Source organism: Littorina saxatilis, linkage group LG4 (genome assembly GCF_037325665.1).
Source record: "Littorina saxatilis isolate snail1 linkage group LG4, US_GU_Lsax_2.0, whole genome shotgun sequence".
NCBI lineage: Eukaryota > Metazoa > Mollusca > Gastropoda > Littorinimorpha > Littorinidae > Littorina > Littorina saxatilis.
In genome coordinates this window covers 29,758,018-29,891,485 of record NC_090248.1, presented here as the reverse complement: position 1 = coordinate 29,891,485, position 133,468 = coordinate 29,758,018, and the positions used below count along the sequence as shown (strand labels likewise).

The 133,468-nt window shown below is 40.9% G+C and overlaps 3 protein-coding genes and 1 long non-coding RNA gene across 4 annotated transcripts; 1 reads left to right on the top strand and 3 right to left on the bottom strand.

Moving 5' to 3' along the window:
• Positions 1–22,191: 22,191 nt before the first annotated feature.
• Positions 22,192–28,001, bottom strand: LOC138964441 (dual specificity tyrosine-phosphorylation-regulated kinase 2-like). Its single transcript, XM_070336394.1, has one exon. It carries the CDS (start codon positions 27,787–27,789, stop codon positions 26,101–26,103), a length of 1,689 nt encoding a protein of 562 aa, XP_070192495.1. The 5' UTR covers positions 27,790–28,001; the 3' UTR covers positions 22,192–26,100.
• A 4,481-nt stretch (positions 28,002–32,482) lies between these two features.
• On the top strand, positions 32,483–79,494 carry LOC138964447 (coatomer subunit gamma-2-like). The gene is made up of 24 exons (XM_070336404.1): positions 32,483–32,629; positions 32,914–32,963; positions 35,144–35,224; positions 35,801–35,872; positions 39,312–39,391; positions 40,115–40,190; positions 41,417–41,509; positions 41,896–41,982; positions 42,365–42,481; positions 43,243–43,283; positions 43,531–43,732; positions 63,398–63,609; positions 64,335–64,407; positions 65,041–65,119; positions 65,459–65,623; positions 66,156–66,231; positions 67,136–67,239; positions 69,918–70,040; positions 71,596–71,673; positions 72,148–72,287; positions 72,934–73,102; positions 73,746–73,843; positions 75,039–75,177; positions 78,462–79,494. The coding sequence occupies exons 1-24, from the start codon at positions 32,590–32,592 to the stop codon at positions 78,692–78,694; spliced, it is 2,628 nt and encodes an 875-aa protein (XP_070192505.1). The 5' UTR covers positions 32,483–32,589; the 3' UTR covers positions 78,695–79,494.
• Positions 54,001–54,675, bottom strand: LOC138963560 (uncharacterized). The gene is made up of 3 exons (XR_011454864.1): positions 54,611–54,675; positions 54,218–54,283; positions 54,001–54,079 (listed from the first exon to the last, which is right to left on the bottom strand). It is a non-coding gene; the product is annotated as an uncharacterized lncRNA (long non-coding RNA).
• An 8,590-nt stretch (positions 79,495–88,084) lies between the features above and the next one.
• LOC138964440 (TBC1 domain family member 25-like) lies at positions 88,085–118,680 on the bottom strand. The gene is made up of 8 exons (XM_070336393.1): positions 118,308–118,680; positions 106,831–106,940; positions 105,844–105,992; positions 99,791–99,940; positions 98,002–98,240; positions 96,152–96,370; positions 92,631–92,918; positions 88,085–91,376 (listed from the first exon to the last, which is right to left on the bottom strand). The coding sequence occupies exons 1-8, from the start codon at positions 118,359–118,361 to the stop codon at positions 89,814–89,816; spliced, it is 2,772 nt and encodes a 923-aa protein (XP_070192494.1). The 5' UTR covers positions 118,362–118,680; the 3' UTR covers positions 88,085–89,813.
• Positions 118,681–133,468: the final 14,788 nt, after the last annotated feature.

The window sequence follows — 133,468 nt, the reverse complement described above, 5'->3', positions numbered from 1 at the left end:
GACTGTATCTATCCACTTCCATTTTAAATCTATCTGGTGTTTACACAGAAACAGCTCCGTTCTCTTTGAGTCTTCCCTTCTTTCACTTCACTTGAGTCAATTCTTCAGAGAGGATTTGGTGGGGTGCGTTAGGGTTGGGCTTGCGCTGGGGGATGAGGGAAGTAGATGCGAGACAAGACGATGACGCCGCTGCTGGTGATGTTGTTGTTAGTGATGATGATGATGATGATGATGATGATGATGATGATGATGATGATGATGATGATGATGATGATGATGATGATGATAAAGACGACAATGATCGATGATGATTGAAGTTTTTTGCGTGAGTACAGATTAAAGTTTCTGAGCTTTAACACGAGAGGAGGAGGGGGGGGGGGTTGATGGAGACCGGACACAAGCAATGCCAGTTAGCCTACCTCATGCACCGCGGTTACCTTAAAAACCTCGTTCTTCAAATTACACCACCATCATCACTGTTATTATCACCAGCACTCATCTATCATTTTCTTGAATAACAGCATGCAGACCGACAACCACCACACAGTACAAACACAGCACTATTTTCCCTTTCAGCTTCCATCTTTTGTCTTCTGTCTCTGGTACCATGGACACCCGCCTTTGTTGTGTTGTGTGAGCTGGACCATCGATCTGATAATCACGCCATCCGTCAGATGACTTGCATTATAGGCCGGTAAGTTGTGGACCTCCAGCTGCTGTGTGCGATATAGTACTTTATATCACCCCCTGGGTGGCCAGTGCTGTAACTCCGCGACTGTTTTAGTTACCAGTTTTTGTTGTTGGTTTGTTTAATTGTGTGTGTGTGTGTATGTGTGTGTGTGTGTGTGTGTGTGTGTGTGTGTGTGTGTGTGTGAGAGAGAGAGAGAAGGACAAAGAGAGAGAGAGAGATAGACAGAGAGACAGACAGACAAGACAGACAGACAGACAGACAAACAAAGGGACAGACAGACAAACAGAAAGATAGGTATACAGACAGACAAATAGAGAGAAAGAAAAAGAGAAGAGCCTAGGAGAACTTAATTTTGACTTTTTAAGCCTTTGTTTCTGTTTTTACATTTAGTCAAGTTTTGACTAAATGTTTTAACATAGAGGGGGAATCGAGACGAAGGTCGTGGTGTATGTGTGTGTGTGTGTGTGTGTGTGTGTGTGTGTGTGTGTGTGTAGAGCGATTCAGACTAAACTACTGGACCGATCTTTATGAAATTTGACATGAGAGTTCCTGGGAATGATATCCCCGGACGTTTTTTTCATTTTTTTGATAAATACATTTGATGACGTCATATCCGGCTTTTTGCAAAAGTTGAGGCGGCACTGCCACACCCTCATTTTTCAATCAAATTGATTGAAATTTTGGCAAAGCAATCTTATTCTTCGTCATTTTCTGATTCCATAAACATATTTATGTCGTGCCGAATTCACGTAATTGCCGATTCCGCGTAATGGGCAACATTTTTGCCCATTTCGCGTAATCGGCAAAACGCTGCCCAATACGCCGAAATCGCGTAAAGGCTTCTAAAATTTGCCCATTTTGCAAAATCGGCAGCCACTGTTTGGTTTTGAAGTTCTCAAATGCCTGGGATATCATCACACTTAGACAACTAGATACTCCAATGGATAGATATCACAATAATCGATAAGTTATGGCAAGTTATTGCAGAAAGTGTAGTTTTCGTGCATTTCTGGAGATATGCTCGACACAGACCGACATAGACCATGTCAGCAGAACTACTATTCAGGGAAGGATCGAACAGGAACACTGAGACCAAGGTCAGCATGAGAGCTCCGGGCATGAAGGGCCACAAGAGCAAGGACAATTTATATTTTGGATGATTAATGAGATGAGGATGATTATGATGATGCTTTGGATTTCCAATTTGGTTTTTGAGACTACGTGACAGGGCAGCACTCTACGTTTACTGTCATAATATATCCTGGCGTCAACCAGTCCCGAGAACTGCCGCACCTGCGGTGTTGGTCAGGTATACAGAACCTGAGCACCCTCAAAGTCGCATTCGTTAAGTGAATGACACTCGGCTGTGTGATCCCAGCCTTCCCATAGGAACCATAGCACTTCCACTCTGGGTAGGAGCCGACCGTAGCCAGAAAAACCCACATGACCCTGATGGGATTCGAACCCACGACCTCCCGGCCCGCAGCCCGATGCGCTAACCACTGCGCTACGGGGGCCGGGTAAAGCAATGTTAATGCAATGTTCTGGTGACACAAAAGTAACAGACTGGCTGTCGCTTTTGCAAAATGGGCAAATTTTAGAAGCCTTTCCGTATTTTCGGCAAAACGCTGCCGATTTCACGTAATGGGCAGCGTTTTGCCGATTACGCGAAATGGGCAAAAATGTTGCCGATTCCGCGAATTCGGCAATTCCGTGAATTCGGCACGACATACATATGTTATATTTGGATTACAAACAAGCTCTGAAAATTAAAAATATGAAAATTATGATTAAAATTAATTTTCCGAAATCGATTTAAAAACAATTTCATCTTATTCCTTGTCGGTCCCTGATTCCAAAAACATATAGATATGATATGTTTGGATTAAAAACAAACTTAGTACGCTAAAAAGAATAGAGATACAGAAAAGCGTGTTATCCTGCTCAGCGCGACCATTACCGCACTATTCTGGCTTGTCGATTTCACTGCCTTCGCCACGAGCGGTGGACTGACGAAACTACGAGTATGCGGTCTTGGTGAAAAAAGCAGTGCGTTCAGTTTCATTCTGTGAGTTCGACAGCTTGACTAAATGTTGTTATTTTCGCCTTACGCGACTTGTTCTTTTGTCTGTTTGCATTTATTATTTTGTTTTCGTCGCGTAATAAAATCAACACCAATTGCATGTGTATAAGTATAAGGGGAAAAGTATCCTTTCACTTTCACAGTCACCTGAACACTCATGAGGAGCTACCACCAAAGAGGGCCAGAGACTATAGAGTATACCCCAGATCACCAAATGCTTGACCAAGGGGAAAACGTATCATTTCACTTTCACGGTCTGAGTACTGATGAGGAGCAACTTGAAAGGACTCTCAAATAAACAAGGAACAGGGCAGGGCGAAAAGGAGGGTGGAGGGGTGGGGGGGGGGGGTTGAGCTGAGGGGGAAGGTTACCCACAGAATGGCACGGGGTGTAAAATTAATGAAGCAGGAACCCGACAGACTCGTGCAAAACGGATCACGTTCGGTTGCCTGAACTCAAATCGATCTGTCTTTGTAGGTCTGGCAGCGTGGGCGGAAGTCAGCGTTCACCAACAGCAGTTCCGGTCGTGACAAACATCCAGACGGCCCTGGCATTCAGGAGGGCCCCAAAGGGTTTAAAATCGTGATCGTGATTGGCGATTTTTGACCTTTCTGTGACCGTGATTGCCGAAATTTCCATTTCTGTGATCGTGATGGGACTTTGCCCGTGATCCGTGATGACAAAAAAATCAAGTCTCGTGATCGTGATCGTCATTTGTTTTCGTGATCGTGATGGGCATTATTGCAAAGCATTTTATTTTCAACGTACATTTTTCACCGCTGTATCACTCTATGATCCTCTATTCGTCAAGGTGTTCGTGATCGTGAAAACAAAAATCAAGGTAACTGTGATCGTGAAAGATAAAATTTCCCTTCACGTGATCGTGATGATACCCCCCCTTTGGGGCCCTCATTCAGGGCTCTGGTTTCTTTGAAAGCCACAGTCACGAAGAAGAGTTGTGTCCAGACTGAGATCGAAGAGTACACGATTATGACAGCATACTAGTGTATCAATTACTGATTACATTATCACTGACATTATTGTGAACTTTTTTGTCTCAAAGTAGATGGTAATTACATCACACACAGATAATTACAGTTACGACTGTTGGCGCTTGAGAGAGAGAGAGAGAGAGAGAGAGAGAGAGAGAGAGAGAGAGAGAGAGAGAGAGAGAGAGAGAGAGAGAGAGAGAGAGAGAGATCTTGAAGATGTAATTCACTGAGAGAGAGAGATCTTGGAGATGTAATTCAATGAAAGAAGTGCAGGAATTATCGGTTTAAATGGCAACTAAATTCTCAAAAACCAACGAAAGAAAGTCCTCATTTCCTCAAAATCGCCTAAAATCGTGGGAAAATGTGAATACTAATGACGGCCACGTGACATTGACAGGAAGTCGAGAGGCACGAAGGGAAAGTTTCTACGGTCAGCTCTGCGTTTCATCTGCTCTGCCCAGAATGCACCCCACAGCACGTCAAGATTTCCGTCTCACTTAATCAGTTATCGATCTCACGGCTCAGTCTCTCGTTTCTTTGACAGAGAGTCGATCAATGCTGAGGAAGAAACGACCTTATTTTAGCGTTTAATGTCAGATTGGAAAGAACCAGTGAGGCTGCAAGATTTGAAGAGGAAAAGAGACGATGCATTGTCAAAACAAAATTGACAGACGATCAAGTTTGTTGAAGACACGACCTCCTCATTTCAGCGTTTAATGCAGAATGAAAGGAGCCGACGAGCGCAGTGGCCTTGTGGAAAGACGCCAGCCTCCCAAGCGGAAGGTCGTGCATTGGTTCGAATCCCGGCCGCACCTGGTGAGTTATTATGGGTGTAGATTTTTCCGATCTCCCAGGTCAACTTATGCCGCAAGCTAAAGACCAAGTGCTCACGGAAAAGATCCTGTAATCCATGTCAGAGTTCGGTGGGTTATAGAAAACCCAAAAATACCAAGCATGCATCCCCCGAAAGGGGCGTATGGCTGCCTAAATGGCGGGGTAAAAACAGTCATACACGTAAAATCCCACTCGTGCATAAACACGAGTGTTGATGGGATTTTCAGCCCTTGAACGCAGCTGAAGAAGAAGAAGAAGAAGAAGAAGAAGAAAGGAGCCAGCCAGGCTTACTGTCTGCCTGCTTGAAGAATAGGATCGAGAGACTGACGACGGACTGGGTAAACTGAGATCGAGGCACACTAAACCGATGATTGGCGGACGGACAGACGTGGTGGCCAGACGACAGAATCTATGACAGCTCGCAAGCAGGGCCGAGGTGCACAAGAAAGTTACCAACCGGGTGGGAGTCAGCCACTGTTTTGGATTGTTTGAAATTGAAATTTGTTGTGATTTCAACAAATCGGAACCCGCGGTTTGTCCTCACCCGCCGTTTGGGTTTCACCCACTTTTTTTCGTGCACCTCGACCCAGGTGAACAGACTGTCAGACAAAGAATGAAATGGGAAAGACAGGTGAATGCATTGATAAGACAAATTGACTGATCGGTCGACTGACAGGAAAGAAGGTAGGCTAAGGGATGCTTGAACGAATGAAGAAAACAATAACAATGTACTCACCAGAATACAAAAACAAGAACCAGTTTCGACTTACCTTCTTCGTCAGCACAAGTTACAAAAAGATTAAGCAGTCCCTTGTTCCATTTTCGAATGAAGTTGGTTGGTTGGTTTTTGGGTTTTAATGTCCTTTCAGCAGATTTCGAATGAAGAAAGACAATTAAGTTTCTCGATCAACTCAGGAAAACGCATTTTTCGACAAGGTGCTCGCACAACATTGCAGAAGACTCAGTTTGAGCGGTGCAAAAAAATCCTTATTGTCTCTTTATTGCGTCTTCAATTTACAACCGTCTACCTTTCCTCTCTTTTCTTATTGGCCTTCGTAATCATTCGGTTTTCTTGACTCCGTCATTGTTTCCTTCGCCGGCTCCTTACTTTTAGGGTTTCATTGTGTGTTTCGTAATTTTATTGTTCGGCTTTTTTTTTCTTTTTTTTTCCTCTTTGTTTCTTGGTTCACGACTAGCTTTCTTTCTTTTTAAAGCCTTATTGTTTGCTTGCTGTGTCATTGTCTTTCTCCTTTTTTCTTACCTCCAATACCTCCTTTTTACATTTAGTCAAGTTTTGACTAAATGTTTTAACATAGAGGGGGGAATCGAGACGAGGGTCGTGGTGTATGTGTGTGTGTGTGTGTGTGTGTACGTGTGTGTGTGCAGAGCGATTCAGAGTAAACTACTGGACCGATCTTTATGAAATTTTTCATGAGAGTTCCTGGGTATGATATCCCCAGACATTTTTTCATTTTTTGGATAAATGTCTTTGATGACGTCATATCCGGCATTTTGTAAAAGTTGAGGCGGCACTGTCACACCCTCATTTTTCAATCAAATTGATCGAAATTTTGGCCAAGCAATCTTCGACGAAGGCCGGACTTTGGGATTGCATTTCAGCTTGGAGGCTTAAAAATTAATTAATGACTTTGGTCATTAAAAATCTAAAAATTGTAATTAAAATTATTTTTTTATAAAACGATCCAAAATTACGTTTATCGTATTCTTCATCATTTTCTGATTCCAAAAACATATAAATATGTTATATTCGGATTAAAAACAAGCTCTGAAAATTAAAAATATAAAAATTATGATTAAAATTAAATTTCTGAAATCGATTTAAAAACAATTTCATCTTATTCCTTGTCCGTTCCTGATTCCAAAAACATATAGGTATGATATGTTTGGATTAAAAACACATTCAGAGAGTTAAAAAGAATAGAGATATAGAAAAGCGTGCTATCCTCCTCAGCGCAACCGCTACCGCGCTTTTCTGGATTGTTAATTTCACTGCCTTTGCCACGAGCGGTGGACAGACGATGCTACGAGTGTACGGTCTTGCGGAAAAAAATGCAATGCGTTCAGTTTCATTCTGTGAGTTCGACTGAGCTTGACTAAATGTTGTATTTTCGCCTTACGCGACTTGTTCTTTTCTATACTTCTGCAGGGTTGTTTGTTTAGCTTTGTTGCGTTTTTGTCTCTTGTTTCTTGGTTCTTCTTCTTTGAAAGACTTTTTCTTTGCTGTTAATGTTAGTGCAGTGCCGAATGTCCCCTTCTTGGATCTTCTTTTTCACAAAAAGTGGTTGCAGCAGCACCCACACTACAACAAAAACGACGCCTTTCATGACCTGCTCACAAGGTCTGAGCAGGTCCTCATATTCAGGATGCGGACAGGCCACAACCGAATGAACCACCACCTTTTCATCAAGTTCAGAATTGGCCAGTCAGACCAGTGCCCTTGTCAAACAGGCAGCATGACAACGGAACACCTGCTGCAGACTTGCCCACTACAACGGCGATGGCCTCAGGAGCCAGATCTGGGCGGAGGCGACCACGGTGCAAGGGAAGCTCTATGGCAGTCTGGACGACCTACGGCGCACGGCAACATTTGCGCGGAGAATCTTTCTTTCTTTATTTGGTGTTTAACGTCGTTTTCAACCACGAAGGTTATATCGAGACGGGTTGCACGGAGAACCGGCGTTTCCATCTGAGTGATCGACAAGAAGAAGAAGAAGAAGAAGGATCTCCTTTTTCTTTTCTTTTCAAAGTTTTCTTGTTTGATTCTGCGACTGCTGCTCGAGTTAAAATTAAAATCGATCTCGTCAAATGTCAAAGCTGAATAGCTGCAAGCTCTTTATAGAAATATCAATGGGATAGACAAAAATCAATGTTTATGTTTAGAGTTTCGTAACGGTAGGCATTATTTCGTTCAAGTATACTGCCTGGTGAATGTTCGAATTTGTCAGGGAGGGTGCAGAAGTAAAAATGTAGGGCGGAGGGGGGGTGTAGAGGAAAGGATGAGGGGGAGGAGAGAGAGAGAGAGAGAGAGAGAGAGAGAGAGAGAGAGAGAGAGAGAGAGAGAGAGAGAGAGAGAGAGCAAAGAGAGAGGAAAGACAGAGAGAGAGAGAGAGAGAGAGAGAGAGAGAGAGAGAAAGAGAGAGAGAGAGAGAGAGAGCAAGTAAACATTGGCAAAACCTTTGGTCAACAGCTATCTCAGAAAATAGAACTCCGCGACTCGAATCTGATTTGCTTACACCGTAGTGTCTTTTTTTTCCACCAACAATAACACAAACTAAAACCAACCAATCAACAAACCATCAACACTGAAAAATAATAATAAAAAAACAAAACGAAACGAAGAACGAACTTAGATATTGAATCATTTTTAGTAACACGGTCTTCAATTAAACGCCGACAAAAAGCCAACCATTGATTCACGAAAACAAGACTGAGTAAACCCGAGAGCAAAACAATAAACACCGAGGGGTCTGAATAAACCTCACGTGGGGCTAGCAGACATTCGACAAAAATCAGTTTCGTTGATGCAGATGTTTGCTCCGATGCCAGGATTAGAGGCCACCCAGCTCCATCAAAGAGCCCGTAATTAACTAGAGGCAGGGCTGAGTGCCTGGTTTTACCTAGCACATCATAGATTACTGCATGTCTGGTTAAGACTAAAGAGGGGTTAGTGTGAGTGAGTGAGTGAGTGTGTGAGTAAGTGTGTGTGTACTTTGTGTGTGTGTGTGTGTGTGTAAGAGAGGGGGGAGAGAGACAGAAAGAGAAGGAGAGAGAGAGAGAGAGAGAGAGAGAGAGAGAGAGAGAGAGAGAGAGAGAGAGAGAGACAGAGAGAGAGAGACAGAGACAGAGACAGAGAGCGACAGCCAGCCAGATATTTCATGGAAAAAGTCACTGTCCACCACCTGCCGGGCATCTGACCTTCTGACACTTCGGTGGCCTGAACAACCGTGATATCATTCAACCTACAATCAACCCGGCCGACATACACACACACACACACACACACACTGACCGTGGCACACACACATACCGTCACACTGACACACACACTGCACACACACCACACACACACGGACACACACGGCACTAACACTCATACGATCACACAACTTTGAACGTGACACTGCACTGCGCACACACACACACACTACACACACACACTACACACACACACACACAACGGCACACACAGGCTATTCGGAGAAGAATGAATCTCAGTGCAACCAAGGCAAAACTGTAGGTTTACAAAGATGACCAAGGTAATAACGGACACCTAGCAGAGCAGGTAAAGATAAGGAAGAAAACCACACACAGGTATTTGGATAACAATTATCGCCAGGATCTGTGCAGCTTGAAATGGTGTTAGGGGTAAGTCAGAGGTCACTGAGTGGGCGAGGTGAGAAGGGTGTGAGTGTATGAGGGGGGTGGGTTCAAGGGAGTGGGTTCGGCGTTGAGAATTAAGTGTATGGGTTTTCACCATGGCGATCTCTAGTACGCTATGGTTTTCACAGAAAGAGAAAGAGAGCGGCGAAAGAGAGAGAGAGAGACACACACATACACACACATTGTCTGCACTCTCTGACTCGTCCGAGGCGTAATTACCGAACGGCATTGATTTGTAATCAGTTATTTACGTGCTGTCGCTCAGGTTGTTGTGACTGAGTTAAAAACCAAACAAGTGACAGATTGTGTGTGTTAGTGTCTGTGTTAGTGTGTGTGTTAGTGTGTGTTTGTGTGTGTGTGTGTGCGTGCGTGCGTGCGTGCGTGTGTGTGTGTGTCTGTCTCTTTCTCTGTCTCTGTCTCTGTCTCTGTCTGTCTCTCTCGCTCTCTCTCTCTCTCTCTCTCTGTGTGTGTGTGTGTGTGTGGGGGGGGGGGGGTCAAGCAGAGAATGTCAAGAAACTCCTGAGCGGCTGATGTTTTATCTACAGTGGAACCCCCCTTTAAAGACCCTGCGTGTCATGACACAACACCAAATCCCCATCCTACAAACTACCCACCACCCCTCCCTGACCCCCCATACCGTCCCCGCCGCTTTCAAGACCTTGGTTTCACAGATTTTGTTTTCGTAACCTCTGTAACTTTGTCAGTCTCCGTTTGAACACGGCTCCCTCCCTTTCTTGTATTTTTTTGTATTTTTGTATTTTTTATTTCATGTACCCCCATGGGGTTTCTAGAAATAAAAATTTGACTTGACTTGACTCTCAAGACCTTGGTTTTTCAGTCAGATTTGGTGTTGTGTTAGGGCAGTTCCACTCCACTGATGGCAAATACAGCAGATGGTGAAAGGTTAAGCATCTGTTGCACATCTGTCCATTTACCTGGCCAGATTGTATTAATTATAGTGGCTGCGGTCTCATGCACTGCTGACTTATGTGCCTTGTCTGCCCTCACGTTTACTTCATGGTCTGACCAACGACTTTACCTGCCTCGCATATGTCGGGGCTTGCCTGGTCGGGTGCAGCGGCTCCTGAAAAGATTAAAAACAGGGTGGATGGGGGCGGGGGTCAGAGGTAGAAGGGGATAATGGGACCGTTAACCAACCAGAACACGGATTGTGACTGGCTAACATGGCGGCGGGTGGAGGGCGGGGGAGGGGGGGGGAGGCCATACACGTGAAAGCTCACTTGATCGTGCCCCCCCCCCCCCCAAAAAAAAAAAAAAAAAAAAAAGTCGAAACGGCCCCCACACTACAAACAAAAGCGGCAATGCTCGTAGGAATTGCAGCCCTCGACAGCAGGAGCAGTAGGCACATTCATCATTGTTTTGGTCTCCTTGACTGATAGTTGGCTGTAATTGCTGTTGTTGTCATGCTGTAATGTGACTTGTATAGATATACAATACATGTACATTTTGTAAAACCGGCAAATCTCCCTCTTCATATTTGTTTTGGGGGGATGAAAGTCCCTAGTTCGGCCGTTCTAGCTCTCGTTATTAGTCTTTCTTTTGCCAGAACTTTCTGTCTACTTTTTGGAAATCTGTCCTTCGAACATAAATTAACGTGGACAAACTGTAACGCAGATCAATTTGCTGCTTCGGGTGCCTGTGCATCTTTGACTCGGGAGGCCCAAACTCCCTTATTCCTTGCCTAGTCAGGGTCATTATCAGCATTAAACACACTGATTAACAGTACCTGCTGCCTGCGGAAGGAACTGTACGTTCGCACTTACATTTTCTCAAAACTTGTGACTACATCTGGGATCACTATCAAGCATGTTACACTGTAAGCAACGCACCCGTTTGTTGAATTTAACGGTTCAGGGGCGTGAGAGGTGTACGGAAAACCTCCTATATGGTCTGTGCTAACGTAAACCACTGAAGCACACAGTTGAATCTGCCCTGACAACCACCTCCTGATAACGACCACCTTCCCATTACGACCACCCCAAAGAAAACCAAGAGTTCCTTTTCTATATAATTCACCGGGCCATAAAGACCATCTGGTCGAAACTGACAACTTTTAGTTGGTCGACTGTTTATATCTGAGTCAGGTGGGTATATATCATCCTCTTTAACAATCCACTTGTTTAGAACTAGGCTTTGTTACTGTCTTATTCAAAAGTTTTTCTAAGTTGCTTTCTTGTGGTTTGTTTCTTTTTCTTTATGTGTGTGTTGTTAATGTTACTGTTAGATTAAACAGAAGTATGAATGTTGTATCCCAGCCAAATTTACCACAGCTTTAGTCATACATAATCAAAAGCATTATATTTAATTTCTATTTCCTAATGAAAACAAACAGATTTTCAGATTTCCTGATCCTAGAATTGTTTACAGGTAATCTTCATGCTTTTGATTCAGCAGAGTTGCATCCCTGCAAAGCTGGTGTTAACATATTTTAGAAAACTGTCTCAGTGAGTATCCCTGCGGTCAATGACCTATACATTTCACAGAAACTGGATCAGTGGTACATAGATCGCACATCAAAGGAAAAATACCGAGGGGAATTATGTTTGCTCTGGATGGGCGGTCAGATCAAAGGCAGATGCATTTTAATAGCTGGTTGGCCTTGAGACCTGGGTCAATGACCGGTACTTGCAATCTGAACACAGCTGCCTGTCCCAGTTTAGAGACACTGACCTTCTTACCCGGGGTCAATGACCGAGTTTTACCTGAGAGGAAACTGTTTCTTTGACAACATGTGTAAGTCTCTCAAGGACTGGCCAGCGAAGAATAAGATAAGAGAGGGGGTGAAGTGAAGTGAATAGCGCAGAGAAGGGGGAGGGAGTGGGGGAGGGGGGTGGGTAGCTATTTAGACTGCTGATGCAATCGCCAGCGGCTAGTGGGGAGATGACACGGTCCAGTGAGGCGGAGGGGGGTAGCTGTCTAGCCAATGTGTCTGGGCTTGATTGGTGGTAGTCCTGAGTCCTTCTCAAAGTGGGAGAGAGGGAGGGGGGGGGGGGGGGTGAGTGAGCAGTAGAGAAGTGACAGATTTTGAGATCGCCCGCGATAGATCTTTGTTCGCCGGCTGTTCCGATTGACTGGGTTGCCTAACGACTTTGTGCTTCAGCGACATTTGAACCCGTCCGGCGGGCGATTTCAGAGGAATTTTGAACTCGCCCGACGTGATTTGAAACCGCCTGGGGCGGTCGGGCGACCGCTAAGGTACAGGCCTGCCATTTAAAGACCAGTATGGTCGGAAATCTATACCCATCAAACCCCTTTTCAATAGAGCACAACAGCCCAGCACACAATAGAGTCTATATAGTCTCGCGTTAAAGGTCATGTTTCTCTGGTGAAAAGGATATTGCTGTCTGACGTAGCTAAAAAAGGAAACGGAGACACCGCTACCATAGTCGTCGTCAAAGAATGCCGATAACCTTTTTGTCTCTGATAACTTAGTCACGACTTTATCGACCCGTCAACTGTCTGTCTGTCTTCATTGCTTCGTGAGAGAGAACTAAGAGGAAGAGCAAGAGACAGGAAGAAAGTTCCGTTCAAAGTGAACAAATCACTGAGTTACTGTCTATACTGATTATGGGATCGCCGGCTGACTACAGAAAATGTCAGTGTGCCGAAGGTTGAGGACGATCACTGCGTTATTTTCCGAGTTTCAGAGATGGCTTTCGTGGCTTCCATAATGACTAAAAATAAAGTTGAACAAAACCGAGCCCGTCAAAATAGAATGCTTTAGACTGTTTCCAACAAAGTGTTCGCAGCCCCAACAGAGAAGGACCAAACGAAATTGTCATTGCACTGTCTGAAAAAAACTAAAACATCGAGTACGAACTCCACAGGTTATTGCTTGCCGATCTAAGATCTGTTGTTGCATAGTACAGTTGAACCCCCGTCCCCCCCCCCCCCCCCCCCCCCCAACGAATTTAAGACTTCCTCCTTTTTAAGACAGTACTTTCTCAGATGTTCTGTTCATCGCCTCTAGTGTAAGTTTACCCCCATTTTAAGACTCCTTTCGGCCTTTGAAGGTCGTAAAACAGGGGTTTGCATGTGTTCCGAACGACGTAAAGATCTGCTTTAAAAGTATTGCCACCATAAAATAGTCTGGCACCCGCAAGTGAGCCATACACTTGCCAAGTTACTGGTAGTTGTGCTATTTCGGTAAACATATTGTCCTCAGCTGGTCGCGTTCAAGTTGGGGGCGGGGGCTTTCCTTGACATTTGCATTGAGAGCCTAAGTGGAGCAGGCGGGGGGGGGGGGGGGGAGGAGAGAAAGGGGGTGGAGGAGATTGGGGGGGGGGGAGAAAGGGGGTGGAGGAGATTGGGGGGGGGGAAGGGGGTGGAGGAGATTGGGGGGGAGAAAGGGTGTGGAGGAGATTGGGGGGGGGAGATAGGGGGTGGAGGGGATGGGGGGGGGGGGAAGAAAGGGGGTGGAGGAGATGGGGGGGAGAGAAAGGGGGTGGAGGAGATTGGGGGGGGAAGGGGGTGGAGGAGATTGGGGGGGGGAGAAAGGGGGTGGAGGAGATTGGGGGGGGGGGAGAAAGGGGGTGGAGGAGATTGGGGGGGGGGAGAAAGGGGGTGGAGGAGATTGGGGGGGAAGGGGGTGGAGGAGATGGGGGGGGGGGAGAAAGGGGTGGAGGAGATTGTGGGGGGGAAGGGGGTGGAGGAGATTGTGGGGGTGGAGGGGGTGGAGGAGATGGGGGGGAGAAAGGGGGGGAGGAGATGGGGGGAGAAAGGGGGTGGAGGAGATGGGGGGAGGGGGTGGAGAGTGGGGGGAGGAGATTGGGGGGAGGGGGTGGAGGAGATGGGGGGGGGGGTGGAGGAGATTGGGGGGGAGAAAGGGGTTGGAGGAGATTGGGGGGAGAAAGGGGGTGGAGGAGATTGGGGGGAGGGGGGGTGGAGGAGATGGGGGGGATGGTGTTGCCCCCCCCCCCCCCCCCCCCGTTTTTCTCTTTCTATCTCAAACACACATACCCAGTCTTTCTCTGCCACATACACACACACACACACACACACAAACATCGCCCCCAAACCCCCTCCTCTACCCCTCACACCCCGACTTTCTCTCTCTCTCTCTCTCTCTCTCTCTCTCGCAAACGCGCGAACACACACAAACCACGCCCCCCCCCCCCCCAAAAAAAAAAACCCCACTCTAACCCCACCCCGACTCTCTCTCTCTCTCTCTCTCTCTCTTGCGCGCACACACACACACACACACAGTGTTTCTTCATCGTCACAGTCTAAAGCAATAATGGACGGTGGTGTAGCGTGCACTGGCCTGTTGCTGCAGAAAGGCTCGCTCAGGATGCGACATGCAAGATGAAGATGAATGACTGTGCAGAGTCTCTGAAGCGTAATGCTTGCTTGCTTGCCTCACTGTTAAAAAAATCTCTCAGTCTCAGTCCACTCAGCACATCGACAGATCAATACCCAAACCAATTCACTGCAGAGTTTGTGTCCAACATGAAACGTGCTTCATCACTCAGTCTGTGCAGTAACTCTGTTTGATCATTGTGGGGTTTGTGTATAATGTGTGTGTGTGTGTGTGTTTCACGAAAGAGTTGCCTATTGTTATAGGCACAGATCTACTTTGAGATCAGTTCATATTGAGCACAAACTAAAGACAAATCTATAGCATCCTTTTCATAACTTCGTTAAGTGTGGGATTAGTGTGCCCAGTGTGTGTGTGTGTGTGTGTGTGCGTGCACAAATCTGAAGCATCACTTGTCATAACTTCGTTTAGTGTGGGATTAGAGAGAGTGTGTGTATGTGTGTGTGTGTGGGCGTTTCAGTTGCCGCGTGTTTTTCATTAAAGTGATGTCTTTAGACTTTATAGTGTTAACCGGCACGAAACACGCTCCATCGCTGTCTGTGCCATTACTGTTTATTGTAGAGATAGCTTTTACTCTAGTTCCGAGAAAAGAACTTGCACTGTCGGTACTTTATGGGGAAATGTAAGTGTTACGCCCTAATGGCAAACCCATTTAAACTGAAGCGATCTTATGTGCCTGCCAGGCTCTTGTTCCTTTCTGGTTGTTTTTTTCTTCTCAAAAAGCTGTGTTGACAGTCTTTTTGTTTGTGAGTTTGTTTGTGTGTTTGTGTGTTCGTGCGTCTGTGTTTGTGAAATTTTTTCACCAGAATAAAAACGGTTCGAAGTTCAACGATTTGTTTCACATGTAGCAAACCAACGAGTTCGACTTTACATATACTGGAGACATCTTCATCACTTTTTCACACACACACACACACACACACACACACACACACACACACACACACACACACATAGATGAGAGAGAGAAAGAGAAATACAGACATTTGCGGCACGAGAATAAATCCAGCAACTGAAAAAAACATAAACAAAACTCTTTCCTATATCTTGATGCATTTTTTTCAGTCACCAAATTTGTCCTCGTGCCTTCGAGAAGAGAGGAGTAGAAGTGCCACAGCAACACACTAATTATCAAGTTGGCGCTCTGTGTTTACAATTGAATTTCGTACAGAAATGGATGGTCTCACCCTAGCAAGCGTTTTAATCTCCGACTCTAACGCACACACAAAATGTGTCCAAATGGAGTTTCTTGCCATTAAAAAGTGTAACAGTAAAATTTCGTACAGAAATGAATGTTTTCTCCCTTGCAGGTGTTTTAGTCACTGACCCCAACGCACACACAAAATGTGTCCAATTAATGGGGTTTCTTGCCATTAAAAAGTTTTACAGTACAATTTCGTACAGAACTGGACGTCTGGACTGTATGGGTTGTTCATTTTGTTGTATGCTGACGATACGGTTATTTTTGCTGAATCGCCAGAATCCTTGCAGATCGCTCTAGATATTATGGACAGATATTGTAAAGATTAGTTTTTGAAATTGAATGTAACTAAAACAAAAGTAATGATTTTCTCAAGAGGGAAAGTAAGAACAGTCCCGACATTTACATTCAATGGTCGGAAACTTGATAATTATTGTGTATGATTTTCAATATCTGGGTATTAAATTTAGCTACAATGGTAAATTTACTGTTGCACAGAAGAATTTGTATGACCGTGCCTCCAAGGCCATGTTTGCTTTATTACGTAAAACTAGAAAACTGTTTTTGCCTCTTGATGTTCAAATTGACCTCTTTGAAAAAACTGTGGTCCCTATTTTACTTTACGGTTCTGAAGTATGGTGCCCTTACATGTCTGATTTAGCTAACAAATTACAGATACGATTTTTTAAGATGATTTTGAAAGTTGGCAAATCAACACCAACAAACATGGTTTTGGGTGAATTAGGTCAGTTCCCTGTAAGTATTCAAGCGAAATGTCGTATGTTGAATTTTTGGTACAAACTTGCATTTTCTAATGGTTCTGACAAACTTTCTTGTGTGACATATCGTTTTTTGTTTAAAATGTATGAATCTGGTGTATACAAGTCAACATTTTTGCTTTCTGTCCATGGTGTTCTAAATGAGTTAGGCTTTAGTGATTTTTGGCACAATCAAACTATCAATAATGTAACGGATGGTGGTTATTTTAATACTTTCAAAGCACTGATGAAAAATAGGCTACAAGACCAATTTGTCAAAACCTGGCATTCAGAAATAAATAACAATGAGTTTTATTATAATTATAGAATGTATAAAGAGAATTTTGAGTTTGAAAAGTACTTGTCCATCCTGCCGGTTAATTTAGCAAACGCTGTTTTAAAATTTAGAACACTGAATCATAAATTGCCTATACAAAAAGGTAGGACTCTTGGTATTCCCAGACAAGACAGAATCTGTCACAAATGTTCATCAGGTGACCTTGGGGACGAGTTCCATTATATTTTTGTATGTCCTTTCTTTACCAATTATAGAAAACAGTTGTTACGGTGCTATTATTATGCCCGCCCCAATTCAGTTAAATTCAGAGAGCTTTTTTCCACTACAAAAAAGAGTTTATTGCTAAAACTCGCAAAGTTCATGACACTTGTCATGGACTGTTTGAGAAGCGAGTAAAATTTAATTCTCTTTTAGCTTTATATTCCGTTATCTGTTTTGTGTTGTTTGTAATAGTATTTTTGTCCTTATGTTAACCCACCCATCACCCCCCCCCCCTCTCCCTTCCCCCCATTTCCCATAGTAAAGAAATGTATGTAATCACTTTGCACTTGTAATGTTTTATTATTTTTTGTATTATTATTATCATTATTATTATTATTATTATTATTATTATTTATTATTATTATTGTTGAATTGTTTCTTGTATTGTTTTTGCTCTCCCTCACCCCTCAACTCCCTTTTCTGTACATAGTCTGATTTCTTTTTGTTTTAGTTCCTTTTATTTGGTGTTGAATGAAATGTGTTTTTATTGTGTTTTTTAATTTTCCATGTACCCTCACGGGGTTTTATTGGAATAAATAAAACTTGAAACTTGAAACTTGGTCCCAAGCAAGTGTTTTAGTCCCTGACCCTTACAAATGTCCAAATACAATTAAAAGCTTTTTGCAACACAATTTCGTACAGATATGGATGTTAAAATTCCTCTTGGTGAGTGTTTTTAGTCACTGACCCTCAAACACACACGAAATGTGTCGAAATAGGGTTTCTTGCGAATAGAAAATTCTTAACGTTTACTGATTTGTCCAAGATTTAAGGTGGGAATTGAACATTCTTCTCTTAGGACACACACCAATAATCAACAGCCTTGTTGCTTCTTGTTCAGAGCGGGAACTTTTTGATGTACAGTGGAACCCCCCTTTTAAGACCTTTAACAAATCTGAGAAAATCAGGTCTTAAAAAGGAGGGAGTCTTAAAAGGGAGGTAAATTTACAGAGCTTATGAACAGAAAATCCGAAGAAGCAAGGTCTTAAAAAGGAGGAAGTCTTAACTTGGGGTGTCTTAAAAGGGGGGTTCCACTGTATCAATTTAGCCGATTTCTTTCTTTCTTTCTTTATTTGGTGTTTAACGTCATTTTCAACCACGAAGGTTATATCGCGACGGGGAAAGGGGGGAGATGGGATAGAGCCACTTGTCAATTGTTTCTTGTTCACAAAAGCACTAATAAAAAATTTGCTCCAGGGGCTTGCAACGTAGTACAATATATTACCTTACTGGGAGAATGCAAGTTTCCAGTACAAAGGACTTAACATATTTAGCCGATTGACATAGCTGTAAGTTACAGAATTATTTCAGCAAAATATTCCTACTCTGCAAAGGAAGCAGCCTGGCTGTTGATCTTTGGTGTGTGTCCAAGTGGAGGGATGACCTTGACACATGTTAAACCCCTGGACACATTTGTGTCGGGTCGCACGACAGTTCGCACAGAAAGGAAGGTATTTTAAAAGGTTTACCTCACAGTGGCAGACAGAGAGAATTCTAGACACCAATTCAGCACACAAAGTTCATGATAAACGTTCTTGTATTCAGTCAAATTGGCATTATCACAATGTGCATTTTGAAATAATAATAATAGTAATAATAATAATAATAATAATAATAACCCCCCCCCCCCCCCCCCCAACAACAAAAACCCCACACACCCCCAAAAAACAACAACAACAAACAAACAGATAGTTTTGACAGAATAATATAAACAGCACATAGCCTGGAAATAAGATATATGATACAAATTGTAATATTTTAACACTTGTGCCTTAAACGGTGTTCGGACATGATTGAAAATTCACACCAATACAGAAACATACATAACACAGCTTACAACAGGAATGCAATGTCTGAAGATTAGAGAGGTCACAACATTATAAAAGGATTTTCTGTTCACACTGTCCCAAATTATCCTAATATTCAAAAATGAAACTTTTTTTTCACCACCATGGAAAGAATCAAGAGCAAGTCTTGATTTTTCTGCTGTCGATTGCATCTTAGCTGCTTTTCAGTATTACTAAAAAAAACAAGTCGCGTAAGGCGAAATTACTACATTTAGTCAAGCTGTCGAACTCACAGAATGAAACTGAACGCACTGCATTTTTTCACAATGACCGTAGTCCGCCGCTCATACAAAAGGCTGTGAAATTGACAAGCCTGTTTAGCGCGGTAGCAGTTGCGCTGTGCTGCATAGCACGCTTTTCTGTACCTCTCTTCGCTTTAACTTTCTGAGCGTGTTTTTAATCCAAACATATCATATCTATATGTTTTTGGAATCAGGAACCGACCAGAAATAAGATGAAATTGTTTTTAAATCGATTTCGGAAATGTAATTTTGATCATAATTTTTATATTCTTAATTTTCACAGCTTGTTTTTAATCCGAATATAACATATCTATATGTTTTTGGAATCAGAAAATGATGAAGAATAAGATGAACGTAGTTTTGGATCGTTTTATACAAAAATAATTTTAATTACAATTTTCGGATTTTTGATGACCAAAGTCATAAATTAATTTTTAAGCCTCCAAGCTGAAATGCAATACCACAGTCCGGCCTTCATCAAAGATTGTTTGGCCAAAATGTTAATCAATTTTATTGAAAAATGAGGGTTTGACAGTGCCGCCTCAACTTTTACAAAAATCCGGATATGGCGTCATCAAAGACGTTTATCCAAAAAATGAAAAAAACGTCTGGGGATATCATACCCAGGAACTCTCATATAAAATTTCATAAAGATCGGTCCAGTAGTTTACTCTGAATCGCTCTACACACACACACGCACAGACAGACACACACACACACACATACACCACGACCCTCGTATCGATTCCCCCTCTATGTTAAAACATTTAGTCAAAACTTGACTAAATGTAAACAAGTCGCGTAAGGCGAAAATACAATATTTAGTCAAGTAGCTGCCATTTTTCAGCAAGACCGTATACTCGTAGCATCGTCAGTCCACCGCTCATGGCAAAGGCAGTGAAATTGACAAGAAGAGCGGGGTAGTAGTTGCGCTAAGAAGGATAGCACGCTTTTCTGTACCTCTCTTTGTTTTAACTTTCTGAGCGTGTTTTTAATCCAAACATATCATATCTATATGTTTTTGGAATCAGGAACCGACAAGGAATAAGATGAAAGTGTTTTTAAATTGATTTGGACAATTTAATTTTGATAATAATTTTTATATATTTAATTTTCAGAGCTTGTTTTGAATCCGAATATAACATATTTATATGTTTTTGGAATCAGAAAATGATGGAGATTAAGATAAACGTAAATTTGGATCGTTTTATAAATTTTTATTTTTTTTTACAATTTTCCGATTTTTAATGACCAAAGTCATTAATTAATTTTTAAGCCACCAAGCTGAAATGCAATACCGAACCCCGGGCTTCGTCGAAGATTACTTGACCAAAATTTCAACCAATTTGGTTGAAAAATGAGGGCGTGACAGTGCCGCCTCAACTTTCACGAAAAGCCGGATATGACGTCATCAAAGACATTTATCAAAAAAATGAAAAAAAACGTTCGGGCATTTCATACCCAGGAACTCTCATATAAAATTTCATAAAGATCGGTCCAGTAGTTTACTCTGAATCGCTCTACACACACACGCGCACAGACAGACACACACACACACACATACACCACGACCCTCGTATCGATTCCCCCTCTATGTTAAAACATTTAGTCAAAACTTGACTAAATGTAAAAAAAGAAGAACAGATTTCAAACAGCTGATATGTTCTTTGTGCAAAAAAATAAAAAATAAAAATCATTGTCTTTGATACAGTCGGTGGGTAAACAAATTGCATGTCAGACTACACATCATACCATTCAATCATACATTGGTTCATTCTATACAAAACTGCCCTGAACATACACATCTTTGGATCAAATCTCTCCATACCTGGCTCACAAAAACAAGGCTTCTGCTTCTTGCTGGCATAAATTTCATGCAAAGAGGTACAGACTTCCACAGACCTTAAAAAAACCCACAGTTATTGGTTATGTAAAAACACACTCGTGTCCTCTCTCTCTCATATCTTTCTTCAAATTTGATTCTGATTATCGAAAGCACTTGAACAATTGTGCTTTACACATACAAACAAAAAACAAACAAACAAAGACAACACTTAACAAAATTAAAATCACACAAGAATCAAAATTCAACTCCAGTCGACATTTTTTTTTAACATAAATAACAAACAAATAAAATATAAGTAACAAAAAAAACCGGTCTTTTTTGTCTTGTGAACATTCATAAACAGTCTTCAAATCGATAATCTGAACACTCCCTTCTTAATCTTAGTAACAATCCTACTCCCTCAAACTCATATCAACCAAAACCGATTTAACAATTTCTTCTTTTTCACCGCCAATAATATATATATATAATTTGACCAAAGTGTGCAACAGTTATCAAGAGGAAAAGGTTGGGGTTCCTAGACTTTTTCCAATTATGGTCAAAGTTTTAAGTTTCTCACCCCTCCCATTCCCTTGCTTGTATAATCATCTACTTTTACATTTTTCTTCATAGTCAAACCACAGTTTGCACTGAAAGCAAGAAACTTAAGACCCTGTTGCATTTTACTAATGTCTTGATCCTGTCTCTCATTAAGTTTGTGTTATAATACTCAGCTTTGGCAAAAGCAGGAATTTTTGTTTGTTACACATGCCTGAACTGTGCTTTCTGGCCATAACTAACACACTGCCAAGTGCAAATGATTTCCAAAGGGCAGTTGAACGAAACTGGTGTGTTTTAATCAACAAACAAACAAACAAAAAACACCAAACAACAACAAACAAGAAAAGAAAGCTTTGACTCAGACTTCGATTAGATTTAGCACAAGAGATTAAATCAAAACACCAATACAATAACAAAAACCTCCATTTAAACACAAGCTCAATACAACAAAACATCAAGCTAAAACCAAAAATGTGTGAAAAATTTAATATCTCAAATCAAAACATACCGTATGAAACAAGAAAAAACAAACACAAATAAGGTCAAAAATGTTAACAGGCATTATAAAATATATGCATATATATGTATATATGTACACACAAACATATCAAAAATGAAGTAAACCAACCAGAATAAATTGTTTTTGGCAACAGTACACACATTATAGTACTTAAATCAACACACACAGTACTTACTCAGTGTTTCAAGTGTCAGTCTTGCTCTTTTTCTCACAACTACAAAGAACATTATGTTCCAATTATGTTTTTACGCTTACAGTTCTACTTCATACACACACACACACACACACACACACACACACGTACATACCATTCAGCCTTACAGGAATGGCGATTTACAGTCAATATATACAACAAATTTATTCCATTGTTATACAGTATTTCAAGAGTTAATTACTATGTGTATGATACTCTCTCACAGAGTGGGATATGTCTCCATATTTAACCTCAGATTGCAGTTTAAAAAAAAAGATAAAAAAAAAAGGACACACAAAAAAACACCCAACAATTTAAGAGTTTGCTTTGGGTGCGATGAAAGATGAGAAAAAATACTACAGCGACTGTTTACTGGCTTCTGAATAGATAAATTATAAATAAAAACAGACAGAAAAAATGAAAATACCATAAATCAATGATGAATAAATAAGAAAGACTAAATAAATATAAAGAGAAAAACAATAAATTTACATAAAAAGAAGAGGGAAAACCACAATCTCAGTCTACTCAGGACTAAAGTTGATAAAGAAACGAAGTATGGGATGAGTTATACATGTATCTAGAGAGACAGTTTGTCAGAAATTAATTAGCCTTAAAATGTGTAACCACATAGAAAGCTAATGCGGGTGCAGAGTATTACAAGACATTATAGGCAGAGACCAAGGAGGGGAGATCCAAGAACGTCAATCCAGTCTCTAATATTGTGCTCATCAGAAACAAAATGTATGAAACAGCAGTCTTCCCTGGATGATGAAAAATACTGGCCCTGCCATTTTGTAAATTCGCATTATGCTGTATAAAATAAAATTGTGGAAGAGTGAACCAATCGGGAAATAACGAAATTAGATTTAGTTCGATTTACAAAGCATTATGTTAAACAGGAGAACTCTGTCTGTTAGATGAAGTGTTCACTGATAATGGAAAAATTTTCATAAACTGTAACTTGTGCATAATACACTGAAATAAATAAAAGAGAAACAGAACGCATGACAGCAACAGAGACTCAGATTGTTATGTCACTATGTTGGGGTGACATACCTAATACTCAGGCCAAAATGCCAATCTTACTGGGATATAATATATATATCAATCTTCATTACAGAAATATTTATCATGCACTAAACCTGTATTGTTTTCCTGTAACTCTTCATTTTGTTTTGTTTTCCTTATTGTGAATGGCACAATCTGGCCAGCGATGAGGTAACTTCAAAATGTAGATAATTTTAAATGATGTTGTCCTTTACATTCAGTTATACAATATCACCTGAAAGAAGAAATTTAATGACAGTAACCAGTAAGAGTACTACTATAAGGTAAGACTGAACAGGCACATGTGATAGACGATTGTTTTCTCACAACATTTATTGTTAAGTTCTTCAATTTCGACACAGATAGAATTGGTGACTCAACCCTTGTCCTTTTGATTAAGAGAATGTACACATACTCAACCCTGCAGGTTAGTGTTATTTTTTTTGCAATGAACAGGGCTTGTAATTTCAACCACACAGACATGTTTGAAATTGCAAGCAAGTAATGAGAAATTCTTTTTGATTTGCTTGCAGATGCCAACTTAAAAATTCACGACCACTTATATATATGACATATATACTTCTTAAAAATCTTTCAAAATACTTTTCGTTCCCAGTCATCAACGTTTTACAAACACATATGCTTAAACCTTTACACATGTCCAACTAAAAATTTCAAATAGAAGAACATAATTATTTCATTATTTGGCTTCAATAAGGTAGTTTGGGAGGGTGAAAAAATATTTCAATTCAGGAATGAGTGAAGAAAAAATATATTCTGAGGGCACACTCACTGATTTACATCAATGATTAGGCCTAATAAAAAAAATAGGTGTGGTTACGGTAACCCGACCTACCCTATTTTTAGGGGCCGACCCTATAACTTTTTATTACATTTGTCAAAAAAACCCACAAAAAACAAGAAAACGAGTGCAGAAAACGCAATGAAAGCGAAAGCGCCCGAGTCGCACACTTATTTCCCTGTCAAGTAGGTTTAATTTGTACACATTAGAAAAAAAAGTTTAAACAAAAAAGTGATTGCCTACCTTCCTACCCTATTTTTTTTGGCTATGTTAATTGTTACCGTAACCACACCTATTTTTTTTTTTTTTGCCTTAGTAATAAAACATAGCTAACATATTATCAATCATATCGTGCTAAAACTTGGACAAATCAAATACATACTGTAAAAAAGTAGTAAAACAAATTACACTGAAGGCAAACAGCGCTTTTTTCCCATCATAACTTAAAAACCTGCTTTGTTTTCTTACAATGGGGCAAAAATTGCATGAAAGTCCTGCTTCCAAGAAAACGCAAACAGTGCATTGCTTATATTCTTGAGATCAAGGGGAGGTCCATAAAACAAGTTCTAAAACTACTTATTCAAATAAACAGCACTCAATGAGAAGAAAAGACCACATAATGCATTTTCTGTAAGAGCTTTAATCAAGAATTAAGAACTGTATATGACTCTCTTGTTATGATAACAATCTATACCAAAAAAAAAATACCTGCATAAAACTTCAGTAGATTGACAAAAAGTTTTAAGAAGACAAAAAAAACCCACCATGCTAGTAAAAAATAGAAGTACAGGTAATAATATGAGAACAGAAGTTGGAATCTGATAAGAGGAGGCAGTAAAATGTGACACTTTCAAAATATTATAAATACCTGATTTTTTCTTATGACTGATAGTGATACATTTGCACAGCACACAGTGATACACACACCACATCACTGATCAAACTGTGGATTGGATTATGGACCCTGGACTTGGCATCAATTCCTGATTTGAAGAAATGTGCCGCAGAAAAAAACATCACAGACAAAACACTGGCACAAAATCCAATTTTTGGTGGTGCAGGTAGACTTTTTCAATGCAATCAGGGAGGAAACTTGAAGGCATCATGTCATCACGGTATGCACATATACCATTGATTGTTTTCTGTCGCAGATTATAACCATGATAATTATCTCTTACAAATCTCACAGTTGCAGCTATTAATGTGCCATTCTTATCCCACACTGCAGGGTATACCATGTATCCGCTGATAACAATTCTCTTTGGCTAACTGCTAGCCATAAGTTGAACAATATTCCGCTTAGTATTTTCAAGTAATTTCAGCCATCTGCCGTATTACCATGTAATCAATTCAAAAGCTTCCGAAAAAATTCAAAAAAACACTGCTCAGAATCTTAGTTCACTTACAGTAGACTATATTCAACCATGGGGACATCACAGCATTTTTACTCCGAAAAAAGACGAAAATACTTGCCACTGGATTAGGATTAGAACTGCCTTGCTTTTGAACCATTCACAGTCCAAAATACACACAAAGTACATGCAGCTTTCACTCTGCTGTTGCTTTCCACACAACTGTTTTCAGTGATAGGCCAATGATATCAACGACTGAATCGCTTTTTGACACAGATCAATTCACCAATGATCAATTGATACATCATCAGTCTATGATAGTGTAGCCACAAGCTTTTGGTTGAAATATGTTTGTATAATTTTGAAACATCAGCACATGCAAGGAAAACAAGCAATTGCTAACAGAGGTCTAATTTTTTGGACTGATGTCCTGTGTAAGAAGGAAATGCATGGTCCAGAGAATCAACCATGACAACTCTGTACATTTTACGAATACTGACTGAGGATTATTTACACTAGAGACCAAAAATATTTTCAAATTCGCGAGTGTGATGATTATAAGATCGAGATGCAGTTGTCCAGGCGCTACCACGCACATTCTTTTGTTCCTGTTATTTGATGCCCACATTGCAAAGACACTCGTTATCTTGAATGATTGAAATTATTTACATGCTGTTCCAAGTGAGATGAGCGTTTTTGAGTTTTTTTTAAAGTTGACCCCGGAAGCGGGGCCAGCAGTGTAGTATCACACGAGAACTCAATAAAAATGGACGGCATTTAAACGTTAAGATGACAGTCACAGCTGTGATGATGGGACTAGGCTTACACCCATCTCCGTCGCTCAGTCTTCATCACATGGTGGAACCGATCTGCGGCAGCTTGGTGCGCGTGTTCATCTGTGAATTCATATCCTCCTGCAAGACCATCTGCCGCGCTTTACCGCCGCTGCTGGCCAGGGTGCCATTCAGCTTGGGCATTCCAGAACTACCCTTTCCTGAAGAGTTGCGCCGAGAGGCCGAGTCTCCTCTGCCTTCCATCTGGGGTGGAGGTTTTGGCAGGCGGCGACGAAGCCAAGGATGACGTAGGGCCTGGGTCGGGGTCATGCGGGAGGCCGGGTCCCATTCAAGGCATCGCTTCATGAAATCCAGGAACATGGGGTCGTCGCAGCCCTTCAAGGCCACCACCATCTCTTTGCTTGATGGCGGGCCACGGGGCTTGCCACGACGTGACCGCCCACCATTGAGAGAGGTAGTCCCGTCAGGGAGGGTGGTGACCGTGCAGTAACGAGGGTAACCCTTGGAGCTGATGAAGTTTCGCGCTCGCTTGGAGTTGTCCAGCAGCTTCTGTGGCGGCATGCCCATAAGTTCGATGATGCAGGCAAGCTGGTCTCCTTCGTCTTCACCCGGGAAGAGAGGGTAGCCGGTGAGTAGCTCTGCTAGTATACAGCCCAGGCTCCACATGTCGATGGGCATGCCGTACTTGGCCCCCAGTACCACCTCGGGTGCTCGGTAGAAGCGTGACTGGATGTAGGTGTAGATCCTTTGGTGCTCATAGCAACTGGATCCAAAATCGATCACTTTAATGCCACTACGCCCCTGTTGCTTCAACAAAATGTTTTCTGGTTTGAGATCACAGTGAATAATTCGATTCTTGAACAAAGCATCCAGGCACTGCAGGATGGAGTGGGCGAACTTTCGTACCAGTTGCAGGCTAAAGCCTTGGAACTTGTTCTTTTTGATCAGTTCATACAGGTTCATGCTAAGCAGTTCAAAGGTGATGCAGATGTGGTTACGGAACGTGAAGTGTTCCATCATGTGCACAATATTCATGGTATTGTCTTTGTCTTGCTTCTTTAAATGTTCCAAGATTCTGATCTCTTCCTGGGCCTGGCGGTGGAACCGTTTCTCATTCCGCACCATTTTCAGCGCTACATGATGGTTATCCTTGTGGTCGTATGCCTTCACCACTTGACCAAAGCTGCCTTTTCCTATCACCTTGAGGACTTCGTAGCGATAGGAAACGTGGTCATGTGGGATATGGATGTATGAGCCGTTCTCATCATCGTAGCCGTTGTTGCCGGCACCTCCTATCACGCCTTGACGTTTCTTGGCGTTTTGACCCACGAAAAAGATGTTGGGATAGTTAAACACCTCATGATGCTCGAAGGCCGACAGTTTGTGCATGTATTGTTTCATCGCCGTTTCTGGAACCATGGCGTTTCCCCTCCGCCCGCCGGACGTCTTGCTACCAGCACTGCCAGCGCTCGAGCTTGGTCTAACCGCTGGCAGTTGCGATTGATCGTCAGGACGGACGCCATTTTGAACAGGTTCGCGCTGATTGTGATGTTTGTGATCCTCGAATAACTGCTGCACCTTGATGCCGTGCTGGTTCATGTGTGCGCTTCCTCCCCCTACCGTCTGGCTCGTAAGGGGAGGGAGATGGGCAGATGTATCATACGTGTGGGTCATGATATCACCCGTAGAAAACATAGAATGCGTTCTCTGCACCGGCACTGGCATAGGGTTTACTCTTGTGCTCATACTTCCATCCCAATGACAGGAAAAACAACTGACCTTCTTTCGCTTCCACACGATCGCTCGTTACATACTAGTCACTAAATTGAATAAATCCATCATCAAAGGAGGGAAAGGCCCGGTAAAACACGAGCACAGCGTTGTCTTCTCAACACAGGCTCTCAAACAGTGTTGCTAATTCGAAAGAATGGGCCTGCGTTGCCATGCACGACCCTGGCGGCCAGACGTCAGGCTGTGACGTCATGGAAACTACGGTCACGTGAGTCAACAAAGCCGAAGCCATGTAGGTCGGGCTTTTTCGGTAGATCCCACCCGGCCCGAGTACAAAACAGAACAATCTTAGCGATCGATTGTTCACTGAACAAGAACAAAGCTGAGAGATTAGCCACACTGCAATTGCGAATAATTTGACAATATGAATAAGATTACATGTATTATTGGCGTGCGCCACAGCACCCTCTACTATGACTTGCGTCGTCTGCTACAGTTACACACACAAGTCACGCACAAATGCACGGACACTCACTTCGTATTTGAAAATGGAGACAGCTGAAAAGTTCATTTCATTTTTGTATTTTCAGTGTGCACCAAATTACATATATTTCTTGTCACAAATACTTTATTTCGATATCGCGATGTGTATGCGAGTGCCGCTCGGCCGCTAGTTTGGGACTAAATGAGACAGATTTAAACCTAAATTATAAAGTAATCCTTTCTCGTCCTTAACCGCCAAAAAGGAGATGTCTAATTTCTTTCGTTTCTATTACATGACAGAGACAGTCAATTTCGGTTTGCCGTCAGCTTGTACAATGTTTGTCTGGCTAACACCTAGCCCAGTGATGTCACCCACCGCAGTGACCGGTCAATAGCCACCGCGGCTACAAGCAAACACAACTTTTATTCCTATCATATAGAACCAACTTTTTAGAGGTCGCTGATGGTTGAAGACAAAGTTGAAGACTTCTTTTGATAGATTTAGTTAACATAACGGAAGAATATGCTATTGGCAAGCTAACATTTAGGAATAGAGTAAGGGATGTAACCGCTCCCAAAGAGCGAAAAGCTATATGTACTCGGTTCTGCCCCTTGGTTACTGAGCCCCCCCCCCCCCCCCCCCCCCCCCGTGTGTGTGTGTGTGTGTGTGTGTGTGTGTCAGTGTGCCACGGTGTGTGTCAGTGTGCCACGGTGTGTGTCAGTGTGTGTGTCGTGTGTGTGCCGTGTGCACGGTGTGTGCATGCGTGCGTGCGTGTGTGTGTGTGTGTGTGTTAGTGTGTGTGTGTGTGTGTGTGTGTGTGTGTGTGTGTGTGTGTGTGTGAAACAGCTGCAGCATCTTCATCAACTTCGTCGTCATCATCATCATCATTTACTAGCCAATTAACTTGAAGGTGTATCGATGACTGTTGCACTTTTCGACCACGCCTTTCTGATCGTTTGACTAAAGTTAAGTGGAATGCGGCGTCAGTGCCAAAAATCTGTCTTTGGTTTAAACAATTTATTCAGAAAAATACAGATGCCGCATACAATCAAAATAGCCGGGAAGTGGAGCACAACAAGCAAAGCTTATACATGTGCTTTTCAAAGCAATATAATATCTGACAAGGCGGAAGATACGGGGATCTGTAGAAGGGGAAAATAAGGAAGGAAAAATCGTGATAAGCGAAATACATCCAGAAGAACAACAACATCAAAAACAGCATAAGACTAACAACATACGAATTAACACACACACACAAACACACACTGACGTGCACACGCACGCACACACATTCATGACGTCCACACTAGAAATACATTCTGAATCGGATAATAATGTTAAATAAACATGTCTCATAGAGTCAATAAGTTGAACATGTACATAGTGTACATTAAGAATTACCCAAACCGTTTGCTGGATGCAAAAATCTCTCTTTGAGCCTCTGGGCTCTATATCGCTTAAGAGTATATATTTTCATCTTTCAAAAACTGCACGAAAAAAATTCGTTGCAGCTTCAACAAAAATATTACTAGTACAAGTCAATCAGTGCAAACAAAATAATGTACGTGATTTCAGGCACTCTGTTTCCCAATAATAATGTACAAAAAAACACTCAAACGTGTTGCTAGACAGATTGACAGACATTGGCAATCAGGCAGTCAGAAAGAAAGCAGACATACAACGAACGGTAAGGAAGACTACGACGCCACACCACCACCCCCCCCCCCCACACACACACACACACACACACACGCGCGCATGCATCACACACACACACACTGACACACACACACACACACACACTCACTAACACACTCACTCACACACACACCGTGCAATGACACACACGTACCGTGAGTACACACACACAGTTCACACACACGTACACACACACTCATGACAAAACATTTAGATCTCGCTGTCCATGTCACCGCCAAACTTGTTGTAACATCTCTGATCCATAACTCAAAAGGTAACGAACATCTGTTCGAATGAAATGTTTAAATCTTTAAAATCATCATCATCAGCACCAGCACCAGCACCTCCACCACCTCAACTACTACTACTACTACTACAACAATACGAAGGATGATCATTGGGCTGCACTTTTTATCCCTTACGGATATCGATCACTGACAATGATCGCTTCGACAGTTAGCTAGTGCCTGATAATTTGACCAATCAATTGATCTGAATAATGTGCTTTAGTCCATTGCACGTGATATTGATCTCGATTGATCAGCGGTTTGTTCTCCATAAGTTCGAACTGTACTTATCACTTAACTGTGTGAATAACAGCAACGTACATCCTAATATTTCAGTGACGATCGAGCGTATTCCCTAATTAATAATCAGGGGCAACATCTGGCTGAGATTGGGATGTGTTCAATAAATAGAACAGGTAATAACTATTAGCACAGTCGCCCGATTTTAGTTGTTGTCCACGCTTCATCTCTGGCATCTTTTGCAGTACTTCTTTTGTTGAAACCTAAACATCATTTAAGTTAACTCGTAGGCCTGTGACCGACACATTTTAAGGCTCCAGTATTGTCAGTTTTAGCCGGTGTCTTCCAGATCAATTTAAAATGATTGGCAGTTAAGGAAACTGACCTTTGTCGGCTTTTCTGTGATTTTCATCTGAATTGATTGGTACGAGAAAATGTTCACTGCATTTCTTGTCACAGTTTGAAAGGTCGGACCAATGCCATGCTTCAGTTCCGTTACGCTTAGTGCTGTCAACACGTGAGTCAAGTTTTGTGTCTTTATATGTTAACATTTTCCCGCGGCGCAGTCAAGTCCAAGTCATGTTATGCGTATATTTTTCCTGGGACGTGTTACTCTGAAACTGTCGCCGGGGCGGGGTATCTCTATGGATATGATCACTGATGCAGCTCGTTTTCTTTACAAAAACAAGCTTTTCACAAACGAAGACGACGTTGAAGAAAAGTACAGCAAACCACTGCTACAAGTATGGGAGATTCGCCATCATCCCTGTCTGAAGTACTTCACGAAAGGAGGTGAGTAGCCTGGTATACTATTTGATCTGGGCATTATTGCAAGTGTGGATATATGACTGTTTTTGGTATACCATCACTACAATTGGCCACTTATCTTCAAGGATTATACGGATATATGCTTCACTCCCGGACTATGGCAGAGTTTCCTGCACTGTCCACAATTATGAGTGTCTCGTTGACTGTCCGTCCGTCCGCCTGTCCAAGAGTATAGGATGCCCGTCTAGGCTGTCTCTGAAAGTATGAGTGTGAGTGTGTTTGTGTGCGGTGTGTGTGTGTGCCGCACGGTGTGTGTGTGTGTGTCTGTGTGTGCGTGCCGCACGGTGTGTGTGTGTACGGTGTGCGTGTGTATGTTTGTGTGTCAGTGTGTGTTCGTGTATGTGTGTGTATATATGTGACGGTGTGTGTGTGCCACAGCCGGTGTGTGTGTGTGTAGTGTGTGCAGGGCCGGACCTGGGGGGGTTCCTGGGTTGTCTCAATGACTTCACTGACTGGGGAACCGTCCCCCATCACTGGGTGCCGCCCCTGGACCCCGCTGACAAGGGGCCTCGCATCCCCGGCCTGCACTGGCACCCCGCGCCACTGACTAACCGCCGGATTTTTTTGACACCCCCCCCCCTCTATTATACTTGATTTAGCCCTGGTGTGCAGTGTGAGTGTGTGTGTGTGTGTGTGTGTGTGGTGTGTGCTATGTGTATCATTGTGTGTGTGTGTGTGTGTGTGTGTGTGTGTGTGTGTGCACGGTGTGTCAGTTGCGGGTGTGCGTCAGTCACGGTGTCAGTGTGCCGGGCCGCGGCGGCCATGCCATGGCAGTGTGTGTCATTGAGCGGCCTCAATGGCACACACTCACCCTTACACACACACTGAAACGTACAGAGATACACACCCGGCACATACACAAGACACACAAGCATACACAGACGGCAAGCACACGCACACACACACACCGTCACATACACACACACGCCGTACACGGCCGTGCGTGCCGCACACACAGAACACTGACGCCGCCGCACACACACTCAGTGGCACTGGCCGGCACACACACACACTGGTACGCACTGACACACAAACACACACACACACACACAAACCGTCACCCACACACACCCATAGTAATACACACAACAACAAAACACACACACACACACACACACACGATGTATCGTCTGCTACTTGACGTAAGGGGAGAAAACTACGAACCAGGAAGTCTATTTGACGCATGCGCTGAGGTACATTGACGTGGAAGTGGCCGGCTGGCAGCCAAAGACAGACGACATCAGACATTACTTATAACTTTAGAGTATTTTAGAGACCATGATGATGCTCAAACGCGACAAGAAAGAAGAGGAAGAAGGTAAAGAAGAAGAGTTAATAGCTGGCTATGTGGTTAAGGTGTACGATCAATGGAACGATTGACTTTATAAAAATGTAACTTGTACGGGTTGTCAAATTATGACAACTGTGCGGTGTGTGTTGATTTTCCTTGTTGGTCTACCTCTTCCAGTTAAAATTGAAGGTTTTATAAGATCTTATATTATTTGCATACATGTATTTTAATTTGGAAATAGCCGCGATATAAATAGCATCGTGTAAGGTTGATTACTGTTCGGATTGATGATTGATTGATTTTTTTTTCAGGAGGAGGGAACCCGTTCAACAATCTGGAAAAGAGCACGGTACTACAAGAGGTGAGTTTGAGAATTTTTTTTAACCATTTTCAGACTATCAGTGTTGTATTAAGATGTAGATCAAGCATTATATGATCTCTTCTCTACATACTCATGATACTTAAATTGCACGTGAAAGCGAAACCGTTTTGAGACTGAGAGCTCTGTGATTGTGCTATGTGATTGTGATTGTATTTGTAGATTATACCAAATATGTAGAAAGAAAATTAAGCTGCTTCCTGATTGTGATTCTGTGTACACTCAATTGAGGACAGGCACAATACTGAGCAATGAAATTCTGACATGAGCATCAAAAATAAAAAATGCTCAGATGGAAAAGTCTATGATTGTAATGGGAGCTAAAACACAGCTTTACCGGAAATAAAAGTCAAAACATAATTGCCTTCATGTCTCTTTCCTTTATTGATCGTCAATCATAGGTATGCATGGACAATGATGTAAGTATTTGGTGGACACCAACTTCAAGATATTTCTATCAAGTTAAAACTTTTGGAATCTTTGATTTTGTCTAGTGTTTGAGTTACATTTTATCCATAAAATCCAGCCAGACAGCACCTACATTTTGTGTAAATCAATTGAGCAAGAAATAGTTGTTGTGAAGACACCATTACTTACATCATTTGGCAAGTCCATCACTTTTTTACAAGAACAAGATTAGGCAGCATTGTAATGCTGCTGATTTAATTGATCACCTTTCTGGTAGACCATGCAACACAACTGAAAACAAAAGTGAAGGCCTGAAAATAATATGGCAAGTGAATCAGATGTAGCGTAAGTTATGAAGACACCAAGCGTAAGTTATGAAGACACCAAAATTGTGAAGTCTGTTATGCTTGAATTCTAGTACTCTTGAAATCTAGTCTGGTGTGTAAGAGGTTCCTGATACAGTTTGAAATGATCTCACTCATTCGATTCATTGCAACAATGGCAAATATTCACAGTTACAGGCAAAGTCTGAAAATTATTACGTAAGTTATTTTTGACACCAGAATTGTTGTGTCCAACATTACCAACATCATCAATTTAAACAAATGCTGGTGATTTTGCATAAAACATGAACAAAAGTAGTTGCCTGTTGGGTAACTCAACTGAATACAGCAAAATCAATTAGGGATCGATGATTCTTGAAGTTCGTCTGTCTGAAAAACTCTTGAGATGTCGTAAGTTTGCGCGAAACGCCAAAGACACGAACAACTTCCAGGTCAAAATACCTCCTCTCAATGCATTGTGGGAAAGGTGAAGGCCATTTATTCTTAATCTGTGGAAATTTCCGCAGTGCATTGAGTCGATTGACATTCGTTCGTGTGCCTGTGTCGACTTCGCGTTAGATTTTGGAAGTGCAAAAACGTAAGTAACGCAGTGACGCAAAACGTCGGATATTGCCTTTCACACATTCTTTCACAACGCTAGGTCTTTTGATTGCTTTTATTTGTGCTAGATTGTGTCATTTTATTCAGTAACTTTCAATTATCAGTGGAAATATCGAGTTGCATGTGAAAGATATGATGATGGTATGGACTTAGATCAGCGTGTGAAGTGAGACACGAAGCATTACTTACAGAATGCAATTTTTTCGTCCACGCTAACGACACATTTTACGGTAAAGAAAGAAAATGAGCATATCTAATTGTTAAATACACTTAGTTTGACCAAAATAAATACAAACATGACACTACAAACTGCTTCACTTACCATTGTGCTTTCTCAAACAAGACCACTCATTTTTGTCAGGTTTCAGTGGCCATTTTAAGTTGTATTTTCAATAGAAAATAATCAAAAACAAAATAACCATCAACAGAAAAAATAATCTGTAAAATGACATTAATTCTTTATTCTATCTTTAATCACAATACAACAACATTAACAACCAGAAGAAAACAGTTCTTTGCAAAAAAAATCCAGAAAGTGGCTACCATTCATTTTGTACTTTTTGCTCAGTATTGTGCCTGACCTCAATTACTGATTGCCTGCTTGACCTCTTTTGTTTTAATCTAAATGCCATTCTGCAGATTATTTGATATTTTAGATGACAATTAAACCACTCTTAAGTTGAGTAACACACCATTTAACGCATGAATTCTTATTATGATTCATGCAATCCTAGCTGCCAAAAAGAATTCATGAATGTGCTTACTTATATTATTTATGTTTGTCATACTTTGTTGTTCAATTTGTTTCAGACGAGGACTTTTAATGAAACTCCTATCAATCCACGAAAATGTGGCCACATCTTGACCAAATTGCTGTACGTTATCAACCAGGTTAGTCCTAACTTTCAGTTTCTTGAATTATAATTCATTATCTGAGAATGTATGTGACCCTCCATCACGGAATGAGTCGCATGTCACCTTTGCATGATTATCATATTTTTACATATATTCCTAAAGAGTTATTTATGCTCTATCCAGTGGTGAAAACCGTTTTAGAAAAGAGCGAAAACTTTTTGAGTTATAAGCCTGTGGCTAAGGTGACCCTCACACTGTTACCAGACACCCCCCGGACTTATATTAAGCCTAGCGCAAAACCACGCGAGGTGACATGCGACTCATTCTGTGGTGGAGGGTCACATATATTATATATAATTATAAGCAGCATGTATGCATACACCGTGTTGACATGATCAACATGTTATTTCTGTGTACACATTGTTTTTTTTCTCGTGAGAAACAGGAAACATTGAATATTCCAAAGACATTTCACAGACTTGGTGTACAGCATTCAAAAGCTTCCAAAGTTGAAACAATGGCAGTATTGCATTGTCTAATGTCTCAAACTATTTTTCTTGTTTTCATATACAATGATTCATTGATTGTAATATTAATATATTTTTGTTGCAGGGTGAAAACATTGGAGCAAATGAAGCCACGGAAGCCTTCTTTGCCATGACAAAGCTTTTTCAGTCAAAGGATGTGAGTTTGAAAGAAATGGGTCAAATGAGCAAGTCTTGTTCTGTTACTTATATGGCCAAGAATCTGTCAAGGAGTCCAAAAAGTGTTACAATTTTTAGACTTTTTTAAACCTCCTTAAATTTATATGAATAAACATCTCGGTATTGCTGTCCTTTAATTGCAGCATTTTATTTTCCAGTCAAGTGTTCGGTTTATCAAATATTTGCAGATAAAGCACAAATGACTATGTTACATTTACACCATAACATAATTTCAAGGTGCTGTCATTTTCTTAGGTTCAGCTTTTGGCAACTGTTTCACTATCCAATGGCTTGATGGCTGAATGTAGAGTTGATCTGTACTAAAGCAACACTTGAAAAAAGTTTCTCCTGTCTCAATATAAGCAAAATCATTTATCCGTTAGTTACTTTACACCAAAGCCCAGAATCAAAGTTACAATTCAACATTTACCTATTTACACTGTTTTTAAAACAATGAAATTCTTTATGGAAGTGCAGAAAAGGTTCCAGTAAATTTTCATATCATTTGTTTTGCAAACATTAACCTCAATCATCAGGTTATTACTCAATTTGAAAAAAGCACGGTCAGCGGTGTAGAAATTATTATGAAATCACCCTCTTTAAATATTTTTACACTATTTTGGTCTGCAGTTTTTTGAGTTACAAACAAGAAATCATAACAAATCCTTTTCACGATAGAATAGTCAGGTTGGTACTCCACTACGGTACCAAATGTTCATTTTACCCATGATCTGTACGTTACTTTACACCAAACAGCAAGTACAAGGTACTGAATTTACATTGAATGGGCTATGCTCACATCAGTTAAACAGTATTTCTAACTTGTTTGTTCTAAGCTACCTGTCTCAAGTCAAAATAAAGGGTTAAATTAATGGTTGTGCCTTTTTGGTTGTGTGTACATCTTTACACAAAAGGATGGTGTAAAGTAACATACAGAAGGCTCTGAAGATCTGCAGGTCCATTTGAAGGGTAATTTATCTTTAATTTAGCTCATAAACCCTCAACAGACTGTTATGTGCTGTTTTTAGCATTATTATGTGCTGCATATGGTCTCAGTAAAAAAACCCAAGGTGATGTATGTTTCATTTACACCAAAATGTCCCAACAGTGGTCCTTCTGAGGTAAATTTTGTCATTCAGTGTGCTTGTTTTCATGTTGAAACAAAGGTTTGGTCCTGCTGGTTGTTCTTAAGCACTGATAAGTTATCTTCTGTCTCTAAAACAAATTCATTGTCATTTTCAAGTATTCTCTGTATGTACGTTACATTTACACCCTTGTCAGATGGCCTCACTTAAGTCTCTCTACAAGCCAACAGGTGCAAGCACTAGGAATCCTGTGACCATAGTTTAACTACCAGGTGTCTGAGGTATAAGAAAACACACACTTTTGTGTATTATGGCATTATTTAACATACATAGAAGTACAATTAAATTACATCAAACACAACTTTTTCGCTCAATTTAAAAAAAAAATACAATCATCCTACCAAATGACTTTCCTCTGCAATGATTTTTAAGTAAGTTTGACCAGAAAATTTTTTTAAGATAGTTTCCCTTTTTACATTTACATACATAGTCAAGTTTTGACTAAATGTTTTAACATAGAGGGGGGAATCGAGACGAGGGTCGTGGTGTATGTGCGTCTGTCTGTCTGTGTGTGTGTGTGTGTGTGTAGAGCGATTCAGACTAAACTACTGGACCGATCTTTATGAAATTTGACATGAGAGTTCCTGGGTATGAAATCCCCGAACGTTTTTTTCATTTTTTTGATAAATGTCTTTGATGACGTCATATCCGGCTTTTCGTGAAAGTTGAGGCGGCACTGTCACGCCCTCATTTTTCAACCAAATTGGTTGAAATTTTGGTCAAGTAATCTTCGACGAAGCCTGGACTTCGGTATTGCATTTCAGCTTGGTGGCTTAAAAATTAATTAATGACTTTGGTCATTAAAAATCTGAAAATTGTAAAAAAAAATAAAAATTTATAAAACGATCCAAATTTATGTTTATCTTATTCTCCATCATTTGCTGATTCCAAAAACATATAAATATGTTATATTCGGATTAAAAACAAGCTCTGAAAATTAAATATATAAAAATTATTATCAAAATTAAATTGTCCAAATCAATTTAAAAACACTTTCATCTTATTTCTTGTCGGTTCCTGATTCCAAAAACATATAGATATGATATGTTTGGATTAAAAACACGCTCAGAAAGTTAAAACAAAGAGAGGTACAGAAAAGCGTGCTATCCTTCTTAGCGCAACTACTACCCCGCTCTTCTTGTCAATTTCACTGCCTTTGCCATGAGCGGTGGACTGACGATGCTACGAGTATACGGTCTTGCTGAAAAATGGCAGCTACTTGACTAAATATTGTATTTTCGCCTTACGCGACTTGTTTCATGATTATTTACACCAAATGTAACATACAGACCAGCTAAAAAAGAACGCTCAAAATCCAAAACCTATGTTCAGATCAAACTTTCATTAATCTAACATATGTTTCTCCATCCATTTCTGGACCTATTAAAAATTAGATTGAGATGATACCCTTATCAGTAACTTGGTTATTCAATGTACCATGTGTTTCGCGTAACGCCTTGTGTGCCCAAAAAGGTGCTTTTTTTCTTGAACAAAGTCAATTTTCTCAGCATCCAGACGACTGACAGACATAAATTTGGTATGGATAGAATCTGCATGAGGAATACTTCATAACTGTATTGTTTATATTGTAGTCATTTAAAAACAGAATAAAATACAAAGTAATAAAAGTATCCAGAACAGGATTTTTGCATTTGGACACCTTGACAGATTCCTGACCATATATATTTATTGAGTGCAGATGATTAGAGATAGCCAATTCATTGATTAAGGGTGAAGAAATCATAGGCAGGTATTTCTTTGACTTGAAAACCTTATTAACAAATCTACGGTTGTATCATTATGTAAGGAAGGACCTTTCTCACACTTTGTCCTTAATAAATCCTGTGGCTTATAGCTGTGGATATGACATGTACTTGCAAGGGTGTCGATTGGTGTCTGCAGTCAAAGTTTAATTCAAATCGCTGAAGAATTTGTTGTCATTGAGGTAGAATTGCCACAATTTTTCAATGCCAAGAACTGCCGAAAACTTTGGTGGTCATTCTGACAAATTTGCGGAAGAAAAAAATACTACAGTGGAACCCTCCTGTTAATACCCCCCTCACCCATTTAAAAGCTTGCTTTCTCAGATTTTCTGTTCATAACCTCAATGAAGTTACCTCCACTAACTCCGATGTAACTGAAAGACCTGATTGTCTCAGGTTTTTTTATGTCTAAAAAGAAGGGTTCTACTGTTGCAACGTTCCTGCACATGTATGTAATTCTACTGAACAAGTATAACTGATACATCATACAAATATTGTGTCTGTTGCTCAGCCCATTCTGCGGCGACTTATGTACATGGGAATCAAGGATATGTCCAAGATTGCTAATGACGTCATCATCGTCACCAGCAGGTAAGCACATTATTTGTTATGATTAATAATTATGAGGATGTGATTTTGGCGTCTGTTAGGTGATGTGTCAGGGTAGGACAGGAAAAGGCTGCTGGTTTAGAGGGTAATGATGTTAATCTGGTTATCACATCTTAATAAGAGAGCTGTTAGTGTCAGTCAGTGGTTGTTACTTTGTGCTGCCATTATTATTTCTCCAAATCATTGGTCTAATTTTCCACGAGACAAACTCCTGTAAGATTGAGGTAGATCGGTTTAACTAACTTCCAGGTTTTAGTACTTTACATTAGCGCGCTCACACATACACACATGCATGTGTTCACACCTTTTCAGTCAAGTTCTGTCATTTGTAGATCTGTAGTTCCAGTGTGTGAGTTGTACATGGCCGGGTGCTAGAGTGCTGCATGAATGAGTAAGTGCATGTGGAGCTGTATGGCTGGGTGAATTGTGGGTTGCGTACGTCCGAGGGGCACATGTTGCATAAGGGTGTGCTGATATTGAACTTCAGTTGTGTTTTGTAAATGTCTATGTATCAGTGTATTATGTCTTGCCACACACATGCCAAATTTCCTTGTATTGACGAGGACAATAAAACTTCTTGTATGTATCTTGTATAGATAAGAGCGCACGTGGAATAACTACATACTTTCTTAAATTTGGAAGATAAGTTTGATGTCCGCATGTTAACTATTAGTTGTCTGAGCTCACTTGTCATTGTGATTTCAGTCTGATGAAGGACATGACGGGAAAAGAAGACCAGTTCAGAGGGCCTGCCATCAGAGCTCTGTGCTCCATCACTGATGTAAGTTGCAGCTATACAATGTACAATAATTAGTTGACCTTGGAACCCGAACCTTTTTGACTCACATGCGAAGCAAAAGTGAGTCTGTACTCACCCGAGTCATCCGGACGTCCGTCCGTCCGTCCGTCCGTCCGTCCGTCCGTCCGGAAAACTTTAACGTTGGATATTTCTTGGACACTATTCAGTCTATCAGTACCAAATTTGGCAAGATGGTGTATGATGACAAGGCCCCAAAAAACATACATAGCATCTTGACCTTGCTTCAAGGTCAAGGTCGCAGGGGCCATAAATGTTGTCTAAAAAACAGCTATTTTTCACATTTTTCCCATTTTCTCTGAAGTTTTTGAGATTGAATACCTCACCTATATATGATATATAGGGCAAAGTAAGCCCCATCTTTTGATACCAGTTTGGTTTACCTTGCTTCAAGGTCAAGGTCACAGGAGCTCTTCAAAGTTGGATTGTATACATATTTTGAAGTGACCTTGACCCTGAACTATGTAAGATAACTGTTTCAAACTTAAAAATTATGTGGGGCACATGTTATGCTTTCATCATGAGACACATTTGGTCACATATGGTCAAGGTCACTTTGACCCTTATGAAATGTGACCAAAATTAGGTAGTGAACCACTAAAAGTGACCATATCTCATGGTAGAAAGAGCCAATAAGCACCATTGTACTTCCTATGTCTTGAATTAACAGCTTTGTGTTGCATGACCTTGGATGACCTTGACCTTGGGTCAAGGTCACATGTATTTTGGTAGGAAAAATGTGTAAAGCAGTTCTTAGTGTATGATGTCATTGCTAGGTTTAGGTCAAGCATGTGAGTCGTATGGGCTTTGCCCTTCTTGTTTTACAATTTTTCTGTGATAGTCACTGCTGAATCAATCATTCAATGCTAAGTTATGATTATTTTAAACAGTGTTGTGTAGTCAAGATAAAATCTCATTCTAAAACTGCCATCATGTCTAGATCAGTGAGGATTTGTGATCAGGTGATGAGTGAAATGATACGTGCGTTGGGGATTGATGGTGGTTATAGTCTGATCTGAATGAATGCTTCTGTGTTTCTTAGTTTCTAATGCTGCATCTGAATCATTACAGCCACTTTATTTATTTGTTTTTGTGTGTGTTTTTGTTTGACTACATGATTAGGTTTACTCATCTCGCAAAGTTACAGCTAGATTGTTAATACCTGTGCTTCACTCTTCTACATTTTACAGACCAGCATGCTTCAGAGCATTGAGCGATACATGAAACAGGCTATTGTGGACAAGGTGCCCGGTGTCTCCAGTGCCGCTCTTACCTCCTCTCTGGTAAGTATCTCTTTCATTTCTTTTGAAGTTCTGTTGTATGTTGACATTGCACAGTATAGGGTTTAGTAAAAAAAAGCGGACCAGTTTCATCATGCAATATTTTCAAATAGATTAACGCAAAGTCAAGTGTGAGTTACATGATGCTTTACAGTTTTCACCTTTTGATTAATGCTTCCTTTTGTCTGACTTGTAATGGAAGAAATCGGGGACTGCATTCACATTCTAAAAATAAACAAATAAAGCACAGGTCTTGTTAAAAACTACTTCAGCAACAGTTTTAGGATGAAAAGGTATGTGCATTCTCGACTTCCTGAATAATCATGTGTGCAAGGCATGACATTTTTCTTTGCGTTGAATGTATTTGTGTCTGACTATATTACTTACAGCACCTGAGCAAGACAAGCCAAGATGTGACCAAACGCTGGGTGAATGAAGCGCAGGAGGCTGTGAACAGCGACAACATCATGGTTCAGGTATTTATGATTCAAGTGAATTTGATGAAGCATTTTTGTTCTTCGTTCTAGTCTACTCGATACATTTTTACTTTTATTTTTCTGTTCTCCTGTATCTCTCTGTGCTTCCATGTATTTTGTTAAGTTCCAACCATTCTTATGTTCCTTCTCGAATAAATTCTCTTACTTCCGGTGAATGAATTATTGCTTACTCATGCTTTTATTCTGTTTCTTTGTGAGCCCAATTTCTTTGTGATAAGCTTAAATGAAGACACACACACTCCAACTTTATCCATGTTAGACATTTTAGTATATTTTCAAATTTTATTTTATTTTTAGCTTAAATCTTTCATTGAAATAGTAACAAGCTTTTATCAACAACGACCTTGGTAATTGCTTTCAGTACCATGCCCTGGGCCTGCTGTACCACATCCGTCGCAACGACAAACTGGCCGTCACCAAGCTGGTCAGCAAGTTCTCCAAGCACACACTCAAGTCTCCGTACGCTTACTGCCTGCTGGTCAGTATGCACTGCTTTTTTTTAACTCACCTGAGTAAACAGGGTCTTGAAAATGTCTCAAAAAAGGGAGGGAGTCTTCTAAGGGGTAAGGTGGTTCAGGTAGGGGCGGGGGCCACGATTGCGGGTCAGGTGGAAGCATTTGCTTTTCTTGTTTCTTTGTGTCGTGATGACATGTTTTTCTGGATTATCAACATGGATCGTCTTAACCAGAAATTCTAGTACAGTGGAACCCCCTTTTAAGACCTCCCCCCTTGTAAGACCTTACTTTTTCCCATTTTCTCTTCATATCCTCTGTAAATTTACCCCCATGTAAGACTCCCTCCTTTTTAAGACCTGAATTTCTCAGATATTTGGATGTTCCAGTGGGGTTCCACTGTATTTTACTTGTTTTTGTTGAACTTGAAGTTAAATGAAATTTAGAATTGCTTTAGACTTGGTTTGACTGTTTGGTGTGACATGGTGACCGGTCTGTGCGAGAGTCAGTATTTGTAACTAGTTTGGAAAAGGGTGAGCGTGATCACTTTATTCAGAGTAATGCATCTCGAATCATTTCAGTAGTATTATTCTTTGGTAAACAAAGAAGAAACTGTGTATGCATTTCATAAAGCCCAGACTGAAATATGTCATCAGCATATCATTGAGATAGCTGTTGTTTCTTGCAAGAGACAAGTTGTAACTTTCTTTCTCTTGGGAGCAGAAATACTTTTTACAATATTTATATTGATTTTTATTTAATTTCTTGTCCATGTATCTGGTTTCAGATCCGCATTGCAACGAAGCTGATTGAAGAAGAGGATGCAGGGTAAGAAAGCCTTTGCTTTACTTTTCTTGTCTGGTAGAGAGTGTACATGAAAGGGAATAAGGACCCCCTTTACTTTATTTGTTCTCTTTTCTCCTAATGACTAAGATGTGCTTTTTTCCTGAATCTGAAATGGGGTTACTGTACAAACAGAAATTTTCCTTCCAACTCCTTCTTTGTAGTGTGTAATTGAAAAGCTTGTTGAATTTTCTTCAATTGCTTCTCGATCCTGGTCTGGAATCGGCTTCAGGTCTGGCAGCCCCATGTTTGACTTCATCGAGAGCTGCCTGCGCCACAAGAGCGAAATGGTGATCTATGAGGCTGCCCAGGCTATCGTGCAACTGAAGAACACCACCGCCAAAGACCTGGCACCTGCTGTCTCCGTTCTGCAACTCTTCTGCAGTTCTCCCAAACCCACCCTCCGCTTTGCTGCTGTCAGAACTCTCAACAAGGTCGGTCATTTTGAGATCAAAACTGTTTGTAAGATTCCCCTTGCTGTGCTTGCTTCTTGTGAAATATATCGACTTCTCATTCAATCGGTATGCTACTGGTAGTTAAATGTTAACTCAACTATTTGTGTTGAATTGCGTCTGGAAGGGAAAAATTGAGATTTCTTTCTTTTTTTGACTCACATGCGAAGCAAAAGTGAGTCTATGTACTCACCCGAGTCGTCCGGCCGGCCGTCCGGCCGGCCGGCCGGAAAACTTTAACGTTGGATATTTCTTGGACACTATTCAGTCTATCAGTACCAAATTTGGCAAGATGGTGTATGATGATAAGGCCCCAAAAAACATACATAGCATCTTGACCTTGCTTCAAGGTCAAGGTCGCAGGGGCCATAAATGTTGCCTAAAAAACAGCTATTTTTCACATTTTTCCCATTTTCTCTGAAGTTTTTGAGATTCAATACCTCACCTATGTATGATATATAGGGCAAAGTGAGCCCCATCTTTTGATACCAGTTTGGTTTACCTTGCTTCAAGGTCAAGGTCACAGGAGCTCTTCAAAGTTGGATTGTATACATATTTTGAAGTGACCTTGACCCTGAACTATGGAAGATAACTGTTTCAAACTTAAAAATTATGTGGGGCACATGTTATGCTTTCATCATGAGACACATTTGGTCACATATGATCAAGGTCAAGGCCCAGGCAGCAGAGAAATATGCCCAGCATATGACAAACATATGACATGGCATGTGGAAATCATATAGTAAAACCATATGTCAGTCATAGATAAATTGCAAATGGTTTTGGAATGGATACCATATGGTTTTTAGGTGAAAATGACATGTCAAAAACACTAGTTTGCCACATCACAAGTGACATTGTCATATGAAATCCTCATTTACACCACATTACAAGTGACACCGACATATGTAAATCATTTGTTTGCCATATCACAAATGACATTGTCAGCTATATGTCATATGTTTACTGTTTGAATGACATCTCTTCGTCATATGTTTAACCGATACTTCGAACCTCACAGACACACACTCAATCACACATATTTACACAACAAAAGACAAAACAACAGTCTGAAGATCATACTTTATATTGAATATCATAATAATAAGCCAACTTGTATCTTTTCTCCGTAAGGAATCAATGAAACAAAGTCACAGCAGGAATAATACTCCCAAGTCAGCCAAACACACATGCACATTAAGGGAAAAAAAGGCTTTAAAGTATACTATAGTTTAAAAAACTAACACAAAAAAAGTACCCGCAAATGCTTAAAAAACATAATATGAAAACTATTTAACAAAAATTACAGGAGCACATAAACAAGAATTAGAATCTCACAATACAGTGATTCACTTATGTGCATTCTCCTGTTGCTGCATTTGCAAGGATTGTAGTTTCACAAAAATTCACATCTACTTTCAAAGAGCTCTCACTTTCTGCATATAGTCACATACAAAAGGTCAATATCACTTGTTTACGGTCACATAAAAAAAAGTCAAAATCACTGGAAAGTCACCTATAGTGCCCTATCCTGCAATGCTTGAAGTATCACAAAAAAATACTCGGACTAGCAAAGTGCTCGTACATTTTGTACATAGTTATACTATACTGTATACAGTCATAAAGGTCAAAATCCCTGAGCACATAAAAAAAGGTCAAAATCACTGGAGTCACCTTAATAGTGCCCTATCCTGTAGCTGCAATGTTTGAAGTATCCCCAAAAAATACTCAGGGACTAGCTAAGTGCTCTTATATTTTGTACATAATTATATACAGTCACATAAAACAAGGTCAAAATCACTGGAGAGTCACCTTAATAGTGCCCTATCCTGTAGCTGCAATGCTTGATGTATCACCAAAAAATACTCAAGGACTAACAAAGTGCTCTTATATTTTGTACATTATATACAGTCATAATAAAAAGTTCAAAATCCCTGAGCACATTAAAAAAAGGTCAAAATCACTGTAGTCACCTTAATAGTGCCCTATCCTGTAGCTGCAATGCTTGAAGTATCACAAAAAAATACTCAGGGACTAGCAAAGTGCCCTTATATTGTGTACATAATTATATACAGTCATAAAACAAGGTCAAAATCACTGTAGTCACCTTAATATAGTGCCCTATCCTGTAGCTGCAATGTTTGAAGTATCACCAAAAAATACTCAGGGACTAGCAAAATGCTCTTATATTTTGTACATAATTATATACAGTCACATAAAACAAGGTCAAAATCACTGGAGAGTCACCTTAATAGTGCCCTATCCTGTAGCTGCAATGCTTGAAGTATCACCAAAAAATATTCATTCACTAGCAAAGTGCTCTTATATTTTGTACGTAATTATATACAGTCACATAAAAAAAGGTCAACATCACTGGGGAGTCACCTTAATAGTGCCCTATCCTGTAGCTGCAATGCTTGAAGTATCACCCAAAAATACTCAGTGACTACCAAAATGCTCTTATATTGTACATAATTATATACAGTCACATAAAAAAGGCCAAAACCACTGGAGAGTCACCTTAATAGTGCCCTATCCTGTAGCTGCAATGCTTGAAGTATCACAAAAAAATACTCAGGGACTAGCAAAGTGCCCTTATATTGTGTACATAATTATATACAGTCATAAAACAAAGTCAAAATCACTGGAGAGTCACCTTAATAGTGCCCTATCCTGTAGCTCCAATGTTTGAAGTATCACCAACAAATACTCATTGTCTAGCAAAGTGCTTTTATATTTTGTACATAATTATATAGTCAATTATTAAAAAGGTCAAAATCACTGAGCACATTAAAAAATGGTCAACATCACAGGAGAGTAACCTTAATAGTGCCCTATCCTGTAGCTGCATTTGAAATGCTTAAAGAATACTGTATCACAAAATTACACATTGACTACATTGAGTACATTTTCATAAAAAAATATAGGAATTAAAATTAAGTTTCACAAAAAACGGAGTCGTCTTATGCCCTGTACTGTAGCTTTTGTTGCGATGCTACTGCTAGAAGTATAACTAGTCAGCAATGCATAAGTGCCTTACAATTACACACACAAAACAAAACAAAATCAATGGACATGATGAACATTTCGCAAAATCAATTAATCGGTCTATTATAACGATCAAAATTATTACATATGCATAAATGGGAGGAATAATTTTTAAAAAATATACACAGTGAGCATCAAATGAGGCAGAGTGCCGTTTCGAGATCAGATAAACAAAGGGACATCTGTGCCCTAAATGCATATGACATGTGTCTAACAATTATTGAAAAGTATAATACCTCGCTTCCAGTAACTGTACTTATAGTACACAGAACAGATTTCTCGTACATAATTAAAGAAGACAGTTTTCTCTACTTGAAAAATCAAATAACTATCTTGTCATTCTTAGTTTGATAATGACCGCCACAAGACACCCTAGCGCCAAAAGGTTGTGCAAATTCAGTGTCACATCAAGTGAAACAGACAGCTTTGCATACATTTTTTAATTTTATTTATGATTACATATAATTGGTTCCAGTGGTCGAGCAAAAACCATGAAAACCAACAAACCAATTTTGTTTGCAACACGATATTAAAAAACTTGTTTTAACTGGGCTTTGCCTGAGACTTTCCCTGTAAACTTGCTAACTTTTACGTGCTCATGTAAGCAGGTAATGCTGAACTTTCTTTCAAAATCATATTCTTACACAAATACTGATTCTGTAATTAAAGTGGATGATCAAAAAGGCCTTCTGCACTGACTATTAGGGTTTAACATCCTCTTAGTCCAGTTAGCCTACATAGGGATCGATAGTTATTTGTAATTCGCTGAGAATATATGATACTTTGACTTGACAAGCCCGCTGTGGCAGTCTTCTTCGACATGCCAGCATTGGGTTTCTCTCATCAAAGAATCGATCATGATAATCAGAGGATGCATCCTTGTCTTCTAATTTTCCTAGCCCTTAGACTTTCTATGCAAACTTGGGATCTTTTTTGTGCACAAAATGCTGAACTTTAAAAAAAAATTATATTCTTTCATAAATACTCATAATTTGCTGAGGATTCGGTATGATACTTTGACCTGACAAGCTCGCTGTGGCTGTCCTGTTCGACACGCCAGACGATTCATGCTTTTCTTTGTGTTTTTCTAGCCCTTGGACTTTCCCTGTGGGATTGGGATATTTTTCCTGCACATTGAGCTGGAAATGCTCAACTTCCTTTTAAAACCATGTTCTTACACAAATACTAATTCTAAAGATTACAGGGGATGATCTGTACGTAATTGCACTGGCTGACTGACTATTAGGGTTTAAAGATTTCTTAGACCGGCTGGCATACATTGGGATAGTAACTGATATGCTGAGGATATGGTATGATACTTTGACTTGACAAGCCCGCTGTGGCTATCTTCTTCGACACGCCAGCATTGGGTTTGTCTCCTCAAAGTATTGAGTGGCAATAATGATTGACACAGAGGATGCATCCTTGCCTTCCTAGCCCTGAGACTTTCCCTACGAACTTGTGATATTTTTGCGTGAACCATGTGCTTGAAATACTGAACTTTCTTTTAATACCATGTTCTTTCATATATATATACTGATTCTGGAGATGACAATAGATGATCAAAAAAGGCATGTATTTTATGTGTACGTTTTCACAAAACTGGCTTAAAAAAAAAAAGCTTCTCTTCAGAGAAAAGGATTAGGAACGCTGAAGAAGAAGAGAAAAAGATGTCTTCCCCTGTAATAGCAACTACTGGTTTGAAATTGGAGGCAACGTTCTGAATATGTCATAGACAAACTGTATAATAAATTACACTCTAGGCAGCCGTAGCTTACTGCATGTCCTTACAAATGCTCCTGATTAGCGTTCCCTTGTCCTTGAAGACCAGGCTGCTGTGGCATCTGCCTGTCCCGTTGCGATGTCAGCCAATTAGCCAGGGCCGCGTCCAGCTCCTGTTATGTGGCATTGGCAAATGTACGTCTAACTGCAGCTGCAAACAGAAAGATAAAGAAACGTAACCAACCAAATCAGAGGAATGAAGCAGGCTGCCCAATTATGGACGATCCACAACATTAATGGGAGGTCCCTATATAGTTTCTGACATTGCTGATCACATGCGCATAGGACTGGAGGTTTCAGGCATGAGACCAGCAAATGTTCAAAAAGTAGGAAACTAAGCCGGGGTCCAGGGGCCGCTCAGGCCCCTGGTGGGGTCCAGGGGCAACGCCCCGGTGGGGGGTTCAGGGGGGCTTTGCCCCCCTGACGGAAAATGATTTTTAGAATTATAAAGGCCATTTTGGGGCCTCTCCTGATAGCAAAAAAATAGATCATGCCTTTTTAAAAAGCTATAAAAACCACAAGAATAATATGTTTTAGCATTTTAAACAAAACATTTTGCTTCACATCCATAGGTGCCTGTAATCACATGATAATGACAATGTAGAAAACAAGAGGCGAAGCCTTCAAGGCTCACGTAAGAAATCGACAAACAGTAACACAAACTCAATCACTCCGTCACACATACACACACACACAGTAAGCATAGGTGACACTGTGCAAGAAAGCGAGACACTATAGATCTAGATCTGTCTGTCTGCATGTAGCCTGTAACTTACAGGGACACGACTGCCAACTAGTCTCGGCTCGCTCAAAATGACAATGACCGAGACTTTCAGTAATTCCTTCGCGTGACGTCTAACCCTCTTACGCCATAATGTGACGTCTTCAAATGTTAAAGTTTCTACCACAGACATACACACGCACAGACAGACAAAGTTACGATCGCATAGGCTACACTTACGTGAGCCAAAAAGCAATCAAGATAACTCATCAAAGCTGCTACAATGTCTGAACAGAGTGCACCTCCTCTATAAGTTGCCTTGAGTTGAGGTGTTAATTTTCCTTATTCAGGCCTACCAGCAACTGCGGGTCATCGGCTCAGCGCAGACAGGATGGAGGGAAAGAGAGAGAGAGAGAGAGAGAGAGAGAGAGAGAGAGACGTGCTTCCAAGAGCCCTCTGTGCTTCTTGCTTTCAATGTGACGAACCAACACCTTTTTTCCACCAAGTCCGTATTTCACCACGCAGTGGCCGTTGTCGCACCACGTGCACACGGCCTGACCGGGAATGGATATTTTGGCGATACTGTCGCCAATGAGCTGGCGCCTTTCTTTCTTGTTGATAGTGACAGTCACTTCTTCTGACAGCCAGTTGGCTTTCCACTTGTTTTTCACACTTTGGTCGTCGATCGTAAGAGCTTCCACAGCCGACAAAACAATATGGAATCCAGACGCCATGATGCTACGGTGTTTGGAGATCGGGAGCCAATCAAAACAACCATCGGTGAATAATTAAGCCTCGGCAATAATCGTCGGAGATCAACAGCCAATCAAACGCGACCCATGATACTGCTATGGGTTCACGCGAGTGCTGGGGTGCGAATGCACTGACTTCAGTCGCAGACAGCTTCAGCTGAACGGTTCATACCACCACCTATGGGTTCACGCGAGTGCTGGGGTGCGAATGCACTGACTTCAGACGCAGACAGCTTCAGCTGAACGGTTCATACCAACTCCCCCCCCCCCCCCTTTTTTTCTCAACGAATTTGCATCGATCTCAAGAATGGTCTGTGAGCTAAGGAAAATATCGGAATTCCGATAAAAATCGGACCAGTCCCATGTCTGAGGTTTTCAAAATGTCCCGTCCACAGTGCCATCAACTTTCACAAAAAGCTGGATATGCTATCATCAAAGACAGGTTAGGCCAAACAAAAATATACATTGGTGTAGGGTAATGTGACCAAAAAAGATAAGTGTCGGTAGGTCGGCTTTTTTTTTAATTTAAAAAAGATTTAGTTGAGTTTTTCTCTTCTTCTTCTTCTTTGTTCGTGGGCTGAAACTCCCACGTACACTCGTGTTTTTTGCACGAGTGGAATTTTACGTGTATGACCGTTCTTTTACCCCGCCATTTAGGCAGCCACACGCCGTTTTCGGAGGAAGCATGCTGGGTATTTTCGTGTTTCTATAACCCACCGAACTCTGACATGGATTACAGGATCTTTTTTGTGCGCACTTGGTCTTGTGCTTGCGTGTACACACGGGGGTGTTCGGACACCGAGGAGAGTCTGCACACAAAGTTGACTCTGAGAAATAAATCTCTCACCGAACGTGGGGACGAACTCACGTTGACAGCGGCCAACTGGATACAAATCCAGCGCGCTACCGACTGAGCTACATCCCCGCCCCAGTTGAGTTTTTAAAGGAGGCTACTTTCCATAAGTTGGAATCACACGGGCGATTTAATCGTGAGATTTATTCCCCCAATCCGAACGGGGGCCGATCACAGATCAAATCGAAGGCCATTGACCCGTCACACGATGAACGAAGGATAACTTAACTCAACGCGACCGGGGCAGAGGTGACGTATCAAAGTGAACATTGCAAACGCGCTGAAAGCGAGCAGACGCTAATGTTCGAACATCGCTCTACCTTTCCGAAAAATACCGTTTAGCATTATGCCATAGCGAGAAATTAAGTTCACAGACAGTTGCAAGAGTAAGAAACTGTTCTTCCAAAAAGTTTTGAAACGACGAAGAGACGTTGTCTGCCACTTTAACAAGTCACGGCGGGAAGGCCGCAACAAAACGTTCTGATTGGCTTTGTGCTACGATTGCTCCACGGCAGTATTGCGGGGATAGAACAAGTTCTAACGCTCAAAGCTACAAGGAAATCTCGTAAGAGAGAGTCGTAACGTAGCTTTGTCTTAGCTCTTTTCTAAGACTCAGTCGCCAGTCTGACTGTAAGTTTTAGGAAATGAAGCGTGTGACTGCACCATTAGTCTCGCAAAATGTGCCCAAAAAAGTTTTAGGGTCGGCGGGGATAATAGGGTCGGTCAGGTTACCCTAAACCAACATATATTTTTGTTTTGCCATATTTACCAACAAAATGACGAAAAAAACGCCTGAGGGTACCACCTGGGAGAATTGTATGTAAAGAACGGTCCAGTACTTTTCTCTGAGTCGCTCTACATACACATCACTATCCTAAATCAAATGTATAACAAGAAACGAAAGTAATAAATCAATTGAACTCACCATACATAACCCTTTTCAGGGTTAAGTTTTTGAAGGGGAGCTTGTTCTTCTGTCCGTGGTTGTTATATCTTCGAGCCAGAGGCGGAGCCAGTACTTTACGAAGCGTAGCCTTCAGAAATTTTGAAGGGGTCTCCCCACCCTCCAACGCAAGAGCTGCAGTCTGAAATTAAATTTTTTTTTTTATTCAAACAGTCTTAAAGAAAAAAATACAATTTTTCTAAGAAAAAAATCCCTGATTTGAAAACGTTAGACAAACACATGGTCGACCAGTTAAAACCCAGATCCTAGTGAATAACTACCTCCAATATGTATGTTACGCTGTGTCTAATCAATACAACTTTATGTAGTTGAAATCTGCACATCGGAGCCAAGATTCACTTTCAGTTTCACATGCAGCTATGCCCTCAACCTCAAGCAAAACATGTGACCTCAAGCAAAATATGTTGTCGGCTAACACTCGGGGCAAGCAATCCAGCATTGCAGCAACAAATCAGTAACTGCAATGTGTATATTTCTGAAAGTAACAATCATATGGAGCGGACACTGCATAACATACACATCAGTTTGACTTTCGCTGCGACTGTGGTTGAACTGATTTGAACTGATCGGCCATGTGTTTCTTGCTGTTTGTCTGAGGTAATGGCAGCTGGATTCTTGTGCAACTCAACTGACTGAGAGGGTACGTTTCATGGATGGGAAGACAATGGTAGGTTTTTGAACACAATGTTTAAGAACACAGGAACAAAAAACGCAATTTGATGTGGCACATCGTTGCTAAAGTCGAAACAGCAGTTGTCGATCGAACCACAGATATTTAGGCCAATAGGGTGTACATATATAGATCTGACAATCATGCATACATACACTTTCATTGTAAGTTAGCCTGCTTATTACAGGGCTTGTGGAATTTCTAGCGGACAAGTGACTCCATTGGCCTGGCTGACAAGTTAATATCTGATTTGGCCATCCCTGCGAGCCACACAAGGAATTCACACATCAGCCACAGAGACACATTCAACCAATATGACCAAAAATTACCACTGTGTTCCTGATGCCAGCATCTTGCAGCCGGCCTTCCAAATCAGTCATGTGGTCTAGTTCGCCCAAAGGAAACACCAGGTCCTGGGGGAGGGTTGGGGTCCGGTCAGCAGCCGGGCCAGGCTGGTTTGCTCCATCCTTGAGTTGTTGTTGTAGCTGCATCATTGCAGTGGCAAGACGTCGTACTTCATGGCACAAATCACCAAGTTTCGAGAGGATCTGAACATATGCTGGGTCAGATGTAGAATCTAAACAAATAAAAGACAAAATGTGAGACAGTGCAGACAAAAGGTGGAAAAAGGGTGATGGTGATTGATGGGGAAAGCTTAACCAAAGTACTATTATATATGAAGTCTTATATCGCGCGCGTATCTCCAGACTCGGACTCAAGGCGCAGGGATCTATTTATGCCGTGTGAGATGGAATTTTTTTTTACCCAATAATACATCACACATTCACATCGACCAGCAGATCGCAGCCATTTCGGCGCATATTCTACATTTCACGGCCTATTATTCCAAGTATGAGCAAGAAAAGCAGTATGCACAGTGCAATGAAGAAATACCACTCATTTACATGGTTTCCACTATATATTACCTCTCATACAAAATTTAGGCTGATGTGTTCGAGATCAGATCTTTGTGATAAGGCTGTTTATTGTAAAACCAATTCTATGACCGAAAAGGCCATGCATCCTCCTCTCAGCAAACAGATTGAGTTTACATCAGGTAGTGACTATACAGAGGAACCTACAACAGACTTTTACCAGGAAACAAATGACTATTATGGATACAAATTTGATAGTTATTTCAAACGCCACAAAAAATGTGTTCTGTATGAGCAATTTCGATTATGTGCCCATTCAAAAGCAGAAACATTTGAGGTGTGTCAGTGTATGAGGTTCCACTGTACAATCACTGCCTTTTGCAATCCATGACAGGGGAACGAATGGTCTTTCTTTTCGTATAAATGGTATCACAAAGATCAGCCCTCAAAATCACTTTTCTTTTTAAAGACACGTAGTATGGAAATAACCTTTCTACAAACAATCACAAATGACAGTCAACTGTTTTGTGGAGTGGCGATCTTTCCCCCCTAAAACGTGTCATAATAAACAACAAACACTACTCACCCCTCCAAGGTAGGGGGCTACTCCCAGTCCCATGACGCATGCGGCCAACACCAGACTCAGCCATGCTGTCGTCATTGCCTGTACAGAAATATTTGTCAAATAGTGAAAACAAAACACCAGAAAAGTTTATCACAGATTTTCAGCAGCAATACCAAGAAGGAAATAAAACATAAAAAGCAGGAGTACCACACAAGGACAAGCATTTTAAAAGCTCACCTCGGTAAGATAGGGGATACCCTGTCCTGTGAAGTCTAGGCACCTGACCTCTGGGGGGTGTCCGTCCTGGAACAGTAATTGCAGTCAGTGAGCAAACATATAATCACATCACATAACAATGTAAATAGGGAACACAGACAAAGTTTAGCAAGATAATAAATAAATCCACAAGACGTCTAAAGGGTTAACAAATGTGCCAATCTTTGGGCCTGAAACTAAAACAGCTCTGAAAACCCTTTATCACCAAGACTACAAGTATACCTTGCTAGCCCATGCCTAAAAATGTAGATGGATTTTGCTCGATACAGCAAAACACTTGAACACTAATTCTTTCTACATCTACGTTTCAGCATACACATAAAAGTTTATAAACACAAAAGGGATTACACTTACCGGCAGGAACGTGTGACGGCTGCACCCTGGGAGACCCAGATGAAGAACGTGTCTCGTCTGGAAAAAAATTGTCGGCATATTTCAGAGCTATAGCAATTGTACTTGGATACTATTACTAAGATCAGATACAAACAGGCCATGACAAATACATTAACCATCTCGCTGCTTATAGGCTATAGGACGACAGCCGATGTTATGGGTGTGTGCTGTAACGAACAAAAAAAGACATCATTTGTACTTACCCAAAAAACCCTGGGCATGGAAATCGGAAAGCTCTCTCGACTGTGACACTCTTGGTGGCGTTGGCAAACGGATTAAACGTGACCCGTCTGAAAACGACCAATGAATCAACCATGAAATAATAATCTTCACAAATTTAGATAGATATCCCTACTGCAACACATATATATGTATGTCAGATGACACAGCTCCCTCCTTTATATTTACACACACAAAACATCCACAGAGAAATAAACACCAACAGGTTTAGCGGGGTTAGCAGCAGTTGTAAATCACATAACTTGTCAGGAAAGTCTAACAAACAACTACGCTCACACACAGTAAAATTGATTTAAAAAAAACAACTGTTTGAGAAGAAAATTAAAATCCAGTAAAAATAACAATGGCCTTCTGCGAAATAAGCTTCAGCATATAGCTAACAAAGCATGGTAACAGCACATACCCTCGTCACCACCAACAGTTTTTTCCGCATTTCCATCAATTTCATCAGGCTCAACACACACCAGATCCTCTTCGTGCACCTCACCCTCCCTTACAACAACAGGTGCAACTCTGAAAAAGAACAGACATATAATGCTATGAAAATTGCAACCAAACAATGAGCTATCAGCCAATGGGTTGCACAGCAATTGAAACAGAGTTGGACATTAACTAATCCACAAGCAAAACATTGGCCTTAAATTCACTATTGGCCACAATTGCAATTAACTCAGTTGTACTGGTGAAGGACCAAATACTCAATCTTAACAAGAAATTCCACCTCTCCAAGTCACTTAGCGACAAGTGTACATCCATCCAATCAGTCTAAAACCAATGCCAAACACAACCTGAACATGTTGCAACTTCAAGCAGACACGGAAGCCACATTTTAGAGGGAGCTGAGAAAAGTTACCAAGTATTCCAGGGAATTAAATGAAAATAACAAATTCATTTTCTACAGAAACCTGCCGACATGAAATCTTCCTGAGATGCCAAGAAGATATCTGTCCGAATAACACCTATGAGGCTGCCGTTGTGTTTAATATGAGACCAGTCCCATCTCGACTCAGGGTTTCATCTACTAGTGCGAAAATGTCCCATCACAATTTCCTTTAGTGCGTCAAAGGGCGCATTGAGATTACCTCGACTGCGCCACCAAATGTACACTTTACATCGGAATACACACACACTCAAACAAACACACACATACAACATGATATAGCGGCTAATTCTCAGATGGCCCCATATTGCACTATTTTCAAAAACGTGTACATGCATCTTTGACGCTTTTTGCCTTCGACTATGTCCCATCGGAATTTATCAATCAATCAATATCAATATGAGGCTTATATCGCGCATATTCCGTGGGTACAGTTCTAGGCGCTCTGCAATGATGCCATGTGAGATGGAATTTTATACGGCCAGTAGATTGCAGCCATTTCGGCGCATATTTACCTTTCACGGCCTATTATTCCAAGTCACACGGGTATAGGTAGACAATTATTAACTGTGCCGAAGCAATTTTGCCAGGAAAGACCCTTTTGTCAATCGTGGGATCTTTAACGTGCACACCCAATGTAGTGTACACGGGGGATGTTCGGACACCAAAGAGAGTCTGCACACAAAGTTGACTCTGTGAAATAAATTTCCGCCGAACGTGGGGACGAACTCACGCTGACAGCGGCCAACTGAAAACAAATCCAGCGCACTACCAACTGAGCTATATCCCCGCCCCAGTTGAGGGAGACAAATGTCCCATTGCCTTTTTCTCACAGGCTAAACCCAGTGATGACGCTAGTATTTTTTCAAACCGGTACACAAACTTTTTTGATGCAAACTGTCCAGAAAAAAACCGGTAAGCTGGTCATTGGAACTAGTAAGAGTCTAACTCAGAGTACTGGTTTTCATTGCTTTACCAGTGAAAAAAAACCGGTAGTTCTAAAAATGAACCGGCAGCCAATTTTCCCCGGGTATTTCCTCATTTCAACCGGTAAAATACCGGTAAAAGCCAATACTGTAAACCCTGTCGACTCATTCATCAACCCGGCTTTCACTTTTAGTTGATCCACTGTTCAATGACTTCCAATTCACAATATTGGCTTGTTAGAGACATGAAGCAAACCAAGCGTATTGGAAAACCTGACACGACTCGACTCCAAACGGAAGAGAAAGCAAAAACTCAAAACGAACCAATTTGATTTACGAATAATCCAGCCGTGGATAAATTGGTTATTTCCCTTGGTGAACCTAGTTCCTTTTTTTCTGTTATGCTTTACATTTCTTGCTGAGGAAAAAAAAAGGAACAGTATAGTTGAATTTCATATTAACGACTCAGCCGCATAAAAGCTACATCAAATAAAAAGAACTTAATTCAAAAAGAATACAACCATGACAAAAGTGCCTGCAGAGCCACTCTTCAATCATTCCAACCTACGTTCTGATCGCTACGGAGTTTGTTTGCTTAACGCCCACGAAGGGCCATATCAGGGCGGTGCTGCTTTGACATTTAACGTGCGCCACACACAAGACAGAAGTCGCAGCACAGGCTTCATGTCTCACCCAGTCACATTATTCTGACACCGGACCAACCAGTCCTAGCACTAACCCCATAATGCCAGACGGAGCAGCCACTAGATTGCCAATTTTAAAGTCTTAGGTATGACCCGGCCGGGGTTCGAACCCACGACCTCCCGATCACGGGGCGGACGCCTTACCACTAGGCCAACCGTGCCGGTATTGCTACGGAGTGAGAAGCAGAAATAAGTATGGAGTCTGAGAAGAAAGTGCAACAACTGGCAGCTCTGATAACCTGCTATTTTTAGGAAACACACCAGAAACTGATGACAACTTACCTGGCAGACTGGCTATCCCTGTAATCTTCGCCACTGTCGGAGGAAGTGCTGAAATCGCTGTAGAACTCCAGCCTTCTAGCCTTCCGACAGCAAGCTTCATAGTCAGCTGAAAAAAAATACAATCATAATTGCAAACTGAATACATCACATTCACAATTATAAAAAAAAGGGGAACAACCCAAGAACAAGTTAGAAGTATGCATCTTCATCAGTTGAAAAAGAACAACGTACTCAGCATCTGCATATACTGCCAATAAACACAATCTGTGACTGAAAGACGCCATTTAAATTACCATGACCTTCTGAGTGACAGACAAAATCTTAACATATGAAAGACAAATAAAAAACTATCAGTGACAGTGTCCTGAAAACTGGTATTAGTGGTAATCTGACAAATAACAGAACACACATCTTGATTGAATTACAATTGAAAGTCACAACGTTAATAGACACAACAACCATCTATATTAATAAAATCAACAACAAAATAACTTACTTGACGCAAACATGATGGCAGCCTTGTAAAAAGGCCATGACGGTTGCGGTTCCTTTTTCCTGAGGATCCAGGAAGAGTTCACTGCTGATCCTGAAGGTGGCCAAGCACACTTCTCCCCGTCGGAACTAATCCAATTTGACGGCACAACCGCCACAGACTTGTCCCTATCGGGCTCTTGGAATTCCATCACGCAATACATGACCTAAACACCCGCCAAACACAAGGGAAAAACAAGATTAATGACTGACCTTTAAAACATTACACAAACGCTAAAACACACAAAACAAAATGATCTGTCCGCCAAGGGCAACCCTGACAGAGTACTTGTTCAAGCGAAAGAATGCCCCCACGTTTTAGGGACAGCAAACTTTCAGAACTTTCCTCCGACGGCATAGATCACCAGATATATATATATATATAAATATATATACAAAACACACACCCCCTACCCTCAATACTGCTCTTGGGACATAGGAAAAACCACAAACTCCCTTTTATACGGCAGAAGTACACACTTTGAGGAAACAACTGACGCCAAAACAACCTGCAAATGACCAGTCAACCCTGCAACCCTATGGATCCCCAAAAGAGCAGACTGAAGGGGATAATCAAAATGATCCGCAACATGCGAAAAACGCTCAACAACAAGCAAGGGACCATCAGCGTGTTGTTGAACAACAATATTTCTGATCAGGAAAAATGCATCTTTGATCCTGACACAATTATCACCATCAAACGCAGAAAAATACAACCCATTCAAATAAATCTCTTTGAACTGAGACACATCTACCAGTTCTAAAGGAAGAGGACCATGGTGCGCTTTTAGTGGAACATTATCCATGGGCTTATCACGCTGCCTAAAACCAACAAAGCCAGTCATCTTCTTTTCACTCATCCGCCGAATAATCTGCTGGAGAGGTAGACGGGGAGAACGGACTAACCTTTTCAAGGAACACAGGAAGTTTTCAAAAGGAAAAGCTGAGTAGCGATCAAGTGGACCAAACGTCTTAACATCATCGGCTAAATGGACCAATCCATGGACATTATACACCAAGAAATCCTGACCATACAACCTGCCTGCTTCAGCAACAAAATATATCAGTAGATCTTTAGCATACATTGCATGAGTGGTGTACAAGGTAGGACTGGCCAGACAAAAAATCGCAACAAAGAGCAGAAGAAAGTGTCTATACAACTTATCTGGTAGCTCGCCTTTGAGTGCAACAACCCCGGAGTACAACAAAAACTGACGAAACTCAGTAGCCTTCCAACGTTCCAAATCAGCAAGGGGTCGACACTGTCTGGAGAACTCACGAGGGATGAAATTCTTGTAAAGAACAAGACGCTCTGAAATCATGGCTATGCCACGAGAACCTAGACGCAAGCCCTTGCTGACCGGACTCTTCACCCAGCACAAAAGGAGCCTGCGTGTCACGCCCAAACAAACCATGTGCATGAAATCCAAAGGAAATTGAGAAACTAAACCAATGGAGGCTAGACCGTGTAGCGGAGAAGGACCATGATGATGGTTCACATCAGACATTTCATTAAAAGCAACATCAGTCCTTGATGCGGCAGTCACCTCAGGAAAAATAACTTTCTTCTCATACACACCTTTCTGAGTACACTTTTCACACCCATGATAGCCAGAGTGCCCCTTCACATTCTTGACAAATGCACGTGCAGGTGCATCACAAACAAAACAAGAAATATGGACAGAAACCTCCCTGTTGCAAACGGGAATGAACACAGGACCCCGCTCAAGCACCTGCATCTCCTGAACAAAATCATGTAAATACTCGTCAACACTGCCTGGCTTCTTTTCACCGCAGTACAAACCAATGAGAAATGGGTCTGACACAAAAGGCTTAACAACCATCCCCACAATCGGCCAAAGCTGTACGCTGGAGCTCTTGAACAGAGGCAAGCCATCAATGCTAACCTGTAGCCAAAAACCATCAACATCTCTGCAAACATCATTCGCATTAGTCAGAAGTGACGACAAAGAATCAATGACACCAAAATGATGGTAAGAACCACCCTGCACATCCTTGATGTCATACCGCACAGGTGTTTTCAAAAGGGTCCTGGAATCTTTTGGGAGATTTGGATGAAATACTTTCAATACACTCAGGAGACCATTCAACGCTAACAAGGGAATGTTGAACAATGTAGCCCAATTCCTAAGTTCGGATGCCAACAGTTCTCCATCAACAACCTCTTCATCCTCACATTCAGATGCAGACTCATTATCAATATCATCACACTCGCGTGCTGCTTCTAATCTATCAGTATCAAGCAACCTATCAAACTGCAAGTTCTCTTCGTTGTTGACATCGTCGACAAAAAAAGCCTGAGCAATGCATTCTGATTCATCTTCACTCAAATCACAAACTGCAGACAAAGCCTCATCTCCCTGAAACCCCACACACTGCTCATGAAATCCCAAATCGAAAACCGAGCCAGTACCGGGAGCATCACCACTAAGCTTATGTGAAAAGCTACCGACATCATGATCATCATCATGGCCGATATCATCGGCGAGTGGCAACCCTTGTTTCTGCTGTGTAGCTTTTACAATGTTGAGACACTTACTAACATCAGCCCGTATGCGTCTTCTCTTCGTCCAGTAAGGTAAATCCCCTGACGACATGCTTGGATGAACTCTTGAGCCTTACATTAACAGTAACAGATCTTTCAGTTTCACTAAATCACTTACACTTACAGAAAATGATTGAAACGCTGATCACCCCATCAGTAAAAAAAAATAAAAAAAAGAAGAAAGAAAGTCTAGCTAGCTACGCTTCAGAATGTCTTGTAATTAGAAAGTTTGTAAGATAAAACTGTTTGGTTCTGACAGTGAAACGTTCAAGTACAACTGCAAGTTTAACAAGTAAACTTAATGACTAAAGTTTGTGAAATCAAGATGAAGATGGCAGTGTCGTCATCACAGCAGCAGCTTACCGAACGAGTACGAAAACAATCTACCTCAGAATCAGAATCGCTGATAACAATACGAACATCTTTAACAAACAACTCAATGGTCAGTCAAAATATCTCACTTTACCTTGTGCCGGTTAAAAAATGCTAGTCAAAAAGACTCAAATGTGGAGAGAGTGGAGAAAATCCGACCGTCTGTGTCGATGATCACTGGGAAGTAAATTCAAATGCTCCCAGCTTCAGCCAACCGGTCACGCGAAGCAAATTTGGCGCGTATACGTCATTTCCGGTAAACTAAAATCGACGGAATCCATGCAAAAGAAACAGAAATCATTCATGTAGTCTATTCAACAGAATAATTATATTCTGCATTCCTATTGTTTCTAGAATTGGTCCGATTCAAAGTGGCCGCTCTCAAAGCGTGGGTTTTCCAAACTATGTCAAACCCGTCAGTCAGTCCGAGCTGAAGCTCACGCTGGAGATCTATTTTTAGCTAGAGATACGGAGTCTCCTCCCATATAAGGAAGTTTTACATCACTTCCGGTATTCAAAAGGTAAACAAGGGAACCCCTTCTTCTCTGACTTGGCCCGTTTGTTTTGAAACTTTAGTTTTGGGTTTTCTTTTGTAATTATAATTGTTTTTATCCGCTTTCTGTTTAGTGTTACAGCTGATTCTTGTAAGTTACTTTAGGGAATTTCCGACACTGATTTAGATGAAAGTTTACTTAGATTTGGGTGGATTGTTTTGACTTAATTTATTGATGCATTGTTTTTGCAAACAAATTATAATATGTTGTATATAATGTATATAATTGTGTAACTATTTTTGATGCTTTTTGATAAAACTATGTTTATTGATTATATTTGTCTGTCAGGTTAGATTCTCTTTCTAAATTATTTTACTTAGTTTATGTTTGTGTGGATTAGTGACCTCAGGTCTTTGGATTTTCAGTATGTATGATTAAGCTCATGCCTACCGGTACCAGCTGATGATGTGAGGTGATGAATAAACCCATGCACACTCTATACAAGATGTTCGAGTGTTCCTTCCCCTTGTTAAAACTGGCAGCCGACTGCGTGCTGATATTTATATCGATCCACCTCGATCAGGCTTGCATAATTATAATATCGGGATAAGAATAATCAGGATAAGAATAATAAAATAATGAGATAGAAATAAGATAGGAAAACTATAGTACATAAAATAAAAATAATCTATTCAACTTTATCTGACAAAAGATATATTGAAAAAAAACACCAATTTAAATTTTACGAAAAAAAAAATTTTCAATAAAGAAGAATAACAACTTTTAACCAAAATCTAAAAGACAGATATAAAAATAAACATTAAAATAAAATTAAAAAATTTCATGTAAAACAGGCACACAATCTTTTTTTATGTACACTCAAAACTTTATTTGGATGGTTTGGATGCACATACAAAAATAGTTAAAACAATAAATATAATTATCCGGTCTGGCCGAAAAAAATTATACCAAAAAATTGTGATTGCTGTACAGCGCCAGTAAGAATCCAGCTGGATATGATATGCCGCAGGTCACGTATAGTATATATGACCCGCGCCTGCAAGAATCCAGCTGGATATGATATGCCACAGGTCATGGTCAGATCATGTACATGACACATTGTAATCATGTGGTATCCATATGATTTCTGACATATGTACATTATGTGGCAACTAGCATCTGTCCCGCAGATGATTTCCAGATCTTTTGCTGCCTGGGGGTCACTTTGACCCTTATGAAATGTGACCAAAATAAGGTAGTGAACCACTAAAAGTGACCATATCTCATGGTAGAAAGAGCCAATAAGCACCATTGTACTTCCTATGTCTTGAATTAACAGCTTTGTGTTGCATGACCTTGACCTTGGGTCAAGGTCACATGTATTTTGGTAGGAAAAATGTGTAAAGCATGTGAGTCGTATGGGCTTTGCCCTTCTTGTTTACCAATGAATTACAGCTTCTAGTGACGTACAAATATAATTGCATTACAGATTGATAAAGAATCACTTTCTTGAATGAAGAGGGCAAATATGTTCACAATACTAAAAACATGAGCAAACCCAGAAGTCCAACACTTCGAAATCTTTCCCAGTGATGTCGCATTTTTTCTCCTGACTGAACTCATCAGGAAACAGCAAAGATCATTCAGAACTACTGCTTATTGAATATGTTTGAGAACGATGGGCATAAACTACTGTCAAGGCGACACCATTGAACCCTGTGCTTAAAGTTGAATGTATCTCTCTCTCCACCAGGTGGCCATGAAGCACCCAGCAGCCGTGACGGCCTGCAACCTTGACCTTGAGAACCTGATCACGGACGTGAACCGCAGCATCGCCACGCTGGCCATCACCACGCTGCTGAAGACGGGCAGTGAGACGTCTGTGGATCGTCTGATGAAGCAGATCTCCACCTTCATGTCCGAGATCTCTGATGAGTTCAAGATTGTCGTCGTGCAGGCTATCAGGTGAGGGAGGCATTAGTTTTTGTGCTTTTAATGATACAGTGGTACCTTTGATGAAAGGACACCCTTGGGACCAGCCAAAAGTGTCCCTACATTGAAGGTGGCCTGTCTTGACAGGTATATTTTGTTGACATTAATAGACAGAAAGACAACAGAAGGTGTCCTTTCATGGGAGGTGTCCACTCATTAGGAGGGCCTCACATTGCTGGTACCACTGTATACGATACCGATACATGCACAACCTGATAGTGAGTGAGTGACCTTACCAATCATTTTCTACTGCTGATCTGCTGAAGTCTCAGAGACAAACTTTGTTCTCAAAATGATTTAATTGTCACTTTCTCATGAGACGTGCAGAAAAAGTGCCAGAACATTTAAGCGACGCCATTATTCACATAAAGAAGTCTTTTCAAACATTGTTTGGCTTTTGACGTCAGAGTTTTTATTATTTTTTTTATCATTATCGTATGGTTTCATGGTTGTGTTGGTTGAATGAAAAAGTGTCCTGATAAGGCCTTAGAGCAGGAGAAATTTCTGAAAAGAGAAAGAAGAAAGTTAATGAAAAAAAAGTCTTGTTCTCACTGGCAGAGGATTTTACTCACGTTAGTTCAACATTTTCTTCGAACATAAGAAGAATTTAAGAATTTTGGAAAGACGCATGATGTGATTTTTATTGTGTGGTATAATTTCATGCCTACTGAATACATGCATATCACGGTATGTTACAGGTCCCTGTGTGCCAAGTTCCCAAGGAAACACAGTGTACTGATGAACTTCTTGGCCTCCATGCTGAGAGATGAGGTACACCTCTTAGCCTCACTGAAATGTAGCAATAAGCCCTGAACAGATGATTAAACACAAGTGCTTGTAACTTCAGTTTGTGTAATGGAGAAGTAAAATGTAGATATGAGATTTTTCCACCAACGGGGGGACTTGACAGCATTTTCAAGCTCAATTTCATTCTTGAGATCCCCACAATTTTAAATATTGTTTTTGAAGATACTTTCATGCTTTATAAAAGATGAGTCAATGATGAAAAACTGTTTTGTGGATGGTAACAAAAGTCAAAGCATCAAAGTATGTACTGTCTGTGGCTGAGTCCCAAATTAACCCCTTGGAAGCTAGTAACGTCAGATACTGAAAGAAAAGCGACCGTTTGAGATTTACTCAGTTGGACGATGAATCTCACATGGGGCTAAATTGAGTTATCGTAACTGTTTATACCTAATATATATCCTAGCAGACAGTTATGAGGGTTGGCTAATATTTGCCACTTGGCTGATTCAGTGTGTTTATAATTGTTGCTGTTTGATTCTATGTTTATAATTGTTGCTGTAGGATTCAGTGTGTTTATAATTGTTGCTGTTTGATTCTATGTTTATAATTGTTGCTGTAGGATTCAGTGAGTTTATAATTGTTGCTGTCTGATTGCAGGGAGGGTTTGACTACAAGAAGGAGATTGTGGACTGCATCATTGCCACCATTGAGGAGAACCCTGAGGCTAAAGAAGCAGGTTAGTAAACACACTTTTTAATTTTATTTTAATTTTTTAGATTTATTGTTCTTGGGGAATTCCCTGGAGTAAATTTTGGATAGCAGCAACGGAGTGGGGCTACGCATGACATAGTTAAGCACATTAGTCTTTCAACAAGTTTCCTGAAGTTAAACACTTATTGTTGAATTGTACATAATGTTGACTTTTGTAAGTCTCTTTTGAAAAAAGTCAAAGGCTGTTACCGTTCTCAGGTAGACATCGGGAGTGTGCTAATTTTGCCACATGTATGATTGCAGTTATATTGGACACTGCTTCTTCATCACACAGACACACTGAAATTTGTTTTGTTGTTCTCAGGTCTTGCACACCTGTGTGAATTCATCGAGGACTGCGAGCACACTGTGTTGGCTACCAAGATCCTGCATCTCTTGGGACGGGAGGGACCACGCACCCCCACCCCCTCCAAGTACATCCGCTTCATCTACAACCGCGTCATTCTGGAGAATGCTGCTGTCAGGGCGGGTAAGTTGCTGTTTTGGTGTTATTGTTTGAAGTGTGGTGTGTTGATGTTGTTCTTTTATTTCAAGACTCGGACTCACATAATTTTTTTTTTCTTTCTTTTCTTTCTCCTTCTTTTTCTCCTTATGTTGATTTGACTGCTTGCTTGGAAGTGCAGAAATGTTGACCAGTGTTTGCCTGTTTCTTTAATTAAGTACAGAATTGAAATATAAGGTAAGATCTCCCACATCTCTGGACACAAATGAGAAAATATGAACATTCAATTTTAAATAAAATCAGAAGAGAAAACTTGTTCCTTACTGGCCAAGAGGACAGCTTGATGCATTTGGTTGGAATGCTACATACTACTCTTGAAAATGCTTGTCATACCACTTGGGTCAGAAAAGTACACAGTACTGTTGAAGGTACTTGCATTGTAACTGATTTTGTGTTGAGCAGGCTGGCCACATAGTTGTGGCACAGACACATAGCTACCTATATATCGTGCTAACTCCAACATATGCCTTACCTTCGAGGAACGTGTTTACTTTTGCAGCTGCTGTGAGCGCCATTGCCAAGTTCGGAGGCCACTGCGAGGAGCTGCTTCAGAGCTGCGTTGTTCTTCTGGAGAGGTCAGTTTCTCTTTTTCGTATTAATTTTGTTGCTGCAGAAAAGATATTTTCATGATGAGTACATTTTCCTGGAAACCTTTTTTTTCTGGAAACCTTTGTTAGCATTTTGAAGACAGTTGATGAAGAATATCTTTCTTTCTTAAAGGGTTGTTGCTGATGCTTTGCAAAAGTTGATGCAAAACTAAACCTATTTTGCACAATGATATGACTGAAATGGGTATGGCACCTGAAAGATGCAATATTTATGGAAAATTGTGCAATAAGCATGACCTGTTGCACCCTTGTGGGTTTTCAAGATCTGTGTCTTGAAACCAAAACTAGGGCGGGGATGTAGCTCAGTCGGTAGCGCGCTGGATTTGTATCCAGTTGGCCGCTGTCAGCGTGAGTTCGTCCCCACGTTCGGCGAGAGATTTATTTCTCAGAGTCAACTTTGTGTGCAGACTCTCCTCGGTGTCTGAACACCCCCGTGTGTACACGCAAGCACAAGACCAAGTGCGCACGAAAAAGATCCTGTAATCCATGTCAGAGTTCGGTGGGTTATAGAAACACGAAAATACCCAGCATGCTTCCTCCGAAAACGGCGTATGGCTGCCTAAATGGCGGGGTAAAAAACCGTCGTACACGTAAAATTCCACTGGTGCAAAAAGCACGAGTGTACATGGGAGTTTCAGCCCACGAACGCAGAAGAAGAAGAAACCAAAACTGCTCATATAAGTACAGTTGAACCCCCTCTTCACAGACCTTCCAAAATCTGAGAAAATCTAAAAAACGAGGAAGTCTTCAAATAGGGGTAAATTTACAGAGCTTACGAACAACAGTGTATGAGAAAACAGGGAGGAAGTCTTAAATTGGGGGGTCTTAAAAGGGGGGTTCCATTGTAACAGGTGAATTCTTATTGCTTCAGGTGTGAGATGGACACAGACGATGAGGTGCGTGATCGCGCCACCTTCTACGTCAATGTTCTCAAGCAGCAGCAACGCAACCTCAGCTCTGCCTACATCTTGAACGGTAAGGGATTTCTTATTGAACATTTATAAAAAAAAAAAATATAAAAAAATTGCAACGTTTAATTAACCCCTTAACACTTTCGCGACGGGACACTGATAAATCAGTAACCGCGCTAACACGCCCATGGACGGGACGCGCATTTTTCAGTACCAGTCATACAAGGTACAAGACTCATGATTGCTTCCCGGTTTTTGAAGATTGCATTAAATTGAGTTGTTTCCCTTGATACACGTGGTTTTCTCTTCCGGCTTGATCAAATTAGTGCAGATTTGCGTGGTGTTTTCGAACAAAAAAAATGAATCGAAGGCGAGCCTTGTCACGGGAGGAGATTCTCCGGATGTTGGATCTTGAGGATCCTGTAGATCATGATACATCGTGTCGTTTTAGCCTCAAGAAAGCGATAATAGCAGTGATATTGAGGAAGAAACAGTCCCGTTGTTGCTAGTACGAGTCGGCAACTACACGTGGTAGGGGGTGATACTGCTAGACGAACATGTATCTCGGAATCGTGCAGGAGCTATGGGGGCGTGGCAGCACTGATAACAATGGATGGCTGGAGCCTTCAAATCCTTTTGGAATTGTTCATAGGTGTACAGTTGGTACTTTGTTGTGAAAATGTGACTTATATTCAATATGGATTACCTAGACATCATTTGGTGAGTGTTACAGTTTTGTTTCATTTGAGTCAGGATGCTGTGAGTGAATGCGTGATTTGCTTGTTTTTTTCTTTGTACTGTCTCCTTATTTCTGTGTACAATGTTAACAATATTTCAGCTAATTCATAGGTTTTACACCTTGTTTGGTTATAACATTATTTATAATACTTTCTGTTAAAAAATAACTTTTAAAAAAAGCAGTGGAAAATAAAACACACACAAAAAAACGTTAAAAAACACAAATTATCCCCCTTTCACCCCCCTTTCACCCCCCTTTCACCCCCCTTTGCTAAAACAAATCGCGTGACAAACTTATAAATAGCACGACTGAACTGGGCATCCATTTTTGAATTAGTACACAAAATTTGGTGGTGATTGGACTTAATTCAAGCTTGCTAGACAGATTTCTTTACAGTTACTGATTTTTGGGAAGTTTCTTGGTGGCAAGCTTGGGCAGGCAGGACGTTAACGCCGTGGCAGTGCTAGTCACAATAGTGTTAACTGCCCAGCACCGGTCATGTTTGGTTTGTCATACGCCCATACACGTACTATAGGTACGTGGTATTTACATCAGCACTTTTCAGGACAGTTGTGAAAACTAAATGGGAGGTAACAACTGTCCAACTTCTTGTAGGGGTTTAAACACAGTTCTTTCCCATTGACCGTTCAGATAAGTTAGTACCACGTGGTGAAAACTTTTTTAGAAGTTTTTTCCGATCTATAAAATTCAAAATGGCGGCCGAAAGTCGGACATCAACTCGTAGACCTGTTTTCAAATGATACAGTGTTCTGGAAGCTCTACAAGAAGTGATTTATGGATTACCACACAGAAGAATACTGTTATGGGCTGTAATGTGAGTACCTGATGTTTGACACCAGTTTTAGCTGTGTTTTCTGCGGTTTTACGTGCTGCAGTGTGTGTGTGAAAGTTTGGAAACTGTAATTTTTGACAAAAATGGTCATTATATCGATTTTTACTATAACAATCACAAACAGAGTTCAATGATCATGTTATCACATAATAGCCAAGGGTGTAAGCAAACCACATGCCAAAGATCTAAGAGATATCTCAATAAATGATTGAGCAGTGAACAGATTAGTGAACCTACCGAAGAAAGCGAAATTTGCCCTGGCGCACAGCAATACCAAAATGCTGTTATACTGTGGCAGTGAAGGGGTTAAGCACAAAACAAAACGTTCACATGAACCTCGACCATACAGCCTTTAAAGTGGACAAACAAGAGCCACAACAGGAACAAAAATTGGAATGTTGCTGCGACTTGTCCTAGAATGTGCCCAAGATGGTCGTAGCATATGAATAAAGATATTCTGCTACAGTGGTACATGTACCTGCGATGAAAGGACGGCCTTGCGACCAGTCAAAAGTGTCCCTACATTGCAGGTGGCCTGTCAGGACAGGTATATTTTGGTAGAGAGAAACCCCCCGCGGGTTAGGGGGAAGAATTTACCCGATGCTCCCCAGCATGTCGTAAGAGGCGACTAACGGATTCTGTTTCTCCTTTTACCCTTGTTAAGTGTTTCTTGTATAGAATATAGTCAATTTTTGTAAAGATTTTAGTCAAGCAGTATGTAAGAAATGTTAAGTCCTTTGTACTGGAAACTTGCATTCTCCCAGTAAGGTAATATATTGTACTACGTTGCAAGCCCCTGGAGCAAATTTTTGATTAGTGCTTTTGTGAACAAGAAACAATTGACAAGTGGCTCTATCCCATCTCCCCCCTTCCCCCGTCGCGATATAACCTTCGTGGTTGAAAACGACGTTAAACACCAAATAAAGAAAGAAAGAAAGGTAGAAAGAATAGAACAATGGAAAACAAAGTGTCCTTTCAAGGGAGGTGTCCTCTCATCTGAGGGGCCAGACATCGCAGGTACCACTGTACTCTGTTCTTGAACATGGCCTGAAACATGTGTGTTGTACAGGTCTGACGGTGTCTGTGGTGGGCCTGGAGAGAGCACTGTACTCTGTTCTTGAACATGGCCTGAAACATGTGTGTTGTACAGGTCTGACGGTGTCTGTGGTGGGCCTGGAGAGAGCACTGCACCAGTACACCCTGGAGCCCAGCGAGTCTCCCTTCGACATGAAGACCGTGCCCCTGGCCACCCAGCCCCTTGCTGACCAGAAAGGTACACATTATGGCTTATTCTTTTTGTTACATTTAGTCAAGTTTTGACTAAATGTTTTAACGTAGATGGGGGAATCGAGACGAGGGTGTGGTGTGTGTGTGTGTGTCTGTGTGTCTGTCTGTGCGTGTGTGTGTGTAGAGCGATTCAGAGTAAACTACTGGACCGATCTTTATGAAATTTGACATGAGAGTTCCTGGGAATGATATCCCCGGACATTTTTTTCTTTTTTTCGATAAATGTCTTTAATGACGTCATAACCGGCTTTTTATAAAAGTTGAGGCGGCACTGTCACACCCTCATTTTTTAATCAAATTGATTGAAATTTTGGCCAAGCAATCTTCGACAAAGGCCGGACTTCGGTATTGCATTTCTGCTTGGTGGCTTAAAAATTAATTAATGAGTTTGGTCATTAAAAATCTGAAAATTGTAAAATAAAAAAGTTTTTTTATAAAACGATCCAAATTTACGTTCATCTTATTCTTTATCATGTTCTGATTCCAAAAACATATAAATATGTTATATTTGGATTAAAAACAAGCTCTGAAAATTAAAAATATTAAAATTATGATCAAAATTAAATTTCCGAAATCGATTTAAAAACAATTTCATCTTATTCCTTGTCGGTTCCTGATTCCAAAAACATATAGATATGATATGTTTGGATTAAAAACACGCTCAGAAACTTAAAACGAAGAGAGGTACAGTAAAGCGTGCTATGAAGCACGGCGCGGCAGCGGTTGCACCAAACAGGCTCGTCACTTTCACTGCCTTTTGCACTAGCGGTGGACTACGTTCAGTTTCATATTGTGAGTTCCACAGCTTGACTAAATGTAGTAATTTCGCCTTACGCGACTTGTTTGTTGACTGAGGGATAAAGAAAAATGTTTTCTAATGTTTTGTTTTGTCGGAAAATTAAATGTTCCAATAACTTACCATTCTTGCTTTTTTTGACTGAGGGATAACCCAGTTTATGACTTGAAGACGGGCGCAGTGGCATGGTGGTAAGACGTCGGCCTCCTAATCGGGAGGTCGTGAGTTCGAATCCCGGTCGCTGCCGCCTGGTGGGTTAAGAGTGGAGATTTTTCCGATCTCCCAGGTCAACTTATGTGCAGACCTTCTAGTGACTTTAACCCCCTCCGTGTGTACACGCAAGCACAAGACCAAGTGCGCACGGAACAGATCCTGTAATCCATGTCGCAGTTCGGTGGGTTATGGAAACACGAAAATACCCAGCATGCCTACTCAACGAAAGCGGAGTGAAGCTGACTATGCTCTCAGAGTATAGTTTGGGGAACCCAAATGGGCAAACAAGCTCACACGTAACCAGAAAATTCTGGAACGCTGAAGAAGAAGAAGAAAATGACTTAAAAATGATGATTGGCTGTAGCTGAGGAAATGAGGTCTTCAAAAGGAGGGGGTCTTAAAGTGGGGGTCATTTCACAGAGGTTATCAACAGAACATCTGAGAAAAGTAATAAAGTCTTAAAAGCAATGTTGTCTTAAATTGGGGGGGTTCCACTGAAGACGATTTGAACTTGGTCGTGACTCTTTTGCAGTGCGTGAAACACCAGGCCTTGCTGGAGATGTTGGCAAACCTGAGAAGTCGGCAGCCACTCGCCAAGACCTCTACGCAGGTAAGGACTGGTACTGCTGATGTTAACATGCATACTGCAGCCTGTGGGGGTGATGTGAACACTACCTTAGAATTGTATAATAAAAAGGGCGTAGAAATGATGGAATGATATTGATAAGCATAAAAAGACCCACAAATACTGTACTCGCATGCATGTGAACGAAGAATACGGAACGAATAACAGCAACGTTTCAATCCTAGGGTCTTCTTCAGGCACTCAAACAAAGTAGAAAGTGAAAGTATCTGTCATTGAAAGTTTGATTTAATTGAGGAAAAAAAGAGGTTAGGGAAAGAAAAGCGAAAAAGTAATTTTTTTGTTTTGAATTTGAAGCTTACGCATGCAATAAAATATTTTATGGAGATCATTCTTTACATTTGTGACTCTCAGATACACTGGTCCATCTGTTTTTTTTCTGTCTCCTGCTAGTTTGTGTTTCTCCACTTCTCTACTCTGTTCTTTATTGTGTGGCTACAGAGCAACTGGCAGCAGTGCCAGAGTTGGCCAACGTCGGAGCGCTGTTCAAGTCGTCACAGCCACTGGAGATCACAGAGTCAGAGACAGAGTACTACGTGCAGTGCATCAAGCACACCTTCAGCAACTACATGGTCTTCCAGGTCAGTGGTGATAATCTCTTGTCAGTTAACTGCTATTTTCTGAGACTGTGTAGAGGTTTCTTTAGAATTTGACAGCCATATCAATGTCATCGTGGAATTTTGGTGTAACTTGTTTTGAACAACTTTTTAGGAGAAAGAAAGAGCTGATTATTTTTATTATGAAATCGTTATTGGTATGGATAGAAAAATAAAAGAATGTTAAATCATGCATATTTTATCATTGAGAATGATGTACTTAGTCTAAAGCTCAAAAACATTAAAATCGCCAAGAATCGAGTTTCGCCAAAATTCCACGATGACATCGATATTGTCTGCATAGGAATTCACAGATGTCAATGTTATGAAATCAAGAGAATTTCATTCTAGTCCTGTTGAAAATGAGTGGAGTGGATGATATAATGAGAGTAGTACATCTTAGCTCTCATTTTACAGTTACAAGTTTTGTAGTGGCTAAACTTTACAAATCATATCAGATGTGTGGTGAGTATGTACTGACCACACAAGTCAGCTTATGTTTAGCATTTGTGAGTGCTTAGCAGATGAACAGATTGGATAACTTGACATATGAACACACAAAATAGTAAGTAGACATATGAACACACAAAATAGTGAGCGATACATTTATTTATCTTTTTGTGTTTTTCAGTTTGACTGCACGAACACGCTGAATGACCAAGTGCTGGATCGCGTGACAGTGGACATGGAGGCTGCGGACGGCTTTGAGGTGGTCAAGCAGATACCCTGCCCCAGTCTCCCCTACAACAAGCCCGGCTCCACCTACACCCTTGTACACTTGCCTGAGGACCCTACTTCAGGTAAAATTACATTGATGATTGGTACAGCTTATACAAATACCAGATTTTTCCGAGCGCTCTCCAGTTCACCCAGCTGGAAATGGGTACCTGACCCTATTCAGGCAGCGAGGGAGAGGAGTGGGCACCGCCCTCATAAAGCTGGCCCGAGAGTAGTTGAGATCTCTAATATCTCGCGCCCTAATGACCATACATGGTTATGGGACTACCTTTTACAGCTTATTACCTCGTGCAGGTAAGAAAGATTAAATGTTCTGGATTATCTAGCACTTTGCCCCAGTCTCTCTTGCAACAAGCCCGGCTCCACCTACTAGTTAAAATAATTTCTGCAAAGAATTTTCACTCTGCATAGGATGCTGATTTTTGGTGTTTGTTCCGTGTAAAATCTTGGACGGATCTGTGATGATTTACAAGATGGTTTACATAGGAAGGAAGGTATCTTTAAAGCTACAGAATTGATAGAAAACAAAGCAATAAAAACAAAGAAACACACGCACACAAAAACAACGACAACAACAACAACAACAACAACTGGCTAAATACAACTGACAAAACAACCGACACTAACGACAAAACCAGCAACATGATTCAGTAAAGACTAATTAGTTTGTGTTTGTTTATTGATTGAGCATATCTGTATTTGCAGTGACTGGTACGTTCCCCTGTACACTGAAGTTTGTGGTGCGGGATTGTGACCCTAACACAGGGGAACCTGATGACGATGGTTACGAGGATGAATATGTGGTAAGTTTTCTGGATTGTTGCGTGTTGTTTTTGCTGGTGATGGATGTGTGATACAAACTCCCCATGATAATTGACATTGATAATTATGAATATACAGTGGGATTCCTCTTCTAAGACCTCAAATACTTGGGTCCTTTGCTATACAGCCTGGACAAAACACACACAAACGCAGAAGAAAACAAAATTCTGATACCCTTGTCAAATCCAGGTGCACGGAGCCCCTCGGGCTTTTAGTCATACCTCAGGCAGCTATCCGTTAGAAGAACTACCAAGTTTCATTGACTTGCACCCAAAGAGTCAAGAACTGCGATTTTTTTAAGAATTAATTTCGTACTCGGACCCGGCTGGTCTTGACCTATTTTTGGATCTAAATTTAGATCAGGTAGATCACCACATCATGCACAAAAAGACACGTCACTAAAGCAAACTGTGTCAGACGTCATCATGAGTTTGTGTAAAACAAAATGGAGGCCGGAATCACTCAAGTTGAATCAAACTCCGACCAAACATCACGTAATAACTAGGTTAATTTATGCACTCGCGTGAACAAGAAACTGTCGAGCTTCACAGATGTCGTCGTTGGGTAGTTTTGGGTTTGTTTTACTACCATAGGAGGATTTTTGAACTGTAAATGCACTCAGCTGCAACAAAAACGCAAAACGAAGGCTGTGAGCTGCACTGTGCCTTTAAAATTTGTTCATGATGGTTTGATTGCTGTTACCTCTAGTTGAATATCTGATTATTGCGTCAGAGAATGTAAATTTTTCTTGACAGATTGTTTAAATGTTATTTATCAGGTAGGACAAGGTTATTAAAAGTAGACAATACCTGACGAGTTCTGTCATTGTTTAAATGTTATTTATCAGGTAGGACAAGGTTATTAAAAGTAGACAATACCTAACGAGTTCTGTCATTGTTTAAATGTTATTTATCAGGTAGGACAAGGTTATTAAAAGTAGACAATACCTGACGAGTTCTGTCATTTTGTGTGAAAGAGTATTTTTTACTCCGAAGGCTTAGCTGAATTCTGGCAAGTCCGTTCTCTTATCTTTTCTGTCTTAGGGGTAATGCAGTCATTCTCAGTATGACTGCTAGGATCTAATTTTCGGAGAAAAAAATGTAGGTCTGAAAAGGTGAGTTCTACTGTATATTCATAAGCTGTATTCTCATGTTTACTGAATTTTTCCCCCGACAGTTAGAGGATGTGGAGGTGACAGTAGCAGACCACGTGCAGAAGGTGATGAAACCCAACTTTGCTGCCTCCTGGGAGGAGGTGGGACCTGAGAACGAACTAGAGGATACCTACGCTCTCTCCTCCATGTCTACACTTGAAGGTAAGAGATCCACAAACAGAAAGACTGCTAACGTTGCAAAATTCAGAATAAAAAAATCAAGAATTGTAGGTTAATTGAACGTTTGATAATTGACAAAACCAAACCTTACATTTACAAGTACAGTCGAGACCGGATGTAAGAAAGTCGTCGGGACCCACTTTTTGTCTTTCATACATCCGGTCTTTACTAAATCCGGTTAACCGGATGTATGAAAATATTGTGGATTGACTTTCATACATCCGGCCACGCGTCTGTTACTTGATAAAAGTAGGGGTTTTTCATATCATTTTTGTATTTATTTGTTTTTTTATGTTTAAATGTTTTGATACATATCCTTGTTAGAAGAAAAGGGTTGTGAATAACAAGTGGAAAAGTACATGTACTTACATACACTGACACAGTCAGGACAACCGATAGAAAGAGCAACTGTTTGTGTAAGGAACTGTTCTGCTTTGCATAAGGCCGTGCACTCTCCGCCCCCCCACCCGCTCCCCCCCCCCCCCCCGTCCCTCTGTGTGTGTGTGTGTGTGTGCGCATACGTGCGTGCGCTCGCGCGCACGTGTGTGTGCGGGTGTCAGTGTTTGTGTGTGGCTCAACTGTATTGTGTGTGTTCCCTCCACAACCCTTTTGCGCTTTTGACAATGTTTTTGGTCGTGGAAGCTTTGTAATGACCGTTGGCGTAGCAAATAACATTTTCTGAGTTATCTCTCTCTCTCTCTCCCTCTCTCTCTCTCTCTCTCTCTCTCTCTCCCTCTCTCCCCTCTTTCTCTCTCTCTCTCTCTCTCTCTCTCTCCCTCTCTCTCCAAAACGCACACATGTATAACACACACACACACACACGCGCGCGCACTGAATACAAAAAAGTGAGTTAAACTTAAAACCAGTTTAACGGATTAAAACAACAACAACAACAACATAAAACAAGTCGCGTAAGGCGAAAATACAACATTTAGTCAAGTAGCTGTCGAACTCACAGAATGAAACTGAACGCAACGCAACGCAGCAAGACCGTATACTCGTAGCATCGTCACTCCACCGCCCGTGGCAAAGGCAGTGCCAGTGGAATTGACAAGAAGAGCGGGGTATTCGTTGCGCTGAGAAGGATAGCACGCTTTTCTGTACCTCTCTTCATTTTAACTTTCTGAGCGTGTTTTTAATCCAAACATATCATATCTATATGTTTTTGGAATCAGGAACCGACAAGGAGTAAGATGAAAGTGTTTTTAAATTGATTTCGAAAAACAAAATTTTGATAATAATTTTTATATATTTAATTTTCAGAGCTTGTTGTTAATCCAAATATAACATATTTATATGTTTTTGGAATCAGAAAATGATGGAAAATAAGATGAACGTAAATTTGGATCGTTTTATAAAAAAAATGTTTTTTTTTACAATTTTCAGATTTGTAATGACCAAAGTCATTAATTAATTTTTTAGCCACCAAGCTGAAATGCAATACCGAAGTCTGGGCTACGTCGAAGATTACTTGACCAAAATTTCAACCAATTTGGTTGAAAAATGAGAGCGTGACAGTGCCGCCTCAACTTTCACGAAAAGCCGGATATGACGTCATCAAAGACATTTATCAAAAAAATGAAAAAAACGTCTGAGGATATCATACCTGGGAACTCTCATGGCAAATTTCATAAAGATCGGTCCAGTAGTTTAGTCTGAATCGCTCTACACACACACACACACACACACACACACGCACATACACCACGACCCTCGTCTCGATTCCCCCCTCTACGTTAAAACATTTAGTCAAAACTTGACTAAATGTAAAAAAAACTGAGTCACACCCACGACCAATGCCTCTGGTTCTAATTGTACAAAAAAATGCCTTCCTGGGCTATTATGGCTCTTCAGTCATGACAAATTTATAACAGGCTAAAATGACTGAATAGACAAACAAAACAGATTATTAATGGAGTTAAACATAAAATCAGTTTAATGGATAAAATCAACAACAACAACAACATAAAAACAACAAGAACATAAAAACAACAACATAAAATACAACAAAATAAAATACAACAACATAAAATACAACATAAAAAAACAAAAAACATAAAAATATAACAACTGATTCACATCCATGACCAATGTCTCTGGTTATAAATGTAACAAAAATGCCTTCTGGGCTTTTATGGGTCTTCGTGACGAATTTGTAACAGGTTAAAAAAAATGATTGAATGGAGAAACAAATTAAACAGAACAACTCGTTGACAGCTATAGAATCTGGATAAAAATCAGTTGGTGGGGAAGTTTTCAGGGCATCCTCATTTAGACTACCTTTGTGGACACCACCCGCTCAAAATGGTAGGAGAAGTTCGAGTCGCTATGGAAGGGAAATTACTCTTACCACACTTTGGTGACTTGGGTCTACTTTCGTTTTCTTACAACCGGTCTTGCAACAACGCATTTGTGCTGCTCGGGACCAGAGATTTGCTTTCATACAACCGGACTTTTATACATCCGATTTTCATACAACCGGAAAATTCTAAGTAATAACAAAGAGTAGCTTCTGCCGGGACCCTGCCTACCCCTTTCATACATCCAGACTTTCATACATCCGGTGTTTTATACATCCGGTCTATACTGTACGTCGACCTAGTGGTCTTTTAAGTGGACAGACAGCCAAACACAAATAAGGCAAACAAAAAAATAGTCTGTTTACAGTATCCCGACCGACCCTATTTTTTTCGCGCGACCCTAGACTTTTTTTGGCATTTGGGAAAAAAAAAAATAAATATTTGTTTTTTTGGGCAAAATAACGTAAAAATATGGTTCAAAAATAAATTTAAAAAAAAAAAAATCCCGACCTACCGACCTTTTTTTTTTTTTGCCTAATGAACCCAGGAAGCCTACACCCTTAATGGAAGTGATATTTTTTGCCTTACTGTTTTCAGTTTTAGCCATTGTCTTGGGCTGAGAATGGTATCTCTTGGATTGAGTTAGTATGCCTGCTTGTGTGTGCCTTATTTTTTACGCAACAAGCGTGGCATCACTTAAACAATGATACTGATGGGTTGCAACTTAACAGAAAACATGGTTTCTCATTTAATACATGCAATTGAAAATGTAATGTCAATCGTTATCTAAGTTAGAAAAAGGAACAAAAACAAAAGAAAACAACAGAAAATTGAAAAAGAGAGAGATGCAGAAATGTTTAGTAAAGCACCTGACCGATTCTTTTGGCTGGTTTTTCGATTTCTATTCTTTGTACAACTTATTGAATTAGTCAAAACCTTAAACATTTGTCTCTCTCTTCATGACAGAAGCCATCAAAAACATCATCCAGTACCTGGGGCTGCAGCCTTGCGAGCGCTCGGACAAAGTTCCAGAAGGCAAGAGCTCACACACGCTTTACCTGGCGGGCATATACCGTGGTGGGCACGATGCGTTGGTGCGTGCAAAACTGGCCTTGGACACCTCAGGCGTGACCATGCAACTGACCGTACGCTCCACCGACCCCAGTGTGTCGGAGGTTTTGGCCACGGCCATAGCCTAGAGTTACGACTCGGTGACTTTTTGAGGGTGCAGGGAAAAGTGAAGATGTTTGCGAAGGAGATGTGTTTGGCAGCGCAGGATGGCCGTTTCAAGGAACTATTATAATACTGTATGAAGAGAAATGTATCGATTTGGAAGTTGTTGGGTTTTGTTTTGTGTAGGTACAGAGGTGTGTCCATCTGGAAGTAATGACAATAATGAGGAGGTGAGAGTTGTGTTTCTGGGAAAAGGGAAGGTGGGGAGGAGGTCAGTTATGAACTGTGAATGCTGTTTCTTGCATTTTACATACTTTCCTTTACTTCTGCAAGTATTTATTAATTGCTGTGTACACATCAACTGTTGTCCTCTTTTTTTGTAGCATTCATTACAAGTTGACAGTGTGAGCTGTGGCATATGTGGGTAGGTTGCACTTTAAACCAGATTTGATTCCAGTGCTCTACCTCTCTTAGTGCAGAACACATACAATATCAGGTTTGGATGCAGTTATAATGTGTTTAAGGGAATCCACAATGCATACTAAGTAGAAAGAAAAGCATGTGAAATATTTAAAATATTTAATGCTTGTCCTTTGGATGCGATGACCTTTTCATTATTAAGTGTTGTTCACAATTTTTTAAATAAGAATTATTGTCTTTAAAATTGTTTAGTTATTACACACTCCCGACTTGGTTTCTTAATGCTGAAAAAAGGAAGATTAGAAATTTGAAACATTTTGCAAGCAGATAAGAAAAAACAAAAGCAATCTTTTCCTTCATGTAGTGTCATAATTATGTTTGTGAAAAAAAAGTTATCAGAACAAAAGGGTTGATAAGTTGGTCAGAGAGAGAGAAAGAGCGAGTGGGTGTGAGCTTTCATACAACATGTCAAAGAAAATACGTACTTAAAATTGCCTAGACATGCATGCACATTCTTAAGCACACTAACAAACAAAACGCTCACATTATTTCATGTTTTTATTTCAGTTTTGTTGTGTTGACCTCTTTCTTTCTTTATTTGGTGTTTTACGTCGTTTTCAACCGTTCAAGGTTATATCGCGACGGGGAAAGGGGGGGGGATGGGATAGAGCCACTTGTTAATTGTTTTTTGTTCACAAAAGCACTAATCAAACAAGAGGCGAAGCCATCAAGGCTCACGTAAGAAATCGACAAACAGAAACACAAACTCAATCACTCCGTCACACATACACACACACACACACACACACACACACACACACACACACACACACACACACACACACAGAAAGAGCATAGGTGAAACTGTGCAAGAAAGCGAGACACTAGATCTAGATCTGTCTGTCTGCATGTAGCCTACTTACAAGGACACGACTGCCAACTAGTCTCGGCGCGCTCAAAATAATAATGACCGAGACTTTCAGTACTTCCTTCGCGTGACGTCTAACCTCTTACGTCATAATGTGACGTCAATGTAATGTGACGTCTTCAAATGTTAGAGTTTCTACCACAGACATACACACGCACAGACGCACGCACGCACGCACGCACGCACAGACAGACAAAGTTACGATCGCATAGGCTACACTTACGTGAGCCAAAAATTGCTCCAGGGGCTTGCAACGTAGTACAATATATTACTATTGGCATGGCAAAGTACTCACAGTGCAAGAGATATACATGAAGGAAATTAACCCCTGTAGCAACTGTACAAATGTTTAATTTAATGATTTCCCCTCCAAGATCATCAGAGCAAACTTCAGGTTCCTGGCAGACTTAAAGGTCCTTGTCTACATTTTTATGCCGAAATCGCCATTTGACCATTAAAATGCAGAGTCTATTATCTACAAATATCAACAATACACCCCCTTTCGATCGAAGCCAGTGTAGCCGTTTGAAAATTCATTGTAGTATTCCAGCGTAGTACTAAGTAGCCAGTAGGATATCCTTATTTGGAAAATGCCAAGCGCAAAACTCCTCTCAAATCCCGTGCGTTTAAAAAAAAAGCGTGGACAGCGCTCCAGTGTCAAACTGTTGCTGCACTTGTTTGGGCGTGGCTATAAGCATAGTGACATGAATTTGATTGGTCAGTATTTTTAGGCAAAGCACATGTTCTCAGCAAACAGAAAACAAAATATTGGAAGCGTGAGTCACGCTACCCAAATATAAAAAAAATTTTACATATATTTTTTTTTCTATAACTTTTTTCCCCATGGTTCATTCATCATCTGACATAACTTTTTAGCGAAATCTAACCATAAGATTATTGAAAAAAAGCAAAAATGTAGACGACCACCTTTAAGACTAGAATGTGAGTATGTGAGTGAAACAGCTTCGGTATTACAGTCAAAAACAAACCCTTTAAGACCTAAAAACAACACACACAAACAAACCCTTTAAGACCTAAGAACAACAACAAAAACAAACCCTTTAAGACCTAAAAACAACACACACAAACAAACCCTTTAAGACCTAAAAACAACACACACAAACAAACCCTTTAAGACCTAAAAACAACACACACAAAATCGGGTTTAAAAAGGGAGGGAGTTTTAAAATGGAGGCACATGTACAATGTAAGGAAGTTGTTATTGGAAAATCTGGAAAACTAGGGTCTTAACAGGAGGGGGGATGTAGCTCAGTCGGTAGCGCCCTGGATTTGTATCCAGTTGGCCGCTGTCAGCATGAGTTCGTCCCCACGTTCGGCGAGAGATTTATTTCTCAGAGTCAACTTTGTGTGCAGACTCTCCTCGGTGTCCGAACACCCCCTGTGTGTACACGCAAGTACAAGACCAAGTGCGCACGAAAAAGATCCTGTAATCCATGTCCGAGTTCGGTGGGTTATAGAAACACGAAAATACCCAGCATGCTTCCTCCGAAAGCGGCGTATGCCTGCCTAAATGGCGGGGTAAAAACGGTCATACACGTAAAAGCCGTGGGAGTTTCAGCCCATGAACGAACAAACAAACAGGAGGGGTTTAAGAGAGGAGTTCCATTGTAGTATCATTGATGCTGACTGACACTTGTAAACCTCAAACGTAAAATGCTCTGGCATATTTATTTAAATGAGATTTGCTTCACAAACGATTTTTTTCAATAGAAGATATTCGGAAATAACTTTTGCTTGGGGAAAAAAAGAAGGCAAACAAAGCCACGTGACATTGTACGCCAACCACTGGCGAGCGGAGGGTTGCTAAACGTTGTCGGCAAGCATGTGCAAGACACGCAACTCAATAATGATTGGCCTATTTTGTCACGTGGTTTTGTTATCCCTCTTTTTTCCAAGGAAAGGCAACCCTTTGCTGCCCATAAAAACTTAACCAGAGTTATTTCCACAATTCATCATACCTACTTTTTACATTTAGTCAAGTTTTGACTAAATGTTTTAACATAGAGGGGGAATCGAGACGAGGGTCGTGGTGTATGTGTGTGTGTGTGTGTCTGTGCGTGTGTGTGTGTAGAGCGATTCAGACCAAACTACTGGACCGATCTTTATGAAATTTTACATGAGAGTTCCTGGGAATGATATCCGCGGACGTTTTTTCTTTTTTTCCATAAAAACCTTTGATGACGTCATATCCGGCTTTTTGTAAAAGTTGAGGCGGCACTGTCACACCCTCATTTTTCAATCAAATTGATTGAAATTTTGGCCAAGCAATCTTCAACAAAGGCCGGACTTCGGTATTGCATTTCAGCTTGGTGGCTTAAAAATTAATTAATGACTTTGGTCATTAAAAATCTGAAAATTGTAAAAAAAAATTTTTTTTTATAAAACGATCCAAATTTACGTTCATCTTATTCTTCATCATTTTCTGATTCCAAAAACATATAAATATGTTATATTTGGATTAAAAACAAGCTCTGAAAATTAAAAATATCAAAATTATGATCAAAATTAAATTTTCGAAATCAATTTAAAAACACTTTCATCTTATTCCTTGTCGGTTCCTGATTCCAAAAACATATAGATATGATATGTTTGGATTAAAAACACGCTCAGAAAGTTAAAACGACGAGAGGTACAGAAAAGCGTGCTATCCTTCTCAGCGCAACTACTACCCCGCTCTTCTTGTCAATTTCACTGCCTTTGCCACGAGCGGTGGACTGACGATGCTACGAGTATACGGTCTTGCTGAAAAATTGCATTGCGTTCAGTTTCATTCTGTGAGTTCGACAGCTTGACTAAATGTTGTATTTTCGCCTTACGCGACTTGTTTTAAATTGACTTATGAATGGATTGCATTGTCACATTTTTTGTGTGTGTCTAATACACATTTTAGACACAACATAATATTCACACAAAAAACCAAAAAAATCCAAAAACAACAACTTTGATATTAAACAAAATGTTAGAAACCACAGAACATACACTGTGTGTTGGAAACAAATCTTGAAGGGCCCACAATCCAGTCAGACATGTGTAAGTTGAAAACGAAAAAACTAAATCTTGCAGACAATGTGTGGCTTACATGGCACAAGTTGTATGATTTCTTGCACTTCATACAGACATTCAGACATTACGGGAGTTCAGATCATTACCATATATGGGAATCATAAAACAGAAGAAGAAAGTTGAAAAAAAATAAAACCACTGCACCTTTATTTTGGCAACATATCATTTGCATGAATTACTGTCACGGTAAGACATCCCTGTAGATAGTGATCTTTTCTTGGTTTCTATAACACTACAATTAGTCAACAATTACATTAAGATTGAATACAATAAAAACAAAAAAGCAGGGAAAGAGAAATGAGGTTGATTAAATTTAGTTGGTTTGCAGAAGTTCACCGAACAAAACCCATTACATATTGTCCCTACTGAAGTTAAAATACCAAAATTGAGATTTAAAATCTCAAGGATAACTTTGATATATATCACTCCCCGTCAAGTGACTTTAAAAGTTATTAATCTTGTAATTCACGTCTGGAACTGGAATGTTCACAATAAAACACAAAGTAAGCAGAAATGACCCCTTACGAGAAGGGGGTGATTAAGAAGTCTCCAGTGTTTTTACATGTATTAACAAGATAAGTCGGGGGAGTGGCTGTACTAAAAGTCAAAGCATTTCATACTGGAAATGTTTTACCTGCTATCGAGCTGATCTTCAAGTAAATCATAGCGTATCATTTTTGCAGACTCCAATTCTTTCCAGTCGCCTCTTACGACATGCTGGGGAGCATCGGGTAAATTCTTCCCCCTAACCCGCGGGGGGTAGACTCCAATTTCAAAGACATAGCCAAACAAAGACAAATTAAGTATGACATAAAATGTGACGGCAATGGAATGCAAAAATTATCACAAAATACTTGCAAAAGCAAATAATGCCCCCAGAAAGCAAAAGTGGTCAGAATAAATTCATCTCATGATCATTGCACATTGAACCTTCTTACTCCACATTGCAGCACGCCAACCTGGTCTGACAATTCTGCACACAGCTGTTAAGCTTCCAGTGAACGCCATAATCTTATTGGTGAAGACATTCAGAACTCTAAAGGGAGCCAAAATAGGAAACTTCACTTTATGCATGATTTGTCAAAAGTCGATACATGTAGAACCTTCATTGCATCTTTTCCTGTGACTAGACTTGAACTTTCAACAACAACAAAAGTACACACAATTTACGCCACCAAAAGTCAGAACACATTTAAAAAGAAATAATGCTGAACAAAACGGGACTAACAAACAGAAATGTGATATCACACACATATATATATGCCAAACACTGTTAAGCTGCAAATGAAAGCTCTGAAAACTATTAACAGTTTACACGCATATAAGTGTTTACATCCCGGTCAAGAGTTTCATATACCAATTATGGATATACAACAGATAACTACCTGTAAATATTAATGATCCCCCATTGTTAAAAAGTTCTTAAAAGATCCAAAGGCTTGCCAGATAAACACCATAAGCACTGTTTTACTTGCGCAGTATTCATGGAAAATTAAGTCGATCAGTACAATGTACCATCTGAGATTTCTTACTGACATCACTTTAAAGGCAACTCCACAAACTGAAACCTGTCTTTAATAATTATGTTCTACCAAGCTCTATTGTTACGATAAAATCTGGAGGTTACCTTTGTGACTCAATAACTTCAGATATTTAGGAACACATTGAAATAGCGAAACCATCAAGAAAGTGCATGGGTTTCATTTTTGAGACATATAGCAAGAATATTAACACATGTACTGAAAACAACTGTTGTGATACGTAGGCAGAATTCTCAATGAAGTGAAAAGGATGCTGCATACACAAAGTTTTACAATAATGATCACAAAACGCCGTGGATGAATCCTCAATCCCTATGAATATTTCTCTTATGAATGCATGAACACAAGACATGAGCATTCACATAAGCTCGATCTCTGATGTAAAGCATGTGTTCGCAGAGATTACACACACACACACACACACAGGTAAATGCACATGTGCCTGTGAACACTTCTTTTGCAAACTTTTATGCATGAATATCAGTAAAATGGCCAAATGACACAAAACAAAAATAATATTTACAGAACATGCAAATGTGTAAGTTGGTACACCTTCTTCTTCTTCTTCTGCGTTCCCGGCCATGCGTCTAGATGTCCAGTCCGTTGTTGAGTGCGAATCCCGCAATGTTGGTACACCAAGTCAACCCTTACCACTAACACTAACAGTTTAATTTAATGACTTAGATAAGATACCGTTTCTTTTCCAATGAAGAGTAAAATCAAATATAACCATAATATATAAACACAAAATTTGGCTTGGATGTTAAAAACCAATTTGAAGCAAACAATGAATGCAAAAGTGTGGTCACAATGTACATGTATTGAGAAAGGCCATAGTTTTCCATCGGTATTACGTGTATGGTAGTTACAAACTCTCCCACACACAGTGAAAATTCAAATACATGTGTAACATACAGTGTCCACAGCTGATCAATGCAAAATGATAAAAACCGACAGCATTACACTGCCATCTCTGTTCAGTATAAATCCATAAATATCATTACATCATTTACTGTACAACGTACTTGTCTAATGGTTGGATTTCTATCTAGTTGCGTATACATGCACTACTACATTTACAACATGCAAACTCACACTTTCTTTTCTTTCTTTCTTTTTCTTTATTTGGTGTTTAACGTCGTTTTCAACCACGAAGGTTATATCGCGACGGGGAAAGGGGGGAGATGGGATAGAGCAACTTGTCAATGGTTTCTTGTTCACAAAAGCACTAATCAAAAATTTGCTCCAGGGGCTTGCAACGTAGTACAATATATTACCTTACTGGGAGAATGCAAGTTTCCAGTACAAAGGACTTAACATTTCTTACATACTGCTTGACTAAAATCTTTACAAAAATTGACTATATTCTATACAAGAAACAATTAACAAGGGTAAAAGGAGAAACAGAATCTGTTAGTCGCCTCTTACGACATGCTGGGGAGCATCGGGTAAATTCTTCCCCCTAACCCGCGGGGGGTAGCAAACTCACACGCCTTAATAACTTGACTAACAAATCTGTAAGTAGAAAATACATTACAATAAATGAAAGCAATATTTTTAATAACAGCCATTTTGACGGTGTGTAACTGTATGAATATTCACAGGCAAATTAAGTGCATTGTCTTTAAGAGCATCAATGTCATCATCAGAAATGTTGGAGTGAACTGCTATGTCCATAATTATCATCTTGATAGATATTGATAGTATTATATATATTGCACAGGTGCCCATCAATTACACAAACGTTCAGTCATAAACAGTGTCAGAGTGTGCACAGTGGAACCAGTCTTTTCAGACTCCGGATGTTTTTTTCTCAGATTTTCTGTTCATAAACCTCTATCATTTTACATCTACCTCCATTTTAAGACACCCCCCCCCACCCCCCCCTCCTTTTTCTTTTTTTAAAAACCTAGATTTTTTTTCCAGATTTTTGGAATTTTCAAAATGGGGTTTCCACTGAAGTTGCTCACTACTCCGTCCTCTTATTTGAGCAAAAAGAAAACGATTATTCTGTCTTTCATATCACAATAAGCAGATATAGCTGTATATTAACAGATCATTCTGTTGGAGACTCGACAATGTCAATGAAGTTTAGGAATTCCAATTGCATATCAGCTTCTTCATGCAATCACAATAAAGGAAGGAACTTAATTAGATTAAAATATCAGAAACTCGTCAGGTATCACATGGCACAAGTGACTGCTACACCCATCCAATAATCTAATGTCATTACACATACAGCACAAGCCATTCACGCATCCCAGTTATTACAGCTAAAATTCACATTCTTTCTAATCAATTTAATTAACTCAGTTGTAAGCTCAATAAACTCTGTTGTAAGCTTAAACTCTGTTGTAAGCTTAACTCGGTTGTAAGCTAGCTAAGCTGATCACTAGAACGACATTTGACTTTGAGCAACAGCTTTAACCATGCTCAAATGGACATGCTTAACAATAGAGACTCAATAAGATGTTCAAATGAAGATGTTCAGCAGTCTTATTGTGATAAAATTGTCTCAATGCACTGAAAACTCACTGATTGTAATGGCTTTTGTGTAGCTTGGCTACAAAAAAGAGTAAATAATGGCTTTGTGGCTACAAAAAAGAGTAAATAATTGCTTTGTGGCTACTAAAAAGAGTAAATAATTTCTGTAAGCTTTCCTGCATAGTTCAGCTCACATAGTAAGCCGCATATCTACTATTTTTCTTAATTAATTCCTTATTTTAGCAGAGTACATACCTGTATGCTACTGCTAGTTGTCAGCTTTCCAGTTTAGTTCAGCTCACAGCTGTAAGTTACATCAGTTTATGCTCCAAACTTCTATTTCATATACCGAGACGTGCAAGCCTACATGAGCTTGTTAGCTTTCCTTTTGATCATTTCGACGGGCGCAGTGGCGTGGTGGTAAGACATCGGCCTCCTAATCGGGAGGTCGTGAGTTCGAATCCCGGTTGCTACCGCCTGGTGGGTTAAGAGTAGAAATTTGTCCGATCTCCCAGGTCAACTTATGTGCAGACCTGCTAGTGACTAATAACCCCCTTCGTGTGTACACACATGCAGAAGACCAAGTGCGCAAGGAAAAGATCCTGTAATCCATGTTAGAGTTCGGTGGGTTATAGAAACACAAAAATACCCAGCATGCCTTCCCCCGAAATCGGCGTATGCTGCCTGAATGGCGGGGTAAAAACAGTCATACACGTACAAATCCACTCGTGCTAAAACCATGAGTAAACGTGGGAGTCTAAGCCCATGAACAAAGAAGAAGATAATTCAGTTTCATGGTGCTCCAGTCAATCTCACAAGTACACCTGGCAGCAGGTAAACGCCCTAAAAATAAATCCCAGCCTTCTGGTAGTGTTTTCTTAATGCTGGCAGTCAGGCAGCAAGGCCGGACCAAGTTCGTTTGAGGGGGGGGGGGGTTCCAACTGAAGGCAGGGGTCCAAAGTCCACATTTTTTTTTCTCTGAGAGGTATATTGGATGGCCAGGGGGGGGGGGGGGGGGGGTTCCGGAACCCCAGGAACCTCCCCCCCAGATCCGGCCCTGGGCAGCTGTGCGCAGTCACAATGTCTCACCATTTAGCTGGTAGTACAGCAGGAATGATCAGAATCACTTTCGTACAGTACATCACTGTCTTCTTGTACACAAATTGCAAGTACAGTGGAATCCCTCTTCTGAGACCTCCAAAAATCTTAGAAAATCAGGTCTTAAAAAGGAGGGAGTCTTTATCTGGGGGTAATTTTACAGAGGATAAGAACACAGAGTCTGAGAAAACAAGGTCTTAAAAAGGTGGGAGTATTAAATTGGGGGGTCTTAAAAGGGTGGTTCCACTATACTAATTATGCACTTCCTTGGTAGGTTAAGGTAATGCCTGACTTTGCTGGAGCCATCTCAGTAAAGGCAGGATGACGTCTCACTCTGTTATCTAGTCGATGAGATAAATCTGTGAGCATAGCAGCAAGATCTCCGCTTCAGCGAGTCGCATGCATGCCCATTGAGCTGATACTGGTCAGTAAGTCTTGTAAAACAAGTCTCGCTTTGTCCACAGGACATAAAGTAAAACTTGAGGGACATGTCAATGGCATCATGGCACTTCCAATGAACACAGTTGAAACTCTCTTCCTCTCCCACACATTGAATTGATAACTGACGGGCGAAGTGGCGCAGTGGTAAGACGTCGGCCTCCTTATCGGGAGGTCGTGAGTTCGAATCGCGGTCGCTGCCGCCTGGTGGGTTAAGAGTGGAGATTTTTCCGATCTCCCAGGTCAACTTATGTGCAGACCTGCTATAGTGACTTAACCCCCTTCGTGTGTACACGCAAGCACAAGACCAAGTGCGCACGGAAAAGATCCTGTAATCCATGTTGGAGTTCATGTGGGTTATGGAAACAGGAAAATACCCAGCATGCCTACCCAACGAAAGCGGAGTGAAGCTGACTATGCTCTCAGAGTATAGTTTGGGGAACCCAAATGGGCAAACGAGCTCACACGTCACCAGAATTTCTGGAACGCTGAAGAAGAAGAAGAAGAAGAATTGATAACCATCATGTCTCCATTGTCTTTTTTTTTCTACAATGCTGCAGTACAACCAACAACAAAAACTCCCGCATCTATCTGCTGATGCTGTGGATTTGTTTTATGCTCAGCGAAAGCTAGCTGCATGTGATCAAAGCAGATTCTTCTTCTTGATGATCGCCTTTACACTTTGAGTCCAGCTCTGATCAAAGCAGATTCACTTTGATGGGAACGCTGTTTTGTAGCTCAGCTGGATGCTGCTCTGTAAATTTGCTTGCATTCTGCCTCAGCTAGCATGTACAAAGTTTTTTCAGCGGAGAATGCTTTCGGGCCTTACTCTCTGAGTTACAGTAACTTAATTACACCCTCCTTAATTAAACTCATGGTCTGCTCTCTGCTCAGCACTGTGCTCCCCATAAGTGAGGACCTCGGTTATTCCCTCAGACCATACTCATCACTTGTTCTTGCTCAGCGATGGCTTGTTGGACACAAAGCTAGCCTGCACAGAGGTTGTTGTTTTTCTGCAAGAAAGCAATATGCAGTGAAATCCTTCAGCTCTGAGATATGAGCTGAGTCCATGCACAACTGTACCTTTGAAGAGGAAGGACTTAAAAGTCCTTGCTTTTTAAATTTTACACAGAATTTATACTCATCGCTGACTTATACACTGAGGCCATAATCATCGTTGGCTTTCCGCTCAGCCAGGGCTTGCTGTGCGCGAAGGTAATCGGTATACAGTTCCCTGGCCTGGGAGAGAACTTTATGAACGTTGTGCTTGCGCACCATCTTGTCAAAGAACATGGCCACATCCTCGTAGTCCATCCCAGTACGCATGATCTGCTCGCGATGTTGCAGCAGAAGGGTGAAGCACAGGAACATCAGGAATGGATTGCCGTTTCCAAATTCCTGGGGAGGGGGGAGGGTTATGGAAGGAGGTGGGGGGCGGGGCTTGGGGGCTTGGAGAAGGCCAGTGGGCCAACTGCCGGAAGCCTGTTCGCCCTCCACTCCCCCTTCTGACACGCCGGAGTCGGAGTGGCCGCGACGGAGATTCCCCTCTCCGGCTGTAGGTTCTCTGGAACTGGTGTTCGTGGAACAGGAGTTTTGATTGGAGGAGATTTCGCGAGGAATGAAGATGTCGGCCGGTCGCTTTTTGGGCGAGGCGAGAAGCTTCTTCATGCTGCCGAAGAAACCGGAATACCCCTCATCCTCTGCCCCTCCTTCTTTCTTCACCGGGTCACTGTCGGAGCCAGGGCTGGCAGGGTTCGATTCCAAGGACAGACTGAACTGCATTTCCTTATCACCCTCCTGAACTGATGGTTTACGGGGGATGGGGCCTACATCGTTGGAAAGATCAGCCGTTCCGACCTCAATACTGATATTTGCATAGCTACTGTTCGTTTCCGCACTCTCTGCAACGTCCCGACTTACAGATACAGCACAGTCCGGAATTAGGCAAGCGCCCGTAGGACACACGCCATCCTGGTTCAGATAAGAATCGGAAGCCGCATATGCTTCAGGAGGACACGACCTGTGGTTTGAAGGCAACCTGTCCACATTTTCATGCATGCGATCACCTTGACCGGACACAGAATTCTCCTCACACAGTTCTCCATTCAGTCTGCAGCTGTCACTTTTAGAACCGTTCTGCTGAACACGAATTGGGCTAGACTTGTTGCTACCTCTCTCCTGCCCACGCGTAGGGGAGGAATTGTTACTACCCCTCCCTCTTCGACGAGAAGGGGAGGAGTTTCTGCTGCTCCTTTTTGGCCTGTGAGAGGGAGAGTCTTTCGCGCCGTCCTGCGGGCGAATGTACTCCTGCGGAGGGACGGTCAGACTGTTGTTGCCGCTGCCGCAATCCTGCAGGACCTGGTCAATGCTGTTTGACCGCTGCTGCAACGATCTGGTCATGATGTCATCAATCTGAGGATAGTCCAACCCCCGATCGTCATCAGCCGGGGAGACGTCAAACATGGTGCCTTGGGAGGTTGCAGGCTGCTGAACAGGCAGTGCTGTTGTAGGGGGATCACTGGCGTTGGAAACAGGGAGGGGGAGGTCTCGGGCTCGGTTTGAGCAGCGCATGGCGAGCAGCTTGGCGTAGACGGACTGCTGGAAGGAGAAGGTGGGGGAGCAGGGGGAGGAGGAGAGCAGCTTGACGTTGTAGTCCGGGTCCACAAGGGGCAGGTCTGTTTCGGGTGGGGTTGGGGGTAGGGTGCTCCACATCACCTGACCAATTACACAAAGTTCAAGATAAAATCGAACAAGTCGCGTAAGGCAAAATTACTACATTTAGTCAAGCTGTGGAACTCACAGAATGAAACTGAACGCACTGCATTTTTTCACAATGACCATAGTCCGCCGCTTGTGCATAACGGAGTGAAACTGACGAGCCTGTTCAGCGCGGTAGTGGTTTCGCTGTGCTGCATAGCACGCTTTTCTGTACCTCTCTTCATTTTAACTTTCTGAGCGTGTTTTTAATCCAAACATATCATATCTATATATGTTTTTGGAATCAGGAACCCACAAGGAATAAGATGAAATTGTTTTTAAATCGATTTCGGAAATTTTATTTTGATCATAATTTTTATATTTTTAATTTTCAGAGCTTGTTTTTAATCCAAATATAACATATTTATATGTTTTTGGAATCAGGAAATGATGTAAAATAAGATGAACGTAAATTTGGATCGTTTTATATAAAAACAAAATTTATTACAATTTTCAGATTTTTAATGGCCAAAGTCATTAATCAATTTTTAAGCCACCAAGCTGAAATGCAATACCGAAGTCCGGCCTTCGTCGAAGATTGCTTTACAAAAATTTCAATCAATTTGATTGAAAAATGAGGGTGTGACAGTGCCGCCTCAACTTTTACAAAAAGCCGGATATGACGTCATCAAAAGTATTTATCGAAAAAAAGAAAAAAACGTCCGGGGATATCATTCCCAGGAACTCTCATGTCAAATTTCATAAAGATCGGTCCAGTAGTTTGGTCTGAATCGCTCTACACACACACAAACACAGACAGACACACACACACACACACACATACACCACGACCCTCGACTCGATTCCCCCTCTATGTTAAAACATTTAGTCAAAACTTGACTAAATGTAAAAACAAACATGAAAAAAAAACCAGCAACTTTAAACTCACAAATCAGGCACCAGGCAGTTCTCTGAAGAATTCTGCTTCTGTGTCAGACAAGTGAAGTATCTACATTTTAGCATGTTCATGGATGATAAGCTTTCTCAAGTGCTTTAGAATGGACACGGTTTTCTCTATAAGCATATTCATATAGATACACACACACACACACACACACATGTACCTCCAGTGTATTATACATGTACCACAAAGGCTAACTAATCTTTTTCTCCAATTCTTCAATGAGCTGACCCTTCCTCCAAACAATATCTACAGACCTACTCACACAGCCTCCTCCATTATAATCACACACACACACACACCACTCTTACCTCCAACATGTACAGAGCATCCTCAAAGGGGAACTCTCTCTTCAGCTGAAGCAGAAGCCACCGGTAACAGAAGAACAGGTCGTGAGCGTTGATCCCTTGCAGGTACTCGTAGAATGCAGGGTCATTCACCTGCAACAGCTCGGCCAGGTGGCGAAACTGGGTCATCATGGCCGACCCATCGGGGGAGAAGTTGCCGCGCAGTCGACTCATGAGGCTGCAGAAACAGATGTAGGCCTGGGCTTCGTCTTTCTGAATCACTAGAAGCGGGGAGGCAAGGTCGCTCATGCCCTGAAGAGAGAGGGAAGCATTTTTCGTGAAAGAGTTCTTCAGCGTACTGAAAAATTTGAAGTCAGGGAAGCATTTTTCGTGATAGAGTACTTCAGCCTACTGAAACATTTGAAGTCGTTGTGTAGGATCTGCAGGGCATCAGCTACATTGTAGATGAGTTGTTCTTTGCTACTGGTCACAAGTGGGGGTCAGCTCACACGGACGCATTGTTCAATACAGTCTAGGGGAGAAACTGGTCACAAAGCACCCAGTACATGCCAGAGAGATAGGAGAATCGGCACAATCAAAGAAAATACCAAAATCATTCAAAAGATCTGGAAATATTAAGATGTACTGTGAAAATGCTAGCAAAAATGGCGTCCAAAAACGGGAACGCACACTTGGTGTGTCTTTGAAGACTTGCCTCCCGTTCTGTGTTGTTGATAATAGTCGTGTTTGTGCTGTTTTTGTTGCAATAGTATCTAATAAAACTGATGCAGTTCTTGAAATGTTGCAAATTATTGTTGTCTTTGTGAAATGCGAGATTGTTCTGAGGCGTAATCTGCATACGGCTGATGTCACACATAGGGTACCCCACTTCGATCAGCGTATCACTCCAAATGAGCTTCATAGCAGAAAAGCAAATACACTACCAAAACACTGCATAACAGATCTACAAGTCTGAGCCAGAATCATTGAAATTTACTTTCTGTATAAAATATTGCAATCAAATTTGTTCACGCTGTCACACAAATAACGCAGGTTACCCTCGCCTTCGATTCAAAGTAACTCCAATCTGACTGAATTACCATCGAAACGCAGATGACGAACTGATTCACCACACATTTGTGGTATTTTACACACAAATTTCAACTGTGTTGTTTCGCGATAAATAGCCATAAACAAACAAATGTGGCGCCGTCCCGTCGCCTCGGAAGGAATAACGCAGGTGACCAAGAGATTGTTTCCGATACCTGTCTGATTAAAATCATCGTTTTTTTCACGAATGACAGCTCTTTGGCAGATCTGGTGAGTTGGAAACTGTCTATGAATGTTTCATTTAATGTCAAATGCGTACATTCTTGTTTATAATGTTACCTTTGGGCTCATAAATGAAGTCAATGGTCGTGTTTTCCTAAAGTGACTTTTGTCAGCATAGAACTTACTGTGCTTTGATCATTGACTGAGAAGAATCTTCCGATGACACTAGTTCATTTCACTACGCGACTGCAGATCTGCAAGGAAACTTATGGCAGGGGAAATAAGCTTAACTGAAGACGAATAAGCGGAGTAACTGTTCTTCAACGGATTGCTCTTACACTGATCTAGATATTTAGATCTTGTCGTCTGCTAGTCTGCTAGTAAGTAGTCTTCGGTCGTGTGAAAGTCACATCTATTTCGACTGTGTGCATCGATCCGTGTAGTGAAATGTTGATCTTTGATGATTTGGCAACATAACTTCGCCACAATTAGTGCTTCGAGTGTATCTTTTGAAAACGTCTTTTAACTAGACTGTGTTTCGACAGCCCAGACGGTGAGGATCCTTGATAGCTCACAGGGTATATAATGTTTTCCGCCGTTTTTTAAAGAATCCTTTCAAATTTACTATTCCAAAAGTACCCTATGACACGACTCGAGTGGCAAAGAACATTCTCTGCAATTCCTGTCTCAGTCCGTGCAGCCGTTTCGGGTCCTATCGTCATCATACAAACATACACACAGACACACAAAAACCAGCTTTAAAAGTTAGATTATGTAAGAACCATGTGAACCAGTGATTTTTTCTTATGTACATCAGATACTACAGTATTTCTGCTTGATGAAAAGCTATATTTCAAAAACAAAACTAGAGATTTGAATTTTGACAACTTTTTCCCCTTTCTGTCACCAGTACTGAAGAACAACTCAGATGGAAAAGAGAAACTTAATTTTATGACTACGTTAGAGGCCACATCAACAAAACAGGTATTCAAACCGTTTCCACCTTAGCACACCATACCTATCAAAATCAAACAGACACCTGTATGTCTCTTTAATTTAAGCCCATACACTGCTTAAAGCTTAAAAGAAAACACTGACTAAAGAAGTCAGGCTACTAGAAGTGACATATTGAACACTAGCGGAATACCCGGCTTCGCCGGGGTGAATCGCGAGACAGAGGCAGACAGCGTGGCGGTTCACCACAATCACCTTTGAAGGCGAAGTCCTGTCAAACGGGATTGAGAATTTTAGAGCTTATTTCTTAGCCCTATATTATCTGTTGTGGTTTCTCAAATGCCAGAACATACAGACTGACAAAAGCCGCTAGACCCCATCACAAACAGAACTCAATAATCCACAGGTGTTGCTTACACACACACACAAACACACACACACACAGAGAAGCCGTATATATATATATGTATATCTATATCTATAAATATATAGAGATAGGTGACAGTGTATTTTTCGCGTGGCTATAAATTGATTCGACGTTTTCACTTTGACAGTAAGAACAACTTACGGGTGCAAGGGAAGCGTTCTGGAGAGCGCAGTGACATTCTAAAAATAGTAACGTAGACTGAAACGGGAATATGGATTGAAGCCACACGAAGGAAGGGAGATAAACGCAAAACACTGGAGAAGATAAGGAAGAGTTACTGGGAATGGTGAAATGAACAGAAAAACCAAAATCGGTTCAGCGCTGCGCGCTGAGAGCACGTGTTGAAATATCTCATCGATGATATTGTGTCCGGGGTGTAGCTGAATACGGTGTCCAAATTTGAAAAAGATCCACCGAGAACTTTGGCTTTGGTGTGTCGGTATGGGGGCCCGGGTAGCTGAGGTGGAACCAAAATCGGTTCAGCGCTGCGCGCTGAGAGCACGTGTTGAAATATCGACCAGGTTGTGTCCTGTCCCGGGTGTACCTGAATATGCCCACCAAATTTGAAGCAGATCCATCGAGAACTTTGGCCGTGCATCGCGCACACACACACACACACACACACACACACACACACAGACAGACACAAGTCGTATATATATATATAGATGGTGACTGGCATTATACAGTCATAAATAAGACAAGTTATGTAAAAGACAACAGCTGCAGTATATAGTACATACAGATCAATAAAAAAAAAGACAATTAAAAAAAAAAAGGCAAATCTATCACAAAAATGGCAAATCTTTTGTTTGACCAGGAAACAACAGCAAAAGCCAACTTGCAACTGAATAAAAACAGGACCAAAAGTCAAAACCGCAGCACCACTAACCTGGCAATAAGAAACATCAGGGTGCGTCAGGGCGTAAGTGACCAGGATGTGGAAGAGGCTGAGAACGTTCTTGTTGTCGTCACTACCAGCGTACAGACGGTGAGACCTGTCGGTCCTCATAACGTCTTTCTTCACCATGGAGGCCACATACTTCACCTCTTCCGTTGTGGATCCTCCAGCAAAACGCTCCTTCCACTCATCTCGCAGCGAGTAGTATTCCTGCATAATTGCCACAGAATGTCCATGTATAGAAATCAGCCTCTTTGGCCTTACAGACATATTAGATGGTCTAATCTTTCGCATGTCAACCCCCCCCCCCTCCCCCCCCCCAAAAAAAAAACCCACACAATAAAAACAACTTAATGCTCATAATTTGAGATATGCTGACTCATGAAGATGCTCCAAGAAAACTTTAAGGTATGTCGATAATACTTTCTTTTATGCCCAAACTCAAAACAAAACAAGTCGCGTAAGGCGAAAATACAATATTTAGTCAAGTAGCTGTCGAACTCACAGAATGAAACTGAACGCAAAGCCATTTTTCAGCAAGACCGTATACTCGTAGCATCGTCAGTCCACCGCTCATGGCAAAGGCAGTGAAATTGACAAGAAGAGCGGGGTAGTAGTTGCGCTAAGAAGGATAGCACGCTTTTCTGTACCGATCTTTGTTTTAACTTTCTGAGCGTGTTTTTAATCCAAACATATCATATCTATATGTTTTTGGAATCAGGAACCGACAAGGAATAAGATGAAAGTGTTTTTAAATTGATTTGGACAATTTAATTTTGATAATAATTTTTATATATTTAATTTTCAGAGCTTGTTTTTAATCCGAATATAACATATTTATATGTTTTTGGAATCAGCAAATAATGGAGAATAAGATAAACGTAAATTTGGATCGTTTTATAAATTTTTATTTTTTTTTTACAATTTTCAGATTTTTAATGACCAAAGTCATTAATTAATTTTTAAGCCACCAAGCTGAAATGCAATACCGAAGTCCGGGCTTCGTCGAAGATTACTTGACCAAAATTTCAACCAATTTGGTTGAAAAATGAGGGCGTGACAGTGCCGCCTCAACTTTCACGAAAAGCCGGATATGACGTCATCAAAGACATTTATCCAAAAAATGAAAAAAACGTATGGAGATTTCACACCCAGGAACTCTCATGTCAAATTTCATAAAGATCAGTCCAGTAGTTTAGTCTGAATCGCTCTACACACACACATACACACACACGCACACACGCACGCACATACACCACGACCCTCGTTTCGATTCCCCCTCGATGTTAAAATATTTAGTCAAAATTTGACTAAATATAAAAATAGTATTTCCTTATCAAATTGGACTGTATTCAATCTTTTCTTTCGATTTCTGAAAGTACTTTCTATTAATAATTTTAAATATTTCTTTTTACAAATATTCATCGCATTATAGCCTATCCCAGTTGTTATTTACAGCATTTTTTGTGAAAATTGCTTTGCACTCAATCTTATCTTTTAATACCTTTCCCTTTTAGCAAACATGAGCAGCAAATCCTCTGGCTTGTGTCATTCTCCAACTGCGTGGGGCACGTAATATAAGCATTCACTTGAGTTCATGTCCCTATTGTTACAAATTTCATTCTTTTATTTTACCCCCATTACCCTGTTATTTTCACCTTAAGTCAATCAGACTTGTCAGCTAGTACTTTCATAAATGATGTGAAAAAAGAATTATGAATACTTTTTCCGGTGAAATCTTAGTACCTTTTCCAGTGAAATTTTAGTACAACAATCAGATAGTGCACAATCTTTTCAGTCATCAAAAACTCTTGTTTTTAAATTTAGGACAAAGAACTTACCTTTTCTTTTCGCTTCAAATAGTCAAAGCGCTCTCGACCAGACATGTTCTCAGGGAATATGTTTAGCAGATGGCGCCACGCAACTCGTCGCAGAGATCCCTCGATGCCGCCCTGATAAATGCTGAGACGGAACTCACTGGGTTTGACCATGAACCCTGCGGAATCCAGGTAGTTGTGAAACTCCATGTCAGACATCGGTGGCTTTAGTGGCTTGAAAGAGTCATCAGACTGCCTGAAACCTGGACAACAGAGATTCCGTAGTCTACTTACTGTCATACTCATTTATGTCTCTATCCAATTATTTGCTGTTTCTATTCAACTGACAATCCCACCGCCATCAAGATCAAGTTCACGGAGAAAGTCTCAGGGCTTGGAAAACATACATGCGAGGCAACTCTGGGTGGTTGGACGGGGATAGCAGCCTGAAATTCCTTGAGCAATTTCTCTGATGATAAGTGTACAGCGAAACCCTCTGTTCAAGACCCCCTCCCCCAAAAACTATAAGACTCGACCTCGACCCCCCACCCCCCTTTTTAAGACCATAATTGCTTTCTTAGATTTTATTTTCAGACCTTCTGTAAATCTGCGTCCATTTTAGGACTGAATGCACTCCTTTTTACATTTAGTCAAGTTTTGACTGAATGTTTTAACATAGAGGGGGGAATTGAGACGAGGGTCGTGGTGTATGTGTGTGTGTGTGTGTGTCTATCTGTGTGTGTGTGTAGAGCGATTCAGACTAAACTACTGGGATCTTTATGAAATTTGACATGAGAGTTCCTGGGAATATATCCCCGGACATGTTTTTTAATTTTTCGATAAATCATGTCTTTGATAACGTCATATCCGGCATTTTGTAAAAGTTGAGGCGGCACTGTCACACCCTCATTTTTCAATCAAATTGATTGAAATTTTGGCAAAGCAATCTTCAACGAAGGCCGGACTTTGGTATTGCATTTCAGCTTGGAGGCTTAAAATTTAATTAATGACTTTGGTCATTAAAAATCTGAAAATTGTAATTAAAATTATTTTTGTATTAAACGATCCAAAAATACGTTTATCGTATTGTTCATCATTTTTTGATTCCAAAAACATATAATTATGTTATATTCGGATTAAAAACAAGCTCTGAAAATTAAAAATATAAAAATTATGATTAAAATTAAATTTCCAAAATCGATTTAAAAACAATTTCATCTTATTCCTTGTCCGTTCCTGATTCCAAAAACATATAGATATGATATGTTTGGATTAAAAACACGTTCAGAGAGTTAAAAAGAATAGAGATATAGAAAAGCGGGCTATCCTCCTCAGCGCAACCGCTAACCGCGCTTTTCAGTATTGTTAATTTCACTGCCTTTGCCACAAGCGGTGGACAGACAATGCTACGAGTGTACGGTCTTGCGGAAAAAATGCAATGCGTTCAGTTTCATTCTGTGAGTTCGACTGAGCTTGACTAAATGTTGTATTTTCGTCTTACGCGACTTGTTCTTTTTTTAAATTGGAGGTCTTGCACGGGGGGGTTCTACTGTACCCAAATTATCAACAACTACAATTAATTTCTGTGCCAACAATTAACCAGCAAACTCATTTCAAATCTCTGCAGAGCTCCCTTGGGCTGAGGGGTACGAACTGAAAGTGGGTGCCTGACCCAAACGGGAGAGAACAAACTGCGGGTTCTGATTTGTTGAAATCACAACACTTCTCAGTTTCAACCAATCCAACACTGTGGGTGGTAACTCTGTCGTGCACCTCAGCCCTCACTGACCAAAGCTAGTGTGTAATCACTCACCCATGGCTCTCTGCATGGAGGTCATGGTCTTGCCCACGTGTGTGGAGATGTTACTGGTGATGGCCCCCAGCAGGGAGTTCTTGTCCAACAGACTGGAGATCCTGGCCTGGGGGATCTCAGCCGGTGCTATCACATCCCAGTCGTCCAGCTCTGAACAGACAGAAATAACTGAATGTTAATGATAAGATAGTCAAACAGTAACACCTGAGGACTTGACAGGTGCACAAAATAAGTGAATGTTTAATGATAAGATAGTCAAACAGTAACACCTGAGGACTTGACAGGTGCACAAAATAAGTGAATGTTTAATGATAAGATAGTCAAACAGTAACACCTGATGACTTGACAGGTGCACAAAATAAGTGAACGTTAATGATAAAATAGTCAAACAGTAACACCTGAGGACTTGACAGGTGCACAAAATAAGTGAATGTTTAATGATAAGATAGTCAAACAGTAACACCTGAGGACTTGACAGGTGCACAAAATAACTGAATGTTAATGATAAGATAGTCAAACAGTAACACCTGATGACTTGACAGGTGCACAAAATAAGTGAATGTTTAATGATAAGATAGTCAAACAGTAACACCTGAGGACTTGACAGGTGCACAAAATAAGTGAATGTTTAATGATAAGATAGTCAAACAGTAACACCTGATGACTTGACAGGTGCACAAAATAAGTGAACGTTAATGATAAAATAGTCAAACAGTAACACCTGAGGACTTGACAGGTGCACAAAATAAGTGAATGTTTAATGATAAGATAGTCAAACAGTAACACCTGAGGACTTGACAGGTGCACAAAATAAGTGAATGTTAATGATAACATAGTCAAAGAGTAACACCTGAGGACTTGACAGGTGCACAAAATAAGTGAATGTTTAATGATAAGATAGTCAAACAGTAACACCTGAGGACTTGACAGGTGCACAAAATAAGTGAATGTTAATGATAAAATAGTCAAACAGTAACACCTGATGACTTGACAGGTGCACAAAATAAGTGAATGTTAATGATAAAATAGTCAAACAGTAACACCTGAGGACTTGACAGGTGCACAAAATAAGTGAATGTTTAATGATAAGATAGTCAAACAGTAACACCTGAGGACTTGACAGGTGCACAAAATAAGTGAATGTTTAATGATAAGATAGTCAAACAGTAACACCTGAGGACTTGACAGGTGCACAAAATAAGTGAATGTTTAATGATAAGATAGTCAAACAGTAACACCTGAGGACTTGACAGGTGCACAAAATAAGTGAATGTAAATGATAAAATAATCAAACAGTAACACCTGAGGACTTAACAGGTGCACAAAATAAGTGAATGTTAATGATAAAATAGTCAAACAGTAACACCTGAGGACTTGACAGGTGCACAAAATAAGTGAATGTTTAATGATAAGATAGTCAAACAGTAACACCTGAGGACTTGACAGGTGCACAAAATAAGTGAATGTTTAATGATAAGATAGTCAAACAGTAACACCTGAGGACTTGACAGGTGCACAAATAAGTGAATGTTTAATTATAAGATGGTCAAACAGTTACACCTGAGGACTTGACAGGTGCACAAAATAAGTGAATGTTTTATGATAAAATAGTCAAACAGTAACACCTGAGGACTTCATAGGTGCACAAAATAAGTGAATGTTTTATGATAAAATAGTCAAACAGTAACACCTGAGGACTTGACAGGTGCACAAAATAAGTGAATGTTTAATGATAAGATAGTCAAACAGTAACACCTGAGGACTTACAAAATCAGAATAAAGAATAAGCCTGGCAGCCATGCAACCAACCAACAATTTATCAGCCTGCATGCAACCAACCAATATATCTACATTATGTTTGGGCCCTTATCTTTAATTATGTAGCAGAATCAATAGAGGAACTTAAACTAAGTCAACATCCCATTTTTATTCTGAAAATGGGAAATAAAGAGATGAGACTAGAGGGAGGGAGGGAGGGATGAAATTGAAGAACTGACAGGCAATCAGACCTAAAGCACCCCCATGATCATTTCTAAGACCTTTCTTTCTTTATTTGGTGTTTAACGTCGTTTTCAACCATGAAGGTTATATCGCGACGGGGAAAGGGGGAGGGGAGATGGGATAGAGCCACTTGTCAATTGTTTCTTGTTCACAAAAGCACTAATCAAAAAATTGCTCCAGGGGCTTGCAACGTAGTAAAATATATTACCTTACTGGGAGAATGCAAGTTTCCAGTACAAAGGACTTAACATTTCTTACATACTGCTTGACTAAAATCTTTACAAACATTGACTATATTCTATACAAGAAACACTTAACAAGGGTAAAAGGAGAAACAGAATCCGTTAGTCGCCTCTTACGACATGCTGGGGAGCATCGGGTAAATTCTTCCCCTTAACCCGCGGGGGGGAATTTCTAAGACCGCATGATAATAAACCAAAATATGAGAACTCAGTACCATAGGTAAAGCCAGCAACCTGTCAATATTGTGCATGTACAGAAATACAGTGTGGGTTTTTTTTTCGTTCATGGGCTGAAACTCACACGGCTTTTACGTGTATGACCGTTTTTACCCCGCCATTTAGGCAGCCATACGCCGCTTTTGGAGGAAGCATGCTGGGTATTTTCGTGTTTCTATAACCCACCGAACTCTGACATGGATTACAGGATCTTTTTCGTGCGCACTTGGTCTTGTGCTTGCGTGTACACACGGGGGTGTTCGGACACCGAGGAGAGTCTGCACACAAAGTTGACTCTGAGAAATAAATCTCTCGCCGAACGTGGGGACGAACTCACGCTGACAGCGGCCAACTGGATACAAATCCAGCGCGCTACCGACTGAGCTACATCCCCGCCCTCAGAAATACAGGTGATGTGAATCATGTCAGACTCATACATATTTTACATACTGTCAACTAAACCAACCAAACAAAAATCACTTTACACTGAATCTTGAAAAAAAATAGGAGAAAAAAAAAATAGAGAGAGATGGAATGAGAAAGAAAAACCTAACCCTATCTCTCTTTAAAAACTAATCACAAAAGAAAAATTCCTGAGAATTTGAAAAGACCAGCATGCGCACACCCTCCCCATCCACACACACCCACACCTTAAAAAGAATCAAATGGGTTAATTCCACATACAAATGGCATAGTCATTAAGAAAATCAAAATCCCATCAACCAATTAGAAAAGATGTGGCTGTGAACTTACGCCCAATGACTGCTGTAAATATCAACAAGAAGAAGAAAAAAAAGAGAAAATGTTCATATTTAAAATGTATGAGTGCCGAATAAAAAAAATTACAATTTATATCCAAGCAGTACTTAACGTACATATGTAACTTACTTCTCTTAGTTTTACATGCACACATCCAAACACACATCCAAACACAGTCTCAGAGACATCTTACTAAAAACTGACTTTGCTCCAAACATAAGTTTATATTTTTACCCTAAGCAACAAAGTAATCTAACTTCAATAACCAAACTAAAGCAATACCTAGCATTAAACTAAACTTGCGACTTGCTCGACTGAAAAAGGACCAGTTGACTATATACACCCTCCGTGGTTTTTAGTCCACCAGACTAGTCTTCATCCCAACCTTACTTACTCATTTCAAATGTCTTCCTAACTGGCGCTGAATCAGACAATGAAATCAGAGTTGCAAGATTCAACATGCACAGAATACTTACTCACTGATCAGTTTAACATCTATTAGGCCAACAAAAAAAATAGGTGTGGTTAAGGTAACATAGCCAACAAAAATAGGGTAGGAAGGTAGGCAATCGCTGCTTTTTTAAAAAAAAAATTTTTTCTAAATAGCAGAGCAACCAAGCGTGTAGCACTCGCAACCGAAGAAGATTCCGCCATTTTTGTCATGGCAAGTGTCTGTTGGGCCTTTTTAGTGGGAGTTATTTCCCTTGCATCGTCTGTCGTCTGCATGACGACTCGAGCGCTTTCGCTTTCATTGCGTTTTCTGCACTCGTTTTCTTGGTTTTTTTTGGGTTTTTTGACAAATGTAATAAAAAGTTATAGGGTCGGCCCCTAAAAATAGGGTAAGTCGGGTTACCGTAACCACACCTATTTTTTTTTTAGGCCTTACAATAAAATGCTGAACAGAAAATATATATTTGAGCTGACCATCTACTAATATATGTCTGCAATTACTTTCAAATGAACACAAAAATAATCGATGCCAGTCATGTCTACACAGTAGTAATTCAAGCTTAAAAAATTGTTAGGTACGTTAAATTTAAAGCTGAACACATGCAGAGACAAAACATAACTTACAATTAAAAATAGAAAAATAAAAAAAGTAATTGTCAACTAAATAAAAGTGAAAAAGCATGTCCCAAAAGCTATCTTCATACATGTAGCTGCAAACTTATGAAAAGAAAAGACTAATCACTTGAAAATTATCAACAGCAAGAGAGATGTACAATGAAAAATCTGTAAAACGTACCATGTTTTTATAAACAAGAGTAAAAAAGAACACAGCTTCTATCGTCTGTAAAGTCAATTGCATGATATGATAGCACTGTAAAGGCGCATGCCATCTACACCAATCAAGATTTGTGAAGTTTTATATAGGGGGCTGACATGTAATTTTCCATAATTTGTATGCTTTTATGTTGTTTTTTTTTGTTTTTTTAATGTTTTGGCACTGTCAAAATAAAATGCTTGGAGCTATTTGGGGACTTGCACTATATAAAAGCTATTTATTATGATTATTATTTAGAATCAAAATTTGTCATATTTTGAAGTTAGTGATTTTCATGGCTCTTCTAGCTCACATGGAATCCTTGAAGTTCCCTTAACTCATTCGCTGCGTGTCGGAACTGGAATTCCGACACCTGTGTTTAGCGTTGGCCGCGTGCCTGCACTTGAGTTCCGACGGATATCACAAATTTTTAACGGTGTAAACGGTCCTGCTGACCAAGGGAACTTCTATCTGTCTACAAGTTCCTTCCCTTCAATTGTTGGGATTAATTTGATTTTGTTGACGGTGTGCGACCCACGTGTTTTGACTTTTCCAAGATGGCAGATCGTTCTGCTGACAAGACGTAGTAACTTGAAAAGAGTGCTAGAACTTGTTATTCAGTTCGGTTCTGATCTTGACCTTATTGATGATGATATTGGAGATGATATTTTACATTCTGGTGACGAGTTTGTGCCAATGGACGATGATTTGGGTGATGATTCGGACAATGAAAGTGCCGATGATGACATTGTGTATGATGAACCCATGACGTAGAAAGTTAGTTTGTTTTTTGCTTCAAAGAGGTAGTTTGACTGGATGTGCAGACAACAAAAGGTATGTTCTTTCAAATGTTTCATATATTTTCTAAAAGAGCAAGTTTCAAACTTTGCAAAAATGTAAGGTAGGTAAGGTTATTTTGTGTTGTTGATTTTTATTATTTTTTTAAAAATGGGTCAAAATCGTGCGATTTGAGGGAACACAGGGAAATTTAACAATTTAGACGCGCCACGATTATGCTTGACACTCACCAGTTCAAGTCTATTTAACAGTAATTTTTGTTTCTGATTCACCGGCAACACTCTGATTCCCCAGCAACACTCTTGACATTTGAAACAGTGCATATCAGCTTGATTTTGTGAGAAAAAGTACTGGTGTTTCATTCAAGAACAAAAAAGTTTTTTGTGTGTGCTTCAAATTGGATATTTTGCCTGGATATGAAGACAAGAAAAGGTATGTACTTTCAAATGTTTCATATATTTTCTAAAAGAGTAAGTTCCAAACTTTGCAAAAACATAAAGGTATGTAAGGTTATCTTGTGTTGTTGATTTTTTATAATTTTTTCAAAATGGCTCTAAATCGCGCGCTGGCAGGGAACACAGGGGAAATTTAGACGCGCCTTGAATGAGTTAATTCAGTCAGACTTGAAGACCAGAGTCCTTACGCAAAACATGCACAAAACACACACAGACAAGGCACTCCAACACAAATCTTCTCAGCATGAGCACATCAATGCAAGAAGAAAGGCAGGCCTAGGGCAGTAAAGGGGACGTTACTTTTTGCACCAAGCTGACCTTGGTCAAAGGGCTTGAGGTCAACCTTGAGCTTGAGACAGGGGTCAGCGGCGCACTGGAAGGCCGCATCCATGTCCCAGTCAGACAGCATGCTGAGGTACACCTCCTGTCCCTCCGCATCTTTGGCCAGGTAGCTGAGCGTGAAGTCACTGGACAAAAAAAAACAGAATATTAAATTACTGATAATGTTATGTCCAGTCAATTAAAACACAACAATTGACCAATTTCCATGACAGCATACTGAATTTGAACAGGAAATCTGAAAAAGCAGGGTATTAAAAGGGAGGAAGTCTTAAATCGGTGGGTGGGGGTGGGGGGTGGGGGAGGTGTCTTAACAGGTGAGTTCCAAATTCCACAGTAATACCAATAGACACACAGACATGAAATCTATCTAAGACCGGCTCAAACTACAGTTAGTTTTGCAATAACATTGCGTGCAAGGCAAAACGTGCTAATTAACAATTTCCCTTTTCCCTCCTCTCTGACTGTAATAATCCATGCAAGCTTAGTCTGGTCAGATACAGTGTCTGCTTGTAGTATGCATGCAGATCAAGATCACTTGCAAATAAGCCTCCTTGGGGTATTTAGTAGACAATCGCGATTGGCAGAGAATCGTGTTATAGTGCATTAGCAATATTATAATTGGCATCTGTGGTTCCGAGACATGGATGCTTGTGTTGTCTAGCTGCCTTAGCAGATATGGCAATATGCAAGCACTTGCAGGTGGATATGCAGACTGATACACAAATAGATAACACAGACAGACAGACAGTCAGTCAGTCAGGCAGACAGATGCACAGCTAGAGCTCATTTAATTTAAACAGTAGGCTTGCATGCTAATGATGATAAATCTCGTTGAGACTGCATATCAATATCCCCTTCCTGCGTGTTTGTGTGTGTGCTCACAGTCACACTCTATTTACATTCACAGAAGCTCATGTATGCAACAGAAAATGATTCTAGGCCACTTAATCCATTAATGCTCACCTTTTGATTTCAAAGGCTTTGGCCAGAATCCCTTGCAGCATCTCGAAAGAGGTGATCTGTGGATCTATTGAGAACTTCTTGTACTCTGGCTTCATCATCCCATCGCATTTCTGAAACAATATATATATTTGACACTTACATTGTGTACTTTTGACCTTCACTTCACTTTTAAATTGTATGCTAAATTTATACATAAAGGTATCAACTATCATTCATGTGATGTACGCACAGGAGTACAAAAAAACAAAACCAAAACCAAACAAAACAAAACAAAGTCATACATGCAGTGTAACTTCTGTTTTAAGAAACTTTCAGCTTATTTAGGAATTATCATCTCAAACTCCTCCGAAAACGGCGTATGCATGGCTGCCTAAATGGCGGGGTAAAAAAACGGTCATACACGTAAAATTCCACTCGTGCAAAAAACACGAGTGAACGTGGGAGTTTCAGCCCACGAACGCAGAAGAAGAAGAAGAAATCATCTCAAACATCTCTTCACAAAGTCAGTCAACCTGCATTTTATGGTACGTACATTCTCCCTCCATTAAGACCCTATAACTTATAAAGTAAAATTCTTGGTCAGAATTAAATCGACGAGAAAACAGTAAGACCAGGGCAATGAAACAGTGGACATGTGTACGTGCATGTGTGAAACAGCTAGCACACATAATGACTGAATCTGTTGCTGTTTTTGTATTGAAAAGAAAATCAGACAGCGATTGTTTCTGGTCATAGCTCATAATTTGGCTTTGCCCTACTACAGAGCTTAAAAGCTGTAATTTTTTCGTGACAGGAACATCGATCGACAGAAAACCAGTAGAACGCACAATACTCAAGAGACATAAAAAACACACCATACAAATAGAAATGACACATTTTTCAGAGATATTTCACAAAAAATCATTAATTTAAATCATCAAAAATAAGGAATGGACACCACTTTTGTAATTTAAAACAAAATTAAGCTTCCACATTTAAAGTCCTCCTTTCAGCATACAGCATACAGTCAGCTATTCTTTTTTGAATATAAACACGATTACAAGCTCTTCCATTTCAAACTGATGCAATTGTCAAACAAGGTCACATTACATGTACAGTACTGTAACTTTATTTGTACCAAACAGCTGCTCTACTGAAGCCATGGTCATATTTTGTCAGCAGCACATATAACACAAACTTCCCACATGTAATGTAGGCTGCGCCTCCTGAAACTGCTGTTTTATTAAGCCTCACATTCAGGAAGGGTACAGTTAGAGTAAAGGTTAAGAGACTTAATTGAGGTACAATTGCAAAAATTTTCCAAACGGAAATTAAGGCTATTAATCATGATTAATGTTGAGATAATGATCCTATTTTGACTAAGTTAATCACAAATAATCAGTCAGTCATCACAGGGAAATGAAACTTCCCTTTATTCTTTCTGTGAATTTCAATTCATCAACTAAATATTTAAACACACACAGTAGTAGTTCAAATTAGCAATTTAAAATATCACCAGCATGTTGGTAGGGCATAACAAAATCAGTTTTCAGTTCCCTGAGCGACCATATCTTTTTTCCTCCAGACCCTAGAACTTTTTTTTTTACCCTTAACTTTTTTTTTTATATACTGGCCAGTTAACCAACTTTGTTTTTTGCCTGGTCATCGGTAAACATTTTTTTTATTGGCCAGCTAGTTTGTTTTCTGGTAACATACATCAGGGATAAATATTCTACAATGTGGATTGATAACTCAAAATCCTTTAATTACATTAATTAATCCCCGAGTACGCCAGTACTAGGGCTCAGCAGACTTTAATTGTGTGTCTGTCTGTCTTTCTCCACTTAACAGCTTATTGCTGGGAAACTACTGGGCGCAGTTCGTTCAAAAGTTGATACACTAACTTGATAATAGGTCCGATTGATCGTATTAAAACTTCATAATGTTACCTGGGACCTAAATGCGAAATAAACCACAAAAACGACTTGGCCGTAGGAGGAGTTCACACCAGCAGGGCAACATGCAGCCACTGACCTGATAGAACAGCCGAACGCGTCACACAAAAATACGTCATGACAAAGTTACACGCAAAGCGAAAGAGACTTTGACGTCATTTACTTTTGTTCAGAATTTTCCGTCTGTTCCTAGCTTGTCAGTGAAGACCTGACGTGAGTAAGCTTACCCAAAACGTCTTTGTTCTCTATTCTCATTGCAGCTGTGAAATAATCAGTCTTGTGTCTCGGTCGTGTAGGTACAGAGTCAGTGCTTCTGCGATCATTGAGTTCGTGTTGATGACGGCTTCAGTCATAAGACAAAATAATAAGCGAATCTATCGCGAGGAAGACGTTTATATGTACAAATCACCGAACCCAACCCACTGATTTTTTGTGTGCATTTTTCTGAAGAATAAACTGCATGTGGTTAATTTTATCCGTTTAACTCATTCGCTGCGTGTCGGAACTGGAATTCCGACACCTGTGTTTAGCGTTGGCTGCGTGCCGGTACTTGAGTTCCGACGGATATCACGAATTTTTAACGGTGTAAACGGTCCTGCTGACCAAGGGAAACAACCCCTGCAATGAACTTCTATCTGTCTACAGTGGTACCATTCACTGTAAACAGTTCCTTCCCTTAAATTGTTGGGATTAATAAAAATTTTGTTGACGGTGTGCGACCCACGTGTTTTGACTTTTCCAAGATGGCGGATCGTTCTGCTGAGACGTAGTAACTTGAAAAGAGTGCTAGAACGTGTTATTCAGTACGGTTCTGATTTTGACCTCAGTGATGATGATAGTGGAGATGATATTTTAGATTCTGGTGACGAGTTTGTGCCAATGGACGATCATTTGGGTGATGATTCGGGCAATGCAAGTGTCGATCATGACATTGTGTATGATGAACCCATGACGTAGAAAGTTTTTTTGTTTTGCTTCAAATTGGATTTTTTGCCTGGATATGAAGACAACAAAAGGTATGTACTTTCAAATGTTTCATATATTTTCTAAAAGAGTAAGTTCCAAACTTTGCAAAAACATAAGGTATGTAAGGTTATCTTGTGTTGTTGATTTTTAATAATTTTTTCAAAATGGCTCTAAATCGCACGTTGGCAGGGAACACAGTTAATGCTTGTCGAAACGAGCCATAAGGCTTTAGAATAAAAGATTTCACGCATTGCTTGGCCATCTGATCACAGATGAGGTCGCAGTTTGTAGGTTGAATCTATGAATCGGCCAGAGATAGATCTGCATTTCTGGTCAGAAACCAACATTCACATCACAGACATTCCAAACATTTATATTTATTGAGTGAGCCAGTTTGAAGAGTACTCGGGTCCAGCGCGAGCGTTTTTTTATTAGAACTCGATATTCTGTTATTCAGCTTAAATATTAAATAATACAGTCAGTCTAATGTAACTGAATAGAATTCCTTGTAGATTTTGACAATCTTCACTGACAGTTTCATCAAAAGCTATAGAATGTTAAACCAATGTACAATAATACTGCAAGATAATTATAGCACATGACCTTTATTCACATTTCAAACTCATGGATTAGGTCTGTTGTTTCAGTGTAAGTCTAAGTTAACTGGATGTTGCACTATCAACAACTCCATCCAGTTACTGCTGGCAGTGACTTTAAAATGTCATAAATTAAAATAACTAATTATAAGTTAACCCCCCCCCCCCCAAACACACAATGTAAAACAACAAAACCAAAAGGGTGTGCCTGATAAAAGCAAAACAAAAAAGTAATAGCTAAAACTTTTGTTTTAAATTCAGTAAATGCAGGGCCATATGTTGCAAATAGCCTGTTTGATTGGTGACAGATTCAGAGCTGTCAGTTTTCTAATTTCATTGAACTTGTACTTGTAGTCTGTTTTCAATGATCACATCCCAAGCACTGTTCCATGATGGGCGTTGCTCATCTACATATCTATTTACTCCCTAAAGCTGGTAGCTTTGCAGGGACAAACAATGGAACACTACACTGTGCAACAACACCTGTTGCTTGCATCAGATGCCAGCCAGTGTCAACACTGTTCCCCTCTGACTCTGAGTGTAAATCGTTGAAGTGAAATGTCGATCAGCATATATGTATGGCAAAGGCCTATATAGCTTAAAGTGCACCAAATCCTATTTGTTGGCAATAATTCCACCTGACTGGGAATGTCCATGTATATCAATGTATCAGTGCTGACACAGCCAAAAAGGAGAACAGGGACAGCAGCTGCAAAACAAGTGATTAGTTCAACAAGTGTCAACAGCCTGCCCTCCTTTCAGTGGTTTCACCCAAGCTACTCCATGCAATAACGCTGATACAGAAACACCGTCACTCTGTAACACTAACTAAACAGTTACAGAGCACAAAGAGATTGACCTGCAAATGTTGTATTATTTAAGGGTCTGATCAGATGCAAAACAGGATAAATCTGGACTGACCCATTTGGCAGATAAACGTAAACCCACTTTTATATGAGTTGTTCTTTGCTACGTACTGGTCACAAGTGGGGGTCAGCTCACACAGACGCATTTTTTCAATACAGTCTAGGTAAGAAACTGGTCACAAAGCACCCAGTACATGCCAGAGAGATAGGAGAATTGGCACAATCAAAGAAAATACCAAAATCATTCAATAGATATATATATATGGAAATATTAAGATTTACTGTGAAAATGCTAGCAAAAATGGCGTCCAAAAATGGGAACGCACACTTGGTGCGTCTTTGAAGAATTACCTCCCGTTCTGTGTTGTTGATAATAGTCGTGTTTGTGCTGTTTTTGTTGAAATAGTATCTAATAAAACTGATGCAGTTCTTGAAATGTTGCAAATTATTGTTGTCTTTGTGAAATGCGAGAGTGTTCTGAGGCGTAATCTGCATACGGCTGATGTCCCACATAGGGTACCCCACTTCGATCAGCGTATCACCCTAAATGAGCTTCATAGCAGAAAAGCAGATACACTACCAAAACACTGCATAACAGATCTACAAGTCTGAGCCAGAATCATTGAAATTTACTTTCTGTATAAAATATTGCAATCAAATTTGTTCACGCCGTCACACAAATAACGCAGGTTACCCTCGCCTTCGATTCAAAGTAACTCCAATCTGACTGAATTACCATCGAAACGCAGATGACGAACTGATTCACCACACATTTGTGGTATTTTACACACAAATTTCAACTGTGTTGTTTCGCGATAAACAGCCATAAACAAACAAATGTGGCGCCGTCACGTCGCCTCGGAAGGAATAACACAGGTGACCAAGACTTGTTTCCGATACCTGTCTGATTAAAATCATCGTTTTTTTCACGAATGACGGCTCTTTGGCAGATCTGGTGAGTTGGAAACTGTCTATGTTTCATTTAATGTCAAATGCGTACATTCTTGTCGATATTGTTACCTTTGGGCTCATAAATTAAGTCAATCGTCGTGTTGTCCGAAAGTGACTTTTGTCAGCATAGAACTTACTGTGCTTTGATCATTGACTGAGAAGAATCTTCCGATGACACTAGTTCATTTCACTACGCGACTGCAGATCTGCAAGGAAACTTATGGCAGGGGAAATAAGCTTAACTGAAGACGAATAAGCGGAGTAACTGTTCTTCAACGGATTGCTCTCACTGATCTAAATATTTAGATCTTGTCGTCTGCTAGTCTGCTAGTAAGTAGTCTTCGGTCGTGTGAAAGTCACATCTATTTCGACTGTGTGCATCGATCCGTGTAGTGAAATGTTGATCTTTGATGATTTGGCAACATAACTTCGCTAAATGTGCTTCGAGTGTATCTCCCCGTTAACCGCATTTGAAAACGTCTTTTAACAAGACCATGTTTCGACAGCCCAGACGGGGAGGATCCTCGATAGCTCACAGGGTATATAATGTTTTCCGCCGTTTTTTGAAGAATCCTTTCAAATTTGCTATTCCAAAAGTACCCTATGACACGACTCGAGTGGCAAAGAACATTCTCTGCAATTCCTGTCTCATTCCGTGCAGCCGTTTCGTGTCCTATCGTCATCATACAAACATACACACAAGAACCAGCTTTAAAAGTTAGATTATGTAGGAACCATGTGAACCAGTGATTTTTTCTTATGTACAACAGATACTACAGTATTTCTGCTTTATGAAAAGCAATATTTCAAAAACAAAACTAGAGATTTGAATTTTGACCACTTTTCCCCCTTTCTGTCACCAGTACTGAAGAACAACTCATATACATGTATATATATATATACATCACAGTAAAAAGTTCAAAACCAAGCCATAATGTCTCATCTTTCTATTGAACACAGACAAAGCGTCTATAGTTACAACACAAATTACAACATAGTACGTCATATGAAGAAGATAATATTACGTCTTCTACCAGACTTTTTGGCTCACGTAAGTGTAGCCTATGCGATGCTAAACTTTGTCTGTCTGTGCGTGTGTATGTGTGTGTGTATGTGTGTGATAGAAACTTTAACATTTGACTGAACACCGAAATACTAATTTTACCTGGTTATTATCCAAGCAACAGCTTCAAAATATTGAAGCAATGATCAACATTTCGTCGGCACGTATGTAGTTAAAGTGTGTATCCAAAGAAAACGGGTGGTGGGGGATTTTGGGGGGGGGGGGGGTAAAAACAGCTGACTGGTTTGTGTCGTGTGTGGTATGTAGACCAGGTCAGGGGTCAAGGTTAGGTCAGATCGCGTGAAGGATTGTGGTATAGATACAGTTATCACCGAGCTGCAGTTCGCCGATTCGGAGAAGACGACTCATGATTTCACATTGTTCGGTTTTGTAGATCCAGAAAAATAGATAAAGAAGATACCAAAAGAGATTTCCTACAGGTTAATCTGCACAGCGTGTTTCCAGTGTTTGCGCGAGGAAGCGCTGTCGAAAGCGCAGTGTCGATCTGGCCATCTGGCAGTCGTGTCCCCGTAAGTACTAAAAAGTAGGCTACAGACAGACAGATCTAGATCTAGTGTCTCGCACTCTTGCACCGTATCACTTATGCTTACTGTTTCTTTCTTTATTTATTTGGTGTTTAACGTCGTTTTCAACCGTTCAAGGTTATATCGCGACGGTATGCTTACTGTGTGTGTGTATGTGTGACGGAGTGATTGAGTTTGTGTTACTGTTTGTCGATTTCTTACATGAGCCGTGAAGGCTTCGCCTCTTGTTTCAATTGGATCGCTTTAAAGGCTTTATACATATCGTCGTTGTAATTACAAAACTTAGTACCTCGTATGAAAAAAAAGTTGTTAGCTAAAAATACAACAGAAGCAACCTCGTATCTTCTATTTTATGACATATTAAGTTTCTGTCCAAGTGTGGCACGGAAACCTCGTAAAATGTTTTTGTTTTTTTGCGCTCTCTTTACACAAATGAAGATACAAGTTTTCTTCAAGAACTTTTGTTCACCTTAGAAAGCAGCTGGAAATACAAGGTTTTCTCACCTCATGGGCAAATAAATAAGGGAGCTAACTTAGTAACTATTGTTTCAGTTCCAAAACCTAAATAATCTGAAAAAATCAGTTCTTAAAAAGGGGGTACATTTACAGAGGTTCTGACCAGAATGTATGAGTCTGACTCTATGAGGAGACAAGGTCTTAAAAGGGAGGTTCCATTGTATGAGGTTTGTGGATTACAACGACAATATGTCAGTTTTTATTGTTACAATTTGTGCACATATTTAATAAACACAATGCGCACTTCATCAGTTCTAAAATTGTTACTTTGACTGAGTATAAATCATTGCGACTGCAGCTGACTTATAGTAGGTCGATTGGGTGGTCATCAGACCTGTTTAACTGTGTATATATATATATGTATTATCTTCCCATTTGAATTCCAGACAACTTCTACGTACCAAGTCACCCTGTGACTGAGTTTTAAGTAATCTGTTACACTCAACAACAAGAAGCTGTTAATAATGAGTTGACTGGCCTTTTCAGTACCTATTATATGACTGCATTTAGTCATGTCAAGCAGAATGACTGTTAAATATTTGCACTTGTGCTAAACCAGACCGAGTATCTTTTAGTTTCATGAACCGATTGTGCCGGTTATTGAGTGCATGATGATAATAGCAATAAACATTTTCTGCTGGTGGTGATGCTGATAACTGAAGTGCACATCACATCGTACAGTTCAGATCATGTGCACTAAAACTAGATTAAATTACCAACGAGAGTTTGATCATAATTTTTTTTTATTCATACACTTAACTTTACAGATGAAGACTAAGTCTGTCTTGCATGCATCTGTCTCTTTGACATGCCTGTTATCTATATATCTATATATATATATACGACTAGTGTCTGTGTGTCTGTCTGTGTATCTGTCTGTGTATCTGTCTGTGCGCGATGCACGGCCAAAGTTCTCGATGGATCTGCTTCAAATTTGGTGGGCATATTCAGGTAGACCCGGGACACGACACAACCTGGTCGATATTTCAACACGTGCTCTCAGCGCGCAGCGCGGAACCGATTTTGGTTCCACCTCAGCTATTTTGGTTCCACCTCAGCTACCCGGGCCCCCATACCGACACACCATAGCCGCTACACCACATCACAACGCCAAAGTTCTCGGTGGATCTTTTTCAAATTTGGACACCGTATTCAGCTACACCCCGGACACAATATCATCGATGAGATATTTCAACACGTGCTCTCAGCGCGCAGCGCTGAACTCATTTTCGTTTTTGTGTTCATTTCACCATTATAAGTAACTCTTCCTTATCTTCTCCAGTGTTTGGCGTTTATCTCCCTTCCTTCGTATGGCTTTCCCGTTCAGTTGTAAACTACACTGCGCTGTCCACTGCGCTGAGCGTCTTCGGATATTCCCGGCGTTCTGTTACTGGTACTATTTTTAGAAGGTCAACGCAGTGTACAGAACGTAAATTGGACCCGTAAATTATCCTCACTGTAAAAGTGCAAAGGTCGAATCAATTTATAGCCACGCGAAAAATACACTGTCATCTATCTCTCTATAGATACGGCTTCTCTGTGTTTGTGTGTGTGTGTGTGTGAGTGTGTGTGTCTCTTATGTAAGCAACACCTGTGCATTGTTCAGTTCTGTTTGTGATGTGGTCTGGCGGCTTTTGTGTAATTTTATGTACTGGCCTTCCTTTGAGAAGCCATAACTTGCTCAGTCCTGTTTGAGTGGAGTTCGCCTCCAAAGGTGATTAACACGGTTACATTCGTCGACAAGGATGGGACTCGATATTGTCAGGAATGGCATTATGGCCACTAAATCATTTACGTGCTGTTCCCATTCCACGAATCTGGGAGGGACCTAAGCTTGGCGGGTCCATTGTTCGGACCCGGCGAAGCCGGCGTACGGCTCTAAGTACTTCTTCCCGGCGAAGCCGGCTACCCGGCGAAGCGGGTATTCATTCTAGTAATATATATAGTCGAACCTGCCCTTGAGACCACCTAGCTGCCACTTGAGACCACCCCAAAGGATCCCCAAGGGTTTTTACTATATAAATCACCTGTCCATAAAGACCGCCTGCCTGTCAAGACCAAAGACCACTCAATTTCAGTCCCAAGTCACCGTTTCAACCTGTCATGGGAGACCACCCAACGTCTTTCCTAACTCTAACAAACCCTCTTCACATTACAGGGTTTGAACATGTGGTCAAGTATGGTCCATGACAATTTTATGATCTGACCTGATCTCATTGGGGCTTGACAGTCACTCCCGGCCCTCCACCCACCACAGGCGGAAGGTATCGTCCACTGGACTACTACTATCACAGAAAGACTACAAGGTACGTCACTCACCTTCGAGTCTTCTGTGTTCTTGGAGTCGCTTCCTGGGGAAAAATATTGTTCAAGACGGTTTGCCTCTTCCTACAGTCTGTGTAAGGTCAAATAAATACAGTTGAATGATTGTTTGAACTGTATGTACCTTTAATTTTCAGCTTCCGTCCGCTGCAGGTTGTTCTTAACCATCATTTGGACGAATCTTCGTTTGCGAGCCGCTAATATCCACTTTGCGTCAAATCATGCATCCGCACCGAATATGCATACCAGCGCTCATTGGTTAATAACAGGATATTCGATGATTATTTTCATTGGTCGACTGAAATCGCCTGCATCGGTTGCGTTCATGCAACGAAGAGTGGCAACGATATGGCAGAGGCCAACGTTATCCAAGCTGCTCTTGGGGGGCATAATTTTTTGTTGTTAGGTCAAGCCGGCACAGGAAAGTCTACTTTAGTTAAAAAATTAAAATGTCAACTGGAACAAACAGGAAAAACAGTCCGCATCACGGCAACAACAGGTATTGCAGCCAGTCAGCTGAGCGGCACCACAATCTACAAATTCGCTGGGATTATGGATGGCCGTTTTAGCGACAAAGATATCATTAGTCGTGTCATGCATGATGCAGATTGCGAATAACACTAACAACAGTAACAGCGATAACATTAAAAAAAAACCACACATGCATCAACACACTATATACACACATAATTTTGAAAAAATAATGTTTACTTTCAGCTAATTTTATAAAACGAAACAATTTAGTTTTTCGCTCGTTTCTTGTTCATTCATAAATTCAGTACTTACCAAAAAAATAACGTTTTCCTCATTTTGAATGAAGTGGCAAACGGTTCTTCACTAATACCGAAAGTGAAAACTCCTGTGGGTAGCTTCCCTTTGCTGCACAATATTTACGTATATATTTTAGACCAATGAGCGCTGGTATGCATATCGGTGCGGATGCATGATTGGATGCATGATTTGACGCAAAGTGGATATTAGCGGCTCGCAAACGAAGATTCGTCCAAATGATGGTTAAAAACAACCTGCAGCGGACGGAAGCTGAAAATTAAAGGTACACACAGTTCAAACAATCATTCAACTGTATTTATTTGACCTTACACAGACTGTAGGAAGAGGCAAACCGTCTTGACCACTGAATATTTTCCCCAGGAAGCGACTCCAAGAACACAGAAGACTCGAAGGTGAGTGACGTACCTTGTAGTCTTTCTGTGATAGTAGTAGTCCAGTGGACGATACCTTCCGCCTGTGCACCCACCTCATCTTCGTAAAGAAAACATCCCCGCAAAACATTTCCAAAACATTTCTCTCAAAATGTCTACAGCAGTGACTGCATAATGCAACTATGGGTAAACTAGCTTATAAAGATAAAACCGTCACGATCTGTCTCTTGAAAAATGATCTCATCCACTACACTCTACAGAACTTCTCCGAGGGAAAGGACCTCTATAGTGCCAAAAGAGAGACTACGTAATCTGTCCTTCGTTCATTAGTTTCTCTGTCTTTCCTGCACACTATGCACATCATTTTGAAACTCCGTAAAATACTAGCCAATAGTGTCTCAATGTGTCATACTTCTTCTACAAACAAATTAAAATGAGGTGTCAAAAAGTCATCGCCTACACTCATACACCATAGATCATAACATTAGTGGTCTTGCACAAGACAATGTGTTCGGATTCTCAAAGCACTGGGAGACAAAACAGACCAAAACTTACCTTCACTTTGATTCGGATCACTTCTTTATTTTCAAGGCTGTAAAACCCAGCCATTGTGATGGAATCTGCAGTAAGCACTTCCAAGAAAAACGACAAAAAGTCACAAACGTTTCCCTATGAAAATTATCGTCTGTGAGTTGTCATATTGCAGCCTCGATGTGACCTGAAGAAAACATAACTCTCAGGCAGAATTTTGTGGCAGGGACGATAACTCTCCCCAGACTAGTTGAGCAGACGACGCAATGTTCTTCTCAATCGGCACACTGCGCAAGGATATGTTCTGAAACATTTACTCTCGAGAACAGACAAAATGCTTTTATATCAATCTTCATGCGCAGTTTACCATCACTGACTGAGTTCAAAATGCGCCCAGTTTTATCTAGTCAATCCTGACAATTAATTCGAAGTCCGAGTCAGTCGACTGACACGACTAACTACTACTCAGTCGTACCCGCGGCCTCAGAGAGTGATCAGTGACCCGGCGGCACTGACAGACCTCACTAGTTGCAAATACAGCGAAAACAAAAAAAGTAGACCTTAGGACACAACCACTGCAACAACAAGTTATTTTGCCGACAATTAATCTTCAACTATTTGCCTAGCCTCGGGCCGCCGATATCTAGTCAGTCAGTGAGACCGATCGGAGTTTGATTATGTATCACTGATTGGTCTCACAGCGGTCCTGGTTTATTAGCAATCGCACTGACAAGAGATTGATGCTATTTTTGTTCACGTCCTAGACCCTATTAGCTTTTTGACACACAAAGAAAGTAAGAACAAAAGGTGCACCATCACCAACAAAAGGTGTGACGTAGATAGGACTGATCGAGGTGACCGGCTGTGTCATCGTGCTCAGTGAAAACTGGACATGACTGTGACTCATGTTCGAAAGGATTAACTTACGTCCTGTGATCTGGAAAACCGCTATAGTTCAAGTTCAGGTAACTGATTGTGAAAGAGAGTAATTGTGGTCAGTAGTGACAGTGTAGTGAAACTTGATTAGGCTAACAAAAAGGCCCGCTTGCGAAGAAACAACTTGTTTTCAGTTTTTTTGGTGTGGTGTGTGTCAAGCAGTTGAGGAGAAACGAAGGAAAAGAAAATATACACATCCGTAAATCAGTGCTGAATTTCATTTTTGGACAAGGACTGAAACAGAGAAGCCATCTGAAACTGAGCTTAAACCGCTATTCGACGGCCATTGTAGCTAGCTGATAAAGAATGGTAGGGGGAATCTTAAAGCTAAACAAAGGCCGCGAAGAGAAAACAAGTTACTTGCATTTGCACACAGACCGTCCTACCGCCGCCGGCGACGGAAACTTGTAGCCTCGCTCGGACAGACTGACAGACAAACAGACAGACCTACAGGGCACACAGTTAAAACATGTAGGCCCTACACACACACACACACACACCGTCACACACACTGCACACCGTCACACACACACACCGGCGAACACTGACACTGAAACACACACACATACACACACTGGCACCGTCACCGGCACACACACACACACACTCACACAACCGCATGTACAACTTCCTTCTGCCTCCCCCCCCCCCCTCTCTCTCTGTCTCTCTCTCTCTCCGTCTCTCTCAGTCTCTCTCTCTCTCTCGTCGGACACCTTCGTCACTCATACTTTTCATCAGCAGCCAATATGGACGCATAGACAATATACTCTCTCTCTCAGTCTCACCCCCCCCCCCCCCCCCTCTATCTCTCTTTCTCTAAATAAGTTTACTTGAGTCCCCAGCACATTTTATTTTTAAGGCACTAAACATAAGGCCTCCAAGATGTTCAATAATATAAGCGCTGTTTGTGCGTGTGTCGTGTGCCTGTATGTGTGTGTGTGTGTGTGTCACAGTGTGTGTGTGTGTGTGTGTGTGTGTATAGCCGGGTATATACATAAATTTGTGAATGCAAGAACTATTTGTTTCATATTACTGTATGCCTTTTTAAGTGATTTGTCTCCGACTGTATTCTCAATATTTTTTAATTCTGCTAGACTAGACTGTGGAGGTTGAACGATATGTTTATTCTACCCTGTGTTTTATATTTTGCCTTTGAACTATATGTTTTTCAGTGGTTGTTTTTCTCACAAAGTTGTGTGCCATGCTTTTTGTTGTTTGTTGGTTCGTTTCATATTTTTGTTTGTTTTTGTTTGTTTGTCCGTGCACCTTTTATAAGCTGATATAAGCTGGTTCCAATTGTTATGAATAACACAGAAACTGTTGTTTTTACCTAGTCTATAAGGCTTTTATTAGCTACTAATAATAAACCATCAAAGCGTCTGTCTTTTTCTCTCCCTCTCTCTCCTACCCCACTCTCTCTCCTACCCCACTCTCTCTCTCTCTCTCTGTTTAAAACGTGTCATATACATATATATGCCCTGTCGCGATATAACCTTGAACGGTTGAAAACGACGTTAAACACCAAATAAAGAAAGAAAGAAAGAAACATATATATGTAAGGTATAATGCCATGTATGTCTCAAAGGGACAGGTCGGAAGATTAGGCATGGCCTAAAACCTTCATCCCTTCGTAATAATTAAGGTTTTGAATCTGAATTCTGAATCTGAATTCTGAATCTGAATTCTGAATCTGAATTCTGAATCTGAATTCTGAATCTGAATTCTGAATCTGAATCCTGAATCTGAATCTGAATTCTGAATCTGAATTCTGAATCTGAATCTGAAATCTGAATCCGGAACCCGAATTCTTCTCTGTCTCTGTCTCTCTGTCTCTGTCTCTCTCTCTGTCTCTCTCTCTGTCTCTCTCTCTCTGTCTCTCTCTCCGACCCAACCCCCCATAAACCATCTGCCCACAGGCTTTTTCCAACGTGTCATGCATGCACCGCAGCACGAAATTAAAAGCATACAGGTACGTGACAATAGGTGATTGAGTGACAGCCGTGTGACATTGACCCGCGTCCCGCGTGCCTCATCAGCTAATTAGGTCACATTATCTACCTTTGATAGATTATCTGATCACCAGTACCATTCGCTCCTCTTCTTTGTCTTCCACATTACGGCCTGATCAGCTGTTTTTGTAAGCTTATTACTGAGGAAAATAACAAAATGATATTGTTCTTTCTTGCACTCCAGGATATTCGGTAACTGTTGGATGTAAGTTCATTGCTCCTTCGAATTAGGTCAACTCCAGGCTGTTTGTTAAAGCCGACATTAAGAAATCCTGTCACGATTGACGTATTTTTTGTTTGACAATTTGTTTGTTTATTTGTTGCTTAACGTCCAGCCGACTACGCAGAGCCATATCAGGACGAGGAAGGGGGGGATGAAGGGGGCCACTTGTCAAGCGATTCCTGTTTACAAATGCACTAACCCATTACTTGTGTCCCAGCAGGCTTTAGTAAAACTAAATTAATACCTACTGGAAGATTACCAGTTTCCAGTATGTTAAAATAGGCTTAACCTATCTACTGCTGGACTTACATCAGAACACTAACAGATTTTATGAAATGAGCCGACTGATAAAAAAACCTTTACATTTTATTTTACATGCAATAAAACAAATATGCTCATGAAGTTCTTCGTAAAGTTGTCTTTTTATGTGCATTCATACTATTATTTGAAAAAAAAACCCACCCAGCTGAGCAATTATTTATCAGCTATCTGATTGTTTGCACAAATCTTGTGATGAAACCATTTTGCAAGGGTTATATATATAAACACTCAACAAAGGGAGATCGGGTATTCAGGTCGTTAACCTTGTCAATACGCGTATTACTATTGTTTGTAACAGTTTTCACAATCAAATGTTGAAGTACATTTCTTTACTTGGTGTAAATTACGACGATAACAACGTCAAATTTGCAGTCATGCCATTATTTGCACACACAAAACCCCAGCTGAGTCATAATATCAGGTATCTGATTGCTTGCGCAAATCATGTACCGTACTCCAGTTTTCAGGGGTTATTGACCATCAACAAAGGAAGATCGGGTATTCAGGTCGTTAACCTTGTCAATATTACTACGTTTGGAACAGTTTTCAACGTGCACAATAAAATGTGTGTTTAACTGCCAGAGAGGAAGGAAAAAACCCATAAAAACAAGTATGAACAATTCGCGTGAAGCGATATCAAAACATTTAGTAAATATGTCGGTCTGAAACTTAAAGATTAACACTGAAAACCAGAGACTACCTCGAGTAAGATCTGGCTAGCCGAAGTCCGAGATGCGTCCGACTAGTCTCCGATAAGCATGCGAACCTAAGTACCTTAATGACATATATTTTCTTTAATTGTATGACATTTCTATACATTTTTGGATTCAGGAATTCATAAGGAATATAATGTAATCTGTTTCTAAAAATTCGGTTATAATGACCAAATTATTGAAAAAACTAATTAAATATATTCAAAGTTTCAAAGATGGCTTTTTATGTGATTGTATGCGTGTGCGCGTGTGTGTGGATGTTTGGGAAATAGAGGGGTGGGGGGGGGGGGGGGGGGGGGGTACGTGATCGATCATGGATTATAATAATTATGCACACAGACAGACCGAGGCATACTTCTGAACTTGCAAAAATAATTTATTTGCATCAATAAACGTCAATATAAAATCGGATCTAAAAAATATACTCACTGTACAAATGGAGTAACAACACAATAGTTGAAAGCAGTAGATATCTGAACAATGTCCCCTGAAATGGAGTGTAAAATGTATAATTTGTATTCACACAAAAAGGCACATTTAAAATCATTACTCAGCAGAACATATTTCTCCCAATTGGTAATTAGTTATGGCAAAGTTGTGAGTCAGATTTTGAATATAACCTACAAAAACACTATTAAAGCAATTCATTCTCAGGACTACAACGCTTCCTATTTTCTTTTGAAGTTTTAGTTTATAAATGTATAAAATTAGTGAAAATGGTACAATTCCAATCTTATATGGTGTTAATACTTATGTACCGTATGTAACTTCCGCACCGCTGAGAACTCGAGTACATGACAAATTCAACTAACCCTCAGAGAGCTTATACTTCACTATGACATACTTTCTTTCTTTGGTGTTTAACGTCGTTTTCAACCGTTCAAGGTTATATCGCGACGGGGAAAGGGGGAAGATGGGATTCGATAGAGCCACTTGGTAATTGTTTCTTGTTCACAAAAGCACTAATAAAAAAATTGCTCCAGGGGCTTGCAACGTAGTACAATATATGACCTTACTGGGAGAATGCAAGTTTCCAGTACAAAGGACTTTAACATTTCTTACATACTGCTTGACTAAAATCTTTACAAACATTGACTATATTCTATACAAGAAACACTTAACAAGGGTAAAAGGAGAAACAGAATCCGCTAGTCGCCTCTTACGACATGCTGGGGAGCATCGGGTAAATTTTTCCCCCTAACCCGCGGGGGGTACCATGACATACTGGAAAAGTTAAAAGTAAAACAAAACTAAAACGTGCAAAATATTCGAAGAGCCCAAAAAGAGAAATTGTAAATATTAAAAACTGTACACAAAATATCACACAGCCAGACAAGCTGCCCATGATATACAAGTGTCATCAAAATGGCAAAACATGAAATATCAATTAAAACCTCATTAGACCCTCCCCCCCCCTCCCCATCCATTATAAAAGAGCATCACAATAGACGTGTATATGTTTATGTTCTACACATTCTGTATCAAAGTTTTTTTCGCAGTCTGTACGATCGACCAAAATCGTTGTATAAAAACAGTGTTGTGTATTGAAATCTAGGTGCAACCATTTGATAAAAATATTAGCATCCGATGACTGCTAAATTTACACTCCACGGTCTTAAGTCCGGGTACACACCAAGACAATGACCAGGTATCACAATCGCATTAGTGATCATTGCGACATGCTACGATACATCACACCTGACCTTTAGGTCATAATTCAACCAGGAAAAAGTAGCACTGGATTGAATAGGGTTTATTCTATATCCAAAAGAAACAAAACTTCTACAACCACCCAAAGACTTAAAGGCACCTATAGGGTTTTGGGTGAGTTTTCATCTTTCCAATCGGGCCGTTTTTAATCAGCACAGTTGCTGAAAAATAACCCGGATGAAAACATCCAACTACCAACGGAAATCAGAAAGGGAAGTAAGTACTTTCGTGCTGATTACAAAGCCACTCTCTCAGCTGATGCTCACACCTTTGAAGCGAAGGCAGTTGTCGGCATACGGGGTCTAGAAATACAAACTTGTAAATACACTTCAGCTCAACCCTGTCCAAGTTTTCCGGGTGCTACATGATACAGATTCTTGAGCAAGCTAGGGGTGCTCGCCTTACGCGTTCAAGATTCTGTTTGTTGCGTATTCTCGACGCTTGTGCAGATGTTCTGTTCAATTTTGATCTGCACTTGAAAGGTTCCCGCTTATCACTGTGATCTACAGAACGACCTCAGTCTGAATAAAGCCTCACGCAAATGTCAAGGTATCGGGTAAGCGTCATTTTCTGCAGATGCTCACTCAACACTTAAAAGGCTGCAGCGGTCTTGATGTGATTTTTAGAACTCAAGGTGATGAATGCATCAAGCCCACGACAAAGTCTCTGATTCAAGCATTGTTATCTGCTGACGCTCACTCAGCATTCAAATGAGTACAGCAGTCTTAGAGTGCTCCTAAAAACCACCTCAAAGTGATGAACACCCAATGCCTCCGACAAGCTATCTGACAAGCATCTTCTGTGAACGCTCACTCCATGCTGAAGACATCAATCTCGGTGGTGGCGGGCAGCATGGGCTGAGAACCGGACGAGGCAAAGTGAACACTGGGCAGCTCGTTGCGAGGGACCAACACCTGCCCGTCCTGGTCAATGGCCAAACTGGACGGAAACTGAGGAAGATAAAAGTTTCATTTTAATGTTCGTTACTTTATTATCCAACTGCTGGGGAATTCGGGTCGTATACTCCCAGTGGAAAGCTAATTGCAACCATCATCATTGAATACATCTTACGATTCATGGCTTTTAATTGAAGGGAACAAAACGTAAAAAGAAGGGTACCTATTGAATACATCTCACGATTAATGGCTTTTAATTGAAAGGAAAAAACTTTAAAAGAAGGGTACTTATTCAGGACCTACACGGAAGCTCGCTCTTATTTCACACTTTGTCGACTTCAGAACAAGTCGCGTAAGGCGAAAATACAACATTTAGTCAAGCTGTCGAACTCACAGAATGAAACTGAACGCAATGCAATTTTTCAGCAAGACCGTATACTCGTAGCATCGTCAGTCCACCGCTCGTGGCAAAGGCAGTGAAATTGACAAGAAGAGCGGGGTAGTAGTTGCGCTGAGAAGGATAGCACGCTTTTCTGTACCTCTCTTCGTTTTAACTTTCTGAGCGTGTTTTTAATCCAAACATATATCCATATGTTTTTGGAATCAGGAACCGACAAGGAATAAGATGAAAGTGTTTTTAAATTGATTTCGAAAATTTAATGTTGATCATAATTTTTATATTTTTAATTTTTAGAGCTTGTTTTTAATCCAAATATAACATATTTTTATATAGCTATTCTGATGGACACGTGGGGGAATTCGGGGGCTGTGATTGGATTGTCTCTTCCGATCATCAAAGCATAATGCTACGGAAGTCGGCCATTTTTGCCAATATCCAAAAGCATATTGGCAAAAATGGCCGACTTTCTTATCTTGTAACTCCACACTAAATACCCCACTTCCCCTCTGAAGTATTGATGTACAACTCATGGCACTAACATTCATGTAGTCGTTTATAACTGAGGTTGAACAATTCGCTTCATGACCAGACAAGTATAAATGCCATTCACCCACTGAAACTGAAAACTTCGCTGCATGTCGTCTGCTCGCGTTGTACGGATTAGCTGTTCTCTTCTCCTCCCCTTGTTGCATCCTTGTTCTTCAGTTGTTTCTAGTTTACCGTTGATGTGTTTTGGTCTTCTTCATAAGTAGTCTTGTTCAAAATTAAAAAAACCTCAAACTTCTTTTTGTTGTATACGAATGAACTAATAAAAAGCTGTTTGAACAGCTGTGTTGTTAAATCGAGTTTTTTTCCAAAGTCAGTGTGGCGCCTGCGCAAAACTAATGCGCATAAGAAATGGCGTCTGCTATCAAAACATGAGATCAACGCATCGACGCAAAAACTGTCATTTTGTAAGTTTGGAACAACAAATCAAGATCAGAACAGCTATATAATCGCTATTGTATTTTCAGCGTAGCAATAGGGTCCGATATTTAGACTCGAACAAGTATAATGCGACTCGTCGGCATTATACTTGTCTCGTCTAAATATCGGACCCTATTGCTACGCTGAAAACACAATAGCTGTTAATGTTTTTGGAATCAGAAAATGATGAAGAATAAGAACGTCAATTTGGATCGTTTTATAAAAAAGTAATTTTTTTTACAATTCAGATTTTTAATGACCAAAGTCATTAATTTTTAAGCCACCAAGCTGACATGCAATACCGAAGTCCGGCCTTTGTCGAAGATTGCTTGGCCAAAATTTCAATCAATTTGATTGAAAAATGAGGGTGTGACAGTGCCGCCTCAACTTTTACAAAAAGCCGGATATGACGTCATCAAAGACATTTATCGAAAAAAAGAAAAAAACGTCCGGGGATATCATTCCCAGGAACTCATGTAAAATTTCATAAAGGTCGGTCCAGTAGTTTAGTCCGAATCGCTCTACACACACACACAGACACACAGACACAGACACAGACACAGACACACACACACACCACGACCCTCGTCTCGATTCCCCTCTATGTTAAAACATTTAGTCAAAACTTGACTAAATGTAATGAAAACGAAGAAAGCACCTGGACGATTTTGGAATGCTGATCGTTAATTTTATGCCAAGTTCTGGATAAAGATGTCATAATACGTTGGCAACGTTGCACGGGCCGCATTGTGTGGGGAACGCTTTAATATATGCTGTAACTACTGCTAGTGAGAAGGTTACACAAGAAAAACAACAAGTTTCAGAAATATGAAGACCTTCAAGATCGAAACGTCCAGTTGATAGTTTCATGTCAAGACAATTGTTAAGGGGGATTCCAGTTGTCACTGCTATTATGATGATCAAATTCGCGTTTACCTGCGCACCGTGCCGTGAAGTCAGCAGAGCCCTCACTTCCCCAGTGCCAGGCCAGAACCTGTATACCATGCTGTCCCCTTGCAGGGCGTAAGACACGCTGCCGTCCGCTCCACCAATCACCTTGCAGCAGCTCACGTGACGCAAGGTCACGTGCAAGCGGTGCGTCCACAACACGGCTCCCGCCATGTCGAAACACACAATACAAGTCGGGGGCTGGGCGGGCTGGTAAACGACCAGCAGTTCTCCCGAGGTCATGCTTCCCACCACTTCTGGCCCTGTTGAGGTAAAAGTAAAGTGATCAATAGGAATGGCAGAAATAACTGGAGTGTGAGAGGTAAGAGCCTGACTCAAAAACAGGATGGAGCAGGCTGCAAGCTAGACGACCAGTCGTTCTCCAGAGGTTTTCATGCCCACCACTCAAACTCAAAGGACATATTGCTGCAAGATTACAGAAACACTAACGATACTGTGTACCTGAAGAGCAAGAAGAATAACAGGATTGCACCAGGGGGCTGAGTTGGCATCAGCAGTTCTGCAAAATTCGTGGCACCAACCAGTTCAGGACATGATTCATCGGTGTCTGGAATCGATAACAGGAGAACCACAGCAATGCAAGAACTACATCAGGAAGTGAGGCAGACGAGTCAACAAACATCTTTGTTGCGCAGATTGTCACGCCTATCATCTCATGACTAGTCGACTGCATGTCTAACACTGTAACAGGAGCTTTACTGGAATGAAGCAACATCAATAGGGGCGTGGTAAACAGGAGAGCTACAGCAATGAAAGAACTACAACAGGAGGTGAGGCAGACGAGTCAACAAACATCTTTGGTGCGCCGATTGTTACGCCCATCTCACGACTGCATGACTAACAGGAGATTTACCGGAATGAAGAAACATCAATAGGGGCGTGGTCAACAGATCAACAGCAAGGAAACCTTCGCAGATGGCGACTTGCACTACATCAAGACTTGTTGATGCAACAGGCAAATGACCCATCAGCTCATGTTAAACGATCTGTCTCAGTATTATAACAAAGAACCGGACATTTCAATCAACACCACTTCCACCACAAGCACAACTCACCCCGACAAAGTCCACAGGCAAATGACCCATCAGCTTAAGTTAAATGATCTCAGACTCTCAGTATTACAACAAAGAACCGGACATCTCAATCGACATCACTACCACCACAAGCATAATGTAGCACAACTCATCTCTAACAAAGTCCACAGGCATGATGGACCTCAGCACTCGTCAGTGAAAAAAACTGTATCCGAAATAAACCGAACATTTCAATCGACACAACTTCCACCACAAGCATAACTCACCCCGAACAAAGTCGACAGGCATAATTGACCTCAGCACTCGTCCACCCAGGTCCAGCAGGTCAACGCTGTGTGTCTCAGGGCTGGCTGCGGCCACCAAGGCGTCAGAGGCTCGAACCAGACCCCTGTACTGCTGGCGTGTGGACCGCGTGAGCACCAGCTGGATGTCCTGTCGGCCGATGCTGTACACGCTCACTTTGCGCTCAGAGCAGTTCACCATCACCCGATCCCACCCTGAAATGTGCGCGCAGAGGTGGGTGTAATGCAATGCAAAGATCATGATAATAATATTAAATTTAAATAGCGTTTCACTTACAACACGAAGCGCTTTACAATGCAAAACTTTGTGTACAGTTAATACAAATGTGCGTCAATTCAAGTCTTGAATAAAAAGAAAAGGGAAAATAGAGAGATTAGATGTGATTTGTTGTGGATTTTTTTCCTTGGAGTTAAACTTAGACAAGGTGTTTCCGTTTCTGGCAGAGATATGTTAACCATGTGCGTGATCCACCCATCGATTAACCAACTATAAGCAACAATCAGGCAAATCAAGGAAGCGAGTAACCAAAAAATGATAAATCTAAGCAACCAACCGGACTACCAGTCACAAATCCAATCATCCCTCGCACCTATCGATCGATCGATCGATTTTGCAAAATACAAAACCCTTACCAGCAGAACACATGGACAAAGGCTTGGACACGGGCAGTCGAGCGGGGTCCCTGCGAGTTGGTTGGAGGTCGACCCGCTTCAGACACTGGTTTGCAGCGTCAAGAAACACCAGCCGCCCTGTCTCCGTCACGTGCAGATCAGCCACGAACGACTTCTCAACGTCCTGGGGAAAGTGGGGCCACAGGCGCTGCTGAACCTTGTAGGACTCTTCTTCTTCTTCTTCTTCTTCTTCTTCGGGGGCGTGTGTTTGTGCAGTGCTGAACACGTCTGAAGGCGGGGGATGCTGCTGTGTAACCTCGTCGAAATGAAAGACGTCGTCAATGAGGTCTTCTGGGCTGAGGGTGTCGATCATCTCGTCGTACAAGGAGGGCTTGGAGGGCAAGCGGAGGATGGTGAAGGTGGCAGTGGAGGGGGTGGAGGAGGTCGAGGCGGCGGGTGGAGGGAAGCGCTGCATGTAGGTGAAGATCTCCCGCATCAAACCTTCCTCTTCCCCGAAAGAAATTGAAGATCTTTCCGGCTTTGAGGCACGGATCGAGTACAGAAAGTTGGTTTCTGCGTTGATGTCCGACGTGCCGTCAGATTTGGCGGTCCAGGCATCAATGTCACTGGAAGCGTCGAAACCGCTGTCCTGTCTTGAGAACTTCCCGAAGCCTGTGTTCTGAGACCATGTTGAAGTGCTGCTCAGTGCAGCGCTCTCTTCATCGTCGAGATCTAGGACATCAGACAAAACGCTGAGCGCGATCTTCTGGCAGTCGGCGAGGAGGTCAGGCTCCTGTTCCACAGACGGTTCTGGAAGCGGAACATCCCCGAGACTATCTTCAGCCATCTGGACGACGTTCTGCAGAAGGTGGCTCAAGCGTCGGTCGAAGGTGGCGAGGAGTTGCCAGCCGCTGTCCTGCTGCCTGAGGACCTCGAGGAACTGACTGACGTAGTTGAGGAGAAGGAGAGACTTCTGGGCTCTGACGATGGAGTCCTGGGTGCGATCCTCCATTGCCTTGAACTCCACTTCAAGCTCCTCCAGCACCTGGTGTCGTTTTTAACAGAAAAGGTTATGGGTTTGATAAACAAAGGGAAGTAAGCGCTCTCAATGCATACGACATGTATAATAGAGTAAGTGAGAGTTATTCGGAATCATTCTCCTGGCACCTGAGAATAAAAAGCATTGAAATAAAAAAGCGACTTTCATCCTCAATAAGAAATGGTATGGTTTTATTACATGCTACCACAAGCGATGCTACCTTATTTGCAGGTTATTTTATCGTTTCTTCGAAAAATCATCGTTCCGCCTTGCTGAAAACCCATGATTTCACTTTCAATATGACATGAACACAGTGTAAAAAAAGCTAGGTGCAGGCCGACAGAGATAAAACTAAGGTAGATGATACACGTTCAAGAAAAGGGGTTCTCTCCTTTGGTTGTGCGAGTTATATTTTTCGTTCCTTTCAGATGGGCCTGCTGAAAAGAACTTTACACCCCGTCTCAAAAGCAAACACGAGACTTTGGTTAACCTACAATGACAGGAATACGGCAGCAAAACAAATCACCACCACCACCACCACCAGCAACCATCATCAAGAGAGAGAGAGAGAGAGAGAGAGAGAGAGAGAGAGAGAGAGAGAGAGAGAGAGAGAGAGAGAGAGAGAGAGAGAGAGAGAGAGAGAGAGATTATTTTGAAAAACAGGGAAAAATCAAAAACAGGGAAAAATCAGAGGGAGAGAGGGGGAGGGACGCGCACACACACACTGAGACAGGCAGTAAGAACATTCTCCAACAAACACACACCTGCTGATGCCTGGCATGAACTTCCTCCAGGAGTTTCTTGAGCTGGTCGTTGACGGCGTTCTTGGCTGTCTCCTTGGACTGAGCCATCCCTTCCACCTGGGGCTTGAGGCCGCGGACCTTGCTCTCCAGCCCGTGGATGTGACTTCCCACAGCGGTCTGCATCTTCAGCAGCTTCCATCTGATTGAAGAGCGGAAAAGAGGATTGTTTCAATTAAATTACTCGAATATTAGTCATAAGAAGAGTAGTAAATGGAGAGAAACGGAGAGAAAATGACAGAGGCCCGAAATAACCCGTCACATACTGAAAGAGAAACCCAATGATATTCACCCAGTGGGACCCTGAACATCAGACGAGGCTAAATCGGGTTGTTGCCGGGAGAATGATTTGTTTGTACTTTACCTCTTATAATTATGCATTCATTCAAGAATTCCTACTCGTCTTATTGTTAAAAAAAAAAGGTTTTACAAATTCTTTCTTTATTTGGTGTTTAACGTCGTTTTCAACCACGAAGGTTATATCGCGACGGGGAAAGGGGGGAGATGGGATAGAGCCACTTGTTAATTGTTTCTTGTTCACAAAAGCACTAATCAAAAAATTGCTCCAAGGGCTTGCAACGTAGTACAATATATGACCTTACTGGGAGAATGCAAGTTTCCAGTACAAAGGACTTAACATTTCTTACATACTGCTTGACTAAAATCTTTAGAAACATTGACTATATTCTATACAAGAAACACTTAACAAGGGTAAAAGGAGAAACAGAATCCGTTAGTCGCCTCTTACGACATGCTGGGGAGCATCGGGTAAATTCTTCCCCCTAACCCGCGGGGGGTGGTTTTACAAATCACAAGAGAAAGAAATCATTTTTTGCAATAACATGTCAGTTACATTACTCAGTCTACACTAAAGTACATTCTCCAAAAACACAGACAATATCTCCGTTTTGCCCCTCCCCTCTCACGTGCCCCTAATCACACGTACCTGAGATCACGACAGGCCAAGCTGGTCGACAGGACACGCCCACAATCACTATGGTCAGCAGCAAAGCAGGCGGCGCAGAGGGTCTGGCAGCAGTCACTGCAGTACATGCTGAGCGCCTGACCCGCATGGATCCCACAGCATCTCCCAAGACTCCTCTCAGGGCTTCCTCCAACCCACGTCGTCTCGTGGGTCTCCAGCTCAGGAAGGTTGACGAGGCAAGGGTGTTCCGAGACGGATCCGATCCCGCTGTCGACTGACCCTCGAAGGGCGCGATCTCGGCAGATGCTGTAGTTCGTGATGACCTGAGGCACTTCCACGATGTTGGCATTGACATCCACTACCGTCGTGTTCCCTTCTGTGCCAAAATCGAAGACGTTGCCGTTTTCGTCAGTGAGAGAGTCGGCCAGGAGCGTTCTCTCTCCGTCGTTCTCAGAGCTGCAACCGCTGTCTTCGCTGCCCTTGTCTTCTGCGTTGAGGTGTGTGTCGCTGCCGTCAAGATTCAGGTTCTGGTTGGATCTAGATCTGGGAATCAGGTCGGGAAATTGGAGCTGACTGGTTTGGTTCTCGTCTGCATTATGCCCAAGATCTGAGGTGCTGAAGGAACGACGGTGCTGCTTGGTTTTCTTATTTGTGGGAGAGACATGAATCCAATCATCGGTCGAGGATCCAGTTTTCTTGGGAGTCCCGTTGTCAGAGCCATTCCCTTTTGAAAGGCTATGTGCAGCATGTTTCTTTCCTGCTTTGAGCTGTGGCAGTCTGGCCTGCACCTTAATTCCGCTGGAACTGCCTCGAAAGGGGGAACTGAAGTAAGAGCTGCCATCGGACCAAAAGTCTGCTCTTCCAACGTCAGCACTGGTTTCGGCGAAGCTGTCGAGCGGGTCATTCCAGACCGACGGCCCACCGAACATGGAATACCCTCTACCTTCGTCAACCGTGTCGAAACAGCTGCTGGTGGATTCCAGGGAAGAGACGGAGCTCTGGGACAACGAGCGATGCTTCCGCTCCCTCTCGTAGCCAACAGACAGGCTGTCCAGACGGGCGCGGGAAGGCTGCAGGTCTTTGGACATCATGAGAAGGTGCAGGTCTTCCACGTTCCTCTCGCAATACGCTTCTCCCCGGGTCTCCTGTCTGGCGTCCATAGACTGACCGTTTCTCACACCCTCCTGTTGGTCAGACACCGAGCCTGAGGACAGTAGGATGTCGCCAGTAACATCACGTTGCCAGCCAGAGCGCCGCAGCATCATGTGGTCCAGGAGCAACTGGGTTCCTGGCTGGACGGTCAACCCCTCAGCGGCCAGTCCTACAACAG

Excerpts from the sequence above, each read along its gene's own strand:
- LOC138964440 (XM_070336393.1), bottom strand. The coding sequence starts at position 118,361 with ATGGCTGGGTTTTACAGCCTTGAAAATAAAGAAGTGATCCGAATCAAA. Across the intron at positions 105,993-106,830 it reads AAAGCCTTTGAAATCAAAAG|TGACTTCACGCTCAGCTACC; the intron begins GTGAGCATTAAT and ends TTTTTTGTCCAG. Across the intron at positions 96,371-98,001 it reads ATTTGAAGCGAAAAGAAAAG|GAATACTACTCGCTGCGAGA; the intron begins GTAAGTTCTTTG and ends GCAATTATGCAG.
- LOC138964441 (XM_070336394.1), bottom strand. The coding sequence starts at position 27,789 with ATGAGCACAAGAGTAAACCCTATGCCAGTGCCGGTGCAGAGAACGCAT.
- LOC138964447 (XM_070336404.1), top strand. The coding sequence starts at position 32,590 with ATGATGATGCTCAAACGCGACAAGAAAGAAGAGGAAGAAG. Across the intron at positions 65,120-65,458 it reads CCCTGAGGCTAAAGAAGCAG|GTCTTGCACACCTGTGTGAA; the intron begins GTTAGTAAACAC and ends TGTTGTTCTCAG. Across the intron at positions 66,232-67,135 it reads TGCGTTGTTCTTCTGGAGAG|GTGTGAGATGGACACAGACG; the intron begins GTCAGTTTCTCT and ends TTATTGCTTCAG.